This window comes from Orussus abietinus, unplaced genomic scaffold (genome assembly GCF_000612105.2).
Source record: "Orussus abietinus isolate OABI.00-Male unplaced genomic scaffold, Oabi_2.0 scaffold73, whole genome shotgun sequence".
NCBI classification, from domain to species: Eukaryota; Metazoa; Arthropoda; class Insecta; order Hymenoptera; family Orussidae; genus Orussus; species Orussus abietinus.
Genome location: NW_019394248.1, coordinates 24,456 through 166,470, shown reverse-complemented (window position 1 = coordinate 166,470; position 142,015 = coordinate 24,456). Strand labels below are relative to the sequence as shown.

Here is a 142,015-nt window from a genome sequence, read left to right as displayed (position 1 = left end):
AAGGAGGACGTCTCGGCTGGAGAAAACTGCGGAGGAAATCCTAGATGATATCCTAGGCCCTGGATCCAGACTAGGAATCTCTTGCAATTTCTGGTAAGTTCCTAGATAGGGCCTACTTAAGAATTATCCCCTACATCGTTGGTGAATCCACGTCGCATTTTCCTCCCGAGAGTTCGTCAGAAATCTGCGACTTCTAGACAGTTTGAATTTATGGAAGATTGTCGAAAATCCAGGGAGCCAGATGCACCCGTGGAAAATGCATCCGGTCGGACGAGCGATGCGCTACGAATTCCCTTTGACTCTAGCGGCCGCTCGATCGATCGGTCGATTATCGTAATTCCCCGGCATATCGAGCTCTCTCATTCGTCCTCGATAATTGTATTTAATGGGCACGAGCGTCGCGGATCGGCCTAATGGACGGCGAATTCGGTCAGCGACTCTCGACGGCCTTCTTTCCCGCGCCCATTAGTGATTCGCGATCGAGCAGCCTTTTCCTCTGCTCGAGGGTACTTATCGAGTTGCTCCTCGGTGGAGGTCTAATGCAGGTCTGTAAAAGCACGAAGGTTCATTTTTGAAAAAAAAATAATTTTTGCTTCTTGCCGCGGATAAATAAAAGATCGTTTTTTTTTTTTTTTTCGAAATATAGAATTCCCTGAGTGTCATTAGGACATATTTTATTTTTTAAAAGGGATAGAAAAATTCATAAGGAGACAAGAGTGCGTTTTCTTTGCGCGATCCAGTCGGCCTGGAGGATTGGGTGTTAGGGCCCAAACGGGTGCCGCGTCCGCATGCGGCCTCACGCAGCGCGAAGGATCCCTATATTAAGTTTCAAATAATCCAGGGCGACGTCCGGCCGAGGTAATTAATGTGCCTTCTCCTCAGGGACCGTCGGGGCCCTAGGAGAGGGGGGGCCGTGGGTAAATTTCTCACAGGGCCCGCGGCCGGACATCTGGACGGCCGGACAGCTGGACGCGCGAGGGGCCCGAAAGTCCCCGAAGAGGCCCCCGGCTCCGGGCCCGGACCCACCCGTAAGCAAATCCGACCGCCGAATCTTGCGTATTCCTTGCGTTATAAGTATTATGCGCTTTATGCCCATCGTGTGTGAGTGCAACGTCGAGGTGCCATTGTCCTCGACATGTCGATACGTCTCGATTTTACGGGCCCGCGGAAATCGGAGGGGCCCACTCGGGTCGACGAAATACCCGTGTGAAAATATGCACCGCGTCGATTTTCGGATTCGGAGATATATCGGGAATCGGCATACATTTTAGGGAGATGCACTGTCCGGGGCCCGGTTGCCCCTGGGGCCCGATCATCCCGAGGGAGAGGTGTCTCGAATGACTCGAGTTTTCCTACGGCATTGTCCATCGAAATATATGCCGTGGCCGTTGTCGCCGTTTTCTAACCTCTCCTCCATATTTAGAAGAACGGGCCCCGTTAAGGCGGAAGGAAGTTCAACGTTTTCAAAATTTTAATGCGCGTCGACATGGGCCTGTTACCGCCGGGATAAAAAAAGTGTAAAAAATTCGAGGGGGTCCAAAAATCGAGAATCGTCGAAATCGACACCCTTGAAATTGACGACACTCGCGATATTCGCCCCCGGGAATTCGTCAGGGTGCATTGTGCGAGAGGATCCTTCGAGCTTCGAGAGAAGGTCCTTGAGTTCGAGGAGCGGAGACGATGCTCGAGGATGCCCATTTTCCGGGACTCCTCCTCCGCGGGTTCAGTCACCATTTGCGATCCGTTATAGTGCATAATCAGGCTCCATCGTGGAGGGGCCCATTTTTCAAAACTACTTCGGTCTGTCCAAGCACCATTCGCGACCCGTTAAAGGACGTAATCCGGTCCCCTCGTGGTGGGGCCCAATATTCGGGACTCCTCCGCATGTCCAGTCACCATTTGCGACCTGTTATTGTGTGTAATCTGGCCCCCTCACGGTGGGTCCGAATTCGGGGAGCCCTGCGACCTCCACCTACGCGCGCAAGGTGCTCTTCGAGGTCTTATCCCGCCCACCTGTCGCGGCTCCCGGTTTCCCTCGGGAGAAGGAGCCACGTCCAGCTTCTGCGATCTCTTCCTATCTCACCGCCAAGCCTGCGGTTTATAGTTTACCTTGAAAGCAATTTATAGCCTCATACAAAGAAACCTCTAGAGGGTACACTTACACCCGATGCTGCGCTGCATGGATTTACTCGGGTCTCGTGATATACATTTGTTTATAAAAGTACCTTAAGAAAAAACAATGCCATTCAACCAAAGAAATATATTTTTTATTCGAATCAAATAATTATTCTCCGAATGAACCAAATATTTCTGCGGTGCTGTTCAAAGAAATGTTCCTCTGCCTCGGTGAGATTTCTTTTTCTCAGGGTATTCCGTCACGTCGAGTTCCTCTTCGCCGTTGGGATTTTCGGTTTCCGGAGGGGGGGATCCGGAATCGGGCGGCGATTATTAATAACTCTCGCGACGACAACCAGTCGGGCCCCGTTTGACGGGCCCCGAAGTGGACAGTGTCCACCTCGGCCCTTCCAGCGAAAAAGTGGAGGAAGCGACGCGAAGAACTCGTTTTCTCCTGACGGGACGTCCCGCGGGCGCTCGTGGGATCCCGCAGGATCCCCTGGGCCCGATTCCCGATCCGGGCCCGATGTGGGCCCGATCCGGCCCAAAACTCGATCCCGATCCCCGAGTCCTGGTTCGGGAAACGTGTGGAACGTGTTTCGCGTTACGGGTCGGACCTTCGAAGGAGTCCCAGGACCTTAAAGTGACCTTAAGGTCGCAAACGGTCGGGCCTTTTTCGTCTCCGGTTGGGCGATCGCCTTTCTGGGCCTCCTTCTCTCCCTCTCTTTCTTCGCCCCGACTTTCTCTCCTCGCACCGGTTCCGATTCCTCGGGTCCTTGCATCCATCCTACATTTTTCTCATTTCGTTATTCCTTCGCGTTAAATGTCCGCTCATTCCTCTATTTTTTATCCACCTAGAAATGTGCAAATGTCACCCAGGAAAAAAATACCATTTAACCAGGGAAATATTTATTTGAACAGTACCGACGAAATGTTTCATTAATTCGGAGAATAATTATTTCACGCGAATTAACTCGAATAAATTGTTCGAGCAATTGTAGAACAATTTGTTTGAGTTTATTCGAGTGAAATCATTATTCTTTGAATTACCAGAAAAATGTTTCTTTGGTTCAGTGGATTCCTTTTTACTCATGGTAGAACTATATCATTTGATCATTGTAATTGCCGACGCGTCTTTCGTGAAAATCGCTTCCTTGAACTTGGATCTTGAGAAAAAGCGTCGCGCCGACGACGCCCATCGTCGGGGTCTTCCCCGAAGCTTCTCTTCCGGGTAGGCTTTGTTGCGCAATGATGAAAAATTTATCCGCGCATCCAAAACGTCGGGCAATCGGATAGATTATAAATCAACAAATTCAAAATGAAAAAAATGAAAAAAACTTCCTTTCTCCGACCATTACGCGAGGTGTAAAATTTCTCGAGGAACGTTGCTCGATCGGCGGATCGGCTCGCGCAAAGTTACGGAGTCGCCACTTACGAAAGTGGCGTCGCGACGCTATCGCGGAAAGAGATACGGCGGAAAAGGGAGCTGCCGCTGTCAACAAGCGCGTCCCGACGAGGACGCGTCGTCGTCGGCCGCGGGAAAGAGGAAGAGAGAGGGAACGAGCGTCCCGATAGCCGTAATTAAGGCTGATAAGTAATACATCATCTTCGCCGAGAGGAGAGTCAATTTGCGTGTTTTTTTGCCCGCCGTCGGGCGTTATGTAATCCCGTAGTGGAAATGTTTGCCGGCCACGGGTTTTTGTCGCTGTTGAAACTCGCGCGCGAATCGCGAATCGTCAAACGTCGATAAATCCGAAAGACTCGTATCGAGAAGCTGGGTAGAGTCGCGCGCCAAGTACGCCCGAAAAAAATTCCGGTCTCGTTGTCGACTCCCTTGGAGATTGGAGACGGACGTTACGGTCGTCAAGAATCGGGGTGAGAAATTGGTGGAGTTTTTTGTCACCATAAATTCTCGAACGAGGGGATGTCGATCGATGTTCCAACGGCATCGCGGCCGCCGTTAACGGAGCGGAGATTAAGACTCGCTTGACCCTGCTCGCTTATCGTATTTTCGGGGAGTACAGAGATATCGTATCTACGAGCTCCTCTCTATCGCTCTCCCAGCCTCCACGGCTGATTAACGAATCCCGTCGTTAAGGGTTCACCCGACGACGGAGGTCATTTTCTTTCGATTCGAGGAAAGTGTCCCTTTATCGCCAGATAAAATTCGTTCTTATCGCTCGAATATATATCAATCAAATCATGCATATCATGAGAAACGCCGAAACGATCCCGCCATCCATATGCTCAAAAGTCGAATTTCTGGGCCCATTGTCGCATTTTAAAATCGCATTCTGCGGCAGGGAAAACGCGGGTCCCCGTAGTGGAAAGAGGGCGTTTGTCGGGCCCATTTGGGGTGTCACAACACCCACCACTGTCGCCGCAGGGGGTCTGCGTTTTGCGGTCCGAGACGCGTCCGGAAAGCGGGCGGAGGCGCCGCGAGTCGCCGCAGGACAAAGGGGGTAGGGGGACGTCCCTCAGGACTGCGCATCCTGTGTAGGGCACCGGAGTCCTGGGCCCGTAACGCGACCCTCGCTAAAGGACTTCCCCCGCGGGGACTCCTTTACGGTCCTGCGGTTATTACGCCGCGTTATCGCCGCAAAGAGCGCCGCGGAATCTCGCCTCGACGAGTATCGGCGGGAGGGAAGAGGGGCGAAAGCTTAAGGTGATATGAGAGTGGCATTCGAGAAGTCAACCGAGTACGAAGCTTCATCCGAACTGGAAGCATCGAATCGTTCGTAACTTCGGCACGTGATTATGGAGGTTTTAATTAGAAACGCGATGTTTATGAAATTTCATATTGGAGAAGTTTTATAAACCTTTTTACGTTTCATATATATAGAATGACCATTTCATATATATAGAATCGGATGCGGAACTGTCAATTTCGCGGGCGTAATTTGATCGTATGGAGTGGAAAACGGAATCTCAGGTACAGGGCAAGTAGAGAGGATTTCCGGGACGGAAGGAGAAAGATCTTCAAAGTGAAAGAATGAACCGGCTGATTGGAGTCGTCGTTCGGGTGGCGATCGAAACTTCATTTTCAGCTCCGGTTCCCTCTCCCCCTGCGGGGTGGGGCATCCGCGGGATAAGTTTCACTTCCGTTCCTCCCTCTGTCTCTCTCTCTCTCCCTCTCCACCTTCTCTCTCTCACCCTGGCCCAGATTTACCGTCCTTCCAGGATATGGGAAACCTCCGCTCGGTCCGGCTGCGCAAACTCTCTTTCTCGAGGGATTTCCCGGGGGAGAGTGCACCAGGGTGCGGCGGGGTGCACCGGGGGTGCATCGCCCCTCTCGGGCACCGTGACCAACCCTCGGACACGGTTCATAAAGATCTTAAACAAGACCGGGAGATCGAGGTGCATCTCTCGGTTATAAATAACGAGGTGCACCGTAGCGTCCGGTTTTTCGTTAAATTTCTACGGGGGGCAGGGGGACCGTAAGGCCCCTTTCCCGCTCCTAGGGACGCGATTTTTCGACCGCGTGCGGTCATCCCTAACGAGATTCATTCGTTCATGCATTATATCGGCATTTGCTCATGTGGGAAACGTTTTCCGTCGATCCGAAGGGCTGGACATTGTCCGGGCCCGACAGATGTTCCGGATCGGTTTGCGCTGGGTCCGATATCGGGCCCACACGGACTCGACAGGTTCCTCCTTTTCTTGTATTAATTATTAGACCCTTCCGTGACGTGGACTCCCTTCCCCCTGTGCGCGAAAAATAAAGTAGGACACCATAACATACTGGCGCGGGCCAGCATTTTTTTATATAAATTTTTTCGTTGCGTGGACGACGAAAAAAAATGTCACTTTTGTGCCGTCGAATTCTGGAGGTCCTGGGAGCCCGAGGATCTAGGGAGAGCTCCAAACGACTCCGAGACGTGTCGGGTCGAGTGGTTCCCTTCGTGTCCCGTTTCCCATTTTTTCTCCTCGACCCCTGTTTTTGGAAACGCATTAAATCGAACCACGGTCCGTGGACTTTTAACGCGTTTATGGGCATTCCGGGTTATTTATGTCTCCGCGCAAGTGTGTCGACCCTCCTCCGCGTGCACGACTTCTTACTTCCGTTTCTCCCTCGATGAGAGAGATCCTGCGGAGATCCTTTCCGCCGAAACCACAGGAGAGGGGGGAATGAGGGAGAAAAAAGGAAAACACGAGTCCTGCGGGAAATGACGCCTTCCTAATCCTGCCATCCGGCGAGGATGCCCCTCGCACCTCCTGGAATCTTCCTATTTCTTTTATCTCATCCGGGACATCGGAAATTTTTTTTCATATTTTGACGTTTTGGTGTACAGAGAATGACCCTCTCGTAACACCTTAAGGAATGCGTAAGGGGTGGAAATTTTTAACAGCGATTCAGGGTGGAAGTGGGGCAATTCCCCCCGGTCGCGAAAGGCAGCTTCCTTCGGCGTCGTAGAAAACAAGGCGGACGATAAAACGGCGGGAGTCGCTCGGCCCGTGAATACGACAGTGATTGCAATCGGGAATAAAGTGTAATTTATTCGCGGGACACGAAGGAGCCTCCTGAGAGATTCCTCGGATTGATATTCCCCGACGGTCCCCGAGGCACGGCCCAATAACGGCGCCTTGTTTTATTAATTCCGTTAATCCGATCCGCAGCTGCGGGATACGTGCTCCGTCCGACGGGATAACGGAAGGAAAACGGAAGGTATCTCCAACGAGCTGACTCTTCTCCTTCACGGTCGTAACAAGAAATTTTACTTGTCGCTCCAAACTCCCGATAAGACGGATCGAGGCGATTGGACCAAACCCTGGGCGATAGATAAGATGCTCGCGACTATTCGTTGAACGATAAAAATATTTCTTTGGGAGCATTTCTCCGGGGCAAAAATATTTCCTTGAGGCGCAATCCGGGGGGAAAGTACGGGCGAGAAATCTCGAAGTCGATCGATACATCGATGGTTATTACCGTCGAATCGGTGGGAAGGCTGGGTGGGGCCCTTTCTCGTGCGGCCGTAAACGGCGATAAACGCGGCCGCGGCCGAGGTGGCGAAACGGCGGAGGTCCTCCGCTCTCTTTCCCTTTCTCCTTTCTCCCGGGCCGCCGCGCCGCGTCGTAACGGCCAATAAACCGGGGTCTTAATCGATTTCTCTCCAATGGCGCGAGGGCCCGGCGCGGTCAATTTGCGGAGGGTAAGTGGTTTACGTACGCGATAGTCGAGTCGCCGACTCGCGGCCCTTCCGTTGGGCCGTAACGAGGAGTGCGGGGGTCAGGGGTCGGCGGAACGGCCGCGCCGGATTCGGGCCCGGCCTTGGCCTCTGGAAAGTTCTTGCTCGGCAGGTGGCGCTCGCGTCACTCGGCCTCGGGACGATATTCCGCTCCGGTTTTCATGAATTTCCAACGACGCGAGTCGCGGCCGCGCCCCGGCCCGCCGACTGGGCGGCGACTCGCGCGAGCGACCGACCCGCTCGCTTCTACCGCTCAGGGAAATGGAAATCCGACACTTTGCGACAAAGAATATTCTTCTGGTAAAAATATCAAGAGTGCAATTATTTTAACTGGATCGGAGGGTTAAATGTGCTCTTACCAAATTTTTTTTCAAAGAGTATAAACGGTACGATACAAAATTGACAAAACTTCCAACGCGACGCTTCCCGCGAAGGATTCTCGCTCGCAAACCGCGCCAGGCGATAATTGTCGAGGCTTTAATAATTCGCGTTTAATTAGAGGTAGTTTATCTCGGCCAGGGGTTAATCGTCCTGCGGGGCGCGTAACGGCATCGGCGGTCCCGGCGCGGCCGACGCGGCCGGCGCGGCCGGCGCGGCCCTGTGGGAACCCGGTCTCGGATTCCAATGGGTCTTTTATTGCGGCATGTGTCGGCGAATTGATCCGGTCGCTCGTAAACCGAATGACATTGCTAATAAAGAGGGAGCGAGTGGCCGAGCTCGCGGGGATACGAGCGGCGGCCATTATTTAATTAAACGAAATCGTTAAAAGTTCGGCGCGGGCGGTTCGAGGCGGTCGACCTCCCGTCGCGGTCGGCGGTCGTCGTCGAAGCCGCGGAAACCGCGAAAACTGCCGCCCGGGACGTCTCCGTGGCGACGGATCCCGAGCCTGCGGCGGTCCCGCGGGGATCCTGCGGAAATCCCGCGGGAGCGGCCCCCTTCCGTTGTCGGAAGGCGCCCGAGCGCGGTGGCGGAAACCGCGTCGGAGGCTGCAGTCGAGGGGCGCCGCCGCGCCCGATCGAGGGGCGCGCCCGTCGAGAGCGAGGGTGTTCCTCGGAGGCATATTGAGGGAAGGCATTCGACTGGCGCGGATTAATTCTGCCGGATTAACGCCTTTGCCGGCGACGCGCGCCGCGACGCCGGGCGTCAAAGAGGGCCGCCTAACGCGAGCTAATGAAAGTCGCCCCGGTACGCCGCGACGGTCGGGCGGAAGGGCGGAAATCGCGGATCCCTTCCGCGCCGCCGACCCTACCGGCTGCCTCGAGTCGCGGTTTTTCGAGTTTTTCGGGATTTTCGCCCGAAGACGCGGCTACGATCGGACGCTATCGAGACGCCGAGCCGAGCCGGGCCGTTTTCCATTAGCTGCGTCTCCCTCTCTCTCTCTCTCTCTGCGTCCGTACGTCGGACAAAGGCCATTGTGGAGGATCCCATTGTCGTGGATTAACATACGCGCCAGAGTGTGCGCGAGTGCGTGTGCCGGTGCGCACACCCGAGGAAACGGAGGTGACCCGCGGGTGACACGCGTTGCATATGTATACCAGGAAATGATCGGTTGTCGCTGCGCGACGCAGCCGTGAAAACGAAGGCGTCGCGGCGGTGGCCTCTATCGACGACGACTGGATCCTCCTCGACGTAAGTCCACTTAAAAAATTGAGAAGCGGAGAAACTTTGCGAGTTCCCTCGTTTATCAATTTGGTCCGCAAAGTCGATGGACTTTGCAGGTAAAATGGCGACCCGAGGGACCCTCGACGACCTGCGCGCGACTCGCCTTATGGGGAGCGTCGCGGATGACTAGACGCCTTGTTAGCGACGTCGTTTCTGGTTTCCTCTTCGACGGTGTCCCGGGGGAGGGGGCAGTTTTATCCCTCTAGAAAGAACGCCGGGGCTTAAATCACGCCAGGGAATTACGAGACGAGCGCGCTCGCGATGCCGTGAAAGCAACGATCGCGGTTCACCTGCCATTATTGTAATGCAAATACTACAGATGCTAATGCTCCGACGTACAACGGTCCGATAATGGATGGTCCTGTAGCAGACATTGCGAAACGACGACCGCTAGGTGTCGTATAATTTACGGTTCACCGTTCCGCCGTGGACGCCTCGCGATTAACTCCGATTACAGGTGTTCCGCAATCGTAACGTGTCCGCTCCTTCCTCTTATCGCCGCGGATTTCTCTCTCTCTTTCATTTTGCCGATTCCTATTTACGAAGCCTCTCGCTGTTCATCTCCGGAGATGGAAACGTTCCCTTTTTCCGCTCGACCGTGACGGAATTCAACGGACGAGCCTTAAATCGTTATACCCTGATAGAGAAAATCATTGAACCAAAGAAATATTTCTTTGCGATAAAAAGTGTCTTCCTCCCCTTCTTCATATTTTTCTTGGCACGAGCAAAAAATGCGAAATTGCGGAAAAACATTAACCTCGAAAAATCCAGCGGAGGCGAACACCGGATTAAAAAATGGCTCCGCAGAGCGTCCGAAACCGCGTCGGTCAGTGACGCGGGGCAACGAGGGGCACGGACGCGATCCCTGACACCGCGGCGCTCGGCGTCGGCCGGTGCGCTATCAATGACGCTTAGCAACGCGGAAGCCATTAGCCATATGGCATCCGCCGCGCTTATGCCGCGCTCATGCCGCGCCGGTTCCGCGCGTCCGTCAGCGGCCGCGGGGGAGCCGGGCCGAGAAAGGAGCAATCGCCCTCCCCCCGGCGCTCCCAGAAGATGACTGCGGGCTGCGAGAGGCGACGGGGGCATAAATGCCTCGCCGCATTTATCTATGATTGTCTCGTCTTGCGCGCCCCCGGACGCTCCATCGGTCCTCTCTCTCGCTTCGCATGCGCCTCGGGCAACCTCTTCGGGGAACGATAACAATTACTTCCCTCGCTAATTTTTCCCAACGAGCGCCTTAAGGTGATACGAAAGGGTCATTCCGTATGTATGAAACGTCAAAAAAAATTTATCAAGCCTTTCTCCAAACTGGGTCTGCCGAATCGTTTCAGACTACAAGGAAGGTCCCGACAACCATGAAATTTCATTGTTCATAAACCATTTTTAAAATATCTGTAAACAAATTAAAAATTTTTCGTGTTGATTTTTTATTTTTTATTAAAATTGATGCTCCCACCCATTACTTTAAATGGCTCTTTTTTCCAAGAACAGAATACGATGATACGGCGTTTCGTCCCGAGCGATTGCCGAAATCTCCGGAGGCGAAGGAAAACGAAACCAGCGGCTGACGCGACGCGCTGATTAACGAGCCGGCATTAATCCGCGTCTTAATTAATTAGACCGGAATTATCTCGGTCGGCCTAATTAGGCGCGCGACTCCGCGCAGATCCGGTGTCGAAATCTTGCACCCGCCAATTTGCGGAGGTACCGCAGGGAACACGGCCGCGTTTGTAATCGTACGGTTTCAGCCCCCTTCCCCTTCCCCCCCCNCCCCGCGGCCCCCGTTTGCATATTTCTTGTCGCCCCCTCGACGGAAAATTCCGCGCGCGAACCCGCGAACGGCTTTCCGCCGCTCTTATCGCGCCTCCTCCCTTTTCCCCTTTTTTCCCCGCTCGAAACCGGCGGACTTGGAAATGCACTCTTGGTGCGGCGCAAAAACGGCGAAAGTGCAAGAGGACCCCCCTTTCCCCCGAGGAGTGCATCGCCCGAGCGCGATTATCGCCGTTTTAATTCGCGAAAAAGGTCCAAGCAACGGATGCAACGTCGACCGCTTCCTTTCCGCCTTTCGCCGGGCCCGTTTTCTTCGCGTTTCCTGCGCTCTTTCCTTCCTGTCGGGTCATCTCTTTTTAATCCCGGATAACTCGAGGTAGCGGCGATCATTTTCCGCGAATTAAGGGGGCTCGCGAAATGCACGCGCAACTCGCGGGCCCGCGGATTCGATTCGCGGAACCATTCGGCGATAATCGTAACGCGTCGGGCCCCGAGTTCCGAGTAGGCGATATCAGGCCCCAGGATGACTCAGTCTCGGCCATTTAATGGTGGCCAACGGCGCTGATGACCGTAGACGCTCGTCTCGATCAATCCGCGAGTAATCGAGCCTCGATATCGCCCGTAATCGCCATGCGGGATGCAACAAGGTGTCACTCGAGGATGATTGAGGGCTCCCCGGGCACGCGGGTCGCTCGTTGCCATTTTTCGCGAGTCACTTCTCCGTTTCTTCCCCTTCTCCGTTTGCGAGTTTCCCACGACAGGAGTCGCCAGAAAATGCGGGAAGACGTTTTGGGCCTTAAGGCCCATCCCGAGGAACCTTGAAAATTGACGCTCCACTCGTTGACAAGCAAGTCGAGGTCGCCATTCTCGCTCCGGTCGAGCGTGACAATCGCGGCCGGTACGGCTGCATAAATGGCCCTTCTGGAACGTTGCATATAAGACACGTATAAGACAAAGTGTTAAGATCCAGGGGAGACTGGGCCCACAAAAAGGCCCTATTAATTATGACAGGTTGATGTACGAGCCGTAGAGAGCGCGGAGAAATGAATTCGATCCCTGAAAGAGGGGCCGATGACGAAGAGAACCGAGGGGGAAACAAAGTGGGCCTACCGTCCGACTTTCCGCCATGCCCAGGGTTCGAGTTTCGACGTAAAAGCGGAAAATCGAGGGTCAGAAAAGAAACGAAATAGGGAATCCAGGAATCGACCGCAGGGGGAGGCGAAACGCGGGGAAAAGGGGTAGAAAAAAAAAATGAAAAGAGACATCGCACTCGATCCGTAATCGCGAGAAAATCGCGGGAGGGGGGTCTCGTGTATTTATGGTAATCCGGTCGATGCGTTTTATCGACAATGGCGGGCGCACCGCAAGTATTAAAAGCCTCCTCTGTCAACCCTTTCTTCGAGCCCTCGGAGTCCTCGGGGGATGCACCCTATCATCGGTACACTCCCCGGTTCTTCCCCGGGGAGACAATGATGCCCTCGTCCCGGTCGGATCTCAATCGCTCGCAAAAAATCTCATTTATCCATTGTGTCCCGCGTCGGAGCGAAGGGCGAGTGTAGAGAGAGAGGGAGACGCGAGTTGGGGTCCAGAGGGAGGAGAATGAGATAAAAAGAGAAGGCGATTTTTCCTCTCGCTCCCTCTGGCTCGTGCGCGGGTTATGCACTCGGCGGTCTTGTAAGACGTGTTTATTAAGAGGGGCCCTCTTTTCGCGCGGACCTCTAAAGGGGGCTGGGCAAGAGAAAACCTGGGTGAAAGTGCAAGGCTGAAATCCAATCACGACTAAACTGGCGCGACCAAGTCCAAGGACAAATCCTTATCATACGTGCGGGACTAAGCCCAACACCAGGACAGACTCTGCTCGGCGCTCCTGTAATTCCTCCAAGGGGGGCCCGTTTATTGCGACCAACAATTCAGAAAGGAAGAATCGGCTTTCGGCGACAACGGCGCTCGCAAAGTGCGCCCAAAGGGGTGGCGGAAAGCGCGAGCTTTCGAGGGGGTGCTAGCGCACAAACCGGCTAGTTGATTCACTCGGCGGAGACGCTCGAGAGCTTCAGGGACGCGAATGAACGGATTAAGGGATGATCCTTTGCCGCGGAGAGAGGGCGCCCCGTCGCTGGCGCTAACAGGATTGCCGATTAACGTGTGGGTGGTTATCACGCGGGGGTTTTCGGCGAAGCGTCCTGGAAACCCCCGTTTAAGGTGAAGCGAGACCCCCCTCGAATCGGTCGATTCGAGTAAAACACATTTTTTTCAAGATATGCGAAAGTGGCGTCTGCCACTTTCATATCCCCTTAACGGAAATCGGGACGGCAAGGAGAAAATCCAGTGACGAGTTTCCCCTCTTTTTCCGTCTTCTAGTCCAAGAGACGCACGTCGGGCCCCTCGGAATGGCGACCGGAAAGAGGCCCCTTTTGTGCCTTCATTGTCTTCGTCACGGCCGATTTTGGGTGGACCCCTTCGGGGCCCGTCCCGCTGATTGATGCTTATGTAATTCATTGCACCAGACGTTAAAGGTATAATCTCGGGCCCGGTCGGGCCCCTCGGGGGTATCGGTTACCTCTGAGGCCCAAAGGCCGCCACTGGCCATAGGGCCCAGGGGGTTTTGTTTCTCACGCGGGACAAGGGGCCCCGCGCCATTGTTTGCACATAGGATGAAGTAATTACCTTTCGGGGCATCATTCGGGCCCCGGACCTTCGTCCACCCTTTTCCTACCTCTGATCGAGCAAGTGCACCTTTTCTCCCCCTGGTTTTTCTCAACCCTTGATTTATGACCCCGCTCGCTATCAACGGCTCTCCTAGATGAGACCGTGAAATCTCGATGGGGCCCAAGGGCCCCTCTTTCCTCGACACTTTCTCCCCCATTCTATCTTGGTACCCGTAGAAAGAAATTTCGTCCATTCAACAAAATCGTCCAATCGACTGCATTTGGTTCATATCAGAAAACGGTTTGGTTGATAAAATTACCTGGATTACTCCGTTAATGGGGCAGTTGTTAACCGTATCGTGAACAATGATTTTCAAGGGATAGGCTTCTGTAACTTTGAGGCCCTTATTTTTCTCCGGATAAAGGGGGAGTGATACAGGTGCAAAGTCGAGTGGAGCGAGAGAGATGGTCCAGTGGTCAGTCGGGGGTGCGGATTTCTCCTTCTCCCCCGTCTCCCTCTTTCTCCCTCCTGTGTCCCTCGTCCGTTCTCTCTCTCCCTTTATTCGCGCTGTGCTCTGCTCCACACGGCCTTTCACGAGTATCAGGTTGCCCATTAGTGGTCGGTGCAGAGAGGCTGTCCGGTAATTGCGGCTTAATTAATCCTGGCCTCTTCCAGGCCGACTGATTACCGCGCCCCCGCCCTGACCCCTCCCGGCCCTCAAAGGAACTGCAATACCGTGACCCCTGACCCCGCCGGATTTCGGGCCTCCGCGGTTCAATGACGCCGCCGCCGCCCCCGGGGGGCCCGTTTCCCCCGTGCCCCCTTTGGGCCCCATGGGCACGAGGCGCAGGTGCGCGCGCACCGTCGGGGCTGCTCTCGTTTCCTCTCTGGGGTGGCGACCCCTAATGCTCCGATTAGGGATTCATGGTCCAGAAAAACGCGCCCAACATCCTAGGGCTCTATTGTGCCGCTAATTGCGACGAGGCGCTCGTAATTTCCCCGGGAATAAAAAATGAGAAAAATGGCCTTCCTCGATACTTTGATACTATTCAAAGACGTTTCTTTCGTCCGACGAATTATTTTTATTTTTTATGGCGGTTCCCAAGTTTCATCGTGAATTCGAGATGTATAGAGGGGCTTTGGTCATAGGCGATGAAGCAGGCGAATTTGTCGCTGGCTTGTAAGAAGCAAATTGAAAATCGCTCGTTGACACAAGGGCGAGTCGGCAGGGTCGCGCGCATGCACCGACGACGCCTCGGCGATTAGTTAGCTGCCTAATTAACTTCTCTAACCTATCTTATTGCGCCCGAGCCCGCTCGGCTGTCGCCGCTCGCCCAAGCGGGGATTATTTATCGCTCTGCAGGTCCCGGCGAGTGCGAAACGCACGAGGCGGTAGTCGTTCATTTTTCGAGGTTCAATTTCGGCAGGAAAAGGAATTCATTTCTGTTCCTAGATTCGTTTTAAATCAATTTTAACGGCAAACCTGATTAGAGTGAGAGAGGAATTGGACGTCGAATTTTCCCCGCGCGGTTCTTTAAGGTTACATGAAAGTGGCGTTTGAGGGGTCGATGATTTATGACTTTTCTTCGAACTCGACTAACCGAATTGCCTGAAAATTCACCTTCTGAACGTAGAAGCCCTACGGACGGTACCGACCCTCGAGAAATTTCATCTTCTCCCCGGGGTTTCGGTTTTCTTGCGATCGTCGTCAGGAGTCTGTCGATCGCCCTCGATTCCTGGACCCACCAGGAATTTTGACGTCGCCCACGACGTCGACCGGAGACCTGGGCATCCGTCAGGCTGACGGGGAGCGTCCGGGCGCGATAAGCCGTCGTCGGAACTGGACACCGCGAGCGTCGGCCTATCGACGCTGGGCTCGCGTCAACATCCGCCGCGACGGATAGCGTCGCGCCGACGTCGGCCTATCGCCTCCGAGCGCTTCCGGCGATCGAATCGATACACCTTCGGTTTACCTACCGAGAATCCGCGCCACGACGCCGATAACGCCGCGTCATCCCGCCTGGACCCGCGGTTAACTTTCAGCGCCCTGCCGACCGCCTCCGGGATCTCGCTTTCTCCGTCTGGCCGCGGTTTCCGTCTTCCTCGAGGCAATTTAACGGCGGCGGTCTGACTCGCGATCGACATTAGCGCGATGCGCGCCGTTAACGAGGTCTCACCGACCGCCTAATGACGGCTCGTCTCTCTCGTTAAGGAACGGCGACGGCGGCGGCGCGGAATTAATCGCGATGCAAATTAGCCCCGGAATCCTTCCGCGGGGACTGCCCCTTAACGCTGCGAGACTTTAACGATCGATCGCCGTGAGTAACGATCGATGGGGAACGACGTTCTTTATTACTCCCCAGCCGATCTCTCCTTCGAGAATCGCCCCTATAGATCCCACGTGTCGACGCGCGAAAACGGCGTTACACTCTCCGCTCTCCAATTTTCAATCAACGCGGAACGAATGAGACCGTTAAGGTGAAGTGAAACATTTTTTTTTTTTTTAATTACTAAAAGAAAATTATATGTCGCGAATTTCAAGACCTTCATTAGGACCTGATCACGCGTTAAAGGTACAGATATAATTCGGTGCCCCCAGTTTTGAGAAATGTTTCATACATTTTTTTTAAATATAAAGACCCTTTCGTATCGCCTTAACGTTGGAGGATTTTCGAGGTTTGAGATGTCGCCGTTTCGTTAGGTCTCTTGGATCGGCCGCGTTTAACGAGAATCATTAGGCCTAGAGGTGGCCGTTAATTGTCGCGAAGGGGTGTCAACGCGCCTAACGATGTCCGTAGATGGCGAGAGCGTCGCGGCGCCCGCAGCGTCAGTGACGCAAGAATGCGCCATAAGGCCCGCCACTTCACCTAATCATCCTCAATCATAATCACGCTCGACGATCGCCTCGATCGGACGGATCGTCGCTGATGCGAGGCCTCCAGACCCCCTCGCCGATTCGACGAACCGATAGCGTCGGGAAAACGCGATATCGTTGCGTTCCCGGCTTTTCGCTTTGTCTACCTTTTCCTGTAGCTTTTCCGAATTTCGAAAACCCGCCCCGATGAAGAGGGGAGAAAAAGACCTCGCCATTCGAAGCCGCTCTGATTCCGACAGAACTCCACTTGACTAGAGAAAAACGCGTGGAAAAATTAACGGGTGAATAAACGTTCAATTTTTAGACCTACCACCTTACCTCCGCCAGTTTTACGGGTATAAATCGTGAATTTCCCTATATATTTATTTGGATGCAACGACTCGGCGTTATCGGGATCCCGTCGCGTCTAATCGACTGGCTCGTGCCGTCCTCTCATCCCGGGCCCGGGTCCTCCGGGATGAGCGAGTGTTCCCCTAGGAGGAGTCGGCCGCTCCAAGTGGCTCAAAGTGCCGCTCCTCTTCTAATCTCGAGGGCAGGCCGGGCGTAAATTGGGCCAGGATTTTTCTTCCGATCCCGTTCCCCTTGCCCTGGGAGGAAATTTTCCTTCAACCCGAATACCTTAAATAATAATATCGAAGGATAACATTTAATATATTTTTTCTCCTGTGTCATTCGTGGGCACTCTGGGGTCCCTCCCGTCCCAGAATCGATTCACCCGCTATCCCTGCGACTTGTAGAGTTAAAAGCCAAAGCCAAGGGGGTAGTTCGCGGGAAACGAGAAGTCGAAACTCGAAAGGGTGCCCCACCCCCCATTCCACGTGGTTCCCCTCAATCGACGCGCGAGCACGCGCTAAAGCCGAGCACGTGACATATGGCCGCGCGAGTGATTGCGCCGTGGTTTCACTTTCGACCACGGGGGCACCGCCGCGTAATAACCGCGCGGGGGTTCCGCGACCCTGGGTCGGGGGTCGGGGGCCCGGAAGCGCCCCACCCCCGCCCAGAAGAAAGGCCAAACAAGGTACAAGGGGTGGCGGCTGCCTCCTGGGGCCCACCATTGTCCAGAGTGCACTGATTAAAAACCCATTCCCCCGAACCCACTCGTTCGACATCGAAATTTTCCCTACACCCTCCGCCACCGCCCCCGACGACCGTCGACGAGTGACGCGACTTCGCTTGGACGAGCGCCATCGATCTACAGGGCGAAGCAACATTTGTAAAAAATTCGCGCGAAAATCGGCATCTCGTCGAGACGTGCCTCTCGGGGTACCTCGGGGCGACTCCAAGGGGGACGATGACTGATCGCCGGCTCACCTGCAGCTGGCAGAGCCGTCGGTAGCACGCGCGAGCGGAAATTCGCGCGCGAGTTAAGTCGACGTGGAAATCGGTCGAAGGCCCGTCGATTCCCCGGAGATTGATGGAACTACTCTACAGGACCAGCGGTCAGTGTTTGCCGTGGGACCATTACGAGATTCGAGCGAATTTTCCAATTTCCTCCCCTCGAGAGTCCCCTCGGGGTGTCCGGGATCGCCGACGGGAATCATTAGGGAATTCGGGAAAGTCAAGGCGATGCGATAGTCGCGTCAGAGGTCTCGCCAATGAGACTTTTCTCCGAACTGGGTGGACGCGCGGACGAAAATTTTTATCCGAGCAACTCGAAGAGGGAGAAGTCAGAAAAATGGAGAAAAGTTAGAGAGACCAAACGGGGCGGCTAATCGCCATTTTCCGGACGAACGCGAGGGACGATTTCTTTGTGGAAGGTGCCCAGAATACCCGAATTGATGGAATATCCGCTGCGGGCAAAACGGGCCGGGTCGTATGTTTGATGTGGCATCATTAGCGACCAGCGGAAGATCTCGCCCTCTCCCGTCCTTCCGACTTCCCCTCGACGGGGATGGTATCATTAATGCCAGCCTATTGTCGGACGTCGGCTTTGCAACGGGTGACCATAAATAATTAGGAGACAGTCCGCTGTTTGTCCCCGATTTGAATGTTCCTCCGTGAGAGAGGGTCTCCCATAGGTCCCGGCCCAGAAAACCATTAATTTATCGTAAACTCTCATGAAAGGGTCCTCCTTTTTGGGCCCGTCTTAGCGGGGCCTGGGCGGCCATCTTGACCCTGGCTAATCGCGGGGCAGGTGATCCGGCTACCGGTCGCCGGTCCCTGTCGCCCTGACCAGTGCAGGGGTCGACCCTCTATGCAAATCCCGGATCGAGGGTCCGGCTTTCCCGAAGATCGGTTGATTTATAGATTAATCGCCTCGGAAAAAAAATAGCGAGGGGGCCTTTTGGGCCCGCTGGACATTCGGGCCCCTCTGGCCCCCCGTGGTCCCCGAAACATTCGACGAAGGAACTCGTCCTCGTTCCCCACGCGCAGAAAAATAATTCGCCGCCGTAACCAGACATTTCACTTGCTGGAACAAACTCGAACCCTGGAAAATGGGCTAGCAATATTTTTGTCCAGAGTCATTTTTGTCATATCGGAAGGGTTGACGGCAAAGTTCAGAGGGTGGAGGGCGACCCCGGAGACAAATTGCATCCGTAATAACGAGAGACCGGGCAAGTCGAGTCCTCCGGTCGAGCCGATCGCGATAAGCTGGATGATAAGCCCCAAAACTTTCCAGGGCTGCGGATCTTCCCTGAAAATGGCGACAAGAAGGGGGTGGAGGGGGGCAAACCCGGCGAACGGGTGCTCAAGCTCGTGAGTTCATAAATAAATTAATTAAGCGCGGCCGCCCGCTACTGATAATGATAAAATAATACCTTTCGCGGGACAATGGAGGCCACCCCCCGGGACGGGGGGCAGCTCCCCCCCCCCCGAGGCGCGGAGCAGTTCTTAAACTCGCAGCTTTCCTCCTTTGCTCGCTCTTCCCTCTCTCACCCCTTCTGGCTCTCCTTGCTCTCCCTTTATCTCGTCTCTCGCTCTTGGAGTTAATTTCGCGGCATTAACAGTCGAAAGAGTGCGAACAAAAGGGCTCCGAGGAGAAAGCAGATAAGGGAAGGAGGAGCGGCAACACAGGAAATATGAACGCACTCATAATATAGGCACCTACCTACAAGCTCCTCTCGTGGCAGAGGTTCTCTATCGAGACCTGGACCCCCTTTGAGGGAGACCGGCGGCCGCCGTTTTTTCCGCCGGTTTCAAAAGCTCTTTTCGACGTGCCCGGGGAAGACGCGAGGAAATTTCACCCTCTGCTTGGCTCTTCGCGAAGTGGAAATAGGATGGTGGAGCGTGGAGGGGCGAGGGGGACGGGGGCTTCGATCGACGCCAGCTTTACCAGGGCCTCCGGTTGGGCTCCACGGATCAAAAAGCTCCGCGACGCTTTGTGTACGCCGGGCACACGGACGGTACTTCGCTGTAATAAACCTATCAAAGACGCGCTAAGATTGCGGGCCGCGGAGGGCGGACAGTCCGCGGTAATATCTCCGCTGCGGGATGCAGGGCCGCGGGTGCCCCCGATCGGCTCGTGATCGCGGCCGAGACTTTCGCCCTACCGGCGGCAGTCATCCGAAGAAGCTCCGATCAGCTGATTCGGCGGGGATCGGGATCTCGAGATCGGGAGACTGGAGGAGCAAGACGGCGAGACCGGGAGGGGAAGACCGCAAAATTACGACCGCACGACCAAGATCGGTTTTTCTCCTACTTCGAAGCAAACGTCAATCGAAGATTCCCTCTTATCAAGGAACTCCCCAAAAAATGGAAAATATCGCTAATCGCCGACAGATGCGGGAAAAAGTGCGTGACGAAAGGCGGCCGGGGGGCGCATATCGGGGTAGGCATCGGGGGTAGTCGCGGGGGTCGGGGGCGCGTAAAGTACAAAAAGTAATTACGGGATGGTTTCCGGTAATCATATCTGGAGCGCATCGAACGAACGCATTGTTCGGCGCGCACCCCCTCGTCGAGTCGAGCCCACCCTCTCGGCGGGGGGCGCCCCCCGGCTACCCACCCTCGTCGACCAAAAGTCGACCGACTCGTGGCAGGCCGCGGGGGCGAAACCCCTCCTCGACGCTTCCTCGGGGTGGCCGGGATTTTTCGACACGCGATCCGCGTCGCGGCCCGGGGGGAACTCCCCCACCCCCGGGTACTCCAACTTCCGTGTCGCCAGGTGTCCACCCCGCTAATGCGTCGCGACGACAATGGCCGGACGACCCCTGGGACAATGGGCGACCGCGTCCCACGCGGAATCACCTGGCTCGATTTTTTTACCCCTCGCCTCGGAGAGGGTGCGGGTTAGAATCCGCCGAAGCCAAAGAGGCGGCCGCGACGAGAATTTCGCCCGGGCGTCGGTCGCGGAGACTAAATCTGACCCTGCAACGTCAACGGCGACTTTTAGATCGCCGCTCTGTCAAAGGCCGCATTATTGACTCCGGTTCAAGAGGGCCAGTGCCAGAGCCGATCTCGTCGCCGGGCTATTTCCGCCCCGGTCGACGGTGCGGCCGCGGCGGATCGAGTGTCCCTTCCTCTAAAGATACGACGGAGAGTCGAAAACCTAACGGGGGAGGAGGTCGCGTCGATCGACGCATTTAGATGCTCGCATATTCGAGTTTGGTCTTCGTCGGTGGAGCCTGTCGGTCTCGAAAAATTAGACGAACGCATACGATGCTTTTGCACCATACACGCGAAACCGATCGGCTGATCGTAAACAAAATCGAAGTCGTTCCGCGGGAGCTTCGAAAAAGTGTCAAATTAAACGCGTCGATTTTTGTAGGACCGTTTTACGTGCCATCACCGGGGGATGAATAATTCGAATTGCGGGAGAAGAACGGAAGGAAGAGGAGCATCGATGGCCCCTCGATTCGACCTGTTAGCGATGGGAAAAAAAAATCGAAGTCGTTTCGCTCGGTTTCGCCGAAAAGGAGAAAAAAATCGGTACGATTTTCTCCGACCGTTTCGGTCGCGGGCGAGACGTTACGGCTCGTCCGCTCTTCGCGACCGCGTACCGCGACTCGCACGCGATGCGCCGGCGCCGTGGGTTGGAAAAGTCGAACGGGTCGAGCAGGAAGGAAGAGAAGAAAAAAGGAAAGAAGCGAAGTCCCGGGCAGAGGGGAGGGCAAAGAGCACGGCGGACAAGGGTGCCGGGGTGGAGGGCTGCGACCCGACTGACCCTGCGACTCGGCGTCCTGGGCGTCGGGGCGCCCCGGCGCCCCTTCCAGGGCGACCTTACCCTCACCCTTAGCCCCGTCTCGCCCTTACCCTCCCCCGTTGGCCCCAGGGTGGAGGGCGGACCGTCCCATTTTTCGCGCCCCACTTGACTCGCCGTCCCCATTGGCTGCCGCCCTCTCGTCTGACCTCTCACCCCGCCGCCCCCGCGCGCATCCCCATCCGACCCTAGGGATAAAAAGGAGGGGGCGGAAGGAAACCGAACCGAAGCTCCGACCGGACGTTTCGTTCGCTTCCACCGGATGCGTTTCCGAGTGCCCGCCAATTGCCGGCTAATTGCGGCCCGATCGTTGCGGATCCTCCGCGGATCGCGGACGTCGCGACGCCGGAAGTCGCCGGCCGACTTCCGGGAGCGGATCGCTCGACTTGCGGTTTTTACCCCGAGGGAAAAATGTCATTCAACCAGAGATGCGTTTCTTTGAACGGGACCTTGAAACAGAAATTTCATCGAACCGAAGAAATATTTTCTAAAGTAAAGGAGTTTGCAAAATATTTCCTTGGTACCATTTGAAAGAAATATTTTTTTGGACAAATGGATTTTTTTTCTCAGAGCACGATTCGAGACGATAAACATTTTTTCGTTGCACCTACAAATTCGTAATACTTCAAATGTATCGGTTCCTTCGCTATTAACGTAATCGGACATTTTCAGCTACAGATACGGCTGACTTTTATAGAAACGTGTCCACTACCTGTCCGCGTAGAAAAATAAAATTGCCTGGATTAATCCGTTAACGAGACGGTTTTCCTGCGGATGGGCTTCCGGAACATTGAATTTTTTATTTTTCTCCGGATGAAGTGCAAACGTGATTTCTTCCGGGATACGGTTCGTTTCGGAAAACGTTCGACTTCCGTAAATCGTATTCGATCTCGTCCGTTAGTGGCGGCGATTTAAGGCACGGGGGAGTGCGGGGGAGTGCGGGGGAGGGGGAGGGGGCGATAAAAAGGCTCGGCGGGGTCGGGGTGGGGTCGGAGGGCTCGGGAGGGGTCGCCGGGTCGGCGGGGGAGGGAGGCCGGTGTCAAAGGAGAGAGAGGCTCGAGCCGGCCCCGCGGCCAATGAGAGGCGTCACGGGGCTTGCCCGGGACTCGACCCCACCTTCGGTCGCCATGGCAACGGTCGGGCCGCGAGAAACCGGCTCGGCGGCTCGGGGTGGGGGGAGCAGGTCGGTGTCAGGGGTCGCGGGAGTCGGCAGTCGGTCTCTGGTCGGCCGCGGGAATAGTCGTAGCGGTCTCGGCGGTCTCCAGCGCGGCGCGTCCCGGGGCGAACCCGTGGCCTTTCGAGTGCGCGGCCAGGGTGCGCGAGAGCGAGCGAGCGAGGTGCGGGTCGTGGCTTCGAATGAGACAGGCCGGCCGGTGGACCGTGCCGCGTGGATCCGCCGGTGAGGCGACGCGGTCGGTGCGGCCTCCGGCCCCGGAGGGCCGCGCCGCGTCCTAGGGAGCGCAGAGCGACCGGGGCGACAGGACCGCATCCTCGCCAGGGTGGTTCGAGGGGGGTCGGTCGGCGCGGACGCCCTGGCGACTGCCGGGGTGGTTTACCCGCCCGCGACGGCGACGCTCTTCCCGGGCCGGGTGCCTCCACACCCACCCCCCGAGTTCACCACGTTGGAGCTGGGGTTCCCGCCGCGCGGCACCGCCGCCTCCATGGCGCTGGTGGCGCCGCCGCCCTCCTGGGCCTCGAGGGACCTCGCGGCGGCGGCGGCCGCCAGCGGGCCCCTCCAGGTCGGGCCCCCGCCCATGCCGCCCGCCACCCACCTGACGCCCTCCGCCACCCCCGAGGACATCACCTGCCTCGTGCCCTCCGGCGCCGTCCTCAACCCCCGCGACCCCCGCGACCCCCTGCCGCCCAGCACCACCCCCGGCAGCCAGGCCAACAGCTCGCAGTCCGGCAGCTCCCAGACCGACAAGTCGCCCAACATCGAGTGCGTCGTCTGCGGGGACAAGAGCAGCGGGAAGCACTACGGCCAGTTCACCTGCGAAGGTGCGTGCTCGACCCTCGAGTTTACAGTGCGCTACGTAACGAGAATGTCCCCGGTGATTCGATTCTCGGCGAATTTATAGCTATTTTTCGGAATTTCATTTTTCAACGAGATTCGACTTGCTTTCAATTGTTCTAAGTTCGAGTGATCGTTGTGCCGCCGAAGAGATTGCATTGCCGGAACATTCTCGGTTATATTCCTGTGTGTCTCATTTGATAAACGCAAATTGAACGGGATGATCAGTGCCATGATTAGCATCGAGAGATGAAGGTGGAGAATCGGGGAAGAGGGTAGAGAGATTTGCATATGAGCGAAAATTGACCCTGGGTGTAGAGAACGTTTTGGCATCGTTGATTTATTTCGAGGTGTTCTTGCGAGGTGAACATAGTATGGACGTATTGTGAATACGATGTAAACAATGTATCCCGGGATTGCGGGAAATTGCGACGTGGATTGTTACTTAGGTCTGGAATGTTATGTTCTATTTATTTTGACGCGGTCCTTCCGAGTGAACCCCGATTAATGGACGTATCGTGTCCTGGGAAAAAAATCACATTGAACCGATGAAATATTTCGTTAAATTGAAGAATAATTATTTAACTCAAAGGAGAATAAATTGTTGCGACGTGGAAATAACCTCGTCGAAGGACTCGCGAAAAAGCGTCTCGTCCGTTGACTCGAAGGAAGCCCTCGTTGCGTAAAGAGCCGTAACTCGACGAGGGGCTCCAAAGACGAGCGGAAACAGAGAGAGAGAGAGACCCGACGACGACTCGACTCCATGGGGGGTCCCGGTCGCCGGGAACGTCACCCTTGGGGCATCCTCACCTGTTTCCCGCGGACGAGATGCTCGCCGTCGCGGCGCCGAGGGCTCCGTTAATTTATGCGCCCCGCTCCGGGGAGCTCCGGGGAACACGGAGAGGAAAAAAAGGACCCGGGGAAAAAAACAAAGAGCCACCCATTAATAACCCGGTGGGGTGTTCGCGGACCGCTTACGAGTCCGTTAAGGGACTAATAACGATGTAATTCAGGCAGGTTGGGGTCTACCGAGAGAATCCTAACCTCCGGAAACGAACTACCCTTATAATCCGTGAATTGAAGTTTTCCTTGAAAGGAATAAGGGAGGGATGGGGTATGTATTTTTCCCCCGGTTTTTCCGCGAAGCAATTGTTTCGTCGATGTAAGAGAAATATCCCTGCAGGTACAGTTTCTTGTTGCGACCGTGAATCTCTTTTCCTGTCGGTGGATAACGACGCGGGGCGAACTCTAGGCCCGATAAATAAAAAATAGCGGAGCTCCTCCCAGGGGGTGAAGATCTCGCAGCCGGACTCCGACGTATCCGGGTAACGAAGAATTGTGGCGTGCATCCAGCTCTGGACCGCGCAAAGAGTGCTCCGCCGCTTAATCGGAATCTACAGAGAACGGCGAAATCGGAATTTATGTCCCCCAATGGCCACGACCTATCGTTCCGGATTAGGCCTCTTATTGATACGAAATTGCCACGGTGATTTACGTTTCGGGGATGATTTATCGCCGCCCTGTGATCGGCTGATAAGAAATCCAAATCCAGAAATATATCGCGGATATGTCGCGGATAATCGCGGGTATCCCGGATACGGCAATTCCGCGACCGGTCGAGGGTAGCTCGTTGCGATTGCCGATGACTTTGCAGGTCGATCGAGCACTTTCCTGCCCGGCGAGCGACAAAACCTGGGAGATTGCCCCAGTTAGAACGAGATGCGGTTTTTCTTCCTATCTTTCCTCTTTTTTTCCCTTTTCAACCGACATTTTGCGGCGACGGCTCGGCGACGTGGAAGCGCGCGATATTCCGCGGACCGACATCGACATCGGTGCCCGCGAGTTGAATCCCACGTTTACCTCCAGTCCTGTATTTTTTTTTTTTTTGCACTCTCGAGGTGCAGAGACGATATTTGCAATCAAGCTCAGTTATCTTGGGTCCGATTTTGCTCTAATTTTAATCTCTCTCGGTCTGGCGAATCCCTTTTATGGGGGGTCCCGGGGGAACGAGGGGATCGAAGTGGAAACCACGGTTTAATCCGCTCTCGAGCCGCACTCTGACGGATGGTCGAACCGTCGGATATTCGGCGATAACTCGTTGCGGATGTTCCTGAAATTTCGCGACCGCGCACGCGCACTTCGCGATAATCGGGGCCGCCCCCCGATTGGCGCGTCACGCGGCTGCCCGACAAATTGACGATAATTCCCGGTCGTTTGACATCGCTTGACATCAAAATCAATCCGTCCACGTAATAAAGCGATCGCCGACAATCAGCGCGATTACGCCAATGAACGTCCGATGCGGAACGCTGCGCATCCCGGATGCGCACGCGTCGTTCCAGGAATTTAGCGCTCCTTCTCGCGACGATCCGTCCCGGAATCTTGTCGTCACCGGATAAACGCAAAGTAGCGGAATTCATGATTTACCCGCGTAATTTTAGTGGAAATAGGGTGGACGGGGTAAAAAATTAACGTTCATCCACGCACGATTTTTTTTTTGTTTGAACAGGTGAAACACGCTATTTTTTTTGCAACATATTTTATACAATTACTGTCAACGGTTTTACACCTTTCCTTAACGTGTATTCCGCCATCTTGCGTTTATCGGGCAGAGGGCGCTGGCCGCTGTCTCCCTCCCTCTCTCTCTCGAGGTGGCCTCCAATTATCGCGGCTACAAATCGAACCGCTCCCAGAGATAAACGTCGGCTATATAATTAAAGCAGAACCCGGATCATCCCGCGGATGGGCGCGGATGGGCGCGGATAGCGGCGATAAATCCGGATTTTTACGAGGGCGCGAGAACGCCCGGCGACGGAACCGCGCGCTCCGCGGCGGGACGACGCTAGGAAGTGGACGCTTCGGGATTTGATTAATGACCCCGCGGTCTTTTCCGGTCGGCCAACGGGCCGTTCCGCCTACCGAAACCGGACCCGTTCCCCCGGTTTGCGAAATCCGCCTAAAGGGCCCCTCGGCACGCATTATGCGGCCCGGTCGCGTCCCCTGGGAACCGCATCGGGCCCGTCGCAGGAAACTGGTCCGCCCGTGGTCAACTGACCGTGGATAATGGACGGGAGTGCGGGGCCCGCGACCTCGCAAGGCGGTTTCCGCGACTTCTGGAAAGGCGGGCCCGGTGCGTGGATTTCGGAGCCTGGGATCCTGCCACGCGAATTTCTCGCAAGTGGGAGTGACGGGGGCGTCGGATTCTCGTCGCGTCGAGGATATTTCGCGGAGTCGTCGGACTCGAGATCCAGCGACAAGGGGTAATGCACTCCGCGTTTTGAGGACCCGTGAGTCCCGACATATTGGGCCTGATTCCCAAATTCGACGTTCCGGGATTTCCAGGTACCGAGTTTCCGAGAGAAGCACGGGAGATAAGTCCGAAATCCTGTCGCGACGGGGACGTCCCGTAGAATTTCTAAGGCCCGGCCGTAAAGGCGGACCCTTAATTCGGGGGCCGAGTTTTACGAGCTTCCGACTCGACTCGGACCCCCCGTTCCTCCGTGCCGATGGACGATCGTTCCTCCAGGCAGTAAATCAGAAAAGCCCGAGTCGCGAGAGCACCGCCGTGCCTTGCGTACCTCTCCGAGGTCCCGATCCTCTATTTCGAGTCGCGTCCTGCCGCGGGCACGGGACTCCCGGGACTCCCCCAGGACTCGCCCCCGCCTGATTTCGGGATCCGCGAGGACATTAATCTGCCGATTACAGGATCCCCGGGTCCTCCCCTTCTGGGTAGCGCGCCGAGGAACAGGGTTTCCCGTCTCCGGGTATTCCGTAATAGTCGTTCCGCGGCGACTCGACCGCACCGCGACCGCAACCGGAAGCTCGTTCCGAGTTGGGTCGAAGCCGGGCTCCGGCTCTTCCGGGATTCTCTGGTGGGGTGACGCGTTTCCGTCTCGATATCTCTTTGATTAATTATCCAATCGGTTCGATCCTTTGGCCGAGTCGACGATTTTTTAACTTTTGGTGAAATCGAGCTCTCGTCCACCTTCGATGATATCGAACGACGCGGAGAGCGGGCCGCCCTCGACCACGCACGGACGTCGCTCGAGAGTATCCGTCTCCAGGATCATAGTAATTACCGCGGTGTGTGGGTAAACCAGTGCTTAAGACGGGACATTACTCGCGGTGGATTACACGTGACGTCGGTGCCGGTCACGTTACACCTCGGAGGGTACTCGCGGAAACGCGCGCTCTCCTTCTGCCGCGAGTACCCGCGAATTATGCGCCGAGTCGTCTCCTCGCCCGACAATGCCGGGAGTAACGGGCCCGACCCCCCCCTGGGGACGAAATAATGAGACTCCCTTTATGAGATCCTCGAAAATTAAAAATTACATGACCGTACTTTGACATTAATCCTGCGATGCCTCCACGTCCTGCACGATGAAGAAGGAATAGTTGACTGAAACGCATATCGTTGACATAGACGTTCTTGGCGGAATCGTATACAATTACAGGAGACAATTATTTTACCGAGGAGGAAGATTCACGTTGATTTAAAAGAAATTTCCTTTACCCAATTCCGTTTCTCTCGACGTACTCGATCGCAGGATTTTTTCTTCGCGATGAGTAATTTATACTCGGAAAAATTTCCGACGATATGATTTGCGGCCCAAAAAATTCGCACCGATCGCGAGGGTCTTCCGGGGATGTACGGAAAGAGAGATCGCCGTCTCTCTCTTTCTCGGTTTCGCTCCCTCTCGAGGGCTTCGCGACCGGGTATCCGGTCGCCCCCTCCACGACCCCACTCCCCCCGCGAACGTCTTGCGCTTACTTACGGACTTACGGACTTACGTCTACCCTACGGCCCGCCGGGAAGCCAGACATCCTGCAGGCCCCGCGGGCTAATCGGTCTAATGAGATCATATTCTATTATTCCGACTTTGTTAATCTTTATTAATCTCGTTTCCAAGGGGCGCGGGCACCGCGAGAGAAAGAGAGAGAGAGAGAGAGAGAAAGAGTCGCTGCGTATCGCGTTCCTAATTGTCGGAGGCATTTGCCCCCGCGGTTGGGGGGGCGCACTTAAACGCGATTCTCCCCCCTCTCCTGGGGAGGGATTCACTCGCACTTGGCCGACTTTTTCCGAGTTCTAGAGTTCCCCCCGGGAGAGGGTGAAGGCCGGACGAATTCCGATTTTACCTGCCGATCGCTTTCGGAAAGGTGAGACGCGCCACGTTTTGATCGGTCGAGAGGTGGGATTTTTTTCTGCCGATGTCTTGACGGGAGGGCACTTTTCTTTTATTGGTCGACGATTCGCGGTTCACGGCTCCAGGCTGCGCGCCAGGTGGAATTACCGACTCACCTGGACGCATCCTCTGTGACCAATTATCCCGCTAACGAAGCCGCGCACGCATCGCGGGTTACCCTGCAATAACGGGGTCTAATTAATTATAACAATGTCGTTAATTTTGCACCGACGAGACGCCACTGACCGGTAGTCCCTCCGTTTCTTCCCTCTTCCGCTCTTTTCTCCGGAATTCTTCCGGAAATTCGACGCGGCGAGATCTCATTCGCGGCAATAAATTTCTGGAAAATTTACCGCGAGAAATTCCCAATCTCGCGGAGAGGACGTGATTTTTCTCGCGTGGTTAGGAACCGATGGGGATAGGTAACGAAAGTGGGGGGAGGCCGTAAAGAGTCCTGGCAATGAAAACGGGTGGACGTCCGTAAAGAGTCCCGCTCGGAGGCGCAGGTTCGTCGAGGAAATCTCGCTCGCCTCGGGAAGGCATCCGGGAGGAAGGGGTCGCTCGGAACGGTTTATAATCGGCGAAGAGGCCAGGCTGCACGCGGGCGAGGCTCGTGCACAGGGCGGTGCTTAAGTCGTGCCAGGAGATGCCCGGGTATTATAAGTCGCGGGCCATAACCATTCCAGGCGACGACGGACCGCCATCGCCGTCGTCAACCACCGTCATCAGGCTCGGTAACGCGAGGCTTACGGCGTCCCGACGACGCGATGCGCACGAGCGGCCATTGTCTCGCGAGGGACGTCTCGAGACTCCGATCGAGGACCATTTTTTAATCGATTACCCGGGCGCGATCTCTCACGCGGAAAGAAGAATTCACGGTCGATACCGAGATACGTTCCTTACCGCGACAAACGTGACGCGGAGAATGATAAGAGCCTTAATGTTAGCCTATCCCTTGAAAATCGTTTTTCGCGGTACGGTTAAAAAATGTCCCATTAAGGGATCAATCCTGTTGAATTTAATTTCTTACGTGGACCGTTAGCGGTGACGTGTCTGTAAATGTCAGATGGTACCGTAGCTGAAAATGTCTTCGGGATCACGAGGTAGTGCCGATGGGGAATTCTTTTTCATCGATTTATCTGGATGAGATCTCGGAAGGCACCTGGAAGTCTCGAGAGAGAGAAAGAGAGGGAGAGGGATTTCTCGGGAGGGGAGACGGTATCGGAAATCGACTGGTTTTTCTCCGCGCGACGTCTCTCGCGGATAATTCAATTAAACCGCGATTTACGGCCCGAGCGCCCCGTGCGGCGTAATTGAAGGAAACCTTTACGAGCCGAATTTTTCCACCGCCAGGGAAACCGGCGCCGTTTCTTCGGAGCCTGTTAGTTATTTCTATATTTATTTATTTATGGTGGAGGATGGTCCGGGCTCGGTTTCTTCTTCCTTGCCTCTCTTCTTTAGCCTCCAGGAAGAGGCGGTCGAGTTTTTCCCCCGCAAGGAGCGTCCCCGCGAGAGAAATCCCGCGTGCGGAGAGAAACCCGTTGGTCCATCGAATTTCACGATTCACCGCGCACGAACGACGCGTATCGCCGATATGCGGAGAAAGGGGCGATCATTCGCGCATTTCGAGCGATCTGCAGGTTGATCCGACTCGATCGGAAAAATTGAGGATCGATTACGATATCGACAGTGTCGAGGCCAATGACGCGTACCGTCGATCTACGTAGGAAGGGCGATTTTTCGCGCGTTCGCGGATTTGGAGCGATCTGGAGTTTCATCCGACTCGATCGGAAAAATTGAAGATCGATTATCTGCCGCATCGATTAAAATATCGCCAGCGCCGCGGCGAATGGGAAACGCGTTCCGTGACCGCGCTCGCCTCCTCTCGCGCGCGTGTAATGGCCATTAGTCTCGCTCTTCGTAATTCGCTCGGTTGTGTTCCCTCTCCTTTTCTCCCGCAACTCCCGCGTCGTTAAAAATCCGCGTTCAACCTGGCTCCGCACGGCGGAACGCCCCTCGGGGAGCGTCCGTTTTCCGGAGTCCCGATGTTGGGACTTCCAGTTGTTTTCATGCCGCGAATATTTCCACGTAGACCTTTACGGTCATGGGGTCCGAAATAATTAGCGACATTAACGCGTTAATTTATTAGATAGTTGGGTTGCGTAATTTTATAAACTCGAGAGAATTCTCTGTTCTTAATTTCACTCGACCCAATGATTCCGTTGAATTTATTACAACGGTTGAAATCGTCAAATTCATAAAAATGGTCGAAATCATTAAATTGCCTAAAATGATAAAAAACGTGAAATTCACCCTACGTACCGGAATGCCCATCGCGTCCGGGACACAAGAATCGGGCACGTCGGCGATCACCTTCGTGCCCTCTCGTGTCCCTTCCCAACCTGCGGCCGTTCCGCGCGGTCACGCTCACGGGGGACCCGCGAATGCACCGCCGGTAATTGCTCGGGCCATTATAATAAACGCGACCTATTAAAATTAAATCAACTTCTCATTAGACGCAGAAAGGTCGGCTCTAACACGCGGCGGCGATTTCGCGACTTCGTTCGACTTTGCCCGATCGGCGGAATCGATCGATAGGCCAATCGATCGGGCGGGGGACGAGTGTCGCAACTCGAAGGAAAACGCGCTCGCCGCAACGAGGCCGCGCGAGCGGAAGACTCCGCTGACGTTTTAGCAAACCCCGCGCGACGCGTTTCCCAGCCGCTCAAAAAACATGGGAAGAGCTCGATCGTTTGCATGCACCTGCGGTATCGCCGCTGTTCTTCCGCGTGCGCCGGTTGCGACAATCGTCGCGGTTTTCTCGCCGCAAATTGGAGCGGATTTGAACTCGGTACGCGGACTAACAGGGCGAGGGCGAGTCGACGGAGCGGAAAAGTAGCGGCCAGTTCTCGTGCGGTTTCCAATCGGATCTAACCCGCCGCGTGCGGTTTTCCGCGACCCGTCGCGACCGGCCGTGTCGTCGCGACGCTTGACCTCGTTCCCCCGAGGAGTGGCCGCGGGGGCGTCGCCTCGAGAGCGGGGCTTCTTCGGCGTCAACCCCTCGTCGGAGGGACGCCTTTTCTCGAGGAAGATTTAAATAATTTGAAAACACGTTTTTTTTTTTTTTTATAACAATTTATACGGTCATTTCCAACGATTTTCAGAGATTTCTGCTTGCGATTTCCAGTTGATTTCTGCGCGATCTCGAGTAGTAAAATCCACGATTTTCTATACCATAATGCTCCATGGTTTAATTGTCAGTCGAGGCGACGCACCTTCGCGCTCCTCCGCGCGACCCCTTGACCCGACGTCGGCGCGCTCGCGTTTACGGCGCGGATTTATCGCCCAGGTTTACGTTTGTTAAATCGAATCCCGCGTCACACCTTCGGGGCCGTTTCTCCCGGCGATTATAACTTTAAATGAACCCCCTTCGGAAGTCGCGACGTCGGAATGCCGTCTGCTCAATCGGCGATAATAGCAGGAGAGGGGCGCGGAGAATTTCACCGAGAGGAAGATCTCGAGGTTCCTGCACGGGAGAAGAATGTCATTGTACCGAAGAAATATTTCGAGGGATTCCACGATCCGCGAGATGATCAATTCGGATCGAACTTGAGAATGTCGATCTCGGGAGTCGGAGTTTCTCATAACGGTGAGGCCTCTCGCGTGGAAGCCGCTCTCTTTACGAGTTAACCCCGAGGTGCGGTGGCTCGGTTGCATTGTGCACGTTGCAGAATTTGCGTAATCACGTGTCATTGTTCCGGCCCCCGCGGCTGGGCTAGCGAGGCCCTGGAAGACCCAGGGAAGTCTGGGAAGGACTGGGGAGGCCCACCGAGGCCCAGCTCTCTCGCTCGTCCCGGTCGCGCCGACGATACCCCTCACGTGGGCCGGTCGGACCGCCGACGTGAAACGCGCAAAACGTGCGGCCGCATCTCCCGCGAGTCATCATTTCCCCGCCGTGGGATCCTGCGGGATTGAATTACGTGCGTGTAACTACTCCGGCTGGAATGCGCGACGTGCACGGGCTCGGACCTCGGGATGCACGTCCGCGCGCCCCGCGGTGTCGTACACGCACGGCACGCACGGGAACGCGCACACGTGGAAATGTAGGCATGTGGAAAATATACGTGTATAAAAATATACGTTGGAATATGTTTACTTGAAAAAAAAAAAAAGAATGTGTACAGAAATTAATGATTTTTTTTTTTCGTTTCTTTCATTTTCAGAATGAAAGCTCTTGAAATTAATTCTTATATCTTGCTGAATCGATAATTTGTCTTTTGCAGGGTGCAAGAGCTTCTTCAAGAGGAGCGTCCGGAGGAACCTGACGTACTCGTGTCGAGGAAACCGAAACTGTCCCATCGACCAACACCATAGGAACCAATGCCAGTTCTGCCGCCTGAAGAAGTGCCTGAAGATGGGCATGCGCCGGGAAGGTATGCATTGTACTGAACCCTTTTTCAACTACTTTATTAGACCAAGGACGAGGCCGTGAAGCTGGCACGGAGATCGCGTCCATTCGGAACGTTTTTACCGGAGATCCATTTTGACTTCTCCTTTACGTTACATTTTTATAAAAAGACACGTCTCCGTGCTTGGTTCCCCTCGAAGCGCCTCGCCACGCCGAAGGTGCAGGAGGTGCATCCCATGCAGGCTCGAAAGTGCACACAATGCATCGAGTGAAATGACTCGAGTACCTTGAATGGAACGTTTCATTGAACCAGGGAAATGTTTCTTTGAGTGGTATCGATGAAACATGTAATTCGAAAAATAATTATTTCATGAAAATAAACTCGAATAAATTGGATACACGGTTTCTTTGGAAGTTATCACAATTCACGTGAGCTTATTTCAGGCGAATAATTATTCTTGTATTAAAGAAATATTTCTTCGGTTAATTGATATTTTTTTCGTAGAGTATTTCTCGCTCCGTTTTGCCTGCTTTCGGCGTGGTAGGGCTTTTAGTGATTTAAGAGCATTTAATTGCGATCCACTGCACCTGCCGTCCTCTACGGACACTCGGAGAGGATCTTCCTCTCTTTTCTTGAAAACTACAATAAAATAATACGAGAGGAAATCTGACGAAGCCGTGCTGGAATGTGGCCAGAGACGCGCTCTTAAGGCCGCATCGCGGGGATGTACGAGCGGGCAAATCGCAATTATTAAGTGCCTGCATAGTTGGGAAGGGCGGAGGGGGGATATCCTCCCTTTTTCCTTTCTGCTCTTCGTTTTTCGTTTCTCGACGTTGCTCGGCGCATCCGAAAACCTTCGGAGAGAGTATCGAGGATCGAGTGCGCACGCATGCGCGGCCGGAGCGTGCCGAACGGGTTCATCGGTGTATAGGTAAACATTTAATTGCGGGACCAGTGCGGAAAGACCGGACAGGTTCTCACGCCTCTCCTGCTCGCTCGGCCTCGTTACCTAGGCCCTCTCTCTCGCTCCCCTCCTTCCCCGCGTCGTTCTCTCTTTTTCTATCCCGCCACTCCGGCCGCGGTTCTTCGCGGCGCGATAAAATCTGACCTTGTTTAAGTTGGGCACGCCGGGCTCGGATATATCACGAGCCCAGTGTCGCCGCGACGAGACCCCATTTCTGGGCCCTATCGGGCCCCTGCGCGCGAGGGCAGAAAATCGGGCCCGACGAGTCCATGACTTCTCTCACACTTTCATTCTTTTCGAGGGGATGTGAAAGTGGCATCCGAGGTGTCGATCGTTCAAACGTGTACGGGTTATATATAAGCACGGGTTGAAGCTTGAAAATTATTCGATGCCACCGGTTTGGAGAAAAGTTATATAAATATTTCGTCAAGGGCCTGGAGGCAGGACCGGGCCCAATTTTCTCGACTTCCCTCGAAAGTCCCTTTGACTCCTCGAGGAGGCGCCCCCGGGATTCCGCGAAAATGCAGAGAGCAAGATGGGCCTTATCCGGTGTCGCGACTCCCGCGACACGCGAGGGGCCCAGTCCCGGGTCCGCGAAATGCCCGGACTCGAGTTTCCCACAGGCGCCACTCGAGGCCCGTTTCCCTCTTCCTCTTTTTTCCCTCCCGTGCCGGCCGTGTCACGGCGACATCCGCCCATTATAAGGCCCTGCGACCGCGCGTTTGATAATAATTCGAGCCGAGCCGAGCCGAGCCGAGTCGAGTCGAGTCGAGCCGAGGCACGCGAGAAGGCCCCGCGAAACGAGAGGATCGGCCGTCGAGTCGGCGAGGAAACGAGGAGACGCTGGCCGGACGTCTGGGGCCCGAGGGGCCCGAGGGGCCCGGGGGGCCCGGGGCCCAGGGCCCAGAGAGGGACGAGCCGGGAAGGGAGGCCGACCGGCCAGGGGGCGGGGGCGGAGGAGACGGTGGTCCGAGGTCAGCGGGGTGCATGACCTTAGCCGGGGCCCGGGGCTCGGGGCCCGGGGCCCGCGGAAGGAAGGGGCCTCCTCGGGCCCCGCAGCCAGACAGGATGCGCCCGAGATTACCCCTCGCAGATACTGTCCGCGGTGATTACGGAAATCTAGGAAGCCGCTCGATTTAATTAAGCCTTAATTGCCCCCTCCAACGGGGGGCCCGCGATTCGCGAGAGAAATCCCCCCAGCCAGGACCCATCGGTGGTCTCGTCGCGATAACTCGGATATACCTCTTCATTTTTTTTTTACCCCCCCCTTTCCATGGAGCCCAGAATTTCCCCGTGGAAGGGAGCCCGGGCACGCGAGGTTTCCGCGATGTGCGGCCCCCCCTAGGTTAGGCACACGCGATCCGCCGCGGCCGAGACGCTCCGTTTCCCCCGCAATCGCAGGGTAATCTCGGATTCTGGAAACGCGAAAGGGGGGAGTGATTTCCCGGCGAGCGTTCGGGACCCGCAAAAAGGCCCCGGGAAACGCGCGGGGCAGGGGGGGCCCCCTTGAGCAAATAACCCTCATTTCTGCGCCGGCGAGACCTGCATTCAGAAAGTCATTATCAAATGACCCGTGCACGCCCGTTATAATTACGAGGGGCCGTTGCACAACCTCGTATCAGTCTGAATCGAACCACCGAACCGTGCCCCGGAGAACGCGAGTCGGCCCGACCCGGCTCGGCTCGGCTCGAAGGACGCGCGTCGGCGGGAACGCTAAATGATCTCGTCGCAGGTTGCGAAAGGAAGTCGGACGTTAAACGGCGGGACTCCCGAAGAAATCCTCGTTTCCTTTGTCGCGAGTACGAACCGATTTTTATTATGAATTTAAAGATTTTCATGAAACGCAATCTTATATAAAAAAAATTTTTTTTTTTTTTTTCATTCATATACGGCGTGCCATATATTTTTATTGATACAAGTATCCGCGTCAAACGTTGACGTTTACCGCGAAAAGGAATTGAATTATTACGGGCACTCGGTCATTCTTTGGCGTATATCGTCCCCCCTCCTTTGGGCCGGATCCGCGGGCCCTAGGGCCCACCGGACCCGACCTCGTCGTGTTCCCGGTCCCCGTGCCTCACCCCTCGCGGAAGATAACTCGCGATTATCGCGATCGCGAGCGATCGCCTCTCTCGCTCCCTCGCGGCGTCCGCCGCGGCGACCACCCCCGAGGCGAGCGAGAGCGACGAGCGATTCCGCCGCGGAGAGAGCGAGGGGGGCAGCGGAAAAAGAGAGCCGCAATAGTTAGCGATAGCAATTAGAATTCCGTAGCGGGTGTTTGACTCGGTGCGGCCATTACGGGCGTATTAACCGAAATTAGGTATTGTTATCCGGAACGGTCGAGAAAGCGGGAGGGGGCAGGGGGGCCGGACCCCCCGACGGAGATTGCCGATATTACGGGAAGGGTCGGATCGTGACTTTAATCAATTAGCGGGGGCCCTTCCTCGGGGCCCGGGAAATGATCCGCAATCCGGCCCCGAGTCCCGCATCCGGTTTCCGCGGATTTCGAGTCTCCGACTCGTTAAAACCCCCTCGGTCCCATTTTTCGATTTTCGCTTGCCGCTTATCGCGATCCCCCTCCTAGTAGGCGAGTCCGTGAGGCCCAGAATACGGGGACTTAAGGTGATATGAAAGGGTTATTCCATATATACCAGAAAGTCAAAGTAGATTTAACAAACATTTCTCCAAACCGAAAAATGAAATTTGTCGAGAAAAAAAAAATATTGTATTTACCCCGAAGCTGTCGGTATTTGGAAGAATCTTTTTTAACGACTTAGATCAAATTTCTCGAGGTGTTTCACTTCACCTTAAGGCTCTGTCCAGGCGGGGCCCGTCGCTCGTTCGCACGGAAGACGAGGGACGAGGGGGGAGAGAATATTCCGCGGGGAAGACCTTGCACCGCTGAATATGCATCGACCGCGACCGATTGTAATCCCCCTTCGGACGGTGTCAGGCCCTCTTGACCCGTCAGTTTTGTCATGGTAATGCGCTACTTTGTATTTTAATGCACGGAAAGAGATTATACGGGTAAATATAGGGAAGTTGACTGATGCGAGGCGCGAGACGAGAGGCGGGACCCGCGCGCGCGGCGGAGACGCGGCGGAAAACGCGCGACGCCGCGGGCCCCGACTGGCCCCGTGACGGATGGACCACTCGCGCGGAATCGACTCCTCTTGAATTCCTCGGATTCCGAGCCCTCTCCGGGGCCCGACGGACTTCCGGAAGGAAATCCGGGACCGGGCCCAAAACGCTGGGACCCTCGGAAGAGATAATCCGCGGCGAGCGGGAGTCTATAAATTATTTAGTAGCCTTATCGAGTCGATGTCGGTCGATTCGACGGAATTCCGCGTTTCCCTAGGGGGAAATAATGGGCCATTTCCGAGCCTTCCAGGTCGGTAAACGGACCGACCTCTCGGGGCCCGCTCGCCGTGGGGCCCAACGACGGAGCTCGGGGCCCGTACAATCAGAATGTGAAAGTTCACCGGTAAAACGCGGCCAGCCCGATACTAAGTAGGCATATCCTACTTACGGCCGCGCGACTGCGTTCCGCGCTCGCCGGCGCTACTTTCCGCGCGGCGGAATCGCGGGGCCTTAATTCCTCCCCGTTTTTCGGTGCTTTTCTCGTCAACGTCGGCACCACCCGATAGTCACGCCAGTCGACGTCGCGTTTCCCTCGCGGCTCATCCGCTCCGGGATTCTCGGGTTTCCGGTTTAATGGGCGCACCGCCTGGGCGTTCCGCTTTGACACCTGCAACGATGTCGCGCCGGCGTCGCGACGCCTTTCGACCTTACCCCATCCCGTGGCCGCGTGCGTCCTGTCGCGACATCGATACCGATATCCCGAGGACGCAAAGGAGTCGCTCTTTCCGCCGATCGCGGGAAAATCGACGGAAAATAGAAATAGTGGGGACGCGTCCAGTAATTGGTCACATTCGCGCGAAAAGGGTGCGCGCGCACGAGGGAAGTGCTACGGAGACAGGTATACGCGTCTGCCCACGTCCACCTCGGACTGGTTCAGCCCAGGTGGGTTCCACGCTTCTGCGGTTAACGGCTGTTACACTATTTGCATCGGTCCCGCGGTAATTGCTGCCCTCTCGATTCCATTCCAATGCGCCGTGACTGCGTCGAGGTTAGAATGACTCGCCTTCGCGAGATCGAGATCTAGCCGTGTCCGCGATCGAGCACCTTCGATCCTTACGTCCCGAGGTACTCCCTCGTCACGTTTTAACCCTCGAAGAACGCGATGCCAGTGAATTTCATTTATTTAAAAAAAAAAAAGTGTATTCATCCGAGACAAGTTTTAGAAATTTTGGCGTTTTTATGTATTTAGAATGACCCTTTCGTGTCAATTTGAGCGAACGACGGGGTAGGCGGCGAAGGTGGCGGAATAGCAGTTTGGTAACGGGGGATGAATCGCGGCTCGAAGGAGAACGAAAGCAGATATTAATAACGGCGCGTACGATCGTTGCGTGGTCCCACCTCCCTGATCCCCACTCGGACCCCGTGGGCCCCATGGGCCCCCCGGGTCCCCTCCCCCTCGACCGCCTGCCTCAACGTTAATGTTGCTCGCATAGCATAGCGTGGCATGCGAGAGAACCTCTTCGCCTCCTCTCTCGCGCCGGCGGACACCGTGGGAATCTTAGGCGGGCCCGCCAACTCGGCGGTCCGTTCTGGACAAGTGTAACCTTGTAACCTCCTCCGACCCTTCCCGTCCGCGGCGGGTCCGATGGAAGGCCGATCGATCGCGCACACGAGACCGACGTCTTATGGGGTCCTAGGGTGGATTCTCCCGGGATTTCTGGAAAGGTGTTTGGTACGAATTTAAAGTCTGACTTTACTAGGGCGACTACTCTTTGAAGGAGTTTCTCTCGGATTTTGGGATCGGGCCCAAACGGGCCCCGAGTGATCGTGATGTATTGTGGGGCCTCGGGGTAGATTTTAAGTAGAAGATGTTCGGGATGAATTTCAAGTACGATTCCACTGTCGCGGCTGCATTTGGAGGAGGTTTCCCGCGGGATCTCGCGTCGGGCCCAACAGGGCGGGGGGAGTGCGGCGGCCGGTAACCATCCTTTCCCTCGAAATTATCATAATGGCTCGGAACGGAAGCATCGCCCCGAGCGGCTCGGCTCGGCACGGGTGGAAACGGCCCGACTCGGCCGCGCGGCCCGGGCCCAGACGGGCCGGATTCTCGCACGGCAATTACGTGACGTATTAATACCAGTTATTCCCCCGGCGGCCCTCCCGCGGACGCCCCGCGTTCGCAGGTGCTCCTCGACGCCTTCGCGAGGGACCCCTGGGCCCACTCGGACCTCGCTGATCGACCCGTTGGGCCCCGCTTGGATCGCGGAAATTAATTCCCCGGTAAGAACTCGTCGAGGGACGAGATCGCAAGAAACCGCGCGAAAACCTCCGATCGATGACGCCTCACCCCCGGAGGTTAGTCGGAATAATCGCAGGTTTGGGCCCCGGGGCCCAACATTTATCGCAGAAATAAATTCCTCGGCGAAAAGAGCTCCTCGAGGGATGAGACGGCGAGAAACCGCGCGAAAAGGCCGCGGCATAATCGCCGGTTTGGGCGATGGGCCCGCGGGCCCGATCCGGCGGGGCCCGAGGGACCCTCGTCCGGGCCTCACCTCGGACCTCGTCCTCGAGCGGACCCGCGCAGCCGCCGGAGGCGATCCCTCGTCCTGGCTCCTCCTCCGTTGCGTCACTCCCGCGTATTTATAAACGCGTGACGTAAGAAGTCGCGCTTCCGGCTCGGCCGCGCGAAATTCCTCCGCTCGAGGGAAGCCGCGCCTCCGCATCGATGCACCTGCTCTCCCAGCGGTGCATCTCGACCGCACCCCACCTAAGCCCCCTGCATCCGCCCGCTCCCAGAAATGGGCCTAACGAGACACCTCTCCGCCTAGCCTGGAATCTTTGGAATTCGAGACGCACTTTATTACGGATAAAAGGGAAATATAAGAGATAACTGACTCCCGTTAACGCCGAAATCTTTCCTCTCCGATAGGAAGAGACTCCAGCCGAATTCCGAAGAGCACGTAGGCGACTCGTTTGAGAGCGTCTTCCTTCTCTCTCTTCGTCCCGGTTTACGGTAAATCGTGAAAGTTCGCCGTTTGGTGCCCAGATTTTTTTCCTCCTCCTCCTCCTCCCCCCTTTCTTGAATATTTTTTTCGAGGCACGGCGCACGTCGCGCCGACCATGAGACGCAGGCATTTCCTCGACGCGTTGCGTCAGGCCCCTCGAATGGGCCCTAAGGCCCCGGGCCTGGATGACTCGAGCGGTCCTAGATTTTTCCATTGCGACAATGATTTCGTCGCTCCTAGGCCCTGACCCGTGTTTAACGAACTACCCTTGTTAACGTTTCGAGTTCTTGGGTTTTGAAACACCTTAAGGTGATGTGAAATGGTCATTTGGACATTTAGTCTTCGTGTCCGATTTTCTGGATCGGCGTTTCGAGCCAAAGGCGGACGCGTCCGTCTTCGTTAACCGGCCTAATGGAACAATTGATCGCGTTTGCTGGAACCGCGTAAAAACATCGGGAATTCATGCGCCATTATCGGAGAGGGGTCGTGGGAACCGACTTGGTGTCAAGGTTGCTCGCGACTATTTCCGCCCGATTGTCGATGCGCACCACATCCGGCCAAGAGTCGGATCGACCGATAATCGGTCGAAGGAAAAAAAAAATGGAAATTAGTTCGTAGAGCGGCCAATTTCCCTGCTTAACGAGTTATCGGTCCCATTAAAGTCCCATTAAGCGGCGCGCGTGGGGGGCCCGCCCCCCCTGGGTCCAGGGGACCTTTCGGGTCCCTCTTTCGGGATTCCGCGAGGGCGCACGCGAGAGGTAAGACTAATGGGTCGCCGACTAATTGCCCGCGGTAATTCGGATTATGTAAAAACGCGATAATTAGTGGTCGCGCGACCATCGGTGGGGGAAATTAATAGGTCGGCGGTTAATTTCCCGGCCGGGAGGGGGGCTCGATAAATAAACACCTACGTGGCACGACGGGCCCCGGCCCGAAGACGTTAATGATGGGAAGAGCCGACCCCGCCGTGGACGCTCGTAACTCTCCGCTCGGACGGCTCGGCTCGGCTCGGCTCGGCTCGAATTTGTAATTGCCACGCTGGAACCGCGCCGATCGCGCTGGTCCGGCCGGAAGCGAGGAGGGACCGACAAAATCTGTCTTGCGGTCTTTGCGAGACCGAAATCGGGGCCGATCTTCCTCATCCCTAGAAACTAGAGCATATCCGTTCGACCCTCGCTCCGATACTTAATCTCCGGATTTTTGAGAATTTTTGAGGTGACGGATTGAAAAAAAAAAATATAGACCACCGTTCCTTAGGCTCGGATAGACTCGAGCAGGTGTCACCGGTCGGTGCAGCCATTGGCCCGTTGACCCATGGTCCATGTAGGTCGTCCCAGAGAAACCGTAGGTGGAGGGTCCCGATCTCTCCTCTCGAGGACTCGAGAATCCCTCTCGTTAGAGCGCCCGTCGAGTGGGAGGCGCGGAACGCGGACGGAACCGACTTTCGCGCGATCGGCCGGTCCGTTCCAGATGCCTCGAGCGAAGTTAATCGCCGATCCAGGAGATTACCCGCTGAATTAAGATCGACTTAACGAACGATCGCGCGGTACCTCTAGGGGGGGTTGCGCAAAATTCGTTCGGTTGCGAGGCTCGATCCCTCGGTGTTCGCTCGCTGCGCCTTCGTGCTCTGCGCGCCATAAATCCGCGTCGCCTACGATCCGCGATCGGCTCGACGCTCTCTCCGAGGGATCCGCGCCGCCGCGACGCTCCTTTCGCTTCCGGACCCCGCTGCTCCGCTTATTCGTCCCTACCGGGTCTTTCTTCTCGATCTCGATTTTTTTCCTTCTTTTTCTGGGTAAAAGTGTATTGGATGTTATCGCGACGCTCGACGCGAATGGATCCTCGGGAAATCGAATTTTAATATTAACTTTTTCGTTTTTTGAAAAATTCTTCCCCTCCCCGGTGGAGGACTTATCGGGACTCCGCGAGACTCGAGTTTATGCAAATCCGCGATAACGGTTAATCGCTTCGAAGACGACGTCGATGGGCGGGAGGGGAAGGGGAGGGAATAAATTCCGAATACCTTTCGGCGTCGAGGCGTCGCGGCGTCCAGGTGTAAGGAATTTCTTTTTAATCGCTCGCGCTGGAATTATTTATGGGCGTCGTGGGCTCGGTCGCCGCACTGCCACGGGACGCGGCGTATTTTTCCGCTGGCACCTTTCGAGGAGGCGACGTTTATGGGACCTCGTTACGGGAATCGCGGCCTCGGCGCCGCGACGCTCCGACGCGGCGCGTCACGATCTTCCTGCGGGCCCGCGAGAGAAACTCGACCTGGAAGAGCGAGCCTCGTATCGGTTCTTGGTTACTTACGCTGAGAAAAATAATTCATTGAACCGAGGAAATACTTTGTTAATTCGAACAAGTGAAGACCGACGGAAATTAAATCCGGAAGGTTCATTCGATCAGGATTCTTTAATTTATTTGTAACGTCCACGTGAATATTTCCTTTCTTTTTAAACTTTTCCCAATTTCTTTTCGGAGGCTTTCCCAGTCGCTGCATCCCCGGGGAAGACTCGATCGTTCGCCTCCGGGGGATTAGCATTTAAAATGAGCGCCGCGGGATCCCCGGCTCGCGATTGGCTCGCGATTGGCTCTGTCGAAATCCGTTTATTACCGGGACGGCCGCGGAATACAAGATTGATCGTCACTTTCGGTGTTTGTAATTATTGTGAGCGATGCCCGACGCCGGGACGCCGGGGTCCGGGGGGCCCTGCAGGGGCTCATTGTGCCGCGCGGCCGCCCAAAGGACGCCGGCCTCGGCGCGCTCTCGCGGCCCTCTACACGCGCGCCGAAGTACCTACGCAAGAAAGCGACAGCTCGCATCTTTCCCGCAAGCGGATCATCGATCTACGTCCTGGGGCTCCCCGGGCCCGACTGAGGCCACGCGATCCACCTCGGCTCGTCCGCCCCCGGGGTTCTCATCCGAAGATCTGGCCCAATAATTTACGGAAATAAATTTAAAGGAATACATATATTTCGGGAATATATAATATCTACATTAGAGGATCTTTCGATTCCGGTTAGTCGCCCTAAATAAGAAATGTCATTGGACCAAAGAAATATTTTCTTAATTCAATGAATCATTGACTGACTCAAATAGACTCGAATACTCGAGTCGGCTGCTCTGAGGTTTCACCTCACCTTAAAGGACATCCGGAAAACGCGGCGCCGCGCCGCGAGCACGAAGTACCGGTGCCGCGGCGACGTCACTCCGTTCGGTTGACCGAACGAGCGTGCGGCTCCGCGCGCTGCACGTGTGCGCGCCCAACCACACGCTCGGTAGGATACACCGGCGTAACGGTACCGAATCTGCATACCGTACACGTTAACCTCGCCGTGGCGTAGGCCGGTACTATCGAGAGCCGCATCATGCTAATTTCGCCTCTCCAGGAGCGCCGGTGCAGTTGCATCGCCGAGAGTCGTGCCAGGATCCCGAGGGAGAAGGGAAGACCCCATGAAAAGGGGAGAGGGGGGCGTTCCCAAGAAATCTCGGAAATTAACGACGAAAGGGGGTAACGACTACCGTCGCGTCATTTTTTCCCCGAGTCGAATGGGAATTAATATGTCATACGGGGAAATTTCTCGATGTGTTTCACTTAACCTTAAATCTCGGGAAAATTCGAAGGGGGTCGCGTGCTCCATGCGTCTCCGCTTCTTAACGGAGCTCTCGAGTCGACGTTCCCGAAAAGTGGAGGGCCGGTGAAGTAAGACGAACGAGGGGACGAGTGGCGGCGGGGGGGCGAGGGGAGCGGAGGCACGCGGGACCATGTCAATGAATCATCGGGGTATCTCACGATCTGGACAAGCTCACCCGCATGTTCCCGAACAAGTTTATCTCATTTCGCGTGTCACCTACGCGTCATTGTGTGATCCCCCTCGCCGCCGCCGCTGCCGCCCCTCCCCCGCGACGCTGCCCGAGGCGGGGGTATAAAAGAAGGCGAGGACCCGCATCCCCGACACTCCGCGCGCGGCGCGCGACGAATTAGGACCGTCTCGGCGATTGCGGAGGAGGGAGCCCGCCTCGTCCCAGTGACCCGTGAGTTACCCTGCACGGGGGATTCACTTTTTACTTTTTTTTTTTTTCCCCTATTCTCGTGCAATGTACGTAGATATGTAGAGGTATATACGTCGGTAGGATATATTTCGTCGGCTTCGTTAAAGCGGAATGGTGCGCTCGCGCACATACGGAGGTAAATAGGCGGCCCGGGTACGCGTCTCCGAGGGGGACCGGAGCGCGCAAAGGGCACGGCGAGATATCCAGGCAAGAGAGAGACGCCGCTATCCCCGGTCGCGGGGATAGAGGGAGACGCAAGGAGACGCGGTCGGACCGTCCGTTCGTTAGCTGCGGGGCGGAGGTTGGAATTCACCGCTTCCCAGCGGGGCGCCTCCTCTCGAGAGGAACCTCCGTCTCCGTCCTCCGCACTCCGTCTCGCTCCCTCGCCGCCTCTCTCCGGCTCCGCTCCGGAGCCGCGACCCGCCGAAACGTCCCGTAGCCGGCACGGCCCAGCCGCATCCGGGAGACCCTCGGAGAACGCTCGCGGCCAGGTGTCGGCCTTCTATCCTTTCTTGAATTATTCAGGAATCGGATATAGCGAGCTGTCGTTATGCAACGATCACTGTCTCTTTATTATTATAACTTTGAGGTGCCGATAAGATATTGCAGTTTCAAATTATTCGGAGCACCTGGTTTGGAGAAAGGTGTCGTAAACATTATGATTTTTTTATTTATACATAAATGGCACTTTCGTAACACCTGAATCTCTTAATACCTTGCTCTATCTTCGCGTCGGGTCTCCCTATTTGCGCGCCGGGATCGTACCCAGAATTCGACTCGCTCTGTAATTCAGAGCCTGACCCAAAGGGAGCCGAGTTCTTGGGCCGTAATAAACGATTCTCTCCCCTTCATCTCTCCCTTCTCTCTCGTCTCGATCTCGAGATTTACCCGCGAAACGCCCGTTGGGACGTGGGCGCGCGCCTCGTGGAGATCAAGCGCAGCGACCTTGCCCGGCGCACTTGTCCGTTTGCACCTTCCCCTAGGAAGCGCTCGCGATTTCTTGCCCCTTGGGATCCGATTCTCGTATTTACGACAATGCCAAATTTTTCATAAGAGTCTATTCGTATGAGAAAAAAATCCGTGCAGGAGACTTCGTCGACCTCGTGCAGACCTAACCTCGATCTCCATCTGCTTGCAGCGGTCCAGAGGGGGCGAGTGCCACCCTCGCAGCCGGCGTTGCCAGGTCTCCAGGGTCAGTTCGCCCTGACGAACGGCGACGCCGTGGCCTGCGCCAGCCTCAACGGCCACTCGTACCTCTCGTCCTACATCAGCCTCCTCCTCAGGGCGGAGCCCTACCCTACCTCGCGGTACGGTCAGTGCATGCAGCCCAACAACATCATGGGCATCGATAACATCTGCGAGCTGGCCGCCAGGCTCCTCTTCTCGGCCGTCGAGTGGGCTCGCAACATCCCCTTCTTCCCGGACCTCCAGGTGACGGATCAGGTGGCGCTCCTCAGGCTAGTCTGGAGCGAACTATTCGTCCTTAATGCCAGCCAGTGCTCGATGCCGCTCCACGTGGCGCCCCTTCTGGCCGCTGCCGGTCTACACGCCTCGCCCATGGCTGCCGACCGCGTGGTCGCCTTCATGGACCACATCCGCATCTTCCAGGAGCAGGTCGAGAAGCTCAAGGCTCTACACGTGGACTCGGCCGAGTACTCCTGCCTCAAGGCCATCGTCCTCTTCACCACCGGTGAGTCTTTGAAGATTAACTTATCACCGGTCGCGTGTTGCCGGGGAAGGGATCATGCGTCAACGTCGACGTTTTTTGGGGAATCGTTATATGTGAAATTACATTTTTTTATAGAAAATTGTTAAAACATCTGTAAAGAAATTTATACGCAAAATCGAGGGTGGTTTGTGATCGGAGAATACGTTTCCGTCTCGGCAGGGGTTAGGGCGACTCGGCGCAGATATAGAACGGTTCCCTAGTCGTAGGGTGTTCCAAGTCCCTAGACAATGGCCAGTGCCTCCGATGACAACCTCGCGTCCGGCCTATCTCGAGCGGCGCTCCGGGCCCTATCTCGCGGCCCATCGCGCGGTGCGGCCGAGCCGCGCGGGGCACGCGTGCACGCACCCGCGCGAGGGACCGAGAGGCCACGAGAGAAAGGGCCTCTCTCTCTCTCTCTCTCCCTCTCCCCCGTCTCTATGCTAAACCGGAGAGATACGGCGACCGGCTATTTATTTCCGTGCTATATGGCCGCGCACGCGTTCAGGGTTAGGTTATGCTAATGCCCCGATTCTCGGGGGTCCCTCTTTCTTTCCGAGTTCTTCCTTTTTTTTTTCTCCCCCGAATTCCCTCGACCCTCCCCAAGAGGGGGCCGACCGGACCTCGCATCGTGGACCCCTCTCTCCCCCTTCGGGACGTAACTCCTCTCTTTAGGGTTACCATGGCTTAAGTCGCTCTTGTTTTTCCGTTTTACTTATTTATTTACTCGTTCTCCATCGGTCCGTTCCACGCCGCTCCGCGATTTGCCTGGCAACCTCCGGTACGGTTTTCCGCCCGTTTCCTTGTCCCCCCCTCTGGCCCAGGTTTCCGGGATTTTGAGGATTTTCGACAACATGGGACCCAGGATTTGCACCCTCGCAAGCGGGCTCTAATTGTTCCCGCGAAGCCGCGCGTCGTCGGCCGCGTCTAACTCGCCGCACCGCGGCTTTCTCTCCGCCGCCACCGCGGTGGATGCATACCCGGTGGACCGCACTCCTCGGAAGACTCGAATTGGCGATTCTCTTCATTTTCGAAAAACGACCATTTTCTTCACCCTTTCTCTCCCATGTATTCGAGACTCTTTTAAATTTTTAGAACACGAGATTTAATTATCTACCCTTCTAATTAAAATTAATGTATTCTCTCTCTCTATAAAAAATACATAAACCACCTGGGGATAGTCGAGTGGCCCTCGATAATCGCAATATTGTCTCCGGTGAATGAAAATATTTTCAACTCTCTTGGAAAGGATTTATGTATTTTTAAAGGGCCCCATTCCGCGGACACCCGGTGCATGCGCCTAAGTGCACGGCGTGGATATATTTCGTGCCGCGAGAGGGCATTACGGCGAGCGCGGTACCTACGTGTATCTTGATGGGAAACACTCCCACGATTATGTGGCATGCGATGCAATTCCCTTTTGCCTTGCCCAACCGACGCGCGTATCGCCTTCCCGTGCATTCGGGTCGCTATCCGAATCAGCTGTCTCTAATTAAGGGTAATCCTCCTCGCGAGGCGCTCCACCTTATCCGCGACAAGAGCAAAAGGAAGCTCCCTGCTCTCCCACCGTGAACGAGGAAAAAAGAATAATATTCCCCGTTTCTCCAGCCCCCTTCCGCGAGACGTTGAAAAATCGCCGATGCGATCGATCGGTGGATTCAAGATTTTTTTTGACGATTTAATATATTTAGAATCATCCTTTCGTGTCACCTTAATAATCGGAATTCTGGTATTTTTAACGGGATATATTTTAACGACTCTTGAGGTGGATACCTCGATGGAACAGGGAGAGGTGCACGTCAGGTATCGGAGGCTGGGAACCACTGCACTCTCGAGTGCACCGTCCCTCTCGGATGTTTAATAAAATATCGCCGCATCATTAATGCAGGCAACGCGTCGGGGCCGTTACTTGCGCGCCTTTTCCTTCCTTTTCCCGGATTGGAGGCTCTCTCCGTCTCTCTCGCTCCCCCAGGACGCGAGCCGCTCCGATGCACCGTGACTCGGTGCATTCGGACAGTGCACTCTATTCATGCCTAGAGCCGGACCTGACGCGACGTCCGCCGCACACCCCCACACCTGTCGGCCCTCTGACGGCCACTGTCAATAGTAATTATACGTTAATCCCGTCATGCAAATACTTCGATTCACGACGGGAGAGTCCTTTTTTTTCGCGCTCCTCTCCCGCCCCCCGGGATTCCTGACAGGGGTCAAGAGGACGCGTCGGGACGCCGGACGTTCAGGGTGGAGTCCGCTAAGTAGTAAAAAGAGACTGAACGCCATGTATTGAAATCGTTCCCCCTTTTTCTGACTCACGGCCGGCGGAAAAGTCGACGGACCGCGGGCCAATTACGCGGCCGCGGTCTCGCGGTTCCTCCGCGACTGACTGACAAATGTCTCGGGAGGGCTCGACGCTGCCGGACGCCGGCGTGATAGACGCTGATTACTCCGCGGACCCGAGAAACCGTTTCGATTGTCCTCCCGGGCCGATCGATCCTCGCGGACGTCGAGACCGCGTGGAGAAATCGCGACGCGCGAAGTCCTAACCTCGTCCGCAACTCGCGCAAAACGCCGGAAATTCAATCGCGCTCGTTCCCGCGATTACGCGAAACGCGACCCTCTTTTCCTCGTTTCGCGTTGATCGCTAAATCCACGCTGGAATTCCGCTCCATAAAAGTGACTCCTCGTGCAAATAACGGTCGTGCGTGCAATGGTAATCCTTCCATCCGGAGGAAAAGCGTTCGTTGAACAAATGAAGTATTCTGCTAATTCCTATAACAATTATTTCGGTCAGTAACTAATTATTTCTTTGGTACGATGAATTTTTTTTAGAGTTAGTGGAAGGTCATTCTGCATATATTGAAACGTCAAAATATTTATAAAACATTTCTCCAAACCGAGTGGACCGAATAATTTGAGTCTTTAACACGGTACAGGATTACCGGGACGCTTCTCGTTAGTCCGAGTACTCGCGTGCGTTTATCGGGGTGTAAACGCAAAAGTTCGTCGTTTTTCCGCAAGCGCCGGCCGAGGACAATGCCGGTGTCGGCGCCAATGCATCGCGCCGGGGGTGGCGCCGTGACACGGGGTGTTATCTGTGAACCCGACTCGCAACCCCGGTGTTCGTCCTGCCCCCTCTTGCTCCCTCCCTCTCTCGTTGGCGCTCTCTATCTCGCGTTGTTGCGTCGAGCCGGGTCGGGGTCGGGGTCGCGTGGCCAACCCTTGACTCGGAGTGCGCCCATTTTCATTTTATTATCTCTACTCTTTACCCCCCGCACCGGGGCCGCGAATCGCCCCCCGACCCCGATAACGACCCCTCCTCCGTCGATGTCCCCGAAATCCCCTGCAAGAGTAACTTAGATTGCGCGTATACGCAGGAAAAAAAAAATCCGTCAGATACGCCTGCCTTAAAGATTTCTGGTTTTAAGGGGATACGATTACCACAATTGTGGTTTCCCTGGTCATTCTTTTTTTTTTCTCCGTCTGGATAAAATTATCCACCGTTTAGCGATGGGTATTTCGAGAGCACGGAGGGTCTAGGGAATTTACCCTTTGAATCCGAAATACCCGGGGGTCTTTGAAAGGTGGTATCGGGTCGAGGGGTGCTCGGCGTAAATCCGCCCTCTCGTGGAGGATCGCCATCGACGGGGAGCCGCGAAATTCCGAGGAGTCTTGGGGTGTGCGCCTCTATCTGTATGCATATTCCTTATCAGCATATCGCAGGGCAAGGGTTGCCCCGGTATTAGAGTAAGCCACGGTATTAACCCCGGAGTTTAATATAAACAGCGGTGTTTAAAGGGTGGGCAGGGGCCACCGCGTGGCTGCCGGACAATGCCGGCCTTATCGACATATCCTGCCGCGACCCGACCTCGTCCCTCTTTACGTCCTCTCGACGTCCCCTGAACATTCAAGCAAACGCGAGAACCCTCGATCCCAAGTCTCGGAAGGTCGGATAAACGTTCGGTCTGACCAAATGACGACTAAAAATTCGATTCGCGCCTATATCGCGATTACGATCACTCGCGCGTATGTACTTTGCGCGGAACTCAGGGAGAGGGACTGGGATGATTTAAATCGGTTAATTAAATTCCCGACTAAAATCATCGAATTTATTCTTAATCGCGTACTTGGCGGAAAAGTCTGCCGAGTTTCGAGAGCCGCTCTCGAAGTCGACGTTCACGGGCCCCACGGGAGAAACGGGGCCGAAGAACTCGCGCGGCCCTGGAACTGGATCTGCCGCTCCTCTTGGAGCCCGTTTCCCCGCGGCGGGCCGTCCAACGTCCGCTGCGTTTCCGTTAATGTCTCCATCCTCGCGGGTAACGAGCCGCGGGAGAAACGCTCCCGCGGGACGTAATAACGAGGCGCGGACCGTCGGAATGGCCGCCGCTCACCTGTTTCCTAGAAAAGGGGGAAAAAAGAAGGAGAGCACCGAGACCCGCCCTCGGTGCGCTAACGATGTGCTCCAAAGCGACACGCGACGCCAAGAACCCGAGAACGCGGGTTCTTTTCGACATCCAGCCATTTCTCTCCCTCTCGGGGTATAATAAAAATATTTTTTATCGCTCGCTTCGACGTCGCGCGAGGAAACGCCGCGGCGTTCGGCGCCTCCGGAGGCTTTCAGGGGAGAGGAAACGGAAACGTCGAAAGCGACGCCCCGAGCGTCGCGGGAAAGGAGGAAAAAGGAAACCACCCTCTCTAATGGCCGATCAATTTATTCGCATCGCCGGGATGGCCCGTCTCCGGTGGGCGGGCTCGACACTCGCGACACTTGCGGGGGGTCGAAGAGCGTCGCGACGAACTTGGAGGAAGACGCCGGGATTTATGCCCCTCGACGTGGGGACTTAAGAGGGACGTCGGAACCCGCGGCCGCGGAAACGCAGGGAGGCCGCGGTAAATAAGGACGTAAATTGGCACCGCTCGTAAATCTAAACGGGCATTTGTTCCTAATTTAAGACCCGGCGTTCGCCCTCGGGACGCTAAGGAACCGCCGACGTATCTCGGCGAGCAAATCGTGTAAACGGTGCTACGCGCTTCCCGCACCCCCCTTGAGATCGAGGTTATGAAGTATGGCGGCTTCAAGGAAGGGCCTGACACCCATGAAATTTCATTGTCTATAACATATTTTTTAATTAACTATAAAGGAGACCTCTCCGACGCCTCTTTCTCGGCGTCGTCGTGACCCCCTGGCAAGGGGTCGAGCTCGCGAGCATTCCCTCGAATCCGAATTTCTGGGCGAAGCTTTTAAGGGACGGCGACAGGGAGCCTCGAAATAAATGGCCGAGGCCGAATTCGAGAGGTCGATTTTTCCCGGCTTGGACTCTTTGTTCTAATAATAAGATCGGCCGCAAGTATCGCGCCCGACCCGAGTATATCCTCCCTCTTCGTCCCTCTCGCTCCCGCCACCTAGCGGCCGACCAATTGTTGGAATTCCGATAGCGACGCTATTTTTACATAGGCGGGGAACGCGCCGGGGGCAGGCGCAGCGATGCGCTTCGTTATTTAGCGCACCCTCCGTCAAACGGCGGCCATAAAACACGCCTGCGCGTAAATAAAAGCTCCCCGCGGCTGTCGACGCCGAATCTAGGCAATAGAGAGGCGCCCCCTTCCCCCCACCCCCGGCCCGATATACCCCTCAAAGAGTGGTGAAAAAAAAAAACACCTCGCGTAAAGGAAACAAGAGTGGCGAAAATAAACGACACTTTGGTGTCTTTGAAGTCGGGCTGAACAAAAATGCGAGTAACACCTCTCGCTTCTTTCCCTTCCTTTTTTTTTTTTTTTTTGGTACGCGATGCCAGTAGTCGAGAATGCCCGATTTTTACGCGAATTGTTCTTACTTTTGTCGGTGCTTTAAGGTTACATGAAAGCGCGTCAAAGAGGTCTCGTGTACCAGTACCAACGTACCAGTTTGGAAACATTTTTTCTAATTATTTTCACGTTTCGATGTATGATCCTTTCGGAATACCTTAATGGATGTCGATGCATTTTGACGTGTAGGTGTGTCGGAAAATGTCGAGTCCACCCTTGGGGGCAGGGGGCGCGGTGATTGTTTTCGTTAGACGGTAATCATCGGGCGTCGCGCGTCCCCTCGCGGGATGCAACGGGAGGGGCGCGGGGAGGGGGGCGATCGACGGAGGGTATAAATACGCGCGTAACATTCCTCGCGGCCGCAGATGCCGGCGTGCGGCGGAGGGGACAATATCGCGCGCTCGCAGATTGCGCTGTCAGGGCCCGCGCGGATAATATTCGGGGTGACACGCCGTGTATATATCCGGGGGGGTGGACCGGGATGTGACTCAGCATCCCCCGGCGCCCGCGAGGGGATCCCGCGGGAGTTCCGGGACATCCCGCCAATCGGCGTCCCGCGTGTCCGTGACTGATCTCCCCTCGTCTCTCTCTCTCGCTCTCGCACCCTCGGTCGGTCTTCCTTCGACTCGTCGAATTCCGAGGACGCCCCTTTGCGGAAATTTGCCGTCTCGACGCCTTTCAATAATTTCTAGTTTATTAACTTTTTTATCAATGCGTATACACGCACGATTCAGGGTATGAAACGGAGGATAATGCGTTTCTTTTCCGTCTTCCACGGAATCGGTGGTCCGCGTTCCGCATGCGGGACAAAAGATCGGTCTGTTCCGTAGCAAGGACTCGCTATCGCTCCGCGGGGGGGCGCGGAACGAACAGCGGTCCTGTTGTGCGATCTTCTACCCGCGGGGACGGAATTCCGTCCGGCTCGGACCTCTTCGAGACCGGCGGTTTAATTAATCCCGTTTACCCCGGCGCGATCGGCTGTTGCTTCCTAATAGGGCCCTCATTAAGAGCCTGCCCAAACGCTCGTCTCCGCCGTCGACGTGTTTGCGCCTCCTGGCCGGACACTTCGAAGTGTACTTCGAGGTGTACTTCGAAGTGTACTTCAAGGTGTACCTCGAGGTACGCTCCAAATCGAGCGAGCGACCGGATTCGTCCCTCTCCTGACTCTCTAACCGTATCCTGGATTTATCTCCCTCTTATAGTTTCTTTTTATTTCGTACTCGCTGCAACTATTTAAGGTAATTATTTTAGTTACTTGGCCTGGTCGATACGAATCCATCTCAGGCTTATCGATAACTCTCTTATCTCTCTCTAGCCCTTATTAAACGCCATGGGCTCAGAAAAATCACTACGCGCCGTAAACTGGTCCAGAGTCTGTATCGAAGTACCCAGGCATGTACACTCGCGAAATGATTTGCTCGCCCGGTAATTCCGACACCGTCCCCCGAATCCGCGCGCGGGCCTACGCCGCTGCGGTTACGCAGGGGGGACTTTTAGCGGTGAAGTGTCAGCCCGCTGATAAGCCAAGGGCATTAATTTCACGGCGCAGTCCCCCTCGTTGTTCGCGGCCCCTGCTCGCCTAATACAATTATGTTATAACCCCTTGCCACTTGCCCCTTCCCCCGCCCCGGCCCCCCTCTTTATCTCTTTGTTTCCGCATGCGTTTCTCACTCCCTCCCGCGTATCTCCCCTATCCCCGTCTCTCTCCGGCACCCCTCGAGTGACGGCCGGTTTCCGCTGCGGTTTCCGACACACCGCGGCGGTTGTTCCGCGGCATTCCGCGGCCCGATTACGCGTAGCGAGGATCGCTCGATTAATCGAATTAATTCAACTCGCGGCGGATCGAGGGGAAAACGAAAATTCGGAAGAAAAACCCGCTGCGGATAGACTCACTCTTTTCCAAGCTGGAAAATCTTGCGGTTTGACTTTCTTTTTTCGCAACGGGGGGAGGGAAGGAGGAGAGGGGTATGCGGCGAATCGCAAACGAAAAGTGTCGCGGGGTCTCTGCATATAATTAAACGCGACGCCGTGTCCGAGGTACGTCACGCGATATGATTTGATAAGTTGTGTCAACTGCTCGTTAGCTAATTGTGAGAGAGCCACTCGTACGATGTGGAAGGATCGAGGGGGTGAGGGGGTCGGGGGAAGAGAACGGTCGAAACCCCGTATGCAGATGGGGGAGGGGAAGGGGTGGCTGCTCGTTTCCAGGGATGCGCTGTAGCCACTGTACAATGAATGCCCTTCATTTCCATACTTCACCCCACTGGTCAGCGGGAACGGACTAACCGGATTATTTGACCCCCGGCCCCCTCACCTACCCGTTAATTCCCGAAAAATTGGGGGCACACCTTCCACCGTGGCTAGGAGACGTCGATCTCCGAGTTCCGCTTTGTAAAGTACTTTGAAAATTAAGGGCTTTTTCGTAGGAATTAATCCTTTGGCGTTTATGTTCTTTAACAAACCCGTGAGTCCATGTAGGGGAGGCAGAAAAAGACCGGGGAACAAGGGCTAATCTCGGCACGCGCTGGTCGCAGTGCGCGCGGCACGCGCGAAAGGCCCCCGCTGATATCTCGGGCCCCTCGCCAGGGGGGCCCAGTCGGCGCGATATCGCGCACGGGCCCGCTCCGCGTCGGTGTCTCGTTAGCCGCGATCCGGAGAGCCGATACACCTCTTCCTCCGGCCCGGGGCCTGCAGGGGGGGCAGGGGACGAGTTTGCCTCGAGAGAGAGTCGATCGACTCTCCTCCGCCGTCGATCGCGCTCTCTCGGCCGAGAAATCAGATCGCTCCGCTTCGGCGCTTCTCCGTCTCGCGTCCTTCTCGGGACTGCCGTCTCCCTCTAATGTATATCCTCGTGCAAGGAGATGCCGCGAGATCTCTCGTGGATGACGATCCGATTGCTCGATTGCGGTCGGCCTGTCGATCTCTGGGAATTTTTACCCCCCGCTTAAGGTGTCAGAAAAGTCTCGCATAGGTATACCAAAAAGTCGAGATATATCGTAAAAGGTTTCTCCTAAATGGGTGCACCGCGTTTAAGGGTCCTATGCGCTTCTATGCTGAAACGAAGGTAACGCGAGATCTCGGAGAAAAAAAATCTCGCGACGAGCGCGAGCGTCGCGGGGGGTCCGAGGTGCGAAAACCGGCGCCGGTCCTCGGTTACGGACGGCTCGACTCTCAGGAAACCGGAGACCCTTCGGGCCCCTTAACCTGGCCGATAAATCGTCATCGGTGATTATCCGCGACGGGCGTTTCCGCGCCGACTCCGAATCTCGGGTCCCCGGATCCGCGCGCGGAAGGGGGCCGAGCGGCCGAGCCGCTCCGGCTCGCGCGGAGATGAGAGGGCAGGCCGCCCTCGGATCCCGCGAGTGGATAATTATTAATCGTTATTTTCGCCAATCGCGGCCGTTTATCTCGAGGCACGCAACGCCAATTATCTATCCGGGGCCCGAGAGAGTCCGGGCCCGTCTAGCCCGGGTTCCGCGACGGCGAGGTTAACGCGCCGGCAATTATCGGCGGAGCCGAGCCAAGCCGAGCCGGCCCTCTCTTATTTCATCGGCGCGTTTCCGCGTTGCCGCGGATATCGGGCCCGAGCCGCGTAAATTAACGCGGACGGCCGGATTAATCGGGGGGCGCTGCCCGGAGACGCGGATCCGCGCCGTAACGTCGCCCGTAAATCCGTCGCGGCAGGCTTTTCCGCGAGGAGACCGCATCCGGACTCGCAGCGGGCGACAGGTCCTGATAATATTTGTAAGACCGAGTCCACGACCGATTTTCCTCGCCACTGTTTGTCCCCGGCGAGTCAATCCGAAGACGAGTACTCTCTCTAAGTGGAATCAAGGCAGCCCGAGAGAGCGTCTTTGAGCGCCAACTCGAGTCCGATAACTCGGGGGAAATAAATTAACGGTAAACTCTGGGATAAAGAGGGCCGAGGGCGCGAGTCTCCCCCAGGGAGGGTAGGGCGGAATCTAACGAGTTAATTTTTCCCCGGCCGCGAAAACTTTCCACTCGCGCCGATTCGGATTCACCCCTTTCCCCCGAAGCCGGCGACGAAGTCGCCTCTCCGCGGGCCGTTGTTCGGCGACAAACGAAGTTTAAAACTCCAACCGGGGCCGAGAAATCGGATTCGGATCCTCCTCGGCGTGACTCGAAAAACTCTGCCGGTCTCTCCCGAGAAAAGGGAGAGAAAGGCGCGATTCGGCCATTGTGCGCCCGGGGGACGCGGAAGAAAATGAAAAGTCGCAGGACTCTCGAGAGAGAGAGAGAGTCGGTCGAAAGGACCGAGGAGGACCCGTGGAGGCCGCAGGATGCGAAACGGATCGGACGCGAGCGCGACACAATGCCTCGGCCCGGTCACTTGAATAAATATCAATCATAAAGGCGCCGAGGGAAATATTATTTTCATATTCGGCCCCATTTTTCGAGGCCGCGCGCAGCTGGACGGCACAATGAGACGTAATCCAATAACGCCGGCCGTCGAGGACCTCGCGAGATGCATCCAGCATGCAGCAGCCGGCGCATCCGGACCCACCATCCGGCATGACGAGGTCGAATCCACCCAGGACCTTTCTTTTCTAAAACCTCGGAATCGCGGACCCGATCGGCTAGCTCGCGCTTATCCCAAGATCGATCGTCGGGCGAACCCCCGAGACGAGTCCTCGCGAAAGGAGCCCGCGGGGGGGCAAAGTGTTCCTTAGAAATCCCCTCGAATTTAAGATTCTAAGAGCGAAGAAGCTAATTCCCTGACTCCCAAAATTCTGGATTCGATTTTTCAAGGGGATGCGAAAGTGACAAATTTTGAAACGATTTGGTACCCCCAAACGATAGCTCTTCGTATCACCTTAACCTCCTCTAACCCGGTATTAATCGGACGCGCGCGTCCATCCATCCCTCGTTTGGCATAAGCGGCGCATAAACGGGCGCGGATTACGCGTCGGGATCCGCGGCGGTGCGGGCCGACGAGCGCATTCCGCGAGCGGGAGGTGCGCTCGCGCCAAATCGGATATGTCGGCCCGACAATGGCCGGGGAGGTTAAGCGTGTTTGCCCTTCTCTTGAGGGCCCATTCACGCGACAATGGGCCTGCCGCCTTTCAGTTTCGGACCCCCTCGCCTTGGGGGAAACGCGAGGGAGACGGAGCGTCGCGGCGCCGTCATTCAGGACCGACCACCGGGCTGGGTCGACCCGGTGCGTCCAGGGCGGCAGACCCGGTGCCCTGGGGAAGTCGATCCGATGCCCTCGGAGAAGTCGATAAAAAAAAAGTTGGTCGACTCACGGAAATATGCATCGCTTCGACAAAATCCTGCGATCGAGTACGACCAAAGAAGTGTCAGTCGGAATGAACGAAATTTGTTTAAATCGACGATATAATTTCTCTTCTCGGTGAAATAATTGTTTCTTGCAATTATACGCGATTCCGGCAACGAAGCTTTTTTCTCGGTGGATGTACTCTGGGTGATTGACTCGGTACACTCGGAGGCGCCGGGCCTCGTTTCCGGAAAGGGACTCTAGGGATGGCCGAGTCACAATGAGTCTAATCAGCCGGAGCGTGTACACACGATGGACAACAAACCGTATTTCTTCGGTCCCGAGGACACGGGACGATCTTTATCGCCACAGAAGGACCGGCGATCCCGGATCCTCGAAGGACTCCCATAGAAACCCTCGCCCTTTAAAGTCGCCCCTTAACGTTCGAGATGCATCTCAGGGGTTTCAAAACGCGTGCCAGACGCATCGTAGAGATTCCTCCGCGTTGCACAATTTTGAGCGAGGAAAAAAAATTCAACGAACCGGGGAAATATTTTTTTTAATTCAAATGATAATTAGGGAAACTTAGGATTAGGATTTCCCTTAACGGGAAAATTAGGACCGATCGTTTCGAGAGGGCGAACGAACGAGGGTGGAATGACTCCTGCAGGGCCGTTCCGCGTTTTCCGCGAGTCGAATTCCCCGTGGAATCGGGGAACGAGAGGAAGCGGGAGGACGCGTTCCCCGTATCGTCAAAAATCGACCGAAAACATCGGTCGGGCCGAAAAAGGACCAGCTGCCGAACACGCCCGTCGCAGTTTCGGTCAAACACTCTTGCGGTCATTATCTCGCAGGAGGATGCGCCCCAAACACGAGCCATTCTTCTCGAGAGGAGAGTCCGGTGTCGGGCATTACGGTCCTACCCGAAGTACAAATCACGGTCCATTTGCTCCATTGAGCCGATGGACGTCGCCCGACGACAGTTCCTCCTTGGATGGGCCCATAAATCCCAGCCATCCCGGCCACCCCGGACTCGCGGACCCTCGAGAGGCAGCCTTCCGCGTTCCGAGTAACGCGGAAATCCGCTCTGGAAATTACCGCACCCTGAGAAACCGAGGAAAAAAAAAGCGACCGACTGCATCTCCCCGCAGAGAGACGAAAAAGAACCTTAATCAAGGAACAATAGGATTCGCGACAAGAGAGATACGCCGGATTTTGGAGTATCGTCGGGAGACGAACGGAGGAGAAATTCCGCCTGCTCGGCCGCTGGCGGAATATCCGGTGACTATCCCTCGGAGGTGCTTGGCGCCCGGCGAGAGGACGATACCGGTTTTTTATTAAGGCTATGTTACGTGGCCGTGGGTTAGCACGAGCTGGCCGCGCTCTGCCCTGGCGCGCGGCGAGCGGGCCGCACGCGGATCCGCCGCGGCCCACGTAGGTGTGCGCGCTACCTACACCGGCATTATACCACCGAGGCCTATCTTGATAACACGGCTTTCATGGAGGAGCTCGGAGTCGGACTCCAGTGATCCGCATCCAGCCCGAGCGGCTCGGAAGGGCCGCCGCGTCCTCGCCGCGCGGTCACGAAATCGCAGTTAGAAAGGCGGCGATCCCGCGAGTTGCGAACGAGTAGCCGCGGACTTTCCGCCGCGGGACTTACCGTTACCGGCCCTCCGGCTGATTTACAACGATTTATGATTCCTAATGATTTATAAATCCTGCCGACTCGGTTCTCGATCGCTAATGGCGTTTTATGTTCGACGGGGCTATTCTACCGATTTTTCTTCTCGGAAATCACGATTTGACATTTCTTTGAACGTACCTCGTCGCAGGATTTTCTCGCGGCGATGCATATTTCTCCGAGTCGACCAACTTTTTTTTCTCAGTCGCCCGGATAAAACGCGTCCGGCCTAAATCGACAGCCTATCGAATGGCAACCACTGGGCGGCCTATCTGTGTATCTTTCGACAAGCGCGCAACACGGGGCTTAAATTGAATGAAAATCACAATTGACGAGGCATTAGCATAACGTAGCACGGATCGGTGGGTGAGGTCCGCAGCCGCGAGCGGGCGGAAGTGGCGCAGCGCGCGAGGTCGCCGCGCGGAATCCGCAAACGCGTCTCGGCCGCGGCGCGTCCCCCGCTCCTGTTACGTAAATCGGTTCGATCCGCAATTACCCGAGGCGCGATTAAACGTCAAGAACCCGATTGCCCTGAATGGGTATTAGTTCGCGAGGCAGGCCAACGGTTTCCCCCCGAGCTGCGGATTAATTCGCGGCAAGTTTCCGCCTAAGCGGGCGCATATACGTATATAAAAAATTCCTCCATATATAAGCGCACGCGTACGCAAATCCTTTGGCCATTTTACATCCACTCGTCAACCCTTCCGCCGTCCTCGTCCTTTTTCCCTCGTCTAGCAGGTGAATCGGGTCCGCCGTTCCCCCGTAGGTGTCTAAGCGGGGCAAAGGGGGAGCCGCGGCCGAACCGCGCGGAGGCGTTCCGCCCACGCGGGGCCAGGTACACGACGCCCGGGCACCTGTCCGGTCGTAATCGACGCGTCGAGCATAATTAGCTGAATATTAATACGACGTCCCCAGCTGCGCTCCGCCGGCCGTTACTCTGGAAATTACGCCGCGGGACTGCCGCGCGAAAGGGGGGCCGTGGGGCCCCATCCTAAAGGGGGTTCGCGCGAGGTCGTTATGCGGGTGTTTATGGCCGGCGCTCGTCGGGCCCCAAGTCGGGGCCCAAGTCGGGGCCCAAGTTCCCCCCCCCATGGAGTCGCCGATCTCCGGGTTTCAGATTGTGTGATAACTGGCTCCCACCGCGAGTCTCGGACCCCCCACCGTTCAATGAGAGACATTTCTCATCATTTCCCATTCAGCCTGGCCGTGAGTTATGCGCCCGGTCCGCCTCTGTCCCTTCCTCCCCCCGCCGTCGTTCGATTTATTGTAACCGCGAGCCTAATGAATTTAATTTCATATTTCACGCGCCACGTAAGTGGGCCCCGCAAATTCGGGCCCCTTCGCGGGGGGCGTCGACCTCGGCATTTATTCCGTTGCGGCGAGATCTTCGAACTTTGTTCTTGGGATCGTGGAAATTTTGGATTTTCGTAAATCGTGCGTACCCAGCATTTTTTACGCAATCCCATTCCCCGCCCAGAACCTCCGGCATGAATTTTCGACTCTGTTCCCTCCGACTTCCCGAAACCTCGACGATGGCCCTTCCCACCCTCCAGGAAGGGATCGTCCGGGTCTTCCGGGAGCCTCGATAGCGGGGAGTGGGGCAAGAACCACGGCAGTTAAGTTATTAAATTTATCTCCGGGGCTGTTGGGTAAAAATACGGACGATTTATTATTTTTTTTTTTCTCTGCCTGCCTAACGACGCGAGCGCGGAATATGGCCGCTGCTACCCTCCACCTTGGCGGCGTCGCCGCTCCTTCCCCGGCGCGTTTTTGCCGCGCGGACGGGATAACTCCGTCCGATAAATCCTGCGGCGACTCTTGCACGGCACCGAGACCTCCTCCGATATCTCCTCGCGACTCGGAGGTCCTTCCGACCTACTTCGACCCCCTCCGAATAGTAACCTCCGATCTCCACCCACCGGACTAGGAACTCCAACCTCCAACCTCGAACCTTCCTCTTCCCAAAACCAGACGCATAAGATCGAATCAGGAGCGCGTCCACCATCAGGAGTCCCGAAATTCCCCCAATTTGTAAAGACAAAGTCCCGCGTTTCCCGGATCCCTCGGGATGGATCTCGGCCGACTAAATCCGGGGCAAAGTACGAGGTTTAAGAGGGTGGGGCCAAATAAGCGGAATAAATTTTTAAAGGACGACGATAAATTCCGTCCTCCGGAGAAGGGGACACGCGCGAGTCCCCTTTTTCTCCGAAACGTCCCGAGAGTCCCGGCCGGTCCCGGTAGCATCGCGCGGGCCCGCTCGTAAAACGCAGGCCGTAAAGTCCCGCGGGATTCCGTGCGTTTTACTTTGTCTCGGTGGGCCGCATTCTTTCTCGGAACGCCGTTCCGCATTTACCCGGGGATCCCCGACGAGGTCGCGATTTTTGCGGCTACCCGGCGACGGGAGGCTGCGTCCTCTCCGCCGCGAGACGGAAAAAGTTCCGACCCTGATAACGACCGATATAGTCCTCGCGTATGATTTTAATTGCGCGCTAATTATGCCGGCTTCTAATCGCTATGCCAAGCGGGGAGGGAGACCGGATCTCTGAGGTCTCGAAGGATATTTCCCCGCGAAGAAATCGCGTCCGAGCGATTTAATGGGCAATTCCCGCGAGTACATCGGCTCTCGGCCTCGCGTCCGCGAGGCTCGACGCTAATGGCATGCATTACGGTTAATAATAGTAAGAGAAAAAAGAAGGAGGGAAAAAAGAGCGAGGGGAGATATATCGGACGCATGCCTCGTAAAAATAAGCCGGCCTCTCCGGCGTGTAATTGCGCGGCCCGACACGTACGGGGTCCACGCGCGTACTGAGCTCGTGGCGCACTTCCTGCTCTCGTGGTGTCGGCCCCCCGTCCCCTCCCCTCCACGCATCTCCCTCCGGATGGCGGAGACGAAGCTCGACCTCGCGATTAAAAATGCACGTTTGAAAGGGAGGGAAGACGATAGACGATAAGATCGGGGATGCGACTCGAAGACGGACGCGGGAGGCGCCGGAGCACCTGCTACGCGTTTCGGGATTAGCGGCGAAGGAACGCGGTCGGAAACGCGGCAGAAACGGCTCGGAGCGATTATCGATCGCGGCGATCGCGGCGGGGTCAAGCAGCCGATGACGGGGCCGATAATCGGTCCGCGCTCGATTCAATTAACCGGCTCGCGGAACGCCCGCGGGATTTTCGCGCGGGCATCGCTCGCGCGCCATCCGCGGCCCTAATTAACGGCGATCCCGCGCCGTTAAACGCTCGGTCCGCGTTTGAGCGCGCAAACCGTCGGTGTAAACCCGTGGCCCGTAAACCCGCGCGCGCCGAGCCGGCGTAAACCCGTCGCCGCGGCTTCCTGCTCCTGGAAACTCGTATTTGCATTATCTACGGCATCTAGCCGACGTCAATAATAGGCCGATGCGGCGAGGAAGAGCGAGGAAGACCGAGCAAGAGTGCCGAGAGGCCGCGGCGATGGCAGCGAGCGGTTAATTAGATCGCGGCGAGATTAAATCGGCATCTCCGCCTCGGACGAGCGCCGCGGAACGATGCGCGCGCCTTAACGGTTTCGGTGCCGCGGGTCGTCGCGATTCGACGCGATTCGCCGCTCGTTTAACGGCCGAGGAGCGTCCCCGGGTATCTCGGAAACGTCGCCCGATGATTTGTGTCGCGAGCTCCCGGGGCCGGTTAAACCGCGCATTCCCCGAGGCGCTCCCGAGCGCACCTGCCGCGAGCCCCTTATCGGAGTACCCCCCTGATAGCGAGGATGCCGGGTCTTCCCCGAGAGGATGCACCTCCCTGTCGAAAGTTCTTCGGGGATCCCGCGGGAGCTCCTTTTTCCTCCGACTCGACCGGCCGGTGTCTCCAATCGATTCGATTCGTCCGAACCTGTCGATTAAAGTCCCCGCAATGTCGACGTTAAGGCGGAAACGCGGATTCGCGACGGTTCGCGCCGGCACCGTGATTACCCCCCGGCCACCGCCCCGTCCGCAGGGATTCCGCGACGTTAATTAACGGCTGTCCGCCGAGAGCGATCTCTATTTCAAGAAACTCGCCTGGGATTTCCAGCGATCGAGACCGCGTTGCAATCGATCCGAAAGAACTTCTCTTGCGCCTTAAGGTATTTGGTCGTAGCGATGCACACGCTGCGAGTCGACCAACTTTTTTTTCCTCGGTATTCTATTTCTTTTTATGTCGTATCTTTTTCCGTCGGAAAAGCGACTGGGGGGGAAATCACCCCCCGGGACCCGCGGCACCGCGAATGTTCCCGCAAAGTGGCCGCACGCAAACCGAAAACGCAACCCGGGGGAGCCGCAACCCTCGCCAGGGGACGACCGCCGCCCCGGGCGGCACCCTCCTGCACCCGAAATAATTGCATCGGGTGGCGTCGCCGGGGGAGGCGAGGGTGCGCCAAACCCGGGAAGGGTCCTCTCCCCGTCGAAATTCTTCACATTTTTAGGCAGAGGATCTTTGGGAACCCCTTCGGGAACGTTGCTCCTCGTTTCTGATCCGATCCATGATCCGCGTCCGGTTATCAAAAATCTTGACATTGGAAATCCTCTCCTCGAACTACCCGATTAGCCCCTGAAGTCGCCTCGGCGGGTTGGAACGGAGCCGCGAGAAAAGTGAGGTCAGACGGCCGGGCGAGGGAGCACGCGTCGCGTCAAGCTGACGCTCTTTTTCCCCGAGCGTCGCGGCGCGCATTATTTCGGCCCGTCCGCGATGTGCGCCGGGACGCCGTATATCTCGCCCGGGGATAAATCAAAGATGGGCGGAACCGACACGGGGAGACACCGCGGAGGCCGGCGGAAGGAGAGCCGGTCTTCTCTCCTTCTCGCGGGCACGACGCCTGGGTGGATTTATGGGACCGACGCCGGGCGTCTCCCCACCAAGGGGGGAGAGAGAGTGGCCGGATTCAGATATCATCGGCCGATAATTGGACGGCGATCGGGAAGTCGCCGGCCCTGACGATCTCCAAGAGAGACTCTCTCTGGTCTCCGGAGGAGCCGGGGAAACCACCGTGACTCGGTGAATGTAATCGCGCAAATAAGCCGGGATCGACGGCAGGAAAGTTGGAAACCCTCTTTCCGGAAACCCCGCGTTTTTCCGCCCGTGTAGATTAGATACGATGGAATTAAAAATAAGAGCCTAAGTTCCGAAGAAACGTTGAATCCAATTTATTCGAGTTTAAGTGGGATAATTATTCATCGAGTTAAAGAAACATTTCTTTGGTTTCATGCATTTATTTTCGCGAGGTATGTAAGCACTCGACCGGGGCCGAAGGAAGCGAGATTAGCGTCTAGACCGTAATCGCGTATTGAAAAATTACGCGCGACTCCTCCGCGCGTATCCGCCGTTTGCGGTAAACGCGGGTTTCCACCGCGCGCGTAAACTGATTTAGTCGGATTTAATGCCAGAGAGGGGAGAGGCGAGGAAGTTGGAAACGGAGCCGTGGGCAAGGCCGCGGCCGGAGACCCCGGCGCGGGATTAATGGAACTCTTTAGCCGCGGTTATTCCGCCGCGGAAGGAGAAAGCGTCCCCCGCGAGAGGCGCGACCGGTTTCGCGACTCGCCGCGGAAAAACTCGGAAACGGTGCACGAGCGGGGATCCCGCAGCGATTCGCCCGGGATTTCCGACGGTTCTCGTGCACCAGCCGGACCTGAACGCGCGTTTTAATTGCGGCCGCGCGGGAAAGGCCGGAAACCCGCCTGTCGGTCACGCACCCTCTCCGGCACGTGCGGACGAGACGTTCCTCTCCGTCCCGAGACTCGCAAGAAAAATCCCGTAGACTCGCCGTCCTGGCATTAATCTAGAAAAACGGTGGTTTCCTGTTCCGAGCATTAAGGGGATACGAAAGGGTAATTCTATATATATACCCCAAAACGTCAAAATATTTATACACCGAGTAATCTGCAACTTTAACGCGTGATCGTGGATGTTCTAACGAGAGTCTTGAAACTCGTGAAATTGAAATTTCCGAAAGAAGAAATTTTTTTTCTCCCAGGGTACCCGTTAATTCGGCTCACTTTCTAAATGAATTCCCCGAAGAAGCGATTCAGAGGCGCGCCGCGACGGAGGCAACGTCCGGCCGCGGTGCCGACCGTGACCTTCCCTAAGGCTCGGCGCAAGCGCGTAGCGCGGCGCACCGGCGGCGGACGACCCGATAAATCATGTTGCATCCAACGCGCGAGGATTTCCCTTTCGCGAGGACTCGGCCCCACGGGGCCGCCCGAGATAAGTCCGTCGACGTCGACGCGGGGAACCGGTCGCGCGGCCCCTCGGGCCGCGGAAGGAACTCGCCGTCCGTCGACGTCGTTCCCGGGGATGCGCGCGATGCCCGGCCGATAACCGCGCCGATAGCGGTGCATCCGGGAGATATGACTTCCCCCGCGGGAGTCCGCGGTGGTCGCGGGGGGTGGAGGGACTCGAAGGAGGGACTCGAGGAGCCCTCGAAGGCGCACTCGAGGTGCTAGGCCCGAGGGAACTGGTTTCTAGCCGTACTCGCCGCCGCGTCGTCCCTCGTATAAACGCCGCGTTTACGGCCGCGGACAAATTGCGCGCTTTCTCGCGAGGCGGTCGCCGCTCGACCGAACAGGGTCCGCGATCGATCCGCCCCCTCGCGCTAATTTTTTTTTCATACAACACGCTTAAAAATAATTACATAGAAATTCTTAAAAATCGAGGTGCTGGACTTTTCCCTAGGGCCTTCCGCGTGCACGTGGTAAAGTGTCACGACTCGTTGCGGGCGTTCCGCGCGGTCGATCCGCCGCGCCTAAGCGGATCACGCGTCGCGGCCAAAGTCAACAGCTCGCAGGGCTCGCGCCATTGCGCGGCAAATTAAATATGTAAAACGTGCGGCCCGCTAAATATTCAACGGGGATTCATAACGAAAACACGACGGCCGCTCGCGCAGGCGCAGCGGCGGCGGACGTTTTAATCAGGCCGAGAACGGCGCGGAACGGAACGGAACCGAGGAACACCTCGTCGGGGTCGGCGAGGCCTCCGCTCGCGCGTCTGCTCGCGTCGCGACGTCCGACGTCGGACGTCTCGCGGGGGGGGTTCGTTATGCCCCATTCCTCCGCCCGGCAGGGTTTACGAGCCACGGGCGAGCTCCGACAGCTCCATTAACGCGCGCCGCGGGTATTCCGCGCGCGAATCGCAGGCGGATCGCTGGCGGGACAGGAAGCGACCCCGACAGCCGTCCGAAGCCCGGAAGGTCTCGGTACTCTCCGCGGAAAAATTCAGAAGGAGCCGTAGAGGCTTTAAGGTGAGAAGAAACTGTCAGATACGGGATCACCGAATCATTTAACGCGTGACTACGGAGGCCCTTGTCATTTTGTTAAATGAACCAATTTTTTTTTTTTCGTGGGCAAAAGACAAGTAAATTTAACGAAATGAGTTTCCCGGACAGAAACCGGACGTCTTCCGGTGTTTAACCCTGGCGGACAAAGAAGGCGAGGAGAGGGGAGGATTGGCGCAATCTCGCGAGCGAAAATCGCGTTACGCCCGCGAGGAAGCAATCTGCCCTTCGGGACCTCCGGGGTAAAATATGCGCCGACAACCCTCGGCAAGCCGTCGCCACCCTCGGGGAAACCCTTTGCCCCCGCGTCCCCCCCGCGCAAAAATGATAATTCCGCCCGACGACGTCGACGCGAATGGCCTCCTCGCTTAACGCGAGACCCAACGAGATCTCTTTAACCGCGATTCACCCCAACCCCTCGGTGCACTTTTTCCCTCTTGGCGAATACGTCATTTTTCCCGAGAAAAAGAGGGAGTCATTTCCAAGATGGAGCCGACCTCGGGGGAGAAGCTCTAAAAAGAGATGCACATAGGCACGGTAAAATAGAACGTAGGTGTAGAGAATGAAATGAGACGAGAAATGAAGGGGATTTTTCCATGGATCGGGGAGGACGAAAATCGAAGCGCGTTTCGGAAAAGTCGGCGGATGAAATTCCCGGGTGATTTGGAAAGTCGGGAGGAAAGAGAGAACTCGGAAAATCAGAAGGCCGGGGAGAGGAGGGGGGACGGGGCCGTCGACGAGAGGCCTGACATTTGGGTACTGACATTTTCACCCCGGGGTTGACGCCGGGCAACCCTTTGGCGCTCCCGCGTTCAATCACTCCATTGTCTCTCGACGGCGCTCGTTTTATGCCCGCGTCAACGCTTCATTATGGGGCCCCGAGTCCGCTCGACTTGGCTTCTATAGCCCCACGTGCTCGCCACATTGTCTATTCCGAGAATATATTACGCGCCCACACGCGGACGCGGACGCGCGGAACGCCCGCCGCCCGAAGGAGGTCTCGAAAACGCACGTGTCCGGAATTCGCACTTTTCTCCGCACCGCCCGCACCTGTCGCCACTTGCTCGCGTCGACTTTACCGGCCATCTTTAATTACGATTTCTAATTGTCAAGCTCGGTTCGGGAGATTTAGAGATGACAGGGAAAAATATAAATTTGCAGAGATTTCCGAGAGTGGTTCGGCATCGCGTATGGAAAATTCAAATTCAAGGACCAAAGGGGTAGTTTATGCCGCGCCCCGAAAATTCGAATTCGAGGACCGAAGGGGGTGAAAATTCGAAACGGTTGGATCCACCCGCGGCCCTATCAATTACGGCGCAAAGTCGCGGGGGCGGGCCGATTAATTGCGTGGCGCGCGACCGCGGCCGGCGCATAATTGACATTGTTGCGGCATTGTTTATGGCGGCCACTGAATTTATCAATAGATTCCTCCGCGCCCCGGCCTGCCGCGTTATTCGGTTTTCATAGTTGCGCCGGAGACGGACGCGACACAACGGCCGCGGTTGCGGTCGTTACAAGCCGCCCGCCCCGCGACCTCCGAACTTTGCGCGATCGTAATCGCGCGGCCGCCCCTTTGTCCCGGAAAGGCCAGCGGACACAATTCCGCGCGGAATGCCCGCAGGGAGGAGATCGCCTCGCGAGGTGACGGGGAGGAAGCGCGATTCCGCGTCGCGGCCTCTCGAAGGAGCGAATGAAAGAATGGTGAAAATTAATTATAAAAAATCTTTCATGATTTTTAATATCACCCCTCCCGGGAAAATTATCGATCAAACTCGGAAACCGGAAACTCTTCCGCCGCGGTGCCCCGTTTTCGGGGGGCGCTTCCCCCCGGAGGGGGTCGAGGGTCGGACGCGGTCGAGGGGTCGCCGTAATCTCGGCGATCCGCGCGAGGTGGCGGCGCCCCTCCTTCCCCCGGACCCCTCTCAGACAGATTATGACACGCGGAAAGTTCACGACCTTTTGTCCCGGCGTTACTCCTCCCAGCACGCGATAATCCCCGTCCGTTATGTCGTTGTTGACATTTACCCCGAGCCGGACCGGTTCCCGTAGGTTCCCGTAGGTACCCGGAGGTCCCGAAGGTGGCCGCAGGTTCCCGCAGGTTCCGGACCTCCACGGGTTGACATTACCTGCCGCGGCCTTAGGGCGGAATAGGGCGAGAGAGAAACGCGAGTCGGAGAGTGCGCCCTTTGGGAAAGACGCGGAAGAGCCGCGGAGAGGCGAGCCGACACCCAGGATGTGTAACCCTAGTAATGGGATTGGCATTGTCGCGCATTAACATGACAATGGGCCCCCCTAAACGGGCCGCTTGTACGACACCTAGGTGTACCTCCGCATAACGCCGCGGCGCGGCCGCGCGATGCGTCCCGCCGATAGGACGCGGCCTCTAAACGCGCGCTCGTTGTTATGATAATTAACGCGAGCCGCCATTATGAGGCGCGAAAGGCGCTTCTTCACAATATTGTGATACCCGACGCCCCGTGTGTGGTCAACCCCCGGCCCCTTGTAAGGAGCGCCTTGTAAGGCAAAACGTCCGACCTAACCGTCCTTCCCGATGGGAACGCAAGAAAACTCTACGCGAAAATCCACGATTTTTAGAGCGGCCTTAACGCGGCGTCGGCGACGATTCGTCGTTAAAAGCGCCCGTGATTGAGAAAGGTAATTACAGGAGGGGGTTTCATGTGCCTTTGGCGCCCTCGAAGTCGACGCATCGGGACGACGTTAAGGCGGTCGCGTTATACGAGCGTTATACGCGGGAGCGCCGGTCACTTCCGGTCCTCTCCCTCCCGCGACGTCGGCGACGACGACGACGACGACGTCGCGGCCCTCGTTAACGCTTTCATCGCTCTCGCGGATCGTTCCCTCGCGCGCCCGACAACGGGCTAATTAAGAGCGGGACTTAACGAGCGGGGGATTAACGATTAACGACCTCATCCACCCACCCGGCCCCGGAACGCGGATTTCTTTCGCAATTTTTTCCCGCTCTTTGTCATCCCCCGTCACTAATTACAAATGTCACTTATGTGGTTTTCGCCTTTACTTTTTATTTCACGGTCACTATTGAGAACGGTTAAGTTGGTTCCCCAGCCGCAAGAACACCGGGGCTCACCTAGAGCTACGGTGAAATAGCGGACGCGCGTTTTTCCCGGAGGCCCGTGGACGGGACTCGAGCTCCGACTCCAACCGACGGGACTTTAGCTCCGATTCCAAGCGACGTCGTGACAGCCTTTTAGACGGAACGAACGAAAGAAAGAGAGAGGGAGATCCAGGTCGCGATCGGGACCCGCCGTCCCGACGGTCACAAAGCGCGTCGTCAAAGTCGAGGCCGACCCAGGAGGAAGGGCCGGCGTCGCGACGCGGCGCGTCCGCACGGGCCCGCGGACGCCTCCATGCCCCTCGGAAACGTCACGTAGCCGTCGCGAGCCTCGGAGGCAATATTTCACGCCGCGGGTCCGTCCCCCCTGCCCTCCCACCGCCACTTTTCAAGGAGTTTTTACGGAGTCTCGATCTTTAATCACGGCTCGACCTTCCATTGTCGGTGACGTCACCTCCGACTCGGAAGGGTGCAAAAGGGGGCGCTTTGTGTCGCGCTGATCCCTCTCCGCGTCATTTGTCTCCGGACGCCTTATTTGTACGCCCCCGCGAAGAGGGCGCCCTCGCCCGGTTTAGAGGACCACCCCCTCCCCCGCGCACCTGCGCCCCTTCGACCCGACCCTCGGAGGGAGAGGAATGAATGGGTGAGAGCAATAGAGCTCTAAACGCGAGAAGTTACGTCGGGAACGATGAAAAATTCCTGCCAATTTTATGCTCCTAAGAATTTTTGAACTCTAAAGAGGAAACCGAAAGCGAGGCGGAGAAGGCGACCCGAGGGGGCGCACCTCCTGGGGGATTTTCCCCAAAGTTCCGCTGAACCGGCGAATCCCTTTTATGGGGGATTATCGGGCGGGGTACAACCGCTTATTGTTGCACCGAGGTTGACGTTTTTTGCGATTCCAGTCACCCCCACGAGCGAAATAATGGAGTATTGAATATCGACCAAAAATCCCGAGCGGACGTTCCGCGGAATTATTGACGTCCTGGATGAAAGTGCCAGAATGAGGTGAACTGTCTCACCACGGTGTATTTGGTACAACGCCCAATTTAATTCGACACTTAGGTACTTAGAAGATTCCTTCTCATCGGGGTCGATCGAATGTCTCGACGGGTTTCGCTTCACCTTAAGACCGAACGCAGAAATTTCTACGGTCGGATCGAGGTCGCACGAAAGCATCTAAATAGACAAAGAAAACAAAGAGAAGAGGCTCGATTGAATCGTCCTCCCTCGAGAGGGGGCCCAGTTAAGATCGGTTAATTTGTCGTGGCGGCCAGTCAACGAGGCGCCACGGCATTTAACGTTAACGCATGCAGCGCAGCGCGCGGAGCCGCATCCGCGGGGGGCGCGAGCGGGGGCCCGACGGCATCATTTGAATTGATGCGGGGAATTGGAGCTGACGACATCGGGGAGCCAATCCGACGGTTTGTTTATTGGCGGCCGCGTTGGCGGATTCCTCGCGGTCCGTCTTTAATTGAGCTCGTCAATCGCGATTGAAACAAATCTACATCGAGACGCCGATCCCGCGCGGGCGCCGAGGCGCCCGCGTCAAGTGCTCCGCTCGGCGACGACCGACCGAGATATAACGTTCTCAATTCTCGTTCTTCTACATTTTCCATTCCACCGCGCTCATATTTCGATTTCTATATTAAATACTGAGTTCTCCCCAAGTGTGCGGATAATTTCTTTTTCTTGTGAATATCCATTGGAGGTAATTGCAGGGTTAAATAAAAATATCAAGGGGGGGATAACGTACGCTTTTAATCCCACCGCCCTCGTATTTCCATTTTCCTTCTTTCGTCCAGGCTAGTAGAGCAAACCGAGAGCGATAACCATTAGACGCAGGGATTAAAGCCAAGGTCGACGGCGGTTTCGGCAACGGAGGTCGCATACTTACCGAGCACCGCGGCGATGCAGATTGCATTACTTCCCCGCGGGCGCGGCTAATGGGCCATTACGAGCACGTGGCCGCGACAAAGGGACCCCCGGGCCGCGGGAGCCAATGGGAGCGGGCGCCTACCGGAAGGCGACCAATGGGAACGCGGCATTGGCTCGCGCCCACCCTCGCGCGTACGTGAGTAATTCCTGCGGCGTGGCGCACGCGTGCCGATTCTCCACGCGTGCCGGCTTCTCGCGCGAGAGGAAACGCCGGTAAACGGAGCGCGAGTTATCCTCTTTGTCCGTTGCTAAAGAAAGAGAAAAACGAACTGGAAAAAAAATTAAGTATCACCTTAAATTTCGCCAGAAAAATCAAACGGGATAGAGGGTTGCAAACTTATCCTCGGCTAAGGGAATTGGGGTTGCGAAGGGATGCCTACTTCGGATCGGGAGGAAAAAAATGAAAGTAAATTTGGCCCCCCCTCCGGGGGCGAGCGCAACGCGCGGAGTCGCTGCACGCAGTCCGCGAGGGGGCCGCACGATCGATGCGACCGACATTTACCCTCGACCGAGTCAGCAAAGGTCCTCGTGGCGTTTCGTAACGCCGGGCCCACCACGCGTAAATTCATAAAACGCTCAGGGATTCCATTAAGGTCGACACACGTCGACCTCGTTATATTGGACACGCGAGGGCGGAGGCTCGCCGACTCTTCGGCCAGGCCGATAATCGAATCTCCTCGCGGGCGATCCTGGACAAAAGCAAAATCCCTGGAACCGATGAGAACGAACCGAATTAAGGCGGCACGAAAGCGGCGTCCACGTTCGCGTTGTAGAGTTCGAAACGAATCGGTAAGCCTAGGGCGGAGAAGAATTTCACGAACGATCGACTTCGCGGATCTTAAGGACGGTCCTACTTTTAAATTTCCTTAAAAAGACGCATTTTCTGTTGCAGACGCCTGCGGGCTCTCGGACGTGGCGCACATCGAGTCCCTCCAGGAGAAGTCTCAGTGCGCGCTGGAGGAGTACTGCCGCACCCAGTACCCGACGCAACTGACGAGGTTCGGCAAGCTGCTGCTGCGACTGCCCTCCCTGAGGACGGTGTCCTCCCAGGTGATCGAGCAGCTCTTCTTCGTCAGGCTGGTGGGCAAGACCCCGATCGAGACGCTCATCCGGGACATGCTGCTCAGCGGGAGCAGCTTCAACTGGCCGTACATGTCCTCGATGTGACACTCCGTCTGGCGGCAGCTAGCTTCCGCATAATACCTCGCCGCGGCTCGCGACACGACCGCTGCGGATCCGTGAGCGGAAGGGACCGGAAGGGACCGGAAGTGGCCGGAAGCAACCGGAAGCGACGAAAGCCGACCGGAAGCGATCGGAAGCGACCGCCGGAGGAAAGTCGCCGAGGGACCAGGACTCTCGCCTCTCTCTCCACCCGACCGGGGGTGTACCCCCCGTGGCAAGCAGAGGGGAGGGTAATCGAGTCGTCGCTTATTCGGAATCGGCGCGCCGAGTGGTCGGACAAAACCACCCCTACCTAGCACCACCCCCGACGAACAGCTGGGGTGGAGGCGCTCCTTGCAGCGACCGATGCCGGACGTGCCATAAATTAGCATCGGCAATCGCGCTTTTCGCGGATTTCCTCTTGAGGATCTTCCAGCGGGAAGATGTCTTCGAGGAGCTCGAAGTTTCCCTCCCTGGGAACTCCCTCTTCTCGCTCCTCCTGGCGCAACGGAGTTCGAAAATACTGAAACTCCTTCCGCGAAATCTGGGAATCTTGCGAAAAGTGTGGATTTTGCGAAAAGAAGGAATTCTGCGAAAAGCGGGCTGCCCTGTAAGTTCGTGCCGTTTAAATATTCCAAATTTTATCGCGTTAAATTTTTTGAGCGACAAAAAAGCGAACGACGTGTTATAACATTGTTAAATTTTAGTTCTTCGAGGAAATTGTTTGCAAATGAATGGCACGAACTTGCGGGACAGCTCAAAAATTCACTGCGACCTCCTTCTTACCCATGGAAGGTGGAAAGTGGAAAAGGGCGAAAGGACAGGGGGAGGGGAATGCCGGGGCTCGCGGAAGCGACGAGGGGGACAATGTGATATAAGAAATGACGCGAAAGGGCGAGAAAAGGCGGTTTACTCGAGACGGTGCTCCCTTTTTTTTGCTACCTTATATAAATATTGTACATTGCGCGAGAGCTGTATAGGGTTGCTTAGTGATACGAATTTGATTATTATACGATAGTAAATGTGGCAATGTCGAGCTAGTTACTTAGTGGCGCACTTTAGGGGTTATATGGGAATATTTCTGATATTTTTAAGCGGTCGTTCCTCACCGGGAGTTGAGGCGTCGTCCTTTTAAAAGGGGCCGTCCCGGGTGAATCCGGAGGATCGTTTCACACCAGGGGTCATTTGCGCAGGAAATCGTCGATTTTAATGCGCGCAATCACGAGGAAATCATCGAAATCACCGAAACGTTGGCGCAACTTTAAGGCCGAACGTCGCTTGTTACCGAATTATGTTGCTTCTTATCGTATCAAGTCAAGGGCAATCGGATCTCAAAGAAGAAAATCGTTATCACGGATTTCCTAGCGAATAGCCCCTCGGGTTAAACCCCTCGAAGCTCCGCCATCGAATCATCCCCTCGAACGGTGACCTTTCGTTCCCGTAGCGCGGTCGGTGCCTTTTTTTGGATAATCTTTCCGAAAACCGTGATTTAGCTCGAGACGACTCCTCGGGGAGACAGAGAGGGAAACAGAGTGAGGGAAAGAGCGGAAGGGGGGCAGGGAAACAAAAGGGAAAAGGGGAGAGAGAGAGAGGCAGTTGCTCACGAAACTCGAAACTGTATTATACACCGCCAGCGGATATCGTCTAATGTACGTAGATCGTAATGAAAATATCTATACATAGTTATGTATAAAGTACGTGAACATTTTTGTATAAAAAACGTGTACATAATTAATATATAGATATATATATATATAAATATAAATATATAAATAAACAGATGAACCGAGAGGACGCGCGGTTAAAAATCTCTATTATACATAGGACTTACAGAAGGATTATAAATATTATAAATAAATTAATTGTATACACGAGGCGTACCTCCGATAGCTCGCTCGCACTTTCCGAGTGCTGTCCATTCCTTTTCTCCTTCCTCTTTTACGTCCCTGTTTCATTCGATTCGTGAAATTCCAGATCCAGAAGCGACTCGGGTTGAGTCTGATTGCGAGGACGGATTTTGCAGAGGAAGAGCGAGAGGTCAAGATGGCGGCCGTCACGTCGGGCCAGAAATCACCGGAGGAACGGAGGAGTCCCGGCCAATTGTTTATATTGAAGTAGACTCGTGCAGGAATGCGGAGACCAGACAGGGAAGGATAGAGACCGCGACAGGAAATAGTTTTGCCCCGACTCGTTATCTCTCCTTTCTCTGTACACTCGCCGTATTTGTTTGTCGCACAAATTTCCGGGGAAAAATTATTTTCATCAAACCAGCTTAGGAGAAGAAAGGCAATATTTAAATACTTGTTCATACAAAATAAAGTTAAAAGAATCCGAGGAGACATCACAGGTGTCAGATTTTGACTCTTGCCGAGGATCGGAAAAATGGCTCGAGTCAGGGAAATTTGCCAATAACTTTTCGCGATAATTCAATCCGACTTCTCCGCGAATCCAGGACCGGGGCGGAATCTCCTGCGTTTTACTTCGTAAAGAGTCAGGGGTGGCAACAAGGGTCGCAGCGGAGAGTCCCCTGCGGTTCGCGCCACCCACCCTTAAGGGGCCGAGACGTCGTCCAGGGGTCTGATCCACTTAGGGAGTTGCTGATCCGCGCGAATCCGCGACACGGGGGTGACGACGCGCCCTGCGGATCCGCAAATGAAATTGCGCGGCCTGGGCCTCTTTGATTTACCGCCGGGCCATGGCCGCGCGGCGCCCCTGCGGAATATGGAATATAGAAATCGCGAATAAATCAGCACGCCGGGTCGCGGCGTGAGTTTCTTAGAGAGCGTCTCGATAAATCCTCGTTTCGGGGGGAGAGCGAGGGGGCGGCTACGTGCGCGGACGAGCCGCGCGTTCTAGGCCGCACGGTAGCTTGGACTCGGGCCAGGCGGTTCCTCCGCGCGATCGTAAACCAGAGCTCGAAGCCGCTGACAGCCGCCACCCGGGATCGTGTCCCGGGATCGTGTCATAGAGGTTTCCAAGTACCTTTAAGGGGTACCTGATTTTCAGATACTCTTACTAAAGGCCTTTCAAGTACTTTTTACAGATTTTCAGGTACCTTTAAAAGGTACCTGATTTTCAGATACTCTTACTAAAGGTCTTTCAGGTACCTTTTACAGAATTCAGGTACCTTTAAAAGGTACCTGATTTTCAGATACTCTTACTAAAGGCATATCAGGTACTTTTTTACAGAATTCAGGTACCTGTAAAAGGTACCTGATTTTCAGATACTTTTACTAAAAGCCTTTCAGGTACTTTTTATAGAATTCAGGTACCTTTAAAAAGTACCTGAAAGGCCTTTAGTAAAAGTATCTGAAAATCAGGTACCTTTTACAGGTACCTGAATTCTGTAAAAAAGTACCTGATATGCCTTTAGTAAGAGTATCTGAAAGTCAGGTACCTTTAAAAAGTACCTGAATTCTGTAAAAAGTACCTGAAAGGCCTTTAGTAAGGGTATCTGAAAATCAGGTACCTTTTAAAGGTACCTGAATTCTGTAAAAAAAAAAAGTACCTGAAACGCCTTTAGTGAGGGCATCTGAAAATCAGGTACCTTTTACAGGTACCTGAATTCTGTAAAAAAGTACCTGATAGGCCTTTAGTAAGAGTATCTGAAAATCAGGTACCTTTTAAAGGTACCTGCAAATCTCCAAAAGGTACCTGAAAGGTCTTTAGTAAGAGTACCCGAAGCATTTTAAAGATTACCTGAAAATCAGGTACTTATTAAAAGTACCTGAAACATTTTTAATGTTTCGCTTATCATTCGACACTACGAGTTTCCTGATATATATGGAAAGTGCGGAGCAAGGAGACCGGAAACAGGGAGAGGACCGCCGGTCGAAGCCGTAGGCGCGGCGGCTTCTTAAGGGCACGGAAGAGACAAAGCTTCATTGAGAATCCCCTGCGGGGACGCGGCCGCGAAGATAAGGAGCAGCCTCCGCGGCGCGTTCGGAATTACGCCCGGCGCGTTTTCGGCGAGCGGTTTGTCGCAGCCCGAGAGGTCCTTTACGGCCGCCATAAAGCGCGCCCAGCATCCCTTCGAGGTCCAGGACCCTATCGGAGTACATCGCGATCGCTGAATTTCGTCACCTAGGAAATTCCTTCTAAGCGGCGAGAAGGAAGTGGAGGTTGACGGCAAGAGGGAGCAAGATTGGTATTTTGGTCTCGATCTTGATCTTGGATACTCTGCACCGAAAATCGATGGAAGCTTCGCTTTTACGCCCATCGTCCCCAAAGTTTCACGTAGAGAGGAACATAAAATGGAAAAATGACGAATGAAAATATGTATAAATACCCGTAACATCGTAGATTTACCGTACTTGTAACCCCCTCGGAGTCCTATCGGCTCCTCGCGCCTCGCCGCTCCCTGGACCTCCTCCCGGGTGAGTTCGCCGAGGTGACCGAGGGTACCCGAGTCCCGGGGCGAGATTTGGACCAGGTCCAAGGCGGCGGCGGCGCGGGACCGCTGCGGCCACCGCCGGGGTCTCGGTATTCCGTTTTATCGTTTCTCCGCTCACCAGCGCGCTCGCCGCTCCGGCTAAGATACGGTCACCCCGGCGATAACCCCGGCGTCTGACCTTATTATATCTCACTCGAAGCCGCATACCTCTCTACATTGAGGGGGAGCGAGACGGAGCGAGCTCCTTCTACCCCGATAACTCGCGGCGTTCCGCATATCGCTCGGACGGATAACTTTCCGCGAAACCGACCTGGCTCCGGGCGATGGGTCCGCATCTTCCACCCCCCCTCCCTCTACCGAATCGTACCTGATCGGTCCAAATTGCAAGGAACCCTAAAAAACTATATCGAGTTCAACCGTCGAAGTGAACATTGCTCTACGCGTATTTACGTCGATTTAGCTCCAGGAAGTATGCGGTGTTGATATTTAAATGCACCTTAGTTTTTCAAAATCGAATTAATTTCGAGGTTTCTATGCACTTAGGTTGGTCCACGATCCCCCAAACTTTCTTGTTCCGCCGCGGTTCCGTCGCGATTTCCTCCCTAGAGTGACTCCTTAACGAATCAATCGGCGGCAAGCGGCCGTTCCTCGCGGAAGCAATTCCCCCCGATAAGCGCGGCATTAAACGGCGAGCGACGGAGACGAACGGCCGGACTCGCCCATCGCTCGCGCCATTCCTGAGCCCTCCCTCCCTCCACGGAAGAGGGGAGAATTATTTATCGCGGCGGGTCGCGTGCTGCGCCCATGCCGATTCCGTTGCCCGCGGGTTGCCCTCCGGTTGCCCGGCGCGGATTAATCGTCGAACAACCTGTTTTACCTGATCCCACCCCGGCCTCTTATCCGCGAACTCGCGACTCTCGAGAGAGTCGATTATGTCCAAAATCTATAGAGAAAGAGAGAGGGGGAGAGAGTACCCGTGATCCCGCGACTGCCCCTCCACCCTAAAAAAAATAGCCCGGGAGGAAATCAGAAATCCGATTTTTTCTTCGAGTTTAATTTCAATTCGATGCAACGTTTATTCGGAATCGCGACAGTTTATTCGAGTCAAATCGAGTTATGCTTTGCATTTACGAAAAATGTCCTCGAAACCGTGCTAAAAAATATTTCTACGGTTCGATGACATTTTTATTTCAGAGTAGACGGCTCGGCCCCGGAAACGCGGATTCCGCTCGATCGGGACCGCGTAATCGCGAGACGCGTCGCGAAAACATCGGCGATGTATCGAAGACGGCGCTACGGAATTTATCGGAAACGGGAATGGCGTGACCCGTGGCGTTGCATCACGATGCACCGCGTAAACAGGCCGTCTCTCCTCCCGTTTCTTATTTTGCCCTTTCTTTTCTCTTTTTCACGAATCTCGGACTCTCCCCCCGACCGATATCCGATAAGGGATCCCGCGGACTCGGCTCCTCGACTTTCCTCGATTTTCCCGAGCGTTCCCCCCGCCCGCTTAGAAATTTCCACCCCGAAGGAAAAAATCCAGTTAACGATGCTCACCACCTAACCGTACCAATCGGACTATCCCGTTCCCGATAACCAGAGATTTATTTAACGTAACGTTAAAAAGTGGGATCCGGACATCCCGGAGGAGCCGCGCTCCCCGGAGAGCGGAGAAAACAACTTCGTGGGCACTAATGGGTTAACGACAATGTCCGACGGTCCTATACCGATTAATCGGCATCAAAGGGACGGCTAATGCAGAAACGGCCCGTGCCTTCCGCTCCATTGATGGAGTAATGTGCGTTTGTTGTGTCTCAATTGCCGTACCGACGCCCACGCGGTAATTATACACCGGCCGCGGGTTTCGGTCGACCCCTCTCCCTTTCCGCGTCGCGGTTGCGTCGTTGAGCCAGGAAACGCGAGCTGCTTTACTTACGAGCGACGTTAAACGACGCCGAAAGACGCTCCATTGCGTCCTAACCGTTTACTACGAAGATAAAGCTCGAGGAACGGCGCGTTATTAAGTAACCTCCAGGGCGGAGGAAAAAAATCTCCAATATATAGAGGTCTTATCCGTCGAAACGGGAACAGCAAGTTATTTCCGTTGGAATCGCGATAAAGCTTTCGTTACTCGAATACGTATAAGTATTTCTCCACGTCCCCCATCCTTCAACTTCCCACCTCCCGATTCCCCTTCAGAACGTATAAATAAATTCTAATCGGAGTTTCCCGACTCGGTGCGGCGTTAAGTCGTCGGCGAACTTGAAAACATTTTCGCGATAACTCCGTCGGTTTGCTCCAATCAATGGCTACTTTATTGATATCCCATTGACGAGGTCGCCCCTCCGTCCGACGACGCCGACCTTCGACGCCCTAGGTTAGGTTTTCCCCCGATTAATAAGTCATCGCGACGAGACGTTTCCTCGGCGCGGGGACGACGGCGCAAAAAAAAAAAAACGGAGAAAAAGAGACTTCCGGACGAGTGACGAGTGATATGCTCCGATAACGACGAGTCCGCGATGTGATGTGAGGAAATGCAACGCCACGTATTAAAATCGTCCCCACTTTAGCGGTCCGAGATCTTCAAACTTTTTCCGATCCACTTCATGGGCGAATCCACGAAAGGGTGTCGCGGAGGGGAAAAGATCCGCCATGATGGTTCGGTGACAAACAGCCGAGAAGAAGCTCGAGCTACGTTGGAAAGAAATCCGAGTGTCGGTACATATAAGCGGGAGGCGGAGCCACGCTCCGCGGGGTCAGAGGGCAGAGCCAATCGCGAGTCGCTGATAAACACTCTCGAATTGCGGGTGCGCATGCGCGGACTCGCGTGCACGTAGGTGCGCGTGCACTCAGCGAGTGGGGGGACACGAGAGGGAAGAAATTCGCGCCGAAGCGATCGAATGATCGGATGGATTTATTCGTTAATTCTTTCGATACCGTGGATAACTAACCATGGAAAAAAAATTGTTCAAATTATTCGGTGCACCCAGTTTTGAGAAAATTTTTCTAAATATTTTGACTTATTCAATGTATATATTTATATGACGCTTTCGTAACACCTTGAATGCAGGCGAGGTGGAAATCGGAGAGCGACAAATGGACGCTCCACTCGGGCTAATGAAACGGATCGTAATGTAACGCCACTCCAGGCGGAGGTCAGAAATGCGGGGAGAAAAAAATGATTTTCAGCGGTTTCTAAGTCGACCCTGGGTGGACCGGATGATTTATCTGGGGAATCAATCCAATCGCGGCCATGGAGGGGCCGAGGGCCGGGAACGGCTGTCTCTGTGCGCATAATCGAGTAATTTGTCACGGGTGGTTCCTGCGGGACCCCTCGATGTACGCAAGTTTCCTTTTTACGGGATAAACCAGATTCCAGACTCACCGGAACAGGAGAGAAAACGGAGATTTCTTCTGGACGCGCCGGCTTCACGATCCACTTTCGCGGTTAGAACCGTTAACAATAGTCAAATTTCTAACGTATTTCACTTCACCTCAAGCATGATGATGCAACTTTAGTTCTGGTGGCGCCATTTAGCAGCGAGCTCTTGTAGCTCTTTAGCAACGCGATCGCGAATCGATATCAACGCCAAAATACGAAACGCGACGCGTCCACTCCGTTACACGCTCCGACACCGACTGCCGATGTTTACCGACGCCCAGTAGCAGCTGCGAGTTACCGACTCAGTGGCTGCACGTTACCATACGCAGATGTGCAATTGTACGCCTCGATAACCTCAATGGGACAAAAGGATTCGCGTCTTGAACAACGCGAATTATTTTCGCGAAATGAACCCTGCTATTTCCAAGAAACAAGAATGACCGTAATCGGCGCCCCGAGTGTGATGAAAAGTTTTGTAAATATTTTGTCGGTTTGATGCGTACAGAATGACCCTTTCATATCCCCTTTAAATCGCAGCTATGCAAAAAATAATCCCTTAGACATTACCTGACGCTCGACAACAACGTCTGAGACACAAGGAGATATTAGTTTCCAGATGCCATGAAACGAAATGCAGGGATTTATCGAGAACTCGCCGCGACTCGCGATTTAAAAGCTTAGCGTGGCGTCGGGCCCGAGACCGCGGTCTCTCGGTGTCCAGAGAGAGAGTAGCGGATGAGGCGTTGCCTCGTCCAGCGCGGTTCTCCCGCGTGAGTCCAGCAACCTTGGCTCGTCGCAGCCAATGGCGTGGCGCGCCAGTGGCGCCGCCGCACGGCGGACCAATGGTGGGCCGTGGTCGCGCTGTGATCGTGCTCAGTCGGCGCCAGTCGGCGCTGGTCGGCGCTGCACGGTGGTGCATGGCAAGCGCGTCGGCGAATTTGGCAACCCCTTCTCGGTCAGTCCGTCGCTCACCGTCGCTGCCAGTGGCCGTTGCGGAGCGAGGTGTCGCGTCCCTGCTTGGTGGGCGACGGTAGCACGCTATGTGACGGAAATCGCGTGCCGACAGTGCGCACCCCTCTCTGCCGAGCGTTCGCTTAGGGGGGCCGCGAGGAAATATGGAGTGTCCTCATCTAGCTCACGGAGTCCGCCTCGGTGGGGAACGCGAGATCGAGGCGGCCTGTACAAAGGATCTACCGTTGGTCTGCGCAGGTAGGATCCGCTAACGCCTCGACTCTTGCCCTCGACTTCCCTCTCTCTCGTCCCCTCCCTCACGCCCGCATATTCTCTTTCTCTTTCCCAACCCCCTCCGTCTCGCCGCGCCGGGCCTTGTGTGTCTCTCTCTCTCGCTCTCGTCGCGCGTCGGCTAGCCTCCTCTCGCTTCTTCTCTCTCAAACCTCGCTCCGACGTCACTTTGGCCAACAGAGGCGAGAGTCGCCAATCTCCGGAGTGCCGGTCCTCGGAGATGATCGAACGATCCCTTCGGGCGTCCTCGGGCGCGATCGGGTCTCCTCGACCGCGCTCGGCGGCTCGTGGGCGAGTCGGCGCACGCGCCCTGGGGGACGACCGAGAGAACGCGAAACGGAAAACGACGCGGTGAGCGACGGGGGGAGGGGACACGGAGGACGAAGACGGAGTATCGCGCGGGGTGGAGAAAGAGAGAGAGGAGACGAGACGCAAGGAAAGGGACCAAAGGAGCGGAAAAAACGACCGCCGAGGGAGAGCGCGAAAGAGATGGGGCGCTCGCCGCGACGCCGGGAGGCCCCGCTCGCGGTCGTCATTGAAAAATCAATACCAGACGGGACTAATCAGCTGGCTGGAGATCCGTCATTAGGAGCCGACCGATAGCGGATGCGAGGGCGCCCAACGCCTCCAGCGGGATTTCGTGGAACTCGAGCCGCGCGGGGGGCCAGCCCGGCAGTAGTTTTAAACGCGGGAAGTTACGTCAGGAACGATGAGAAATTCCTGGGAACTTATCGGTCAATCGCTAAAATTTTTTTTTTCCCGAGAAATTATAAGAATTTAAATATTTGCGATCGAGCGAACGAGAGGTTCCGATTGGTTGCAGAGAAACGCGTGAATATTTTTATCTGGAAGTAAATAAAACTTTATAATTAATATTTTTTGATAGCACACGTTACTCTTTAAATTGATCTTCGAAGGGCACAAAAAACCTTAAAGGCCACCTGGCCCTGTCGGCTCCTCGAGGTGTCGCGCCGTCTCGGGGCGCGATTCCTTCTCCCGTCTCGCTCGCTCCCGCCGGCCCGCCGCTCGCGTTCTCTTTCTCGCCTTCCCTTCTCGCGGCACATCGCTATCGACGTGGCCCCGATTCGAGCGCATCGTCGCGCGCCGCGCTTTTTAAAGTCTCGCCTTTCGAGCCCCGCCGAATCGCCCCGTCCTCGTCCAACCGCTCGCCTCGCTCCCTCGAGGGCATCTCGCTCTCTCGGAATCATTCCCACGGGACGGAGAGAGACGGGCAGCGCCCAAGGAACCGCGACCCACTCGTCTTCGGCGCCGTTTTTAACCCGTTCCAGGCACCGGATCCCATTTCCTCCTCCCCGTTGGCCGATGCATCGGCAAGGTCGTTAAATCGCCGCCAATGGAAGGAGCGATGCAGGCGGCGTCTCTTTTATATTTATTTCTTAAAAAGTAAATTACTAGAAGTAAATTCACGTCGTGGGTTTAAGGCAACGTGATTTTTTGGCCCTTATCCCTGGAACTACCAAACCCAATAAAAATGACTGGCTTCGAATGGTCTAGCGCAGCCAAAAAAAAAAATCGGCCGGTAGTCCTAGGGTTAAAGTTGGTTTTCCGTCTTCCTTTCTAGCCTCCTTTCCTTGTATGTATTTTCGAACCCTTTTCGCGCTCGGCGATCTCCGCGGCGGAGGAACGACCGATTCGCCGACCGCCATGTTTTTTTTTTTTTCCGGAATACCTCGCCTTAACGTTCCCGACCTCGCTTGCATTGCGCCTTTTAAAGGCTCGCCGCGCTTTTTAGCCCCGACCTCGTCGCCTCGTCGAATAGTCGTATCGACGTCTGCCGGGGTACCGTGTTCGCGGAGCTTCACTCTCTGTCTCTCTCCCCCGACCGTCTCTCCGTATCTCGTCGTCCCTCTCGCGCCGGAGGCCGGCTTTATCGCCGTGCAACTGGGCGAGGGAGAAGGGGAGAACGGTAACCGGAGAGAAATTACGGGAGAAAGAGAGAGACGAGAGAGAAGGCGAGTCGGGAACGAGATCCGATCGCCGTATATTAATTTCCCATATTTCCATTATATTCCGAATTATTCTCCGCGAGGAGTCATCGAGCGCGACTTGCGATTTCGAGCGTTACAGGTTCACGGTTTCCAGAGGGTCGAATAACTCCGCGATTCCTAATTATTTCCCAGCGCGTCAATTATTTTTCCTCTCGCGGCGGGTTAAATCAGTCAGTCCCCGATTCGGGCGTTGATCCGCGACGCGCCGCGCCCCGTGTGACCCTCGCCGCTCCAACCTCGACGAGACGATCGCGGGATCTCGTGCGTTCTCGAGTTTCCAGAGTTTCCGGAATTTCCGAAACGACCGGCGAGGTTCCCGACCTCGCGGGCGACCGTCCCCGACATTTGTCGCGTCAGCTGAGTGTCAAACGTTTTATCGCCCCTTGCGCCCCCTTCCACTTCTGCGCTACCCTCCCCTCCCTCGCTGTCGAGATCCGCCCGCATCGCGTCCCTCCTTCCCTCCCTCTCTCCCAACTCGCCTCTCCTTTTCCCGCGACTTGCGCGTTTCGCTCGCCGGGCTCTGGGCTCGTCGCGCTCGAATCGCTTAACCTCTCCCGGTCCCTCTTGCGATACTCCACCTCCCTCCTCCCCCTGAAAAGTCGCCCGCCGAAATCGCCGCCGTCGTTTCCTTTCCCGTCTCGCCGCCGCTTTCGGAGGCGCCGCTCGCCTCCTCCTTCTCCCTCCCGCTGAATGCCCGTCGGTCGGTCTCTCTCGCTCTCTCGTCGCCCGCGGAGCGCCGCACTCTTTTCAGCAAGCCCGGACCTCGGCCCCGATTTCGAGCCGAATTGAATATCCAGCTTTTTTATCGATTATTGGAAATACCATCCAGTCGTAAGTCTGAGGATCGGTCTATGTACTTGGGCGTTAGTCCTGCTTTTTTTTTTTCTTTCTTTCCTTTTACCCTAATCGCTCCTCCAGACGAGGAGTTTGGAATGTAAAGGTGATACGAATGATCGACATGTACGAAATGAAACTTTCATATCACCTTAAATTAACTGAATTCTTTTTTTTCTTTTCTTGCGGGTATGCTCGGTAGGTAGATGGCGAGACAAGATGGCGCGCGGGGAAGGCTCGTCGTTTTGTCGAATCGATCGTTAAATGACTTTCACGGTGAATTCCTTATTCGCGGTTGCAGCGGACGTTCTCGCAGTCGTCGGGTCATGCATACGTCGACGTGCCGCTCCGATATCGTTGGGCTCCACTATCATTGCATATCGTATGCATGCACTTGGCTAACTATAGCGCCCGGCAAGGTAGCCTCCGAGCGGCGGCTTTGAAACCTGGCGAAATCTATTCTTAACGGCGTTCATATCGATTTCCACGTCCTCGCGTGTACTCCCGAGGAGGGTGCTGGACCGACGAGTCCTTCCCAGGACCTTTTATCCTTTACTTTTTAATCCTACTTAATTTAATAACATACCGCAGACGTATGTTAAGAGAAGGAAATGCACCCGCAGGGGAGGGGCGAATTTATGCAACGTAAAAAAAAAAATTCAGAGGCGCGATTGCTTATCGAGCGACGACCTGACGGTCTCCGGGCTCGGTGGTTTCCTTTTTCTCCTGATTTCCCCAACTGCGGGATTTTTTTTTTTTCCACAATTTCGGAGCCGGATCCGCCCTCGCCGAGCCCGACCCGGATTGCGGATCCGGTGGGTGGAGCTCGGCCGCGGCCGCGAACTTTTTTCCGGGGAAAATCGCGGGAAAAGTTGATAACCGGGAAAAGGACCGAGCGAGGTGAAAACGCCCATGGAGGGTCGAATCTTTCGCTGGAATGGTTTCGCCCCTCCGTGAATTTCCTATCGCCTTAAGAATGCAATTATCCACGAACAATCGAACGATTTCAATCGTCTCGTGGATATATAAAATTTATTGGGCAGCCACGCCGATACCTAACGAGGGCGTTCGATGTTTCATGACCACGCGGTCAACGTGCGACGTCTACGCAACGGAAACGCAACGAAAACGCAGTATGCGGCACGGAGAAGAGTACGTGGCTCTGCCTGCACTGCGGGGCCGTGCATTGCGGCCGTTACGTGGCGGGCCACGCGATGCAGCATCACGAGAATAATACTCAGCACTGCGTGTGCATGGACTGTGAGAACCTGGCAGTATTCTGGTGAGTAACCCTTAATCTTAATCTCAACTCCAATGTGCCTGGAAATTCGAAAAATTATCTTGAAGATGCATTAAACGATCTTTCGGCCAATTAACGCGTAACAATTGTTCCAGTTACTCTTGCGACGAGTACGTGGTGAACGACACGACGAGCGGGCAGATCGAGAAGCTTCGTCGCTCGGCGTTCCAGAAGGCGGAGCACAAGGAGGCGGAGGAGAGCTGGACCTCCTCGTCGTCGACCTCGTCTTCGTCCTCTTCGTCGTCTTCGCCGACGTTGTCACCACAGAGCGGGTCGGCGGCCTCGCAGCGTCGAGGAACCGGGGACGACCCGGAAGCGCTGTGGAAGGCCGAGGTGGTCGTCAGGAACTTGAGGCCGCGCACCAGGAAGAGGTCGCACTCCCTAGACGGGTCCAGGAACGCGGAGAACCGGCCTGCCGCTAAGAGGAGGAACTCGAAGATAACCAAAGAGAAAAAGGTCGTGGGCCTGAGGAACCTGGGGAACACTTGCTTCATGAACGTCGTCCTCCAGTCGTTCAACAACATCAGCCACTTTTGCGAGTACCTGACGCAGATGCCGAGCCTGGAGGGGATCGCCTTCGACGAGCCGCCGACCCACCGGGGGCGAATCGTCGCCCCGGGTCGAGCCAAGGAGCTCAGCGACGCCCTGCTCGCCGAAGAGCTGAGGAAGGTCCTCCTGGGGCTCAGCCTCGGCGGGTCCAACGGGCAGGCCATTTCCCCGGAGTGCCTCTTCCTGGTAATCTGGAAGGTCGTCCCGCGGTTTCGCGGCTACCAGCAGCAGGACGCCCACGAGTTCCTCACTTACATGCTGGACAGACTCCACACCGAGCTCCTTCAGCTCCTGCCAAGGCTCGGTCACGAACCCCTGGGACTCAGAGGAAAGCAGAGCATCGTCACCGCCGTCTTCGGAGGCACTCTCCTCAGCGTGGTACGGCCCTTCGAGGACGAAAACGCTCGGCAAAGGGAGGCGCGAGGTGTCGATACCTACCCTCGACCTTGCTGGGATCGATCCCACCTCGGCCGCCTCCCTTTATTCGACCTTGTCTCTCTACCTTGGCTCCTACCCCCGACTAAGGTGATCCGAAAGTGCCATTCTATACATGTATAAAATGGCACTTTCTGATCACCTTAAGATGGGGTGGATATCTCTTTCTCGAATTTTTATGGCACCTTGGGCTTTCTTCAGGTCCACTGCATGAACTGTCGGACGGACTCGAAGACCCACGAGCCCTTTCAGGATCTCTCCCTGGATATCCCCGATCGGCTGCAGAGGCGAGCGAAGGAACAGGAGGAGGTCTGCTGTCTCACCTACAGCCTCTCAAGATTCTTCAAGGTGGAGGAGCTCGCCGACAGCGAGCTCTATTTCTGCGACAACTGCATGGGGAAGCAGAGGTCCACCAAGAGGTTCTGGATACACAGGCTGCCTAACGTTAGTACACGCAAAAAAAAGACATTTGCCCTCTTATCAACCTTTATCAACCTTTTCTCTGCGCAGGTGTTGTGCCTTCACATTAAGAGGTTCAGGTGGTGCAACTCCTATCGCTCGAAGGTGGACACGCAGGTAGACTTCCCGATGGAGTCGCTGGACATGTCGGCGTTCACGGTGCGAGGGGTCACTGGCTCGAAGCTCGGGACCCAGAACAGCCACCTCTACGACCTGGCCGCCGTGATCGTTCACCACGGGTCGGGGTAGGTTCTTGCACCCGAATTTTATCCGATCTGACGGAGCTAGGGTAGCCGCATAGCTCCGACCTAAAGGCCCTTCTTACATGGTTCTCATGGTTTCAGCGCCGGTACCGGACACTACACTGCCTTTGCCGTCCACGACGGCCAGTGGTTCCATTTCAACGACAGCTCCGTACGCCCGGCCAGCGCCGACTCGGTCGCCAAGTGCAAGCCTTACATTCTCTTCTACGTGCGGAAGGAGTTCTCCATTCCACCTCCCTTGTGACGCCATTTAACCCGTGACCCGTCTCAGGGCCATCAGCGCTCGCGACGCGGCGTCGAAGTCGGCCCAGCGACGTCGGCGCCGAGACGGGAGCGCCTCGGGACGCCGACGACGACGACGAGCCAGGGCGAGACTTCCAGCTTCCGCGGCTCCCTGCCCAGAGGGTAGGACCTCATCTGCTCGGCAACTTGGTCCTTTATGCGCAGAGATGTGGAGGACGTTCAATGTAGGCTGCTCCGTTTGGTCCCAGGACTGACCGAGCTCTACTTCCTTGTGTCGGTTCTTCTCTCTTTTTGTCTCCACCTTCTTCTTTTCCTTTCGCCTCTTCAACGGGTGCCGAAATGTCCTGGTCGACCTCCACGTATCCCTTTCGTCAACGTGGCACGACCTCGAGTCTGGACTCTTCATCGTGGATGATGACGCAGTCTCTGCCAGGAGCGTTCGGAACTTGTCATCGGAAACCGAGCAATGGACCTGGGGCTGGGTCGATCCGAGGGCCGGATTGGACCACCTGCTCTTTTAACAACGTGTAAGTATCCGAACTGCGTCTCTTCCACATCCCGAAGGACACCCTGGTTTGAGCGGCTCGAGGGGAGTTCCTGATCCAATGCTCGAGACACGGAACTGGATATGCTCCATGAATGTGGTAACGATTGGTGGAGTTGTTTAAGGGACGTTGAAGTTCTTTGAAGAGCGGCACTCCAGGAGGAAGCGACATCGACGGGTCTTCAAGGTAGTCGGCATGTCTTGTATTTACTGCGCTTTTTTCCCCAGATAGTGACTCTTAGTTTCCAGGACCGTCCCGTGGTCCTCGTCCCCCGTTGCGAGGACGTCACGTCCCTCTCCGTCCTGTCGTCCTTGGCGAGCCGAGGCCAATGCGAGGGAAAAGGACTCTTCGTCCCGTCAACTCCTTCAGGGTCGCCAGAAATATGGACCTCTCCGCAGCCACGAGCGACGCCTTCGCTTTGGTTTCCGATCCTCGTCTCGAGCCGCATCTTTGCGGACTCAAGGATCACCGTGCGACCGTTCTTATTTAAGACCTTCCGTTGTCTCGTTGGCTCTGGTTAATACACAGCGAATGTAGCCTGGACTCTTCCTCGACGACCTGTAATCGTCGGTGATTGGAATCGACACCTCGAATTTGTTCGATTTTGTGATAGACCATTGTAGGGACGCGAGGTTGTGGAAATATGAACGCATGCGTGTGATGAGGTTATGGACGAGTCCATGTGTAGAGGACGAACATTTTGGAACACGTTGACTTGGCTGGATGTGGGAATATGAACGCGCACATGATGGGGTTATGGACGAGTTCGTGTGGAGAAGGCGACCGTTTAGGGACACGTCAACTTCGCAGGATGTAAAGTAGCACGTAAGAGCGTATGTAGACAGCGAACGAGGCGTATTCTATGTACTCCCTGTGTCACGGGTTCTAGAAAACAACGCGAGGCAGAATCGCGTTTTAGGGGACTTCAAGAAGCGTCGAGAGATCATTTTTCGAGCACAAGGAGCTACGTGGGGTTTTTCCTACGACCTTGCGTTGCATCCGGACAACGTGATCGTTGATAGGCACGAAGCGCTCCTCGACCTAGAATTAGAAACCGAGAAAAAATCGAGAGAGGGAGAGAGTTGTCGAGAAATCATTGAATAACGAGGAGTGCTTCGTCCCTTTGCTCGAATCGCCGCGAATCGTCTCCCTATAGGTTCGGGTTTTTGCGTGAACAAATTTTTGGGCCGAGGCGAAAGGGGGTTGAGACGCGATCGAGACGCGGCCATTTTCTGATACCGAACAAAATCACGTAAACGTTGTTACCGAAACTTTAATGCCGAACGTCACTTATTAACGAATCAACGAATCGTCTGCGCTCGACGCAACCCATGGCCCCTTAAGGCGGAGGTTTCTTTAAAGCTTAGAAGCATAGCTAGCCCGAAAAAAAATTGTGACCGGACATGGAAATCGAAACATGTCGCCCGTTCTCCAAGCGACGAAGGACCTTGACCCTGCCTTGACCTAGCCCACTAATTCCGATCTGCCCTGAAAAATCCCTAGATCCTCTCCCTTCGGGAATTCCTCGCTCTTTCCTCCTCTCTATCCTGCCGTTCCCCATGAAACACTCGACGACTCTTATGTGATTATTTAAAGACTTATTTTTTCTATAATAATAATTATAATAACGAGAATAGAGGTAAACGACAGAATGCGTAGCGAAGGGACGTTTTACTATTAAGGAGGTGATTTAAGGCATGACGAATTCGCCTCTGGGGGAATAAGCCAAACCGTGCTCGTACCTAATGGAATCCGGTCATGTACGGGCGAGATGTGGAGGTAAGCAATTTACGCGATCATCGAGATGTACCAACGGCGAACGGAAAAATTAACGAAATAAAGGACCGTGAACGATGCTCGAATTTTCACGAGTTTAGTTAGCAGTCTTTTGTCCCACCGGATGATTTTTCCCGTGCCCGGATGTGGAACCTGTTGGTTTCTTTTTTTTTTTTTAATACGATATTTTTAAAGAAGTCGAATTAATGTTGAGGGTGACATTCACGACTAAAATATGACGTGTTATTTTTTTTACCTACGATCGATAAGACTTCAATCTTTCTCACTAGATTTTAATTTTATTCTCGGCAAAGAGAGCGGAAAATTCCTTCTTGATCGACGGTGGATTGAAGAATTTTGTGTTATCATGAAAAAAATTGTTGACTCGATGAATCATCTACTTCCTCCAGATTCTCGAATATCGATCATTCTTATCTATGTATTTTCAACAATATTTTTATTTCCCTTACTGAATTAACATGTCCAATGTTATCGACAGATTCGAAAATGTATTAAGTGCAAATTTCATCTTCACCTACAGTCGGTAGCGTCTCTGGTAATATCCTTCGAAGACACTTTTTCTGCTCAATCGGTAAGAGCACAGACATCAATTTTTTCTACCAGATTTATTATGCGCTAATAATTGGCATATTTTTAAACATAAACAGCCGTTGTCTTCGTCGGTTTCATCTTGACATGCCGAAGAATTTTCGGGGGTTATCGTCGATTTTTTCGATAAGTCGCTATTTTTCTTAGCGAAGAAAATGTCGATGCGATCGTCCTGACCAGAAGACACTGTAGTGTTAATAGACTTGGAATCGTCAATGTCAAAGTCCTTTACCCACGAGTCAAATTTTGGAGCATTTTGAAGATTCTTGTTGACCGGAGTTGACATTTTCTTTCCTGAATTTTTTTGAACATTTTCATCTTCGTCCTCTATGTCCGATTTATTATTGACCTCTTCAGGGTTGGCTTTCTCTTCAGAAAAATTGGAAATATTTTCAAATGTCAAAGTTTGCGAGCTGCGGTGTTTAATTTCGCCTCGTTTTTTATGTCTTCGTTTATTGAAAATATCCGATTTCTTCAACCAGACGTTCGATGACAATTTCTCGACGAATCCTTTGACTTTCGGCATCAGGTTGGTAGAAAATGACTTTTGGGCATTTTTCGTGTCTTGAGAAACCCGAGAGACATCGCTTTCATTTTTACTCGACTCTGAATCGATTTTATCCGGAGATGAATTTTTATCGTTTGAATCCCTTAATGTCAGTAAATGTTTTTTGTCATCTGTATTTTCCGTTTCTTTATCTACAGATTTACCTGTCGATTTTCGAGCGGAATTTTCTTGGGAGGTGGAAGACCTTCTTGGAGTGTCTCTTATTTTTTCTATATTATCAGCTCGAGTTGGACTGGAAAAATTTGCCACCTCTGAAATTTCCAAACGTTCTAACTTGGAATGTTTCAATTCAGAATGGAAAGGCGACAATTCTGGTTTTGAGGGTTCTGTTACGTTTACCTCAGCTTGCCCCTTTTCAACCTCTTTTAATTCTTTTTGGAAAAGTGGCGCAACGGTGGCTTGATTTTCACTCTCCAGGTGAAAATGTAAATTTTCCGATTCAATTATCGGGGCTGTTTCATCACGGTCATTCGATAAATATGATTTCCTCCGGGATGAAGACTTTCGAGCTGATACTGCTTCATTTTTTAAAGATATCGCGGTGGAATTCTCATTTTTAGCGAGACCGTCTTGATCTAATTTTTTCTCCTCTGTAGTCGGAGATTCCTTTTCAGAAAAATTTAAGCCAGGTCCAGCAACTTCTCGGAGGACATTCAGAGAAATTCTGGACGAGGATTGGAAGGAGCTGAGTCGATTCTTCGGAGTACTTTTCGTCCTTCTTCGGCGACTTCTTCTGTCGCGAAGTCGGCGACTCTTCGAGGTCAGAGAACTGTCGGAATCGGAGGTAAAAGTGGAGCCAGTGCATCTGGAGGATCTCGACGACTTCGAGGATCTGGACACGGAATGTCCGATCGAGGATTCAGCTTCAAAAAATTCCACGTCATCCTGCTTTGATTTCCTGGGAGGTGGAATCGGTTTCGAGAGGTCTTTGAGTCGATCGTTAGTTTTCTTCGGATCGTCCGATTTTCCAGAAGTGGATGTACACGATGGTCCTGATTCCTTGGATCCTTTTGAGGACCCTTTGGACCTTCTATCCAAGGTCGACAAGGACCTCTTTTCCCCAATTTCTTCGATGCTTTCAAGCTTTTCAGAAGCGAGGTCGAAAACACGCCTCGAATTCGAGGTTTTCCTTCCTTCGGGTGGCATGTCGATCCAAGAGATTTTTCCCGTGTCTTCGGAGCCATGAAAATGTCGCCTTTCCTCTGGTATCCTCTTCGAAGAATCTCCTCTTGGATTTCTGTTCTCCCTCGACCTCTCCAGGACCTCGCTCTCCCTCCTTCTTCTTGCATCTGTTCGAAGGTCCTCCGATTTTCCAAAATTCCGCACAAACCGAAATTCCCCCTCTCCCGCGGGAAATTCTCCACTTTCCTCGAAATTTTTCGAGGCGAGATGCCGCCATTGTTGCCGAGGACGTCGAAGGACTCTAGGATCAAACCTCGACCCTCGACTTGCAGGATCCGATTCGCTGTCAGTACTCAAATTTTTCAGAATTATCTCTGGTCTATACCCTCCAACTCTCGACGATGATCTGATTTTATTAATTTTATCGATCGGGAAATTCTGTCGATCGGTCATGAGAACAGAAATCGCGTCTAAGGATCTCTTGGAAGGAAATCTCTCCTTGGAGAACACTCGTTGATGAAATCCGCCATCATACCCGAGCTCTTCTATTTGATCATAGATAGGATCCTCCACATGTCTGCTAAATAGTCCAGGATAATTTTCATCCGAGTCCTGATTCCGAAACTCCAAGTCCCAGTCCAGGGAAGACGTTGCATACAATTCAGGACCTGGATTTTTCTTAGTCCTGGCACCGGGAAAAGTCCTTACGGTCTCCGGGACCCTTTCTTCCAGGACCTCTCGTGCAGTCTGCAGATCCGAAGGGAAAATCGAAGTGGAATCCTCAGAGGATCCTTTGGAAGTCTCCGAGCTGATCCTTGCCCTTCGTCGAGCTCTTGCATCCTTTATCCTGCCTACTGTGGTTTTAGTCTTCGGGTCTGATGGCTCGACTTTATCCTTTTCCTCGAACCTGGTCTGAAATTCGATTTGCGACACGATGCGGCGTTCTCGACGAAGTCGACGGCTTAAAGGACCCGTTTGATCGGACAGCATCGACTCGAAGGACCTTCCTGTGTCCAGATTATTTTTAGACTCTGATGGGGATCCTTCGAAAATATCTTCAGGACTCTTAGGGTAGTCCAACCTGACGACATCGTCTGGGCAACCTCGCTTGCGCAGGAAAGGATTCGTCAATTAATTAATTTCATCTCCCATAAAAAAATATGTGTCCGGACCCAATAAATTCAGGGTTTAGGAGTACGATGGATATGTACTCATTATGTTCGACCAACTATATGTCACCTGTGGTAGAGGATCTCGTTTTCTGGATATCAGGATCCGTTGGATTTAGGATGAGGCTCGCTATCCACCCTGAATCGTCCTCTTCCCCCGCGATATTATTTTCACCGTCTGTTTCCAAAATTAATTACAATAGTTACGTACTATTGTTTTTTAAGTCTAAAATTCAACCTGAAGAGCGTTTCCTTTCCGAGTCCCGTCGTCGCGATACGTCTGAAGTTCTATCTTTAATGCGCGATTCCATGGACGAAACCTTTATAAAAGGGTAAAACTGTTCAGGAGTTGACGTTTCTCGTCTAATCCTGAAATCTCACAAGGACTCCATGTTCCTTGGCGTAAGAAAAAAAATGAACGACGGGGTGCTTCATTTTTGACAGGGTTCCCAGACCGTGAAATAAATTCTCCCCAGATTGACTTCTATTTCTACTGATATGGAAAAAAATACCCAGATATTTTTTACGTTCCTATTTATGTAATCAATATACAGTTTTTAAACATACCATAATTAGTAAAAATCAGTGTCTAGTTTTTACAGTTACTGTTCAATGTATCGCGTAAAAGACAGTCCGACAAGTTCGGGGCAGCTTTTCAAAGTCCGACGCGAACATGAATTTTTCTCCCCTTTTCTGCCTCGATGGGTCTTTTCGATATTGCGCCACATTGGAACAACTCGTCCAGATAACAAATAGTCGGTGTTAAACATTCAGCAGGGCGTTCCTATCTGTCCCGATATTTTGTCAAACCGACGTCACTCCTAGCCTGAACAAACACACGAAACTCCGCAGTATGTACAAGCGATTGTTACGAAAAGTGCGATATCGACGGTCGACACAAGTGCACGCGAGTCAAACGAGGCGGACGCCGTCAATGAATTATTCATCGTACTATCCGCTATTTAACAATGCGCATAAGAAACGTCGCCTTTCCAAGGAAATATTCGCTCCGGTTCCGCTACTTCTGGCGATGCAAAAACCGAGGGAAATATTCTAACGATTCCGTTACCGCATCGGGTACAACGACGACGCCGAGCCGCTTTCCCCGGAGTCTCGGGTCGACCAATCAGCGATACGGCCGCGAATCGAGGGAAAAGTTAGCGGACAACCGGTGGAAAAGATCCTCTCCGCATCCCTCGACAGCGAGGCAGGCCATTTTCGCGAGTTCCGCCGAGTTGTGTAACAAACTTTACTTGGGATTGGTTGCCCGAAGGAACGGGTGGAGCGAGAGCCCGAGCGATGGCGGGGTGCCCCCGCGACCCGGGAAAGTCTCGGCAAAGTCCCGGGAAAGTCTTCCCTGGGAGAGGTCGGAGGAGGATGGGGGGCGAGATTCGGTTAGGATTCCATCTATCCACCCGGCTACCATCCGAGATACGTGGATCGGTAACCATAACCGAGCCCTTCGAGCCCATGGGAGTCGCGAGTTTCCCCGAGGACGAGAGCGCGATCTTCGATTTCTGGAGTAATCCTCCTCGAATTCCTGGATATTTTCTACACTGACAAAAATAGGGCGATTATGCCTGCAGGAAGAGTCCGATGTCTTTTTGCCCCGGGTGGAATTATTATTACAATATTTCCCGACGCGCTCCCTTTCGAGCTCCTGGCCCAGCGGTGCCCAAAATCGTTATTCCCGAATTCCCTCGGGAATTGACGTCAAACAAACAACCGGCAATTAAATGCAAATACGGCTAATGCGTCCTGGGTCGGAGGTGCAAGTCACCGCGCTCATTATGGGGATCCACGGGCTCGCCATATTGTTTCGCCGTGTCGTGTCCGGCGAGATATCGATGGAGAGGCCAAAAGAGATGCCGCCGTAGATAACGATTCTCGACCAAATACAAGCAAACACCTCGATGACCGATGGTCACCTCGAGAACACCCCTTCCCCATAGAACCTCATCCATAATTCATATGTTTCCCCGAAAACGGGGATCATGCTTTTCAGCTCCTCGATAAAAATTCACGGTGGCTGTGTTATTTTACTCGAATTTAAAAACACTATAACGCACTAGAAACTCTACCGCGCCTGCAAATGAAATATGGCGGCCTTGGGGACGCTCTTCGGGTTTTCCTTTTCACGCTGCCGTTCTCGTGGAGGAGACCGCGACATTATGACAGCCTTGAGGTAAATCCGTGTTCGTACTCGCGTATGTACGTCCTACCTTGGTATTGCTCGGATAATACCGGCTGGCGATGTACACCGGCGCATCGGTACAGAATGGACCGGCGGATTACGGGTTATACACCCGGTCCGTAGGATCCGCCGGAGTATGGTCCAACCGTGACAGAGCGCGGGCGCGGGGCCCTAGCGTGGTCTCTCTCGCTCGCGCCTGGCCGCGCGGAGAGCGAGAAGGACGCGGCTATCTCCCGACGCGACTTGATTACGCCGGTATAAGAAGCCCTTCGAGGCCGAGAAATCCCCCGGGATCCCCTAGCAAAAGCCGCGGCCGTTTACGCCGTCAGGACGACACGAAACCACGGGAATCACCGCGCCAGCGATTATTCCTCCTCGCAATCGATTTCCCTCAATCGAAGGGATGAAGATTGAGGTTAAGGAATATTTTAGTACTCCTTCAATTTTTCTTTTGTATTTCCATGTTTTTTAACGAGGTATATGAGGAACGTATGTACCCGGAGATGAATCCACGTAGACGAAGAAGGGACCTAACCTGGAAGCAAGCTCCTACCTTGTCGGGCAAAGATGCCGACGTCACCGGGAGAAGGCTACATGCCGACGGGTTCCCTTTTGAATATGCGTTCGTGACCGAAAGGAGACGGATAGATGGGGAGTAGAGGGGAGAGAGGGAAAGGGGAATAGGACGGGGAGGGCGGCGCGTATTTGCGCGAAAACGGCGACGCGACGATCGAGAGGGAAGCGTAAAGACTCGTGAAAGCTTCCGGGGTGACAAATTGGCGTGAAAACGCATTTCGGACGCAGGGGCGGAGGACTCGGGAGCATTCGGTAATATCAAACATTTAGGCTGAATGCCGAACGCCGGAGAGAGCGCGGCTAAATACGCTCGCTCGAAGCCCTATCATTCCGCGCGCTCGCTCCGGAAGAATGGCGCGCTAATGAGCCGCAGAAGCTGCGATGTTTCACCGCGATGCCGAAGAAGTTACCCCGAACGACGACGAAAGATCAGGGTCTACGAAAACGTCCCTCGGTAGGGCCTGGATAATTTTTTTTTCTCAAGGGAGTAAAGGGTCCGATGGTGGAACGTAGTCGGGGCTCGAAAGCATCGATTTTTGGGAACGGAAAAAATTGCCTCGAACGCGTTTCCGATGGGCGATCGAAAGTCACTCGGGTCCTTTCGGCGAGGCTTTCGCGTCCGCTCTTTTCGAGCGGCTCGCCGGTTGTTTCGTTCGTTCGGCCATTCGCCGGTGTCTACCTCTCGGCAGCCATTAGTCGCACCCTGCAAATTGAGTGGCGCCTGCTAGGTGCGCGCCTGATTCCATTAAAGACATCAAACGGGCAAAAATTACATCAGCAGCCACCCTCCACTCTGCACGGCACGATGTATTAACCTGCCACTGCAGCACAGCCCCTGCCCTGTTTCGTTCCGCCCTGCCCTGCGTTTCCTGACGAGCGCGATTTGCCCTTCCGGCTCGAGAATTTCGGCGAGCGTCCGCAAGTCGGCGCGCTCGAGAATGCCCTCGATTAAATTCAAACTCCTTAAAAGGGTCTGGATTTTAAAATGTTTCGTGGAGGTCCCGACGAAAAGCTCTTGAAACTCGGGAAATTTAATTTTTTGAAGAAAATTTTTTTTTCACCGTTCTCCGGGACAAATAGACAATTTCTTTTCTAGAGGGAGATCTTAAAGGAAGAACATTCTCCGAGGGTCGTCGACGCGTTAAACGATCGCGGCTTGAAAAAGCTCGCTCCCGGGAACTCGAGATCGGGTCCATAAAGGGGCAAGAAACGGAGGCAGGGACGGTCGGACGGGGCGAGAACGTTTTGACACAATTTCCAGCGAGAGGCGGGCGGCCAGGGAAGAGCCTGCCAAATCTAATTTCCCCTCGCTTTATTTGATCATATTTTACATCGGCTTTGACGCTGCCTTCGGAGGGCACGCTTTTAAAATACATTACGCGCTGCGGCAGCCGCTCGGGAAGTTCGATATTTTCGGCCGATACTTCGCGAGGGAACGTCTCCCGATCCTTTCGGCCGATGCGCGCGTTCGGCAAAGATACGTCTTACCCTTAGACCCGATGACGTCGAGATGTGTCCAAAACCCCGATGAAAACTTTCCGAGTGCCCTCTCCGTCGTGTGGACAAACCGGCGAGAAAACCGCCTGATATTTTATTTACGGACGGGCGATCCGGCGACGGTGGCGCCGCCTGGCGCGTCTTTGCGACCGGGTGCCTCGCTTTGTACACATTTGCATACCGCGCATTCGCGCGTCCCTTGTGTGTGTAACGACGTGTGAAATCCAACCCCCTCCCCTCCTGGCCCGCTCTGGTTCCGGGACGTTAGCCCGGCGCAACCCTCTCGAAAGAGTCGAGGGCTTCGCCGGGACTCATGAAATATTCCGACGGTAGTGCCGCGCTGCGGCGCGCGCCTCACCTAGTCGCCTCGCTCCGTCCCTTTTGCGCGGCCGCGGCGGCGCCTCGCTCTCTCTCTGTCGCTCTCGCGGAGGTGCCTCCGCCGAGGAGGCTGGCTCGCGACATTCGATCGGTCGTGGAAAATGCACCGTTATGCGACTCCGCGTCCCGTGTGTGCGAAATGCGTGCACACGGGCGAGACTCCCATCGATATTCAACTCAGCGACGCGTAGGTATTCTCGCGAACTTCGAGTTGGATTTGTGGAGTCGGAATTGTGGGATTTCTTCTATATTTTTTATCTTTTTTTTTTTCACGGTAAAATACGCAACTTCGGGTAGAAGAAACCTAATATAGTAGAATATGACTCAATAAAAGAGAACCTCTGGTTATTATGACTGGACGAATAAAGATACGAAGTGAAGTTTTTCGGGGATGTCGGAGCATAGAGACAGGTCGAAGGTCCCCAAGTTAGCGAAAGTTAAACGTGTGTTCGTAGGATGACCGCGAGTTAAGGGGGGTAAGGAGCCACGTCGTTTCCTCGTTTCCACCCTCGATCTACTCTCTTGGACTTTAACGGGGACGCCAAGATGTCGGCGTCTTCCGGTCTCCGGGAAGGAACTCCCTAACAAGCGCTTACGCGCATCGCGGGACTCGCACTCAAACGTGGACGGAAACGTCTACACCCTTCCCAGGCTGAATACACCCCGAAATTGTGGAACCCCCCAAAGCGCCGCACGGTGGTCGGCCGCCGAGTCGGCGAGTTCCACTTTCTCCCTCCGCCGCCTCGATCGTCGCTGAAACCACCCCCAAATATCTTTCCATCGCCGCTTCTGGACTTTCGATGGATTCTCATTCTAGGCGCCATTTGCACCTCAAATCTCGAAAGTATCTCCGCGTTGTCGGGAATTTTCCAACGAAATTTCCACATTTGCCGCGAAAGTGGAACTCTGGCCGCGCCCACCGCGGGGGCTCCGCCCGCTGCTCCTTGATCGCGCACACGCTCCCTCTCCGTTCAGCTTTCAGTCTGTGTCTGGCGAACGGGACCGGAAACAATTAAATGCTCCTGCCCGAGTGGTCGCATTGTTCGGGGTCCCTCGCCAAGCGTCGCGACGCCCGATTCGGTATCTCGGCATTGAGTCGAATCGCTCGGTTGAGACACAGTTGTGCCGTTTATCGGCCCGGGGGCACGCATCCGAAAATGGCGCCCGACGTGGAGAATCGGCCCTTTGGGTATGGCTACACGCGCGAGACAAATTCGACGAGCATCGTGCGAATCGGGACTAATGTCGAGCCGATGTTCCGCCTCCGCGTCGCGCGAATCGCCGTTTCAGGGATCAAGATTTTCCCCCCATTGTCCCGACACGTGGCGGTCGCTCATGGAAATTACCCTTTATGCCTCCCCCCTTGTGCCGAATTCCCCGAGATGTGTAATTTAACCGAGCTCAAGCGATCAAGGAAATTGTTTTAGATGGTGGCCGAGGGCGAAGAGGGGAAGAAAGTAAAAATGAAATTTCACGAGCATCGCGATTTTCCTTTGGATCGCCGCAATCACGTGGTCAAATTTTATACGATACGGAACGCCCAATTCGGAGATGAGTGTTTCCTCGAATTTGAAAAATTGTATACATTAACGACTCGCTCTAATTAAATCTGACCCTAATTCCGTGACTCGGGGTCGCGAAAAAATTGCGAATTACCGTTCGCCCTGTATACGTGCACCTCCTGATGGGGCAGGAAATAAAGGAAAGGAGTGCTGGGCAGGGTTTTAAAGAGGATTGCCAACCAATTATCTGCCCCGATACGATCTTCCGCGTCTTTACTCTCCGCCGACAGAATGGCGGCCGGGGTGGCTAAGCCCCCGGGGGAAATATAGTCGATATATAGCCGATACAGTCGATCCGCCGCGCTAATATATCGAAGCCGGGGTTTCCTCTCGTTATATCGTATACGGTATACACGGCTCGGGGGAAAGCTCGCCTTTGAAGGCCCGTCTCCTCGCGAACCCCGAATAGGTGTCGGTCGGATCAAAGATGGGGTGGAATTGACCGAGCCCAAAGTCGACTGGCGTTCTTAAATTAAATATGGACTTAAGGCGGAGGGGAACGTCGGTACAAGAAATTCTTCTAAATACCCACGCTACAGACGTTGGAATTTATATCGACAGCTGGGTCGAATTATATTAGATGTACTCAATGGGACACCCAGGAAATGTATCGTACCACCTTAAGGTGTTAATTAATTAAAATTCCAAATTCCGAATGGGGGGGATCCGGCGATCGATTTTCCAGGGGTCGACCGATCGCGATCGGCGAGGTTCCTCGGGAGAGTCCGGCTTAAGGCCGCACCCTGGCGGCTCGCCGTGATTACAGGGCTCGTCTCCGTCGCCGCCAGAAGACCATAACACGACTCGAAAGCTCGAGGAAGCCCCCCTGCGCAACACGCACCGCCGATAGCGATCAAAGCCGGCAACGCAGAGGGAACTACCCGAGAAAAAAGAGAGGAGAGCGCGAAGACGATGACGTCGCCGGGTGAGAGAAAGAGAGAAACGGAGGGCCGGAGGGCCGGAGGGACGGAGAGAGAGAGAGAGGGAGACGAGGAGAGAAAGGCTCTCAGCGTCGAACAGGCAGGATAAATAAACGCGGCGGGCCGCCCTCTCATCTCTACGCCTCCATTTCGCCGCTCCTGGATCGCGCGAGTCATCGCGGCCGCCATCCTGGATCCGAAATCGTGGCTATGGGTTTCCTCGAGGTACTACGAGGTCCTACGAGGTCCCCGGCTAATCGCGAAATTAGGGCCTTTACATTTAGATTGGGAGATTTCAATCGATTTAAAAAATGAGTACTATCGACGAAGGGCGGACTGGACTTTCTCGAGCGGATTTCGCGAGAGGGGAGAGGGTGTCGCGGGGGAAATTAGCGAAAGCCGGGAGGACCTCTCCGGGAATGTTTATTTAGCAGGTCGCCTCCGGGATCCTTCGGGAACGGAGGTGGACAGAGGATATTCCGGGCATTGTCCCGAAAGCCGATTAAGCGGCCCAAATCTGGACGGCTCTGGGATCACCGGGGTCCCGGAAGAGCGCAGGTCCGACAGGTACCGCAGCGTCGTGACGTCGCGACGCCTCGTCGTATTACAAACATGTCGACCACCGGGACCTGCCGGACTCGACAGGTGCTTCGAAGATGACGTCTCTCCCCTGTTCACCCTTTCCCCCCACGAATACATCCGGAAATGTCATTTTCATCGGAACCGCTTATCAAAAATTCCGAAGCAAAAATGAACGATACGACCGACCCCTCGCAATGGCAGTGGCGGAAAGAACTTCCAGATGGAATTACCGAGTCCCTTGAATCCCTCTTCCCTCGCAATTGGCAATCGGAATCGGTTTACGCGTAACGAGGCGATAAGAGCGTCGCGTATCGATGCTCGGGGCGTGCGAGCCGTTCCGGTTCTCTCTCGCGTCTATCCGGTCTCGCTGCGTCCGTCTTCCGTCTCTGTCTTGCGCACAGGTAGCGGCCTCGGTCCGTCCCTCTCCGCGCCGCAAAGGCCGCAACAATGGGCCAATGTGCCCGATAATGAAGGGCCATTGTCGCCAACTCGCACGACCGCCGAGAGGAGAGCGATTACAGGTAATCGCGCGATTCGCGATCCAGAAAATCACCCCAGTGGTTATCCCCGTTGTCATTGGTCAACACGAATATGCTACCACGAGGTGATCCGTTGACATTTAAAGTATTCTTATCTCTAATCGAAATGTCTTCTCCGCGTTCAAACGAAGCTCGGGAGGTGACGTTCGAAAAAAAAAAAAAAGGGGGCTGTTTGCAAGCGGGGGTGGCTCCTTGGGATTCCCGGCCGGGGAAAACCAAGGAAAATAATTTCCCTTCAGGCCGGCCTCCCTTGCGCCGGGAAAGCACGGGAAAACGCGCGGGCGAGCTTCGCGCTAAAACATGCAAAATTATGCAAATTGCGTCCGCCCCTCCCCCCCGCCGCCGCCTCCTCCGGCGCCTCCTCGCTCTCTTTCGCGTCTCTCGCCCCTCGCGCGTCAAAAATGTTTCGACGATTGTGTGCCGCCGCGTTTGTTCCTTTATTTTCCCCGAGGGGTGGAATGCCGGCATGGGCGGAGCCCGCCGGAGGAACGGGGGATGAAACTTCAACCGCCATATTTACATAGCGGGTGAAAAAATGCGCGCGCACCCCCGCTCGATGCACCCTCGGAAATGGGAGTCGGAATCTCGAAACGGGCAGAGAAAAATTCCTGGTCCTCTGAAATTCTAGGGATGGATGCGAATCCGTCCCTATCCGATCGGCCTTTCGAGCCGATTTCTCTTGCATTGCAACATGGCTTACCCCATAAGCCGCGGCATTCCCAGATCCCATCGTAATCCGGTTGGTGTTCGCTAATGAAATTACGGGGGAAAAAAAAAATGCGAAGGTTTTCCGATGGGAAAAATTAAAGGCAAAGGGAGGAAGCCACTGTGGGATTTAGAGGGAGCGTTGATTAAAATCGCGAGCATGTACGGATGCCCGAGGATTTCGCCCGGAGTCATTGGCTAGAAGCAAAAATCCGGGGCTCGAGTCTCGCCGGATAATCCGGGCATTAATTAAATGAAAAAAACCGCGGTCTTTCGATGGGAAGAAATAATAAACCCGGCCTGTTTTCGCCTCCAGGTTGGCAGTCACGAGGCATATTCAACAATCTAATCGAGTTAAAATAACATGAATTCTATCCTTTTTTTAAGCGTTGTCAGTCCAGTATTACGAGTCGATGTTTTCCAAGAGAGAGAAAGCCCCCGACTCATCGTGCAGAATTGCCCCTCCGAAGAGGAGCCGGTTCGATTCCTCCGGATCGGGAGGAATCGCCATGGCCATTGTTGCTCATGGTCGATCTGACATTGATACGGGTATGGGAAGGGCGGACCTCGGCAAGCCCTCGAGGGTCCAGGGAGGAGAAGGAGCGAGAGGATGACGGAGATCCTCCTCTCCGGTCTCCTCGAATCTCGGGATCGCCGACCGGAGGAAGGGACGCCTCTCTCAACCTGACCCGACGTCCAACAAAAGGGCTCCTATTGTCGGACCTCGGCCAAACCGGTGTTTATTTAACTAACAAACCGCGGGACGCGAACAGGGCCTGGCGTCGTTAACGTCGCCGTTAACGTCGGCCGATCAGCTGGTGCACTTACGCGCACCGAGTACACCCATTGAAAACGTCCGGCAACAGTAGAGACCGTGATCGTTCTTTTGTTGGATATCGTGTGAGGGCTTTGGACCTCTTCCACATTGTTCTTTATTTTTTATTGACCGCTTCTCAACCGTGAAAACGTCTTCGCGCCCAAGTTACTTGGAGTTGACTCGTCTTGGACGATTTTACTCCATGGTGCTTCCGGCTTCCCATGGGAAGAGGTCCAAGCAGGTACTTCCGGGATGCCTCTGCACTCCAGGATCCCCGTAATTCCTCGTCTCCGAGGCAAACTGGGATTAGCGGAGGTCCTCGAGATCCCTTTTAGAGATCCTTCCAGCTGGTTAGCTCCGTCAAACGCTGATCCCTCTTAGCGACGCTCTAATCTCGCGCTTACCTTTCATGACTCGAACCTCCCCGCGAGATCCGAATCCGAAGGTGCGAAGGTCCCCTCATTGTCAAAAATTCCGGAGTTGCCCTCGATTTTCCAAATATCCGCCGTTCCCCGAATTCTCGACCAGGTTTATAATTGTCGCAATCCCGAAGAAACATTCAATTTATTCCAGTTCATTCGAGTCAAATAATTATTCTTTTAAATAAAAACGAAATATTTCTTTGACACCGTTCAAAGAAATATTTCCTTGGTTCAATGAATTTATTTTCCCTAGGCTATTTCCGAGGTCCTCGACGGAAGCGACCGAGTGGTCGAATGCGTCTGAGTTTTTGTAAACGATCCCCTTTCGCCTTGTGTGTCGAGTACACAATCTCTCGACCACTGCCGGTTGTCTCGAGGGCCGAGCACAGGAATGGCCCGATATGGCGAGGGGCATCCTGTGCTCGGCCTGTAGGTAGCCAACCGAGTATTTATGCCGGGTAAATAAAGTAGGGCCCCGTTAATAAGCCGCAACTTACGCAAAAGTCAAGCGCGACTTCGGCGCGCCATTGCCGGATCCCCAAAGGAGCGCGCTCGACATAAATATATAAATAACGAATATCGTATCGTTATGGGCAAAATAGCGGAAACGATCGTTAAAGGTGTGGCATAACGAGACGAGTAATCCGGAATTTGGCCGGGTCCACGGAGGTTTCGCAAGAGGCATTTCGCAACCGTGAAATTGGCGTACTCAGAGATTCCGTCCACGTGCAAGATGGCGGCCGTAGTTTGCTCCCGGCGTGCACCGCCCTTCTCTCATCCTTGCCACGTCGGGGATACCAGCGTCGGGACGCTGTGTCGGTTAGGCGTCCCAACAGTTTGACGACATGCCCATTATACCGGCTCGGTAGATTCCGTAGGTAGAGACGAGCTTTGGTCGGGGTATAGCGACGTAATACAGAGATAGAGGTGGATACAAAGGTAGCGGCTCGAAATTCGAGGTAGCCCGGAAGGGTCACTCCCGCAACGAAGACGTCCATTTTAACCCAGCGCGCAACCTCCTCGCGACAAATTTTTTATTCTTCCCCTGTATACTTAACTCGATGTATATGGACCCTCTCGAGACACTTTACGAATTAATTATCTTCGGAAAAAAATTCACCAAGGGATTTATCCGTGACCTTATGGAACCGAATTAATCGAAGATCCATCCAAGATGGCTACCGCGTCGCTGAAGCGTCTCGACGGTTTGACGCCATGCCAGTTATGAGGTTTCGAACGTAGGTGCATCTATGGAGTGTCGTAACCCGTGGCTGGCAACACTCGCAGCTTGTATCGCAGCTTTGGAGTAGCCTGGTAGTGGGTGGTGGGTTGTGGGTTGGGGGTGGCGGGTGGTGGGTGGTGGGTGGCAGAACGGAACCGAAGGCTCCCAGGAGCTGCGCAGGACCGTACCTTAAGGTGGGAGGCGACGCCGCGGGTGGTGGGCAGCTATTTGCTCGTCTTTGTAAAATAAACGCCCGGGGTGCCTTCACCGCATACTAATTTCACCGAGTTCCATTGTAACGAAAACTAGCTAGGTGACGTTGCTTCTCGATGACGGGGAAAATAGTCGTCATTTCGATGAAAACGTTTTAATAAAGAAAAAAGCCGGCTCCAAAAAAAGACTACCAAGATACCCGATTCCTGGAACGAGGATTTTTCTTCGACGACGTAGCTTCGCTAAAAGTGACTTTTAACGAGTGATGATGGATTTTTAGGGGGATGGGGCAAGGAGGAAAAAAGAAACGGGGAACCTGGATTGGTAATCGAGGTGATTAGGAAATTCTCTAGGGAGGGGTTCTATTGGCGGATTTTTGGGAGAGCATCGATTGGCATTTGGACCACGTAGACGCACCCTAAACTAAATACTATATAGTATATACCCTTATTTAAGCTAACTCGGTAATCACCGAGGGGCCTTGCTAATCGGCGAGGGCTGTATCGCACAGCCTGCGGGTAATTACAGGCCCGATGACGCTGAATAAAGTCATTAGATTTTTATTCGACCATTGACGTCCGACGAAAACGGCACCGACGCCCGCGACGTCGCCGTTGTCGCTAATTCTGCATCTGCAAATTGCAGGTGCAACTCTCGTCCTGCGGGTTCGCGATTCTTTGTCCTTCGTTCCGATGACCGAAACTAATTGAAACTAATAAAAAACCTCTACCGATACAAATTCTTACGACTCTCAGAAATTTCCTTCTTCCTATCCAAATTATCCACGAGTACCAGGAGTGGGAAGAATTTTGTCAAAAGGAACATTATTTTTCAATGTTCAAAAAAATGTCATTTCTAGGGGAACAACCACTGGTATACTCCAGGGGTGCCAACCTCGAAGCCGTCAACGCGCCGCTCCGTACGTACGTATTAGCCGACTAAACGCCGCGGCGACTCCCGAGGGAACGGGGTGAATTCACCCCGAGGCTGCCGCGCGTCTTCCCTCGGGACGGGACCGGCACCTCGACCGGGAATCGGCGATCGAGTTTCGCCCTGCCCGGCAAAACTGCCGGTCCTCGGCTCCCGTTGCTAACCTCGTAACCGGGGACCAATCGCGAGCCCCTCGAATTCCGGGGCAGTCCTTGCAAAGCCGAAATTCCGCTCGTCAATATATAAATATACCTACGTGTATCAATTTTTATTCCATTCGCACAATCTACGAGCGAAACCTACATAAATGGAACAAACATATAAACGAAAGCATGCTTCGTTCCATGTAAGTAGGGAGGCTAGATTCGATTGCGGGAAAATTCCCTTCTGTTAAATGTCTAAAATTTAACCGTAACATAAAACGGGCGGCAATTTATCGCGCATTTCACGTTCCCCTTTTTCATATTCATTTCCTTTGATTTCTATCCGAGGTCACTTCGGGGCCGGCGAGCGTGATTCGCGAATTCTCGCGGAGGTCCCGCGAGACGGAGAGGAGGCGCAGAGAGGACGGAGAGAGATGGGTTTTCAGAACCATCGACCGATGTTTGCGCCGGCCGAGAGTGGTCTCGAGTGGCGTCCATTAGTCCGGTCTTAAGGGCGGCGCGTGCACGAGCGCTGTACCAGCGCGAGTTAAAAACGCGTCTCCGCCGTGTGCGAAGAAACGCCGCCGGGAGAGACACCTCGATGGAACGGCTACCGGCAGCCGCACGGCAAACATCGACTCGACCTGGCGAGACTCTCGATAGTCCACGATTTTTTTTTTTTTCAACAATTTCGGTCGAGGCTCAAAAATGTTACGAAACTCGAGAACCGCGAAAATACATACATTTAAGAAAATGTTATCAAGGTGATATATAAATATGGTATTCGGAACACCCAGTTTGCGTTCGTCGATCCGAATTCAGTTCGCATCCTGGGACAGGTTCCCTAGGACACGTCGCCGGCCTTTAAGGACCCTTCGAGGACACTTCGAATCCGGCATTTCACGCACGGGCGAATATATTTATCGGGCCTGCTCGAGGCGAATTTGTTTCCGATTTATTTGGACCGCGAAGGACCCTTGAACGAGCCGCGTTGCGTCGCCCATGAGCACGAGCGAGCACATTCGATCACGTGGCTGGTTGCGCGTTGGAGGACCCTGCAGGGCGCCCCTCAAGCTGCTCCTGAGGGGGTCTTAATAGCGACTTTATGAGGCAGGACCTTCTCACCTTTCCATTTATCAATTCCAACATCTTCTACCCGAACCGCGGATTTTTATTAGAAATTAAACTACCGATATAACCCATGGGCAATTTTTGGGTTCCCACGCGGACAAAAAGACATTTGCACTGTTACCAAAGAACAGCATTGTACGACAAGCAATCTTTATTCTCAGGGTGGTTGAATATTTTCGCGATTCGCCCGCGAGTTCTGCGCTGAGTCGCGGTCGGCAACGACTCTTTGTATAATAAATCTCGATTTTTCGATTCCTTCCCGGCCATTATCGGCTCGGACGCTAATGCGAAAGCCCAGCGTTCTCCATTTTCCCTGTCCATCCGGCAACAGGATAATCCGTGAATTTCCAATTGCACTAATACCCCTGCACTGTCCCTCGCGACTTTGATTCGTTATTCCCGACAGAGCCGAAAGTCACGGCAGCGGCTATGTCGCTCCGAGCACCTATCGGTGATGACGATAACAATCGCCGCGATGTCAGCAATGACCGTAACAACAGGTTGCGATAAAGCGCATCCGTCGCTTCCGTCGATTCGGGACGATTCAATGAGTCGTCACGTGGCCAAATCGCGGGGGAGGTCTTTTCAATTTCGATAGCTGGTCGCGTAATTTCAAAACCTGCTCGTCCGATTTTTAATTTATCCGCGTAAACGGTTAAATCGAGAAACTCTAGAAAATTAATGGCACAATCGCAATTATTTATCCATTCGAGCCCGTCTATCTGAAACCGCTCGTGCCGTTTTAACGTCGAGAGAAAGAGCAAAATTTTCAGAGAGAGAAAGAGGGAGCTTCGTTAATCCGCACTCGGGGCATTACGAAAATGGACGCCCGAGCGAGCGGTAACAAAGTAGTTTGCAACAATCGAGACAAAGCTCGCGACGATTCCTCGGAGTGTTTTCAGCGATCGTTCACACTTGGACGCCTCGACGTCCGTATTTTGTCGGCGACGCCATTATATTTGCGCGTCGCAGGGCCAGCTGCGCGCGCCCCGGGGCCCGCGTTCATTCCGCACCGTTTCCGCAACGTTTTCCGCGGCCGGGGGCCGATCTTTGTCCGAAAGTGCTGGCCCGGTAAAATCGCTCTCGAGGAAAAATAATTAAGACATCGATTGCATATCCAGCTCCGTCGCAACTGTTGTGCTGCTCCTATTTTTCGTTAACAAAGTTTGAGAAGAAATTTTCGCGTTGGTTCAACGGACGACGGAAGTGCGAAGAGGAACATGGCGATTCTCGAGGAAACGGTCGCAGGCTCGAAATCTACGCAAGGGCGAAAAAGGACTCATTGTGCGAGTCGTCCTCTCGGACTATAATGCAGATCCTAAAAATACATCGGTCTCCATTCACGCATTTCCAACAATGGCCCTCATAAATGGATTATTAGGCATTAGTGGCATCGCGCGTCGCACCTGACCCTTGCGCCTCGAATGGGCCTACTTATGGGGCCTTACGGGAAAAATCCGCCCGGAAAATGCCCGACGAAGGAGGGACGTTCCATTTATCCTGACCGGTCGTGACCCACTCGAGAATCGGCTAATAATAAATATCTCACCGGAATCCGTCGGAAGAATCGGGAAAAAATATCTTCAAGGACCCCTCATGCGTTCTCTATCCTGCACTTGAGAATTTTATAGGGGAATTTGCTTAAATTGAAAATTCACTGGATTTTCGTACTTAACATTTAACTTTTAGTACTTGGTATTTTATATTCAATATTTAATTTCCACTTATAAATTTTTCAAGTTAAGGGAAATCTGGGGGATGGGAACGACCCTTTTCCCTGTCAGAATAGTCTAGGAAAAAGAAATCCGAACGGACGCATCTGCGCCGAAATGTGCTCCAAATCTACTTTTGAGATCTGCTTCGACAAAACGGAAGCCGGACGCAAATATGCTCGTTCGAGATGCAACCTCTTGCACCGATGCGTTCCGAATGCATCGACACAATGCATATCAAAGGAGACAAGGGTTACCAGAATATCTGAACCTTTGGTAACGCCACCCGAGCCCTGACCTTCCACAATCTTCTGGTACCATCTTGACCCTTTCCTCGACTTCCCTTTCATCGAAATTTCCGTGAAAAATATGGCGAACAGAATGCACGATTCATCCTACTGGAATTAAAAATGCGAATACTTGATCTTTGAATTTTTCATACATAAAAGAACACATTCGAGAGGATCCGAATGGAAAAGTAGAAAAATCTCAAAGAAGAATGTCCAGCAAAGAGCGGCAGGTGATTCCAGTTGCGCAGTCATTATTTGTTAAACATTCGAGGAAACTCTCGGCGATCGTTCCACTTCTTGGGTAGAAATAACAAACCTAGAAGGTTTGCATAGTCGGGAGCTCCGAGCAAGCGGACTTTGCTATTTTTCTAACACCCTCCGAGCGGATGCTCGAGTGGACCCCGGATGTCTATCCACGTCTTCTCTCTCCCTCGTGACTCTGCTCTACCAAGGACCCTTTTTCTCCTCCACTCCTGTGGGAAAATCTTTCCCACACTCGCTCAAAAAATCAAATTTTTTTAGGACGATCCTCTCGAAGGAGCGCGCAAATCGCGGATCGCTTTTCCACCTTCATAACCTTTTAAATCGGGCATTGCTAGGGCTCTCGGTGTTTGTTACGTCGCCGGCAATATTTAACAAATTGCTTTCATCCTGTTGTGCGGCTTCGTCGGGATTTGGCTACGGTATACTATGTCGATAAGGTTTCATTTGATGAAGAACCGGAAGAGACAATGGAGGTGGTCGTCGCAGTCTCTTCAGCTTCGGAGAGAAGCCTCGAGATGTGCTCCCTGATAAAATCGCGACTTCTCTCCTGTATCTTTTATTCTTACCCCGAGAAACTCGCCCTTATTTTTCCCTGTTACCCTAACAAGAAAAGAATTCACAGTCACGACAAGAAATTTTACTTCAATAAATATGAAGACATAAAAATGGGTCAGCAAAATTTTTCCCCAGAAACATGTTTGTTTTATTGACAACAAAAAAGACCGATTACTTCATTGCATCAATTGTACCAATGATCGAGTATATAAATTTGCATAGGCATTTTTATTAGTGCAACTCTTTTCTTCTCAGGGTATGGGGTTATTTAGTCGCTCCTCCTTAGGGAAACCCTAGAACTAGGGATAATGCGAAGAGTTCGAAGTGCTCCCCATTAGAGCGGATCATCATTTGCGATAAACAGATCGAATGGGTTATTCCTGAATTGTTGGATCCCTAAGGTTTGGGACCAGGTGCGAAAAGTCTTGGGATCGTCCGGATGAGTCCGGGACAAGTCCCGGATAAACGGGAAAGGCACGAATTCCCTTGTCGAGGAAAATTGGTTACGACGAAACGGACCGGTTGCGAAATGCCGAAATCTCGGGATCTATCTCGGAAACCGGTAATCGCTCGCCAAAGTGCGCTCATGACTTCCGAAGTACTTTTCCATATCGAGATATAGTAAAACTTTTAATTACGTCCCGTAATAACGTGGACACTTGTTGCGACAATGTGCAAGGAAAAGCGTGACATCCTTTCGACTAAAAAATGCGGACCGGTTCGCGCAGGGAATGTCTCTTAATAAAAGTCAAACATTCGACCGACCGCGATATTTAAATAAGTTTGATTTTCGAAGCGCCTGCCAACACTAATGGCGCCTCTTATTATCACGACAAGTAGTCCTCACGAGTACTTCGCGTTTCTAACGAGATTCCCCGGACCTGCACTCTTGACTTTACGTAAATCCTGCGTTATTACCCGAAGAGACTAATTGAAGTAACGTGTTGCCAACCTGAGACAAGACTTCTAATTTATACAGATAAATAAACGTACCTCGTTGCAATTTTCTCCATCCCAAAAATGAAATTGATTTATTTATCCATAAATTCAATATTTCACAATAAAGCTCACCGAAGAGTATCCCCATGTCAAATTCGTAGGTATCCCGTCATTATTCCAGACCTTCCAATTTTAATATATAAAATACCTGAATGACTCATAAAATTACTAGGAGTAATTATTTTTTATTTTAATGAGATAATGCAGTTTCGGTTCGGAGGGCTTACCGGGGGTGGCGGCAAATCGTCGAAAGATAATTTCAAGGTACTCGAGATTAATAATTGCGCCATCCGGACGTTCGCCAGGTGAAGGAGACGCAGATTCATAGAGACGCATCGTGGGAACAAACATTTTATTAAACATCCGCGCCGGCGTCGCAGGACGTCGTCCTGCTCCAGAACTTAAAGTGATATGCAAGGGTCATTCGATATATATCAAAGCGCCAAAATATCGATAAAACTTTTCTCCAAACTAGGTGCACCGAATAATTTGAAACTTTATACGCGATTACGGAGATCCTAACTCACGAAAATTCATTTTTCGAGAAATGAAATTTCTTTTATCGGTTCCCGCCCGGGATAAATAAGCTTTCTTTTTCGAAAAGTGAAATTTCGCGAGTTTCAAGACGTTCGTTAGGATCTCCACGTGTTAAAGTTTCAAATTATCCCGTGCATACGGTTTAAAGGAAAGCGTAATATTATGACATTCTGGTATATATATATGACACTTTCATAACACCTTAACTCGTCCTCGATCGAGCGAGCCTTATCGCGCGATAGGTACTTGGTACTCGAGTACAGATACACGGGTGGGGTACATACATACAGGGGGTAGTTAAGAGTTCGTACAGGATACGTGTACATCCTTAGGTCTGGACGCAAGCAGTACTTCCGCGTATCGGGCAGACACATAAATTTTCAAGTCATTTCCCTGACAGATTTTGGGCACTTTCAACGGCGATCGGCGCTGGTCCTCTCGCGTCGATTGCACGAAAAAGGGAATTCGGAGTCTCGATGTACATAGAATGACGCTTTCGCGTAACCTTAATTCCTCGCAACCTCCGGACTAGAACTCCTCTCGCACGTTCTGGCTCGACGGGAGCCCAAATTTCGAGTCCAAACACCGGAATGGAACTCCTTGTACGCCCCGGGGTATCGGTTCAAAAAGGGCTCAAAGTTTCGCGATCATTTTTCCAAACTACGAACTAGATCCCTCTCCCCCGTCCCGAGGAATCGGCTTCAAGGAGCCGAAATATTCAGCATTCAGTTAACCGCGGACCCAGTTCCAGTCCCAGCCGAGACGTAATAATTCCGCACGTGCAGATGCTCGTGAAGATGCACAGCGGACAGCTGCTGATGCGGCGATACGTTGTTCCGGGGGTTCCGCTCGTTATGATGCAGTTGCCCGTTCCAGGTGCAGGGGGTAGGAGCGGAGTCGACGCCAATCCTTTTGGGGACACCGTCGGGACTGACGGAAGGTGGAGTCCCAGGGGAAGAGGCGACGCTGGTCTCGGCAACGACGTCCACGTCGACGTCAACGTCCACGTCGACGTCGACGTCGACGTCCTCGTCGTCCCGATCGGGTTCGTCCTCGCTGCAGCTGGACCGGCGAGTCTTGGGGGGCCTGAGGACCGCGGGATCCAGAAGGTGATGATCATCGGGGGCGAGGAGAGAGGCGACGTCGAACTGTCTCTTCCTGGAGGGTTGGAGGGACCTCCGGAGGGCGGCCGACTGGGTTTGGAAGGGAAGCTGATGATGATGATGATGCCTCGGCGGAGGCAGGGGTGGCGGAGGCGGCGGGGGCGGCGGGGGCTGCTGGGCATGGTGGGGATGCGAGGGGCTCCAGATCCCGGGAGGCAGAGGTCGGGGGGCCAGGGCGGCCGGCGGGGGCGGCGGCGTGGCCGGGAGAGGCGGGGGACTGGGACTGTCGGGCTCCTCGTCGACGGCCAGGCCCATGTGTCGGCGCACCTTCCTCTGGGCCTTGCGTCTCCTGAAGTCCCCCCGGCGGAAGTCCTCCAGATTAGCCGGGTGTATCGCCCAGTAGTGGCCCTTCCCGTTGGCGCTGCGTCCGGACTTGACGAAGCAGTCGTTGAGGGAGAGGTTGTGCCGGATGGAGTTGCGCCAGCCGGGACCCCGGGTGCGAAAGTAGGGGTAGTGCTCGAGGATGTGTTGGTAGATGTCGGAAAGGACGAGCTTCTTCTCGGGCGAGGACAAGATGGCCATGGCGATGAGCCCGATGTAGCTGTGCTGGGGTTTGGGCTCCTCGGGGATGCGCTGGTGATGGGGGTGCAGCAGAGCCATGGAAAGCGCGAGGCGGCTGGGATACCCGGCGGAGGTGGCGGCGGCGGCGGCGGCAGCGGCCGCGGCGGCGGCCGCCGGGTACAGAGGAAGCGGAGCGGAGAAACCCGGCGGGCTCATCCCGAGGTGGGCGGGCGAGCCGGGCGCGGGGCCCACGCCCGGGTGCTGGGGGTGAAGCTGCTGCGCCAGCCTGAGGCGCTCGGCCATGGCATAGTGGTAGAGCTGCAGCCGATAGTGTTCCAAGCCCGGGAGGAACCCCATGGGCCCGCCGCCCCCCGCGCCCGTGCCCCCGAGGCCGACGGCCAGGGGCTCCTTCGAGGGAGGCGGGCTCTCGTTGCTGCACATCGCGCCGAATATACCCAGGGTGGCAGACTTCCCCGTCGGGGATCGCTCTTTCCCGGTTCTCGTCCCGCTACCAGTTCGCGGCGCCCATGTCCCGATCCCCCCGACCCGGCACTTCTTCGCCTCTTCCTCCCGTTTTCCTTTAACTTCCTGGGGGACGTGACTCCCGGTTTCGTCCGAAAATTTACGCCGCTTCGCCCGCAACGCCCCGACCAACTGACTGACCGACCGACTGCTCGCGTGATTTACGACCGCTCTCGCCGAGCGCCCGGGCGCCCCACCAGGTCGCCCCGGGAGTCCCGCCTCCTGCCGCCCGACTCGCCGGTCGCGTTCGGCGTCGCGGCGCCCCTACGTCGGGACGCGCCAATCCGCACCCGGAGGGTCGGCCAAAGGAAGGCGGCACGCCCTCGTCGTCGAGATATTGATCTCGTCCCCTCGCCGCGTCTCGCTCCCCCTCGAGGGCTCGTCGTCTATCCGTTTCTCTCCGGCGCCTCCACCCCGGCCGCTCTCACGGCCGCCGCGCGGGCTCCGTGTCGCATCCAAACTCGGGCCGCCCCCTCCGCTGTTTGGATACCGCCGTCGCGCCGCTTCTCCGACCGATAACGTTTCACTCGGCCATTTCCCAACTTCGCCGCCCGCGGAGCCGGGAAATTATGCCGATTATTAGCGGCCAAGCCGGATATCGCTCGCGTCCGAATTTCGTCTCTCCGTCCTCTTCTCTTTTCGGCTTTCCCGCGCGGTCTTTGAATTCGAGAAATTCGGGAGTTCGCCATATCGAGCTCAGAAAATTAGTTGAATTTCCTCTTTTTTTTTTTTTTTTTTTTCGGCGCGACCTAAGGTCTCGACGCGTTGTTCCGTAAATTCTTAAGGGAGGGGGCAGGATGGGCCCGGCCCCCCGGGCCCCGTTGGAATCCTTTTAGCCTCGGCCCCGCAACCTCGTTTGATTCACCGACAAAAGGAGGCCGCGCATTAAAAGCGCCGAGGTGGACGGAGCGCCGCCCTGCAACTATTTGTAAGCATCCGCCATGCCGGTCTCATGCCCGCCGCTCGGCTTTTACAAAACACGATTTTCCATCCCCCTCCCCCGGCCCCTCTCCGTTGTTGTCGAATTTCGCCCCCGAACCTCACAATATGGCGCGAGGAACGGCCATGGGGCTCTCGTTGCAGTCGTTACGCGTTTTGTCGCAAATAATACCCCTACGTCGCGCCGGAAATACAATGCGTCGAAATCCGCACGCGGAATGCGGGCGAGTTCGGCTGAGTTAACGGGGAAAAAAAAAAAAAGGGAGGATACGTTAAACTCTGCCGTTAATGCGAGAACAATTGCCCGAACGATAAATACGTTTAATCGTCCCGGTGAAATTCTTTGAGACCGTTAAAATAAATGTTTCCTCGATTAATGACATTTCTGTTGGCCCTTTCGGCCAACTTCTCGTACGGACCTCGAAGTATTACGTTTCCGGCGAAAGTACCTTTTCGGATTCTTCGAAACCTTCGAAATATATTGGACGCGGTATCCGTGAGAGATCTCCGGTGAAATCGGAGTGGAAGATGTCAAAACACAATAAAACCGACAAATGGAGCGAAGGAGGGAAAGAGGCGATAATTGTAATTGTAACGAAATGGCCGCAGGGGAAAGAGACGCGCTCGGCCTCTTGTAAGTGTAAGTGGCAGATGCATGGCTCGGAGTTGACAGCTTCTCCGGTTTCCCGAGGCACTTTTATCCCGGGAATAAAACCCGCGGAGGACCGGAACCCGACGGATCGTCTCCGGTGATCCATTTTGCGCACCGAAATGTCGGTACTCCCGTTACCGCGTTAACCGCAACCGCCGATAAGATCGCGAAATTCGGCCATTGTTCGCCGACCTCGTTTCGTCTCTAGTTAAAGGCGGACGCGTCGCGCATTTGCGAGGTTTCCGAAATGGATCGATCTCTTATCCTTTTTTTTCGCGAAAAGTCCCAACCCCAAATGTGACATCCCACTGTAAATCAATTCCTTTAGACATCCTCTATGCAATAGTCAAGATAAACTAGAAATATGTAAAGTAAAAAATGGTTTTAAGCAACGCGAATTTGAATTTCGAATTAAAATCGAGATCAATCGGGAACGTACAGGGTACTTAATATTCGATATGGAGTTTTAAATTACAAGACCAAAAAAAATATTTTTTGTTCATGGAAGGAGACGTCGCGCTCGGGCAGGGAGGCACGATCGTCGCGTCGAAGGAGAGGTTAATACGGATAATAGAGAGAGAACACGGGGAACGGTCCATTAGCTTTGAGGGTAACTCAAAGGGTGGCATGCGCCTCGGTACGTCGAGTACCGAGTGTTTCCTAAGCACGGGCTTCTTTCCCGGCCGGTGCCATTCGGTTTCCGCGGTAAATATAATACTTCGGGAAAGCCTCCCTAGCCGGGCCTGGACTCCTTAAATATTCACAATTTATAAACTGCAGCGTTTTATCGCCCCCGTCCTCGACCTCCTCCCTTTGACGTTCCTTCCGCCCTCGCCGCCATTTGAAATCCCCGTAACAAACGAAGTTTCGATCCACGGCACGACGAACGAAGACCTCGATCCGTCGCGATGAATCTGGATAAACCGATTAGCGCGGATTTATGGTATTTATACTATTTTCGCATTAATTTTGGTAGGGCAAAAGAACTCCTCCCGGAAAAGCGTCAATTATCGGGGGGTCCGAAATAAGAGGGAGAACAGTCTTTGTGGCAGGAATTTCGACAAAGGAGCGAGACTCCAAGGGTGGCGGGACCCTAATCGGCAGCCAACGGAAGTCTCGCGGGTCCCGATCGGGACTTTGTCGATCCTGAAGAGTCGACGAGGACGTGACCGCTTGGCCGTGTAACAGGATTAGTTTAAGGGGCCCGCGGTCCAGATTCGAGATATTTAACGCGAGCTGGCCGAGCCTGAATGCCAGATTTGCCAATATTTTGGGTGTTTGGCCTTTGTCCCGAGACAGCGGCCATTGTGGGTTGTGCCGGGGCGTGGGCTCCCGTCAAAGGACTCGAGGACCGGAGAGAAGCTGCTCTTGACCGCGGACAATAAACCGGGATGACCGGTCGAAGAGTGGACACCCACTCCTTCCGTTAAACGCTCAATTTGCGAGTTCACGCCTACCCTCTTTTCCCTCACCCCTTCTTCCCTCTTCCGCTCCTTGGTCCTGGAACCCCGACAAAACCCGGAATTTCTTCTCCCGCTTTTCCCCGGCTCCCTTGTCGTTATTATTTTTTTTTAAGTAGTATCGATAATTTAAAATGTATTAAGATGACTTCCCGAAAGGACACGTTCCTTATCGAGGAGCACGCCTTATTTGGATGCACCAGGGCGCCGCCGCGCATTACCCGTTTCTATGAATATTTTAGAGCCGATCTCGTTGGGCTTTGCCCACGGCGGGAATTTGTATAAGTAATCTATTAGCACGGGCCTGCGACTGGTACTCGGGGATGAAACCCTTTTGTCAACCGCGAGAGGTGCTTACGCGGTTGGTTAAGCTCGAAATGGGGTCCCGTCGAGATTATCGTGCCCCATTCACGAGTATTTATGGGGACGTCATCGCTCATGGGACATCGGAAATCATCTCGTGGCGTAGAAAAAATAATTTACTATCGAAACACGAGACCTCGATACGATTTCTTATTCCGGTCTAAAAATCAGAGTTGGCCTCGAATAACTCCCATTTACCCGCGAGATTTGAAATCTGCCCCGTGGTTCGCGTTGTCCTAGACAAACACTCGAATTGTTGCGACAGCCGTCCCGGGCTGCACTTCGAGCATCGAAACGTTTGCCCTCCCATACCCTTCGAGAACGTTTGGTTTCCCTGCGCTTTGGCCGTCATTTTGTATCCGCACCCCCGAGCTCCTTGTTGTATTACGAGAACCCGAAATCCCGGGCTCGAAAGAGGACCGTCATGGGGCCTATTAAGGCGATATGAATACGGCACGCGAGGGATCAATCGCTTACGTAGTTATTCTCCGACCCGAGGGTACCGAATCGCCTAAAATTTTAACATCCGTCCCGGTTGTTTCCGACGAGAGGGCTCGCTGTCGCAAATCGGCCGACGTTTCGATAACGTCGCCGCGATATCGATACTATCGAACAGCTGTCGCGTGGCGCGGTGATCCGCAACAATGCTAGCCAGAGGTCCGTAACAAAGGAGGTCCCCACTGTTGTCGATCGCTCTCCATAATAGGAGCTGAAAGGGGTACGAGCCGTAAAGACACACTATCGCGTGCCTTGAATAGCATGTACCCCGGAGAACATGACGTCTTTTCTGAAAATATGACGCTTTCGGTGCCCGATGACGAGACGTTCGTAATCACCCGGGTAAACGCCCTAGAACGCGCGTACTCCGGTCGCGCACTTTTGGAAGAAACGTTTCCGGTAATCCGTGTGGCCCCGGAACCAAAGTATACGCGACTTAAGAGTATAAAGTTCTTCGGGGGTTATCGCATTAGAATCGGTAATGCCGGGGAGGACGGAAGTCGGAGGCAACCGAAGGATCGAATCCAATTTGCATGTAAACGCCGCTCGGCCAGCGAGATTGGAAGCCACGTCGGTGGAAACTTGGAAGGTAGAGTTCCACTTTCAAAAATCGATCCGAATCTATTCCGGCCCATATAATATTACTGTTCTATAAAAATGTGCAAAATGAACCATCGATTGATATACCTTAAATAAAAATGCCTCGTGCGTTGTGTCCTACATGCGAGAATTATTTTCAACGCGGTTCAAGACAAAAGGAGAGAGGAAAAGAGCAGGAGAGAAAGATCAAGGAGAGCAGATGGACGAACATGTGTTTCGGAGCGGCGCCAAATAAACGCGGTGGGCCGCTCGCATTCGCAGTATTTATTCGGTTTGTCACCAGATCCTAGCGTCCCCCCAAAAGTGCACGCTTATTTCTCGTATTACACCCACATACTGTTGGGTAATCGCGGTATAATGACCGAGGAATAATTCGAGGGCGGAGATCGGCGAGTCCGCCGGAGGCGGAAGACCAATATGGCCGCCTTAGCGTTTATCCCGTCCACGAACCCCTTGCTTCGAGAGCACCGCATCTCACCCCGCTCCGAGTCTTTATTATTCACTTAGGATGCTCACCCTTTCCATTTAGAATTCGCCGATCTGTTCCGGCCTACGAGGAGACGACCCGCGAAACGCAAAGTGCCTCGAGGAACCCCTCCTCCTTCCCCGAAAAATCGTCCCCTCGCGCTCGCGAGTCCTTAAACCGTGACAATCAAACGTTTCAATAATTTCTCATACATGACCAACGAGTTCTTGGGACAAAAAGTGCATTTAATGCCATCCTAATTTTTTGGACTTGCCTCGAGGCTGTCACGTCTACGTCAAATGTCAAACGATTCGATACGCTCATTTTGGAGAAAAGTAAACGGGTCGTCATTTTCGTATCACCTCAAGGTAGAAATTCCGCGAGGTTAACAGGGGATGGCGGGACGAGGAGCGGACGAAATCGCGCGGATTCGTATAATCTGGCTCGGGTCCATCGATCCGCAGTTGCAAGGTGGTAATGACTGTTTTGACAGCGGTTGGCCTGACCACGGATGACAATGCGGAGAAGCGGCGTGGCATTGCCGGCGCTCATTGTGTCGGCAACTGATCGGAATCAATATTTACCCTCAAGCCCCTGTAAGCCGCGGATTAGGAGCGGCTTAACCGATCCTCAACCCTTTCCGAATCGCTCGGACACCCCCGTCGATCTTTCGACCGGTCGAAAATTGCTCACCTTCGAGAACCATTTTTTTCTTTCTCTTTCCCCATATACCTCGATTGAACGGGGACATGAATATGAAATTTCTTACCGTTTCGCATGACTTGACAAATTTCAGCACGTCTTCGGGAAACGTTACATAAAATTATTTTAACGTCAACAGCAAATGCGAATGCACGAGAACTGACATGACCGTTTGATGAATTATAATAATGGTTATCGATGGCTGATACCATTGGAAATATTCGGACAACAGAGGGTACATTTTCCGCGCAGTCGGTAAATGCATCGCATCGGCATCTCGATCCAAAGATGACATTATATAAAACCAATGATCTCTGCTTTAAGTATTCCATCTTTATAATCCATTAACAAACTGGAATATATAGTCTTCTCGTAAATTTGTTACCGTCCGAGCAAAATTATGAACAGTCGTTAGAAGCAGCAGAAATATCGAGCGACTGGTGCCTACCGACTGTCTCGTAACAATTTCTATCGAGAGGTGGCAGCACGGGACGTTTCATCCCTATCTCCCGTGACTGTCGGTAAAAATGTTATCCTGTTTCCCGCACAAAATCATCAACCAATGAATATTCTGTCGTGACGTGAAATTATATTGAATCAGTTAGAAATCAATGCATGCGACCACCGCCAATGTTGTGAGATTATCAACGACGATTATATTAGTACACTTCCGTATGTATGTATCTTGGCATTCGCACTTCACACGATAATCCCCGCAACTTCATTAACGAGTTGACGATTAATTTTTCCCGATACGACTAATGACGTCGTTATTATTAAAATATCGGAACTACAATCGCGAGCCCCATGTAAAGCAGAATTAACGTGTAACATCCGCTGTAAAATAGTTAATTACGACTGGCGACATTATTCCCCCACGTTATTCACCGAAACACCTTCAAGGCAATTAACAAATTCATTAATTACTGAACCTTTTCCCCGGGTAATTATCGAGATGTAATCAGTCGTTATCTCATCCCAGCCGTTCTCAATTTGTAATTTCCAAATAAATACGAAATTAATTAACTTCTTTAATTGTTCAATATGTTGCACTTTAAATTAATAGTCGAGTTGATTTAGACATCGCTTGAATTAATTTTCGCTCGAAATCGATAGATAAACATCGAGCATCAATGGTCACTCGTCGGTTTAGGGGCGTAATAATGTAAGCAACAATGAGAGAGTAAACGACTGTATAATTCGGGGAGGTATTAAGCGTCATTATAAGACGTTTGCGGGTCGGTGCATTGCGCAATGCATCGGACAAATCCGGCAAGTATAAAAGGTTCCGGGATCTCTTTATCATTATAGGTTAGGGCACGTGCGCGACATAATTCACCATTGATGGTTATATTCCATTGTGGTCATGGCCTATTATGGCCTTAACGATCGGACGGGGAGAAACTACGGGACGGTAAATAGGTACCGACATACCTATTTATTGGCCAAAACTGCTTTCCAAAAAGTGCACCGATTTTCCCCCCCACCGAAATTCCCATCTGCATGAAACCTCCATCAAACGCGCATTCTGCAAGCAACGCCCAAACGCATTCGCTTCGTTTTTCAAATGTCCGACCAGATGGGAAGATGTGCATATAATGCATTGAACCTGGTCCGTAATCAACGACAGTTCGTCCCAATCATTTTTAAGGACATTTAATTTCACTTTATTTTCATTCGCCCCCCTTTTTCGAATTATTAATTAAACGGGAATTATCGCATCTCATTCGGGCTGGATTAATAAAAATCAGGATTTCTTATCAGAAATAAGAAAATCGTTCATCCTTTTTTTAAATGACTTTTAACTCGGAGAATGAAAATTAATTTGCGTAAACCTGTAAAATGATTAACGTTTGTCGCTCGTCCCCGACTCACGCCAAAAGGGACGGAAAGGGTGGATCGGGCCTCCACAAGAGCCAAACCCTGGTTTAACTATTAAACTGTGACAACAAACCCTGATCCATAACTCTTGCGACCCCTCGGATAAGAGGGAGAGAGAAAGAAAGAGAAGGAGAGCTCTTTGGCAGAGCCCGCACACCCCTCTCTTTCCACCACCTGCTTTCGTGCGCCCTCCACTCGAGCACTCGAAAGAAAAGTAAATCCTACTCAAATTATACCGCGATTTAAACATCCCCTGCCTTCCGCTAATCCCGAAGACGGGGTAATCATCACCGAGTAAGATTTTATTGTCGCGGCGTTACTTATAAGATGACTCGATATGTCGATGAATATCGGAGTCGAGATACCCGATCGGACCCAAACGAGGGAAATAATGGAAAGTCGATTACGTCGATAGCAAGAAGTGCTGACCACGAGAAACTGGTCGGATTGTCGAATTGTTTCAGATTTTCCCTCGAGTAGCGATCGCTTCCGATTTCGAGTACACGGTTAGGGGATGATTTAGGTCGGCTGAGTGGACGAGGGAATTGTAATCTGTATTATCCTCTGACTATCAGTGTCGGGAAAATCGAGGAGGGGCTCCCACAACGAGGAAAACATCTAACCCTCCCGTTAATTAGAAGGAACCGATGTATAAAGTAAACCCTTAAATGTTAAAAATACCCTCTCGACTCGCCCCGGAATTTTAAAACTGAAATTCTTACCCTGAGAACAAAAATTTCGCCGGATATAAAATTTGATAAATAAAATAACACGCGTTATAAGGTTGTACATTTTCTGGGTCAATTGTAAAATCCCGAAATTCAGAATTTCATTGCAATCGGTATGCACCGAGGGCGCAATTTTTTACGAATATTTTTAACGGTACCGACTGCAATTTGGCGTTTTATTTTCAGGGGGGGGGGGAAATCCGATTAAATTCTCGCCCGATTATCGCCGCGCTCGATTATTAGCGACCGAAAATCTGCAACCGGGGAAAATTAAAGAAGAAAGGGAAGTCGTCTATTTCTGATAATTCGTTTTCCTACTAATTGTCAGCTTCTTCGTTTCGATCAATTCGTAACAATAATTCGTTGCAACGAGAAGGAAGGCAAAACCGGCCCGGGGATCGACATCGTCGGGGCACCCTTCGATTCGAGAGTCGGCGAACGACAACTGTCGGCCTATTAAACTAATTGACTGCGCAGTATGTCGACACCGCAGTCCGTACGCGTGTATCTCCACGTGGACGCGCCTCAATAAGTATACCCGGGTAAACCCTCGATGTGTACCCTCGACACACATCGATTACGACCCCCTCGCGCAATTTTATGCGCATCGTCGCCTCGCGACAAATGGCGACGCTCCGTGCCTTCTACGGTAACCTTTGACTTTCGAACTACGCTCGACGAGTAATCCGAAAACCCCCGTTAGTTGCTCCAAATAAATTAATTGGTCCCGGAAAAAAAAAAACCCCGTGAAATTAACAAAATACCATTCACCGGACAAGAGATGGAACCAACACGAGGGCGATTCTAGAAATGCAGGAATGTTTAAACAAAACATTGCATTTCCCCGGCTTTGTCGATTAAAATATTTACGGAACGCGGATACGCGATTTTGGGGGGTGATAACGAAAGAGTTGGGCACGGATGGCGATGGACATCGAGAGGGGTGCTCGAGGTGTTAGTCACGGACTCCGCGCTAACTAGAGGGTCCGCGATGTCGATCTCCTCGGGTCGGTCGCCGTATGTTCGCGCCATCGCGCGACTCGTCTCTCTTTCATTCGAGAAGAGGCCGAGAATAATTGGCAGGGGCCCGTGACGATATTTATTGCCCGGAGGGGCGGTGGGAATCATAATGGGCCACTGGTCGGGGTCCGCTGAAAACGGCACCGGCCTCTTTTGCGGTTCGTTAAACGAGCCTCCCCGGGGGGCGCGGGACCCCCACGCCCCCTATTTATTTATTTTTCCCACTTCCACGTCAAGGAACGAACGAAAATCCTATCGACTTTATTTGACAGAAGACGGAGGTGCCGATGAAGCTTTTGAAATTCCCGAAATTTTATTTTTCAAACAAAGTCTTGTACTTATCCCGAACGAAGACCGAAAGACATTTTTTTTTTTTTTCGAAAAATGAAATTTCGCGAATGTCGAGAACTACGTTAAGACCCCCACGATCACGTATTAAAGATTTAGATTATTCGGCGCACCCCGATTGGAGAAAAGCATTATAAATATTTTGACGTTTTCATACGTATAGAAGGGACCCTTTCCTGACACTTTAACTTCGGGTCACGATCGAATCTTTCGCGATCGAGCACCTAGAATCTTATTACCGCTAATTACCGAGTTCCGAGGTAATCGGACGAGAGGCGTGCGTGGGTGCACGGAAAAGTAAGTATCCGCGCAGTTGGTTCGCCCACGCATCGCGGGACGATAATAACGTTCGGTAAGTACGTGGACGTAGTTACCCCTGAGGTGGGCCGCTGCCCAGCGGCGCTCGAGCGGTGGCCCCGCCCGCCGCGCACGCTTCGCGGCTCGTCATTGCCCGGCGCCGCGAGAGGGACGACCAGAGGGCGGGGTCTGTGCCAAGTGCAGCGCAGGGAAGGGTCTTGCTCTCGCGAGCACCGAGGTCTTGCTCAGATGTTCCGCGCGTGGACGCCCGTTCGTTTCGGATAACACCCCCGGCACTCCCCGGCCGTCGCGCCGGATTTTCCCAACTTTTGAGACGAGTCCTCGTTTTCCACGATTCTTATAAATTAATATCGATTATTACCGATTCTTATCGACTCGCTCGTTTCAAGGGACTTGGGGTACCGGGGGTGCGGCGCGTCGACCTGGAGATCCCGCCACGTAGAGGTATGGCTTGTAATAAAAATCTTTCTAAATTTGACTTGAACCGTTAATTGTTTAAGTTAAATTACGATGTTTCGGGGCGGAGATTTCTCGGCTGAGATGGGGTGATTTTTTTTTCTACCCCACGAAGTAAATATTTTACTCGGTAAAAAATGAATATCTTCCTTGAATTTATTCATTCGTTATTTAAGGTGTCACTCGAAAGAATCATTCTATGTACGTGAAACGTCAAAATATTTATGAAACTTTTCTTTAAACCAAGTGCACCAAATAATTTCGAACATTGACACGTGATTACGGAGGTCCTAACGAAGGGACTCAGAAAATGTCCTTTTCGAAAAAAAAAAAATTTTTTGTCCGCATTAAATTCCGCGATGCAATTTGCCGCATGCAAGTGTGCCCTTTGGAGAAAAAAAAAAATCACCCCCGGGAGGGTCCCCCTGAAACCTGATCGAGACTAAATAAATTGATACTCGATTCGCGAGGTCGAGCAAACTGGTCTCATGGGGTTTTAGGGGGTTTCGTCTCTACGGGGTTGCCGATCCGCGCCCCGGTGTCAAATAAACATCCTAAACTGTTTGTGCATGAAAAAGTACACGGCCCGAAACAGGGGCAAGACAATTTTCCAAACGACTTAACGCTTCCTAATTTTCCACCCCATCGCGCGACGTTATACATTTTTTGTTCTCGTTGACAAGCACAAAAAAATCACAAGGAGGTGTTCCTTCGAAAAGTATGAATTCCAATTTTAAATTGGATCGAAAAATCGTTAAATACGAAATGAACGACATACCTAACGTGACAGTACCGAGGTGGTATTAATTCCTATCCAAAGGAAGTTATTAGGCTTTCTTTGCTCAAAACCGACAATTCGAGCCATTTATCGAGAATTCGGAGCCACAGGTGACGTCCAACTCTCTCGGATCCGTATAAAAGCAATTCTAGAAGTTTTAACAAGTTTTCCGCGTCGCTGCATTCGGGGCTCTCGACGATCGACCGACTATCGAGAAAGGAGAACTCAGTCCGAGCAATCCATCGACCATTTCCTATTAATTCCCTGAAAATCGAGCCCGAAGCCCGTTTAATTTCCCCGGCTCGACAATGGCTGGAAATTTAATTTCCCGGATTTATTTCACGGGAGGAAAAACCGAAAAACGATATTAAAACACGTTCCATTAATATAATTGACGGTCTTTTTTCTGGGATGTGTTCCTCCGCCATAAATATTAAGGGCTAAGCGCATCTCGTATAAGAGATTTCCTTGTGCTCGGATTTCCGAATGAAAAAAGAATTCCTATAGCCCGGGGCTAACAACGAGCGCGTATTCTGCGATGCAATTTAATCATTAACATTATTACTCGGATAACTCCTGAAACCACCTGCATTTAATCTTTTAATCCCCTTGAGGGATTCCGATAGCCTCAGGCGGCGAATCGTTGTTTGGGATCGGTCCTGCCACTCCGGATAATAAAATATGCATCCTCCCGTTTGTCCCCGCAGAAAAATGTATTCACGATCTGGACGCGAAATTTCACTTCCCTCGAGAGCCGGTAGCCCATACACGTCGCCCAATTTTCTCCCGTGGCGACGATATTTTCCAGCCGTTGTCGCAAATTTATTTCCTAATTCGGCACATACTTCTTGCTTTTATACGAGGCATCCTCCTACCATTACCCGCGATACAGGTGCAATTGCCGCGATAACGAGGAAAATCTATCGGGAAAGTTGCCCTTCGGTCGGAGAGAAAATTTCTTAAACAAGGAAAAGGAGGGTCCAAAAATGTATGCCAATTTCTCAACCATATTTCGAGGTTACGTCCTTTCGAAAAGAGTCTCTCCGAGGTCCTGGGAGCAGGGATCGCGATAAATCATTCAGCGTTTCGAGAGACGCGTACGATTACCGAGGGGCGGGTAGCGTTCTCTTGGAGGGGGGCTTAAGGGGGACGAAGAAGCGCGGAATGTATGCAAGGGGGTACGGAGATTTAACAACGTTACAATGAACGAGCGAACGAACGCTCTCTCTCTCCTCACCCCCGGCGGCAGTCCCCCCCCCCCCTCCCCGACCCAGGAACGAGAGAAACGAGGAAGCGAGGAGCGCGCAGATTGAATTGTAAAATAACCGAGAGGGGAACAATGCTCTCCGCTACAACATTGTGTTTGCATTTAAATAATCTGCGAGCCCGGCTACGCTTATTCCGCGACTCTATCTATATATACGAGGCCCCCCTCCGGCCGCGTTTCGCGAATCGCTCGCGGATTGGCTCGAGAGAGGGCCAATCGATGCGAACCTCTGGCGCATCCTCGAGAGTTCCGCGACAAGGCACTGCACGATTTTTTACCGGAAAATTAAATCTAAGACTTATGAAACATCGAGGTCGTACCTTTACGGTCATCCGAGAGAATTCCTGACAGGGTAAAAATAATTGGACAGTTTTGTCCGCATTTCACGACGCAGGGAATTTAAAGGAAGCGTCAAAATTATTTTGTTATTACTATCTTATTACAATTATCCCGCGTATCGTCGACGATCGACTTGTCCAGGAATTGTCCGGGATAACCTAGAAGACTATGGTCAGCGGAACGCGAACGCAAGTCGTAAGCGATCTAGTAATTAATGCGGTCGGTCGGTGAGCGGCAAACCCCTTGGATGGTCCGACAGATTCCGGGGCAAGTCCCAGCAGGTCTCGGCGAGTCGGAACCGGGCAGGGCATTGTTTCACGGTGGATGAGAATTTAATTTGCACGAGCCGGGGCGGCCGTGGGTGGATCCGATGGGTGCTGCCTTGTTTAAGCGTGGGAGGGGGTGTCAAATTGAATTACCCCCCTTGCCGACCCCCCAGGGACATTTGCTGGAGCGGCGGCGCGTCAGGTCACCTGCGTGTTGGTACCGCCGCCACCCACACCGACGGGCCGCTCACCTTCACGCGGGCGTTTTCAATTAAAATCAACACCGGGAATCTCTCGCTCTCTTGCTCCCTCCCCGCTCCGACCGTCCTCTTTCCCTCCCTCGCCCCACCTGGATACGCCCAGGAAAATTCACCGCTTTAACGGAGCCTCCGAGGCGCGTTAAACTAATGGAGGAATACGCCTATGCCGGAAGGAAGAGGTGTGCCCCCGGAAATGGGCATCTCCTCTTGGACGGTCGACAGAGTGCTTAGGAATTTTTATGAACTCGTGGAATATTTTTTTTTCAATACGTTCTCGTCCTCGGCGGAGGATGACGAGGGCTAATTCGAAATTAGACATTTATTGCAACGGATTTGTAATTAAAACTGCGGAGGTCGAGATGGTGCTTAAGAATTTCTACGAATTCTCATGATGTAACGTCTCGAGGTAGGACGGTTCGAATTAAAGTATTAATTACCGCGAATTTGTAAAGCGGAGGAATAGCTAAGAAGGAGGTGAACAAATTATTTCCAACGAGTTCAAAATAAACCTAGCGATGTTCGATTAAAATTCGGGCGGTCGGAGCAATTTTATGAGTTCCTTTTCAAATGGATGGTCGACTCACTTTGTTTACAGCAGTAAATCCTTTGTTGCTCCCAAGCGGCTGAATCGGGTGTCGGGCTGCGACGAGACTCGAACTATCCATTTGCGACGAGCCTTGATGAATTTTTCACTCGCGACGAGACTCGATTAATCGCGCTTTTTACTTTCGACGCAAATTCTTAATCCCGAGATCGAAATTCCACGACGCCACGCCGACGAGCGGCGACCGAGCCGTCGACGCTTGACCTCTAAGACGGTCCGAGACGAACTAGGCCCCTATACTCTCGCATTGGGCCCGCAGCCCGCATTCCAGAGGAGTGGGAGAGCCAATCGCCGGCGTTCTCGGAAACGTAACGTCCAAATGTTCAACACTGGTCGTAACGTTTCTACATATTCAAATATTTTTCCCTCATCTATAAGAATAAGGTGGAAAACGATCAGTTGGAATTTGAATCAGGTGAACGAAGGGACGTTTCTCTTGAGCAAGGTGCAATGTTTCGTAGGTGGACGTTAAAACTGCGAAAAGAAAGCGATCTAATTGCGCCTCCCCCTGGGGGGACGCTTTGATCGGAAAGTTTAATTTCGCCTTTAGGAGTCCCTCGGGACTTGCTTAATCGCCGCCCAATAGGTAGATAATTAAGACGCTCTTGGAGGATTTAATCACATTTTCGATCGGCGAACTAGTTTTGGCGTTTCCGGTCGCGCCTTAATTTGCGGATGATATTAAACCTTAAGCGATATTTCTAGATGATATCAGAGTTTAACCAACACTTATAGATATCATCGAGCCTTTATCGATATCAATATGCTTTTCCAGAACGGAATGGACGGTCCAGCGGTGCTTTCGCTGCCTCCACTCGCGTCACAAAAGTCGACGCCGTCTCCGCAACCGCAAGCTCACTCTAAACCGAACCAGGTATCGCAACTTTTCCAAAAAGTCCTCGCAAATTATAAACGAATTGACAAAGAAATCATTTGTCCAACGGAGGCCTCACTTTTCCCGAAAAAAATGCATGGAAGTTAAAGAGAAGAAAATGCCGAATATCAATTTTTAAAAATTGCTTTAAATCGGGAATTTCTTGCCGTTAAAATTCTCGGGGGTATCGCAGCCTCCGTTTCGTCGAGAGAGCGGCGTTTTAAGATTTAAGGGGGGAACGCTTCCGAGAGGCGCGTGGTGCATCTAAGCTTTTAGGAGTTGCAGGTGGGCACGGTTTCTCTCTACGGGATCCACATAGTGTCGCTGGTGATCGAGGACCAGGAGAGGCTCTGTCTGGCCCAGATCAGCAACACTCTACTCAAGCAATTCAGTTACAACGAGATCCACAACCGGAGGGTTGCCCTGGGCATCACCTGCGTGCAGTGCACCCCGGTGCAGCTGGAAATTCTGAGAAGAGCAGGGGCAATGCCGGTGTCCTCGAGACGGTGCGGGATGATCACGAGAAGGGAAGCCGAACGACTCTGCAAGTCCTTCCTGGGAGACAATGCTCCACCCAGGTTAGACGCGATGCCGAAAATTGACGATTCGATCGTCGCACGCAGACAAATAAACTGGGATTACAATCTGAGCGGTTTAATTTAATTCTTTATTTTATCAAAGTACAAGGGCTCTTTACAAAACTAAGGATAGAGAAAAATGTCCATAAAAATTACAGACTCCCCGAGGACTTCGCCTTTTCCGTGCACCACGAGTGTTCCTGGGGATGCAGAGGTGCGTTCCTTCCGGCGCGGTACAACAGCTCGCGCGCCAAGTGCATAAAGTGCGCCTACTGCGGCTTGTTCTTCTCGCCGAACAAGTTCATCTTCCACTCGCACAGGACTGGCCTCTCGGACAAATACGTGCAGCCCGACGCGGCGAACTTCAATTCCTGGCGTCGGCACATGAAGTTGTCGGGGAACCCGCCGGACAAAGTGGTGCACGCATGGGAGGACGTTAAGGCGATGTTCAACGGGGGGACGCGGAAGAGGCTGCTGTCGAACCCCGGGGTCGGCGGCGCCGGCCCCGCCAAGAGGACGCGCCTCTCCCCCACGGCCCCCGCTTCCGCCCCCTTGCCGCCTCCCCTGGCGACGCCGCCGCATCCCCGGGTGCCCCCATTTCCTGAGCTCCCCCTGCCGCTCTCGACCAACATCGTCGCCGATTATTTTTGGCACCAGCACCAACAGGCTGTCGTCGTGGCCGCCTCCAAGGATCCCGCCTTCCCGTTTCCTTCGTACGCGCTTCCTTGGCTGGCCAAGAGGGGGCCCGTTCTGTTTCCAGGTAAGTCAAGGAATTACGCTACCTTCGGGGACTGAAAAATAAAACGGTTCATTGTAACAAGTACCGTATCGAATTTTTTGACGGCAAGTGAAATACATGGGCCATAATTTTCATGATTTATTTGTTAACTTAATTTGGCTTGATTTTTTGAAATGGCTGAATTCTTCAGGACCCCTGCCCCCGCCGATAGCGCCGGGGGCGACTGCCCCGGAGACGTTGCTGCCCGCGGCGGCCGCTGCGGTAAACGTCCCGCTTCATCAGTCGGCCTTCCGGCCGGTTATCAGGTCTTCGCCGATTCTGGAGAATTCTGGACCGGAAGCCCCCTCCAGGGCCTCCGCCCCCGGCAAGGACGGAGACGAGGACGAGGACGAAGACGACTCGGACGACGAGGTCGACATAGAGACGACCGAGGACGACGTCGCGACGCCGACGCCCAGGCCTCCCCCGGAGGTCGCCAGGGGCACCCGCGAGGACCGACCCGGAGGCGATTCCCCCCAGTGCTGGAGCCCCCCCAGGGAGACGGTGAGTCGAGACTCGCGTCGGAAATCCGATATTCAAGGGGCACTTTAATCGCGTCCTCGTTAAACTAGATCGCCAGAAAATGTAGGCGCAATTTTTTCTAAGAATCCCAAAAAACTGGCCAACAAAGTTCAGCAAGGATCGGAAAGTGTAAGTTTAATTCTCATGGAACCGGGAACGATTTACTCACGAGGAGGCCTTAAGGGTCGGCGTTCTCGACGACGCCGTTCGGCAGCCACGTGGCCATTGTCGCCCGATGAAAACGGACTTTTCATCCCGCCCCTCGGCGACATTGTCCGCCGATTATTCGGCAAACAACTTGACACTCGCCACGAGTAACCCGCTACAAATATGCTGCACCTCTGCCCTCGAGGACCCCTTAGAGAAGAAAGAAGAAAAAACACTCGCCAGCAAGAGCGTCGCGATCAAAGATGACTCGCCGAATGTAGGGGAGTATCGACATCGAAAATCGATCGTCGAAACGAGTCCAGGAAATAATTCTCATTTTTTTTTTTTTAATCACCGTTGATGGTCGTTCGAGCGAGTTGACCCGGGGAGGCCATTTTCTTGCAGGGCGAGTCGCCTTTAGTTACAACATAAACATACACCCCGTTATTAAGCCGATGAAAAGGCGCGGAACGATGGGAAAGGAGATCCGGTGTCCCTTGTTCACTATTAAGTGATTAAAAGTCGGGGAGAAATCGATCGATCCCTCCGAACGTCACTCGCCTTATCGATTTCTCGAAACCCTGATAACGCTTTCGACGATGAATGTCGCCTATTTCTTAAAACGTTCCTCCACCTAATTAAGCTTAAAAAATAAAATTTTCTTCATTGGGGTAATTAAAAAAGAAGGGCCTAAAAATTTCGAGCTCGTTTTTCCGAATTTTTGGAAAGCGTAGCGTAGTTGAGAGTCCCTGTCAGGTGGTACTCGACCTCCCTAGAATTTGCTCTGCGGTTTGACTGCTCGTGTGGCTGCCCTCATCAATCGGGATAATTATTGTGTCAGTAAATACGCCGGTTGCCCGTTTACGCCGACGTGTAAACGTCTGCACGTCCGCGTTCTCGTCCACGTGGCGCATAACGTAATTAAATAAACGACCGCAACGAATCGCGCGTCGACTCCGTTCGTTTTCACTTACGTCCCTTAAAAAAACCCAAAAACCGTTCCTCCCAGTTTCATGAAATAAATTAGCCGAATATAAACGCGACGATTTTTTGAGTCGACCGGTAGACATAAAAACGCGGATGAAGACCTCGATTAAAAGAAAAAAAAAAATGAATCGAATATATTTGCAGGGTTTTTTCTAGTCTACTCTTTAAATAGCGATTAGAATCAGTGATTAAGAGAACTCGGACGGCCGGGACGAGACTTCGCATCGAGAGAATTATTCGAGGATTACCCTCGAAAAGTGTAACCGGTCGAGAGCTCGCATATCCCCGGGTCGGAGTTTCTCTCAAAGGCCTTAATCGTTGCCCATCGTCGAGCTGGCGTACCCTCGTGTGGGACTCGTCCCGGGTTAGGTGAAAAGGGTCCGGGACTCGTCCCGAAGAGGCCGGGATAAGCCGTCAGGATTGCCAGACAGCCCTTCAATTCCCCTCGTCGGTGAGCGCGTTGAGTAGGTCGGGGGTGGGATTTATTTTGTGTCGGCGACCCCCGTGTACCCTGCGTGCCCCACCTACGCCACCTACGCCACCTACTCCACCTACACCAACCTATGGACTCCGGTCGCGTCCCGAACCCGGTTACCGTCAGTCTATTGCGGTAACTAAGTAATCCCCGAACGTTATTCGCAGTGATTTCTCGCTAGGCTGGACTCGCGTTTTCGCTCCCTGCGACATCTGTATCCTCTTCTCGGCCACCCTGGCTATTGTTCCCGGAACCAGGACTCATTTTCTTCGAGATCGATCGCGTCCATCCAGGGCTTTGTTCGTACCGATACCTCGTAACTCGTCCTAAAGGTCTGGTTTGGCTAAACCGCCGAGGTAAACGATCGTTTACGGACTGAGAAATTCGTCACTTTTAAGGAAGGTAATACCCTTCGGACAGGTGCACTTCCGGTCGCCCTTCCGTGCCGTCACGTATGGACCCGAGCAAAGCTGGGGGAATCGAGGAGGGGCCAATCCGACGCGTTTAAATCAAGGAACGACTGGTTTAGTTAGTACAGGGCCGAACTTTTAATTGCACCTCCGCCGTCTGGAGAGCCATTATGGACAGATAAAGGGCGATCCAAATCCCGGGGAGAACGTCGAGGAGAGTCGAGGGATTACTTCGTTTCTTTCCCGGAGCGTGACGTTTCTCCTGGAAAAAGTCTCTCCCGTGGTGCCCTGAATCGCGCAAATTAATCGAACCGATCGAACCGATCGAATCGAGGGAATCGCTAAAACGGGGAGAAAGTTCTCCGCTATCTCCAACCCTTGATTATTCCCCTCTTCTCGATTCCACGATGCCTGACATTTATTCCCCGACGTTGCTCGCCATTAATTAAGGAACGCGTCGACATTTTTCGGCCCTACGTCAAATGTCAGAAGCTGACATTTCCTGGAAGATGGCCCTTCGGGACGCTGTGATTAAATCGACTGTGCCAGCCTGATAGTGTGCGCGAAAAGGCGTCCACTCTCGCTTTCCTGACACAGTGCCATTTAGGCGACAATTCCGCGACATTAAAACCGAGAATTTCTGGAATTATTGCAGAGTCCCGGAAAGTAGAAAAATACTCTGTCACTTTCGGGAAGAGGACTGATCTCTTTTTATTCCGATCCGTTTCCCACCCACGGTCGAAGCACGAATCGATTAATTGTAGTTCGCGATTTGACGAGACTGCTTCCATCCGACTATCCGGCGGATGGCGGATGCGAATAATGGAGGCTCCACTCGGAACCGAGGGCGGTGACCGTTGATTCGATTATAATCGTTGGACCGACTGGCTCCGCCCCACGATCCTCAAATCCAATCCAACTCTCGTGGTTTCGTCCGCTCTGCTCTCTTCTCGTCCCGTTGCCGTGACGTTGCCGTGACGGTGCCGTGACGGTACCGTCCGAAACCACTTCGGACTGCATCGGACACGCCGGGATCCAGCCATGTCTGAATTCGTCCGAAAACGTTCTACACCCTTTCCCTCGATTTATTTCCTACGAGTTCATTTTACACGCGGCTCTTTAATGTGAAGCGAAACCTCTCAATCAAAAGACAAATTACTTTGGATTTCGCGCCATTAACGAGATTCGGTCGCGAAAGGGGAGGAAAAGAGACGAGGCACCTCTTTCGCTTCTCCGATCTGTTTAACCTAAGCGTCGGTGCCGCATTCACAGCTCGAATCGAGCCATTAAATGCAAGCATCGGACACATAATGGCCGGAAACTTGGGCGAACATTCAGCCCGTAAAAGTGCGACTTTGCGAGCCGCGAAATACGGCCAGGTAACGAGTCGCTCGAAAGGACGGCATCGTGGATTCCCATTTTGCTCCGTTAACGGGAAAACGTTGCGAAGCGACGAACGCGGATGAATAAGGAGAGTTTAGAAATTGCCCGATGCATAAAAATCGCATAATAGCTAGCTGGCTTAAGGTGAAGTAAAACGCGTCGAGAAATTTAATCGACGTTCAATGTCCTTAAAAAAAGTCTTATTCGAATCGACCGATTCGAGGGGGATTTCGTTTCACCTTAAAAATCCATTTTTCTCTCCGGCTAGAGGCCACTTTTAACGAAATAACGAGAGTAATCCTCTCACTTCTAACTGCGACGGAGGATCGTTTTTCGACTCCATACGTGAATTATTGATTACATTTTGCAGAATTACGCCCGCAGCCCGATGCAAATCCCCGGGGATTAAAAATAGCAAATGCCCCCGCGGGTACTGCGGAAAATGGACGCCCGAGATGGCATAAAACGTTAAGAGGAAAATACGATTTTTACCGAATAACGATGCGCGGATGATGAAGGGACAAACGACGATATCTTTTCATAAATGTGAAACGTGCCTAATGTAAGGCGCTTCATTTATTAAATATAAACCGTGGAGGGGCAAACGTTTATTTTTTACACCTGCCATTCCATTTCCACTAATTTCAGGAATTCCCCTAATTTATGTTTATTGGCGTGTGGTTATGTATACCACTAATTTTCTCAGAGTGGGGCCGGAAGACATAAGATTAAACCATCGGCCGGCAATCCGACGTATTATAGATATCTGGAGTATAATCAATTCCCGACATAATCGACTGCTGCCGGTTAAATCAGCGAGCTGGAAGCGATGGAACTAACTCGATTGCGTATTAACTTTACGCAAGAGTGGGTGGGCCCCCTTGTTCGCTCGATCTCGAATAATCTCAATTTCGGCTCGCATGCATCGCGAATTTTCTTCAAAAAGTGCCCTTTCCCGACCACCCTTCGACTATACTCCTTTCTGCACATATACACCTATGTTCTACAAAAAAAAATATATATATATAAATATTTTCCAACGTGTGTATTCTTTGGCACGCGGCGAATTATCGCGACCCGGATTAATCGTGGAAAAGGTTTTGGTGCAAATGTAAATTTTATGACCGGAACGATAAGGAAAGATAACGTGAAATAAACCGAAGTACGTCGTCGCTCTCGTCTATGAAAAATGGCATCGCGAGGTCGTATTTACTTTGCCCTATCGCATCGCGACATTGCTGGAGGAAAGACCATTCTGTTACCGCAAAAAAAAAAATGAGGGAGTTTTTCATTCGGTGCAGTCGACTGCATATTTCCTGCGTTATCATCGGGTCGCCGAGCGGGAACCGTAATTCAAGATGGAAGAGGGACGTATTCGGTCGGAAGCGGGAGCCGGTCGGTCGTTTACGTAAAATCCATCGTCCCGCTCGCTACAACTGTTTCGCCGTAATCCTTTATTGGATCAACGGGGCTGGAACAATTGAGCCGGCCGTAACGCGGAATGGGCGCTGCGGAGCGACCGCGCCGGTCCCCGTTGCGGTTCCGGTCGCGATCGGTGTTTCTGCCCAGGTCGCCGTTTCGTTACACGGAGATCTGCCCCGAATCGATTGTGGTTCCCGTCGCGGTTTACATCGCGGTTTACATCGCGGATCGAGTTTGCCCGATTTTGATTGCGAGTCATATTGCAAGATAGATCGCGAGCCGCGTCGCCGTTCCGGTACAGTTGCAATTTTTATTCGAATCGCCGTTACGTCGTATTCCGATCTGCCCTATTTTCTCTTCCACTTCAATTGGATGACGCATTTTGTCCGTTCGTGGTTAACTAAGTTCGAGTCGCGTAAATTGGTAATTTTAATCGCGATGGATATGAAAAAAAGTGGTCATCGTCGTGGGGATTAAAATCTCGAATCATCTCGCGTTATCCTCGAGATCCGACCCGGGTCGAGGAAAGAGAACTCGGATTCCTACTTTGCCGGATGAGCGGAGTTACAAATGGGAGGACGCGGGTTTCATCCGCAAGCGGAGAGTCCGCGGTAATCTGGCGGTGATTCAATGCCGCGACGGTACCATCTGCACGGTACGTGCCTCACGTCCCGCCCCCGCAATAATGACACTCGTGTAAGGATAACTGCCTACATGCCTCGAATGCACCACGTACTTAGCTCCTATCGATCTCGGCCTTAAGGAATTACGGAGACAGCCTCTGGGATTGCAGCTGCAGCTGCGCTTACCGATTAACGATAACCCCGTCGTGACGTTCTCATCGTCGACGTCATCTTCCTCTCTGCATATAAAAAATGCATTTTTTTAACTGTCATCTAATTTGGATAATTGGACGGGATTTAATGCGTTATCGCGTCTTGTCGGTCGAACGATGAGCGAGGAAAGGGTTGGACGAGCAAACGCATAAGTGCGTACATAATTCGGCAGACGGTACGTACATACCGTAGGGACAGTACCGAGGCATAAGGCCGGTAAACATTAATTATCATCCTTCGGTAATGACTCGTGACTCGTCGGGGGGACCGATGTTTGAGATAAAAGTTTAATGCCGTTTGGGATTTCGAGTAATTATATTTTGTGTGTCGAGGACGCAACCCCTGGGCGTCCATTGTTGAGCGATTCGATAAGGTGGGGTCTAGGGGGTGGATTGATCGCCAAGACCCCCCATGAAACTTTTTTTTGTGCAAATTCGTTGCATCGACATAAGCGAAAAAAATTCCCCTTTGTGTTCAGGGATCCTTGGATTCTATCATTTAAAACAAAGCGAGAACAAGGCATTGATAAAACGCAAAAAGCAATCGAGAAGAAATCTTGTACCTGTGGTACAAGAATTTCGAAAAGGGATGCAAATTTTCGAAAAAAAACTCTTCAAGCCTGGCAGGTGGTAGCCAACCCTTCCCGAGGCCGACTTTTAGGGTTGGTTAACATATGCTCCCCATAACACCATGTAACCCCAACATACACGACCGTCTCTGAAGCGATAAGGGTTCGATTCGACTCGAGTTAATCGATTCGAGACGGTGGATCCTCGAACCACACCATATGTCTCCCAAAACCATCTCCATTTTTTTCAACACAGATTTATCGCCTTTCGCGATATAATAATTTTTTTTTCCCAAGTGTTGTCCATAACAATACATATGAGGGAAAAAATGAGGCCATGTAAAAAAGCGTTCATTACGAATTCCAATTATCGGAGGTAAAGGCTCTCCATTGAGAACATTAGAGCTCGCGTGTCTATGGGGGGCGACTTCGGGAGGACAAATGTAATCGTCGATTTTCCGCGTTACGTGACGTCGAAACCGCTGTCGTACATTGAATATTTAATTCCCCACATCGATGCGATCGTTACAATCGGTTTTAACCGACGTTTCGAGTCTCTTATCGCTCGACGTGCATCTCGCGATTCTCCGGCATCGCGGCTCTTATCTAGTCTGCGAAATGAGGTTCCACTCAAAGAGATGGAGAAAGAATATCCTATGTAATAAATATCCGGTTAAGGTGTTACGAAAGGGTCATTCTATATATATATATTGAATCTCGTCCTCGGGCACCGAGCCAGAAGGGCTCCATTTATCGGGGAAAAATCGCAACCGGAGCTGTTGCCTCTAAAAAATGCAGAATCGCGTGTCCGGCCTCGCCTGCACTTTTTTATCTGCACGCAAGTCACGGCGACTTCAACAAAACGCAGATACGGTGATTTCTTTTCGCGACAATTGCTCCTTCGTCAATTTTTAATCCCTTTATTTTTAATAATTTTTATCGCCTTCCTCTAGCCTGGGTGGATACGGTAAAAATTCAGGAAATTAGGGGACGATTACGTATCCGTTGATTAATTCCTCTCGAGGGAGAATGGATGAGATAAAAGTGGATTTTAATCGCAAGATGACGCGAGAGAAATTAAGAGACGATTAAATCCCGAGGAAAGCGTTCCTTTTTTAGGAAGGTTCAAGTAAACGTGAAAACCGACAAAATTGGGGCACTTCCGCAGGTCGATTGCGGAGAATCGACATTCGGAGCTCTTGAATAAATAATCCTAATTGACTTCCACCGTGCGGCGCATTAATTTAAGTAATTTCGCGATCGCTATCGAGGACGCATTAAATAAAGCACCGTGTCCGGTCGAACGAGGGCCGACTTCCTTCCGAAATACATTAGAGATCGAAACGATTTCTGAAACGAACCAAATACAGTCCATCGGTCGATTGGGTTAAACGAAAAAAATTTTTTTTCCTGCGGGTCTCAATGTCGATTTTTCTCTTTCATTTCCGTAGGAACGAGAGGCTGAAAAGATCGCGGAAGAGGCTGCGGCCTTGCGCGACGTCAAACCGGAACTTCCGCCTGCAAGAAGTCCGGAAACCTGGCACGGTGGAGCTTTTTATCGACACCTAAACCTGCTGAAAGGTACGCCCAGTACTTGCAAAAGTAGTTACCATTTACTTGAGTATTTGAGTCAAATACCAATTCTTTGAATTAACCAAATATTTCTTTGATACCGTTCAAAAAAATATCTCTTCGGTTCAATAAATTTTTTTTTTTCTCAGGGTAAATCTCATTTCCCCTGATTGTCCAATTTCTCGATTCTGACATTATAAAAAGTCAGCACAAAGATAAGAACAATACCCGTGAAATCTCCCCTCTAGGAATATTCGCTAGAAATTTCGCTTGCGCGTTTCCGAAGCAACCGTCTACTTAGACGTCGCTAATCCGAGATTCGTCCGCGGCGCGTCAATTAATTAGAGTAATTAGTCGAGACTGGAGTGTTAACTGCAGGTGCGGGGTGGGGATTCCTCTTCTCGCCCTCTTCGCGCCCTCTTCGCGCCCCTGCTCTGTCGGTAATAACTCGCCCGGGGGTGAGCGGTTGGTGGTGGCGGGTGGGTGGCGCATTCGCAGGGGGCGGGATTTCAGCTGCGCATGTACAGCCGCTCGTACCGACCGAGGCTTAAGAGGATGCGAAAGTGGCATCCGAAAGCTGAATCGTTCATGAAACTTTCTTACGAATTAAAATTTCATTTTATATAAAAAATGTTGAAAACATCAATAACAAAATTAAAAGAGAAATTTCACAAGGGCCAGGGCCTTTTTTGAAGCCTCCACATTCACGTTATACGGTATGAAACAATTCGGTACACCCAGTTCGGAGAAGTTTCATAAACGATACCTCTGTGACGGCACTTTCGTGTCACCTTAAGTTTACCGGTACATATCGCTACCTCAACCGGGGAGTACTTTATTAGAAATATCCGATACGCTGAACCAGAATTCTGGTACCTTTAACTGGAATTTATTTTTAGTGCGGTCTAGAGGGTACTTTGCCGCTATTCAACCGCCGATTTGGAGTCGCGTCGCGAAAACGCGTATAAACACCGACCCTACCTGTATTCGCGACGTCTGACGGTCGAGAGAGGGAAAGAGGAAGAGGAAGAGCGAGATGGGAGATCGATATCGGTCGGAGGATTGGTGGTGGGACCATTCAGTACCGACATAAGCCGGAAATAACGAGATAGGTGCTGTACCTTCGCGGTGAATGCGAGCGCGGCGCCGTTTGAGTTACGTACAGTCCCTTGGGGAAGTCTTACGAGGGTTCACCTGTTAAGGTGATACGAAAGGAGAAACGGAGTAACCGAGAAACTTAATCGACGTCAATAAAATGATATTCATATGTACCCTTTTTCGCGGAAACGCTATTTTGAATACTCAAGTGGTGACGGATTTCGGATGAAATTTCACACGAATCGATACACTCAATTCGGGGAATACTTTCGCGAACGATACGACCCCTCGGATGTATATAGGCTGACTCTTTCGTATCACCTCAATGTCAGGTAATCCGCTACGATTGATTCCAGGTGGCGATTCCGAGAGGGCAGCCCCCGACTGTACCGCATGCCGTCCACGTGGGATCTTCTACGGGCCGTTGAATAATCCTTCGGCACCGACAAATTAATCCCCCGTAATTACGCGTAATTAGGCGAAGCAAGCCCTGAATAAACCTCCGATCATTCTGACTCGAATCGAATTATCGTCTTATCGTCTTATCGTCGCTATGGACGTCGCTTGCGTCGCATAGCCGATCGACGCTGAGTTTGACATTTTAGAACGATCGGTCTTAGGGGACAATAGAGAAAATCGCGATCCGAAATGTCGGAAGGGTCACATAGCGATTAAGCCGACGCGAACTCTAGTCAACACTTTCTTGCACGGGGAAGAAAAAAAGAATAGTTAGGAAAACCACAATTCTCTTTTTTCCGTGTGCGATTATCAAGGGGTGACCGATCGACGTCCGCTTTTTAAATATACGCCGAAAGTCAAAGATAATTGATAATTAATAAATTTAGATCCGTAGACCCGGAAGCTCCGACTTGCATGTCGATTTAGGCTGGAGTATTATCGCGCAATCGATTACCCTAGTACAGAATTACCATGTAGCCGCTATATCACAATAAAGAAGCGTTATCCCACATGAACGTAATCACTCCCTCGATCACCTCCACTTGCCCTTTCCTACTTTTCCTCAAATTTCGGAAGAAACTAATTTAGAACCTGTCTCGAAATTGGGAGTACGAGGAAAGTGAACGCGATTTCTATTTAGAAAAAAAAAATCTCACGTTTTTACCCCGAGTGTTATATATCAGATTCTTAATTGCTATTTCGTAGAAAAATAATCGGTTTACCTTTTCTAGGCTTTCCAACTTTTCGGGGTACGTTCCTTTGGGTAAAGCGTCGTGCCCCGTCTAGGAGAGAAACAAATCTTTTTCAATTACCCGGTCCGATATTTCGCTCGAGGGGCGGTAATCTCGGCCGGTGGATCCTTGGGGAGCCCTCGGTGCACCATGGCACGCACCCCCATACGTATATACCCACGCCTCGGTGAACAAAACCCTTAACGGAGACGGGCCTGTGGTCCCAGGGCGATAGTCAGCAGAATTTCCGATTCCGATCACACGTGCGCTGAGCGCAAACGCGTCCGGGTATCTACTCTTCGCGAAATTTCAAGAAAAAAAAAAAATGCAACTACACGTATGCGAGAAAATGTATACATAGAAATTCCCCATAGAGTTAAAAGCGTCACGCTTCGAGCGCCGCGAATTTTCGAAAACGCATTACGATTCCGCAGTCTTAAAAGGAAGTCTCGTTTACGAAACTTATGCCCGAACGGGGTGTACCGAGTCGCTTCAAACTTTACAACGTAAATATAAAGGTTATAAGGAAGGTCCTGCCTCCAGTTTGGAGAAACGTGTCACGAACGATTGACCCGTCAGGGGCCACTTTTATATTACCTTAATGGCGATGTGCGGGAACGGGAACGTATCCAGGACGGATAATAAAATAAAGGGACGTTTCTTTCGAGAACGCCGGAAGCCCGACCCGAAAGGATGAGCACCGTCTGCGACTAATGTGCCGAGAAATTGGCACGGTGAACGGAGACGACCTCTGTCCCCGGGGACGAATCAGTGGCACTCTTCCCGGTTTACGTAAATGTGTCACGTCTGGGCTCGGAACCGTTCTAGATCCGCGCATACCCGAGCGCCAATCCGCATCCAGAGATATTATTCAGAGGAAACTACTTCCCAAGTTCGCCTGGGAATTTTTCAAAAAGAACGCTATTAAATAAATAAATGCACGAACGAATGAAGAATAATCCGTCCTAGACGATACGCCGCGGTTAACGATCAACGAATCGCAGTTGCAAGGGGGAGAACCGAGTGGGTATTTAAAGAAGCATTTTAATTGCAGGAGGTAAGCGGCTTACGCTCCCCTTTCAGTATTTTCCTGTTTACTCGAAAGTCCCGGGTCTCCCTTTCCCCGTGTGTTAATAAAAACAGCCCTCTTTCCAAGAAAAGGCGATCCCAGCGGGTGCCGCTGTAATTTTCTCCGCGTCACAAACGAAAAGCTTCCGAAAGCCCCGGCGTTCCCTCCTTCCGCCATCTTTTCCGCTTAGGGGCAAGAAAGGACGAGTCCATTTTCCACTTTCCCGTAAAAAATTGAACAAACATCGAATGAACCTAAATGTATCAGAAATTAAGACCGAGGAATCATTCGTTCAGCGGATCATTGATTTTAAAGTGTTATGAAAGTGTCATATATACGTAGATATCAAAAAGTCCAAATATGTACGAAACATTTTGACGTTTTGATGTGCACGGAATAACACTTTCGTATCACCGTAATATCAGAAATATAACTCGAGAAGGTCGCTTGAACTGATTTTCCAATTAAGGTGGCGGTCGATGGGAACGAATTAAATTTATTCCCCGTCGGAGGGTGGAGACTGCCGAGAGGAAAAACCAATTGTCAAGGAGCAATAACCATTGTTATATTATGCCAGCATTAAATCAGAGCCCCGGCCGCCGTTTCCTCGTTCTCTTGAATTATCGTCTGGGGAAACGTCATGCGGGCATAAAGGAGCGATGCCGCGGTAATTGGGCATCAAAAGACGATATTTTCAGTAAGTGTACTCGCTCGGTACGTATAAAAGGTCTCGAAAGCGATCCACCTTGAATTGCCCTCCTACAAAGAAATCACTGAATTCTTTGCCTCCTGTTAGATATTATTTCCCTCCGGTCGTAAAGAATACCCCGCGTATAAGCTAAAGTGCCCCATCGAAAAATGATTAAAAAGCCACTACCCCAAAGTACCCTATCGAGAAATT

General features: G+C 53.3%; 5 protein-coding genes across 7 annotated transcripts; 3 read left to right on the top strand and 2 right to left on the bottom strand.

The window, feature by feature from the left end:
- Nucleotides 1–22,626: 22,626 nt before the first annotated feature.
- Nucleotides 22,627–73,834, top strand: LOC105695163 (nuclear receptor subfamily 2 group F member 1-A). Of its 2 annotated transcripts, none has more exons than XM_012416516.1 (4): nucleotides 22,627–23,392; nucleotides 32,872–33,021; nucleotides 45,240–45,791; nucleotides 71,720–73,834. In XM_012416516.1, the coding sequence occupies exons 1-4, from the start codon at nucleotides 23,056–23,058 to the stop codon at nucleotides 71,992–71,994; spliced, it is 1,314 nt and encodes a 437-aa protein (XP_012271939.1). In that variant the 5' UTR covers nucleotides 22,627–23,055; the 3' UTR covers nucleotides 71,995–73,834. The 2 variants fall into 2 exon arrangements, with proteins under 2 accessions (XP_012271939.1, XP_012271929.1); XM_012416506.1 differs by having other exon boundaries at nucleotides 32,872–33,030.
- A 6,823-nt stretch (nucleotides 73,835–80,657) lies between these two features.
- Nucleotides 80,658–89,504, top strand: LOC105695125 (ubiquitin carboxyl-terminal hydrolase 3). Of its 2 annotated transcripts, none has more exons than XM_012416452.1 (7): nucleotides 80,658–80,972; nucleotides 84,983–85,130; nucleotides 85,244–86,075; nucleotides 86,334–86,576; nucleotides 86,643–86,836; nucleotides 86,936–87,624; nucleotides 87,884–89,504. In XM_012416452.1, exons 1-6 carry the CDS (start codon nucleotides 80,879–80,881, stop codon nucleotides 87,096–87,098), a joined length of 1,674 nt encoding a protein of 557 aa, XP_012271875.1. In that variant the 5' UTR covers nucleotides 80,658–80,878; the 3' UTR covers nucleotides 87,099–87,624; nucleotides 87,884–89,504. The 2 variants fall into 2 exon arrangements, with proteins under 2 accessions (XP_012271875.1, XP_012271867.1); XM_012416444.1 differs by having other exon boundaries at nucleotides 86,936–87,828; nucleotides 87,891–89,504.
- Nucleotides 89,505–90,025: 521 nt separating this feature from the next.
- On the bottom strand, nucleotides 90,026–92,808 carry LOC105694588. Its single transcript, XM_012415427.1, has 4 exons — nucleotides 92,799–92,808; nucleotides 92,573–92,724; nucleotides 92,253–92,464; nucleotides 90,026–90,827 (listed from the first exon to the last, which is right to left on the bottom strand). The coding sequence occupies exons 1-4, from the start codon at nucleotides 92,806–92,808 to the stop codon at nucleotides 90,026–90,028; spliced, it is 1,176 nt and encodes a 391-aa protein (XP_012270850.1).
- Nucleotides 92,809–111,799: 18,991 nt separating this feature from the next.
- On the bottom strand, nucleotides 111,800–113,179 carry LOC105694580 (forkhead box protein L1). Its single transcript, XM_012415415.1, has one exon. It carries the CDS (start codon nucleotides 113,177–113,179, stop codon nucleotides 111,800–111,802), a length of 1,380 nt encoding a protein of 459 aa, XP_012270838.1.
- Nucleotides 113,180–126,748: 13,569 nt separating this feature from the next.
- On the top strand, nucleotides 126,749–139,309 carry LOC105695030 (SKI family transcriptional corepressor 2). The gene is given in 6 exon segments (XM_023433492.1): nucleotides 126,749–126,780; nucleotides 128,331–128,657; nucleotides 128,816–129,417; nucleotides 129,587–129,939; nucleotides 137,637–137,790; nucleotides 139,233–139,309. Coding segments are annotated over 6 exon segments (1,545 nt in total).
- The last annotated feature ends 2,706 nt before the right edge of the window (nucleotides 139,310–142,015 follow it).

What these genes read in the sequence shown, in the direction of transcription:
- LOC105695163 (XM_012416506.1), top strand. Translation starts at nt 23,056, where the DNA reads ATGGCGCTGGTGGCGCCGCCGCCCTCCTGGGCCTCGAGGGACCTCGCG. An exon ending in CGGCCAGTTCACCTGCGAAG is followed by an intron (nt 23,393 to 32,871) that starts GTGCGTGCTCGA and finishes TGTCTTTTGCAG; the next exon opens with GGTGCAAGAGCTTCTTCAAG. An exon ending in CATCGTCCTCTTCACCACCG is followed by an intron (nt 45,792 to 71,719) that starts GTGAGTCTTTGA and finishes TTTCTGTTGCAG; the next exon opens with ACGCCTGCGGGCTCTCGGAC.
- LOC105695125 (XM_012416452.1), top strand. Translation starts at nt 80,879, where the DNA reads ATGGAGTGTCCTCATCTAGCTCACGGAGTCCGCCTCGGTGGGGAACGC. An exon ending in GAGAACCTGGCAGTATTCTG is followed by an intron (nt 85,131 to 85,243) that starts GTGAGTAACCCT and finishes CAATTGTTCCAG; the next exon opens with TTACTCTTGCGACGAGTACG. An exon ending in GAGGCACTCTCCTCAGCGTG is followed by an intron (nt 86,076 to 86,333) that starts GTACGGCCCTTC and finishes GGCTTTCTTCAG; the next exon opens with GTCCACTGCATGAACTGTCG.
- LOC105694588 (XM_012415427.1), bottom strand. An exon ending in ACCCGAAGACTAAAACCACA is followed by an intron (nt 92,465 to 92,572) that starts GTAGGCAGGATA and finishes TCGGATCTGCAG; the next exon opens with ACTGCACGAGAGGTCCTGGA. An exon ending in GATCAAATAGAAGAGCTCGG is followed by an intron (nt 90,828 to 92,252) that starts GTATGATGGCGG and finishes AAATTTTTCCAG; the next exon opens with TCCAACTCGAGCTGATAATA.
- LOC105694580 (XM_012415415.1), bottom strand. Translation starts at nt 113,179, where the DNA reads ATGTGCAGCAACGAGAGCCCGCCTCCCTCGAAGGAGCCCCTGGCCGTC.